General features: G+C 40.4%; 3 protein-coding genes across 4 annotated transcripts; 2 read left to right on the forward strand and 1 right to left on the reverse strand.

The window, feature by feature from the left end:
- Nucleotides 1–7,550: 7,550 nt before the first annotated feature.
- nedd4a (NEDD4 E3 ubiquitin protein ligase a) lies at nt 7,551–54,289 on the reverse strand. The gene is given in 31 exon segments (XM_036584854.1): nt 7,551–9,065; nt 9,372–9,444; nt 9,864–9,960; nt 10,342–10,449; nt 10,533–10,592; nt 10,899–10,959; nt 11,215–11,288; nt 12,016–12,066; nt 12,068–12,112; nt 12,301–12,371; nt 12,909–13,030; nt 14,182–14,411; nt 14,568–14,633; nt 15,322–15,380; nt 15,496–15,550; nt 15,657–15,734; nt 16,010–16,345; nt 16,966–17,085; nt 17,519–17,590; nt 18,202–18,354; nt 18,516–18,630; nt 20,123–20,286; nt 22,582–22,681; nt 24,431–24,492; nt 26,299–26,349; nt 36,421–37,506; nt 40,871–40,924; nt 49,488–49,526; nt 49,625–49,703; nt 52,990–53,063; nt 54,041–54,289. Coding segments are annotated over 31 exon segments (3,921 nt in total). The 5' UTR covers nt 54,104–54,289; the 3' UTR covers nt 7,551–8,962.
- An 8,357-nt stretch (nt 54,290–62,646) lies between these two features.
- On the forward strand, nt 62,647–67,514 carry sdr42e1 (short chain dehydrogenase/reductase family 42E, member 1). Its single transcript, XM_036585570.1, has 3 exons — nt 62,647–62,715; nt 64,545–64,640; nt 66,081–67,514. The coding sequence occupies exons 2-3, from the start codon at nt 64,576–64,578 to the stop codon at nt 67,177–67,179; spliced, it is 1,164 nt and encodes a 387-aa protein (XP_036441463.1). The 5' UTR covers nt 62,647–62,715; nt 64,545–64,575; the 3' UTR covers nt 67,180–67,514.
- A 20,105-nt stretch (nt 67,515–87,619) lies between these two features.
- On the forward strand, nt 87,620–110,743 carry LOC118817891 (WT1 interacting protein). Of its 2 annotated transcripts, none has more exons than XM_036584889.1 (8): nt 87,620–88,227; nt 90,696–90,797; nt 103,790–103,857; nt 106,565–106,627; nt 106,945–107,075; nt 108,039–108,090; nt 108,176–108,244; nt 108,972–110,743. In XM_036584889.1, exons 1-8 carry the CDS (start codon nt 88,176–88,178, stop codon nt 109,122–109,124), a joined length of 690 nt encoding a protein of 229 aa, XP_036440782.1. In that variant the 5' UTR covers nt 87,620–88,175; the 3' UTR covers nt 109,125–110,743. The 2 variants fall into 2 exon arrangements, with proteins under 2 accessions (XP_036440782.1, XP_036440783.1); XM_036584890.1 differs by having other exon boundaries at nt 87,629–88,289.
- Nucleotides 110,744–112,839: the final 2,096 nt, after the last annotated feature.

A 112,839-nucleotide genomic window follows, 5' to 3' on the forward strand; every position in this document is an offset into this window, starting at 1 on the left:
TAGCTGTATATATATTTTTTTCATATATCCAAATGCATAAAAATATGCAAATATTTAATATAATGTGATTTTACAATTAATTTAACATAGTTTCATTTATGATTCTTGAAATAGTGGTTTTGCAGCGCTCTTAAAGGAGAAGTCTATCGATTTTTAAAAAAATTGTACATAATTAAATGGTTGAGATGTACAGAGTCGTTGAGAGTGGTTTAATGTTAAGTGGTTCATTGTAGAGAAACTTACAGACTTCTATACAGTGGTGCTGATAGGAGCCAGGGGTCACAATGTCTACAACACAAATATAGACATTTTATTTACTCTCCAAAACCTGAACCTACACACATCCTCTGAGATTTTATATGTAATGTTGATGATGATAAAGTAGTCATAAATCTTAAAGTTTTCTTTGGGGACTATTTTGACAGTTTTAACACGCTGCATTAAAATACATTTTAAGCCAAACCTTTATCACTAAACAATGTCTCAGACATCAGATGGCATATATCTAACTATTTTATGTAATAACTTTCTGGAGGGAGGTGTTAAAGGTGAACATCTGGTTCCATCATAACCATCTGACTCGGTAAGTTTCTCTAGAACAGAGCATTTCACACCAAACAACTCTGGAAGTTTTTGTTTACATCTTAACCATTTCATTATATGGAATTTTCGAAAAATCGATTGAGTTCCCCTTTAACTGTGCTCTTAAACTGACAGATAGGCAAGTGTCTCTCTTGTTCTGCTCCTGATCTAAGTACTGATAGCCCCTTATTTTTGTAGGCTTCTTTAATGTTTTATAAAATACATTATTAAGAATGAGTCGACAGTGGGCTTGTTGATTGATTAGGGAACATGTAGCCTGTCATCATATACAAAAAAAAAAAAAGAAATACACACACACATCTTCTAAGCCGCTTATCCTTCTGGGTCGCGGGGGGAGCTGGAGCCTATCCCAGCAGTCATTGGGTGGAAGGCAGGATACACCCTGGACAGGTCGCCAGTCCATCGCAGGGAAATAAGAAATATATTTTAAATTCATTTTATTTGCACAGCACAATTTGCATTCCACTTAGCGTACATAAAATGTAATTTGCATGCTTTATAATTCATAAAATAGTGATCTTGCAGTGCTCTAAAACTGAAGCTAGGCATACTGAGCACATGTCAAATCCTGTTGTAAATCCAAGACAGACAGCCTTTTATTTTTTGTAGTTTTCTGTGCTGGAACTAGGCCATGTGTAGTGTCATGAACAAAAATGAAAATAATAAGTATTTTTAAGTTAAATGTACTAAAATGTACATGTTTCTGCTTGTGTAGGAAGATGGGTAATTAAAGAACTACATCATTTTTTGGTTTGACTGAGTTTGGCCTTAACTCAGACTTAACTCACACTTTCTCCTCCCAAGTCATGACCAAGTACACAAACTCAGCTGTTCATGACTGTGTGTGTTTCAGCATAATAACTGGCTCGTGGCCTTATCGATAAGGGCAGCTGGACATCTGTACAGGGCACAGAAATATTGATTGGTGGAGGAGGAGAGTGACCTCCCTTTCGCTGCCTCTGCCCTCCAGACCCTCTGACCAGCCGGACAAAAGGCCCAGCTGTGCCGTGCTTCGCCATGCGGTACAGGCTTATCCTGTGATCCGATGTCTGTTCAGCAAGAAACGGTAGGTTTCCCACAGTCACTTTATGGAAATTATATAGGATGTGCAACCTTATACTATCAATCCAATACAAGGTTATTATGGCTTATGTCTTTTAAGCCAATTTATAAGCTTATATCTCAAACCAGCACAAACAAGGATGAGGTTCTAGCCAGTGGTCAAAAGGTTAGAAATTGGGCTGGTGGATTAAAATAGTTATAAACTGTAACAGTTTTTAGTGCATATATCTCTCATCTTATACTTCAGTTAAGATGTCTTTTTGTTTATATTGTTGCTGTAAAATAGTATCTCCAAAATGGTAACTTTAAAGGAGAGGGCAAAAACTTTCTTTACTTTCAGTGTAAGTTAATGGAAACATATTTTATTTCAAGCAGTTTTGGGGCATTTCTATTGGTCCGATCATCATGAAATGTTCACACAATGTAATGGACAGCTGTTGAGCTCACATGATGCAAAAAGAAAAAATCACAAAAGCGACGACATGAAACAAAGTTCAGTATTTGTCTGAGATTGTAATTTCTATTGACATGGCTTAACCTAAGAACTCCCAAAACATCGAAAGCAACCTGGTGTGTAAATCTTTACTATGGATAGAATTCAAATAGCGAAAACAGACATATTAAATGCTAACATATAGAGTAAACATTGTTAATCCAAAGGGGACATACAGGTGAGTAATTTATAGCATTTTTTTTTACCTTTGGGGATGGTATCAAATCAAGCCCTTGTTATATTCTCAGAAAGTAATTTTACTTTAACCCCTTACATGTCCAGGGCCCACCGGCAGGGCCAAAGTTTTATTACACACTTCCATAACCTAAAACATTACCTCAACCAGCTCAACAGCTCAGTCAGTTTGCATTGAAGTCCCTGTAGTTACTGAATAATAAACCTTAGTATGTAATAATCCTGGAATTTCAAGGAGTTGATTTGCCTTAGATTCAATTGTTCGAAGGCTTTATGTCATATATGTGTCTTTTTCAACATAATTTTAGACATAACTGCACTGACCAAAAACACAAATGCAGACAGGTCTATTAATCAAGGATGTAAAGGGGCACCTAAAATTAGCATTTAACATGTTATTTGTCATGTTATGTAATGTTTTGCTGGGCAGCTTTGTATCACTCAGCCTCTTCAGTTTCCACAGAATTCATGATTTTGTTTACTTTTTGTGTTTCTATCCATCAGTGTTCTCACACTATAGTACCCAGCATGCATTATGCAAAAGAATTTCATACAAACATTGGAGAGCCACCTCTCGACTCCCTGCCCCACCCAACATGGAAATCAAGAAATCCTCTAATGTAGCTTTGATGTGGAGGCCTAAATATAGATGTGAAATTCGGCTCTAGTGATTCAACTAAATGCTACCTACAGGAAAATAGAAACATTTCAAACAGCCACAAAGCAGTTGAAATTTTTCAGAAAAGTGTCTCCCACCTTCAAGATACATCATCAGAAGGGGGTTTTCTTAGTCTTTAAACAAGAAAATCTAACTCGAGAGACTACTGCAGCACTGCTGTAGGATGTGAGTGGACATGTTTACAACAGATGTAGCTATGCTTACATTTTTAATTTTGGCCAGAGTGGCCCTTTAACTCATAAGAACGTACTCCATGTACTTATGAACAGTCTTGATTAATTTGTACTTTTCTGAGTATTTTCAAATGATCATATCGCTGCTTTCGGAACAAAACCTTGTATCTCCATTTTTGTTGCTTTTCTGTTTTTGATGTAATTTGAAAATCTGTTGGCCTTTACATTGTGTGTAAATTTCAGGATGAATGGACCAAAAGAAACAGCCCAAAATGACTTGGAATAAATTCTGGTTCATAAAGTATGTTTTTTTCTTCTCTTGTAAAATTACCATTTTGGAGATACAAGGTTTTGTTCCAACAGCAACAATATTTACCATCTCAATATTATAGTGAGGAAAGTAAAGTACTTTTAACATTTATTTCGTAATTCTTTTTAGGTTAAATTTTATTCTGTTTTGTTGTTTTGGCCCCAGGACTGTTTTACTGTTGCTCACAACTCTCACCTTGGAGCTTTAGCATTTTATTTTAGGCTAAAAGTATTCAAAAGGAGAAGAATAGAACCTAACAAACCTCAGTTTATATATTAATGGAGGCTAAATGTACCACCACAATTATATAAGGAGCTCAGTACAGATATTTTTTTTAAATCAAGTTTGTTTTTGATATCTACGTTTACTTTGTTATTTTTAATTGCAATAACAAGACTTTTCCTTGAGGACAGTTTTGCACTGATTTTTACAGCAAACCATCCAAAATATCTCATCAGTATAAATCCTTATTTATCACGACCTGCCTGTGTGAAAGTGATTGAGTTTGGCCTCTACAGCTGCCAATATGCTAATATAGATCAATACAAGCAATAGTCATAATCAACCCTTTGCTTAAGGAAAGGAGATCCGGCACCCATGTGCACAAACCTACTTATTGGTCAGGAGAAAGTGTCAGTCAACTGACCAGAGCCCACCCCCTGCCTAAGACCTTCCCCCACTGACCCTTCAGGGCCTAAGAGGCAGAATGGGAGAGTGTATGTGACCTGTCACCTGACCTCTGGGCTAGGGGTGGGATAAGAGAGAGAGCGAGAGAGAGAGGGAGAGGGAAGATTGGGGGATGGTAGAGGAGAGTAGAAGAGAAAACAAGAGCCGTGTCACTCACTGCTTTCATGAATGGGCCTCCCTGTGCTTTGAAACATCCCTCAGAGGGACGATACTGCAATGAGCTTGGACACTGAGCTGGATGGCTGTATGGGCTTTGACTCAGATTAGCTGTTACAGATTCCTTAAGCCTGAGTGACTTTCACACTTACTGAAAAGTTTATCACTTGCTGAGGAGTTTCATTCTTACCAAAGAATATAATCTACCTATGATTAGTGAGAAAAATCCACATGCAACACTATTATTTATTTCTTCTTTTCCTTCTTTTTTTCTTATTGTTCTGCCAGATTTTTATCCTCTAACCCATCCTGCTTTTTTTCTGATATCAACACCGTTGAATGATGGAATGATGTGCTTGTATACAGCTTTTTGAATGGATGGTTTTTATACCATAAACGTTAAATTGTGAGTAAAATGGCAATTTTTTCCCCATAGGAATTCATGTGGGGCAAAAGTTTGTGCTTTCATTGCTTACATCACTTACGTCACAATGATACAAATACATAAGCAACACTCTATTAACCATGTAGGATACCATAGTAGCCACCTAACAACACCAACCACCTAGGACACCACAGCAACCACTTTACAACACATAGCAGTCACCTGGAACACAACTGTGGCCACCTAGCAACACCATAGGAACCACCTGGGATATCATAGCAACCACCTAGTAACACCCCAGCAACCACATTAGCCACATAGCAACACCTGAGTAACTGCCAGAAACACCTTAATGACCACCTGGGATACTTAAGCAACCACCTAGAAATGTCTTTGTAACCACTAACAATACCAAAGAACCACCAAGAACCACCACCTAAAAAAGGTAGGAAACTGTTACTGGGGCTGTACCTCTTGTCACTGGGGTGGTTCCTTCAAGGGTACATCCCAGTACCTTTATTCAGGGAACATAATTGCACCATAATCTATTGAACTGATAAGTTGTATTGACTCCACACACCCCGCCTCGTCTCCAGGCTTTTTATTTTAGTGTTCTGTTTTAAAACTTTAGGTTATGAAAGGTACAAATACGAACTTTTCACCTGGAAAAACTTATTTAACGTACCTTAAAACCACTGTTTACCTTTGAGGGTGATGAATGAAAAATGTACCTGCACAGAACCTTTGTTTCTAACAGTGTAGCAACATCCTAGCAACTACATTGGGTACCATAGCAACCACCTAGCTACACCAAATTAACCATCAAAGACAACATAGCTACCGCTTAGCAGCACCTTACCAGCCACCAAAGATACCATAGCAAGCACTTAGCAGCACCCTAGCAACCACATGGAAATTACTTAAGCTGTGCAATCAAACCGCATTGTGTTCAGGAAATGCTCTTTCTAGTTGTTCTAAATCTCTTCATTACTTTAATAAATGATTATATTAATCTATATTGTTCGAAACTATTAATTTAAAATCACACAAGTGTGGGCAGTAACTAGTTCTGTTTACTTGACCACATGTGCTCAAGCACAATTCTTAGGGATTAGTAAATTTAGACGATAGGCCTAATATTTTTATGTAAGGTGAAGTGAAGAATGTGATCTACTTATTTTTGCTCAGTTTTAATCATTAATATTTAGTTCCTAATTGCTTTTTCTGTTTAAGTTCTTTGTGTTGTGTTCGCGACACAATCTGTACTGCTCTGTGATTGGTCACATTTATGACTTTGTATCTTTAGCATTTTATTTTAGACAAAAGGGGAAAAAAAGCCTAACAGACTTAAAGAGGCAGGAGGTATTAAGAAGTTCCACTGCATTGCTGTAAATTACTCAATCCTTAAACGGCCCATATCCCTCCATAGTCTATACAGTCCACATATGGACACTGAGTCCCAAAAAAACCCACCTTGAACTAAGTATTTTTGTGATGTCAGGAAAACCAACTCATTTAGATACATCTGCCCATTCACAGTACAACAGTTTAGCCCCGCCCATTCACACAAAAGCTATAAAGAGTGTTTCAGCTTAGACTGATTTTTGAATGAGGTACAGTACAAAGCAACCAGTCAGAACAGAGATCAAGTCTTAAAAGCACAGTGACAAAAACATTGTTTAATTCTAAGGGATCAAGTTCTAAGGCTGGAAAATGCTCATGTAAAAAAGAATTATGACCGTTTTGGTGCTTAAAACCACACAGATGTATTATGTGGACCTCAGGGGAAAAAATAAATGCAAGAAAATGCAGAACATGGTAATTTTAAGTAGTTTTATGAGCTCATATTTTTGTGCATTTTAAAATGAGGTGCTATTAAACCAAGAACGGAAAAAAGTCTGTTCTGTCTGACCATGTTGTTTTTTGGGAAGGTACTTACACTTTTACTTCTACTTTAGCCATTATCTGGAATCAAGGACATGAAGACATTGCACATATCTAGCAAACTACATTAAAGATATTACGTCCTACACTCTTAAAAAAGATGATTCTTCAAGGTTCTTTAGTAACAACAAAGGTTTTATTTAGAATCATGAGTTCTGTATAGAACCGTAGATTAATGGAGAATGTGTTGTATGTGGTTCTATATAGCAAAAAAAGGTTCTGCCATTGTAACAAGCTTGTAACATTTTTGGCGCAATATAGAACTATTTTCAAAAAGGTTCTATACAGAACCATATACAACATGTTCTCCGTCAACCTGAAGAACCATTTCACCATGTAAAGACCGATTTAAGCATGAGATGGTTCCATATAGAACCATTCCCTTTACTAAAGAACCCACGAGGAATCTTCTTTTTAAAAAGTGTATAGGCATATTTTAATCAAGTGACACAGTGTTTATAAGAACTAAAGTTTTAGCTCACAGCAGGTCTGTTTGAAGTTTGTTTTGTACTTGGAGAAGGAAACATACTAATGAAATGGATCTGATCAGCTGCAGCAAGTTTTTCGGTGAAGGAAAAAAACAAACAAAAAAAGCAAAAAAAAAAAAAAAAAAACAGGCCCTGCTGTTTAAATGAAATCATGCTAACTGGAAAGCACTAGCTCCCATTCATTATTATAAACATCAGCATGTATGGAAGAACTATTTCTTAAATGAAGAAACGCTGTGTATTATTAAAGTTTGGAGTGAAGCTCCCTCTTCTGGTTGAAAAGCATGTTTACCTCAAAGTCCTTCACCACTTCACTTCACTGCCAGAAGATTAAACCTTCAAAAAACACATAAATAAATAAATCTACACAGATAAGAAGAGACATTTCCATTTATTTATTTTTATTTCTTCCCCAAAATATGTTGCCATAAACACTGGCATGTGACCCGATTAAACCATTATGATTTATATTCCAGATTAAAGGCATGTTTTCTCTTTAAATTAATCAATTTAAAAAAAAAATGAGTTACTTTTAAGGAGCGCCAAAACAGTTTGATCCTCAGGATAAAGGGTAGACTATTCTGTTATAGCTTCTAAATATACAATAAACTCTAGAGTCTAGACTTTTAAGAAAAGCATAAGGATTCACTTAAAGATTTAAACATTTGATCGCTTATACAAGACGACAAGATGAAGGCATTGAAATTTAACAGTCATATAAAGTAGAAGAGCTAGAGAGAGCTAGAGAGAGGGAGAGAGAGAGATAGAGATAGAGAGAGAGAGAAAGAAAGAAATGTGCATACGTTCAGCAATGTTTTCATGTAAACATTTACCCACGTTTGATAAACAGGTGAAGCAGAGGATTACTCCCAAAATCAAACACAAAGATCGAATGATTGAATCACTGGCAAAAATCAACAGTTAAGACTTAAAAGAAGTTCTTTAAAAGAAAAAAAGAAGGAAAGACCCTCAAAAAGTACAAAATTAAAATCAGATATTAAGAGAAAAGTTTAGACTTTAGATCTAGAGTTTTCTAAAGTGGGCCACCGGTAAACAAAGTTAATGTAAACGCAATTTTAACGCGAGTATAAAGAATAAATTACCAAGAACAAGAGAAAAAAAGGACACACGAGTGTCTTAAGTGAATACTGCCACCAAAACCTGAGATGGAGGCAACACAGGTGAACACTTCAATTAAAACACTGCCAAAAGATATTCTCAATATCAACAGCGATATCATGACTTGCAAATTTTTTGTAAAGCCCCGAATCCATAGAACAACTGAAAACGATAGAGCATGTTTTACAGGCTGCTGAAGTGTAAAAATCACTGAAGATATTCTGCAGACAGTGCACCCTTCTCACATCATCATCTGTATATAGAACATACATCAAAAAGCTTACAAGCTTACAAACGTATACAAATGTGCAAGATATAATTCTTTGTGCCGAAATACATACGTTAGAACCTTTTGTGTTCATACATACATAGTTATTTGGACTTGGATGTACGATAGAAAAACTTCATTTTCTGTAAACTTCGTAGATATAAGCTCATGATACAGAGCCTTAAGTAGTAATATCATTCAGGGTTTTCCCTCGACAGGAGAAAATTCAGGCTTCTTCAGACACTGAATGCTTAAACTCAGAGCAGCGTTCCACTGCAACGTTCACAGCAGAACACCCGATCGCTCGAGCCGCCCGCTACACCCGTTTAACTCTCACGCCCAGTCAGCTGGGATCCTGTCTCCATGGTAGCACTGTGGCTGCAGCCAGACAGGTCCTCTCCTAGTCGACCCCGTCGAAGCCCTGCGCGTTCTCTATCGCGATATTCAGCTTTTCTCGAAGCTCCTCAAACGACTCGTATGGAGGCAGATCCAGGCGGTTAAAGCTGAGAGAGAGAGATGATAATTACTACCAATAATAAAATAATTACATTAGTAGTAATAATAATAATAAGAAGAAGAAGAATAATAATAACAATAATAGTGTTAGGAGTGGAAGTAATACTTTTGTTAGCAATATATGTTAATATACTACTACTACTACTACTACTACTACTAATAATAATAATAATAATAATAACAACCTCATTATAAGTAATAAAAATATTATAAATGGCATATTTTGTAGACCTGTAACAATAATATATTATCATGTTTCATATTATAGACAGACTATACTGAGCGATACTCACCATGTGTGCGCTCGGGGCAGTTTGTCCCGGGTGCCCCACTGCTCTATAGTGAATAACTGCGGCCCGTTCGAACCTAAACAACAAACAAAAGCATTCATCATTAAACATTTTTACAAATTAATAATCAATCTCTCACTGCTCCACAGAGCTCGATACTGATCTTTAGAGCTTTTTACTGAGCTTTTGTTCTGTGGTGTCTCCATGCACAGTAGCTACATATGAGAGCAATCAAGAGACATTTATGAAACTTTAAAAAACTTTAACCTCATTAATCTATATAAAACATTAAGTTGTTGCTGACCTTTGTGGGTCAGCATAGCTCTTTTAGTTGTTCCTAAATCATATATTCAAAAGACCATGCAGACTCAACACTCCCAAGTAAGGAGTTTAGTCTATATCAGCAGCAGGCAGTGGCACACTGTAGGTAACGGTCCATGAAAATTACATTTAGCTGTTTTAAAATGAGAAAGAAGACAGAGGGGAGGGACTGACCATAGAGCTCGGCAAAGCCGTTCATTGGCACGCGGGAGGTGCCCGTCACAAACTGGAGCAAGCGAATCCGCTTCTCGGCATCCATCAGCAGAACAGTCTGAGAGAGAGAGGGAAATATAAATCCATTATGGAGCTGATAAAGAAAATCACTTTTACATACTCACCAGAAAGGTTAAAGCAATGCTTCAGCCAAAAAATTGTTTTTAATTCTCTTCTTACTCCAAATGTAGTCAATCAGCCAAGACATATTTGGTGAAATTTGCTTCTCTGGTTTTGCACCTGAGCCAGAACAACTTCAGACACCAAACAGGTATTGGCATATCAACAACGTTGTATATAAGGAGGAAAGCGGCGTTTCATTTTCGGCCAAAACATCGTTTTAACCTGCCTGAAACATTCTAGTGCTGACAAGCCAGAGGCATATCAGCTAGTGAAAGACCAGGGTCAGATTCTATAGTGCAGATAGAGCCATGCTCACCTTCCAGAACCACTGGATGACTGGTTGGTTGGGCCCATATCCATTTTTATACTTGGTGTTCTCTCTCCAGTCATTAACATCCACATCTCCCAAACCACACATCAGCAACTGAGAGAGAAAAAGGCATTATTACATTGTCTTGCAAAGCAAATAAGAAATGTTATTCATCCCTCCACAGCAGCAGTACTCACCTCCAGCTCATTCTCATCAAATATCTTGATCAGATCCTGTGGGATGAGTTCATAAAAGCCCTGTGAGGGATGAAGAGAGACAGAATGAGATGCACAGCTCTGATCCAGAGCTTTGTATTCAACAGCTAGGGTGCTTTTAATGCACAGCTAGGACAGTCTTGGAATATATAAGGCCCATGGGGTCTATACAGCCTTTCACTAAACTTCATTAAGCAACAAGTAGCACTTTTCCTTGACATGAAAAAAAGTCTCATTGAAAATGCTACAGTTTTTAAGCACTGTAGAGCTGCTTTGGGGAGCTGATTTAAAGAAAATAGCATTCAGTCAAAAAAATGCAATCATATTCAGTGAATCATGTGAGTTTACCTCCTTGAAGGCAGTCATTTGCCTCTGAATCCGGTTTACGAATCTCCACTGCATCACAAGGCTGGAAATCAGAACATAGTGTATTACCCATCTGTCAGATCCAGAGTCATTACTCGTGTATAAAATTACATTCTCTGCTAAAATATCTCTGGCCTTGATCAAATTTGGTCATCATGGTCAGATGTTACAGTGATGAATCACTGATAATTGTTTATTAATATCCTTAATAAATAATTAATTAAATTAACCATGTTTGAAAACTCTGCAGTCAAAATGTGCAGATTCTGATGGTGTGTGAGGGACTGGTAGAGCTTACTGGATGTATTCCTTCTTGTTGCTGTCATTGACGATGATGTCAGCGCCCCCTGGCTTCAGCTCATGCTGGTGCGTCTGTGAAAAACAAACAAGCTGTTAAGAGCATGGTCAGTTGAACGCAATAAACACCCAATAACTAACAGCTAATCTGTAAGATTCCCTCCCATTCCCTTCTATTTTTTGGGGGGATAGCACCACTGGCCAGTGTAATAAAGTCAAGTCTGCAAAATTTACAAGACGGTCCACTTTATTTTCAGCTTTTGATTGAGGAGTCATACTGTATGGAAGGTTTTTGCTAAACAATAACAGCTATCCAGCCAGTTTCAGATCTGCATAATGTTTGTGTGTATTAATGAATAAATGAATGAATGAATGAATGAATGAATGAATGTTGTTTAATGTGAAGTGGCTAATTGTAGAGACACTTGCTGACTCAGATTTCTTTACAGTGGCGGTGACAGGAACCAGGGGTCACAATGTCTTCAACACAAATATAGTCGTTTTATTTACTATCCAGGATATTCATAACCATTTCATGAAACAAATTTCTGTGAGGGAGCATTTAAAAGCATTACACTCTTCAGACATCTGGTTTCTATCACCACCACAGTAAACAATTCTGACTTGCCAAATTCTCTAGAATGGACAACTTTACATCAAACCGCTTTGAAATTCTTGTTTACATCTTAACCATTTAATAACATTTTGAAAAATTGTCTGGATGTCCCTATAATCAAACCTTGATCTCAACCCATTATCGAAAAAAAAAAAACTTACAAAACTGGTCTCAGATCAGCCATACCTGTCCAAAGAGCTCTTCATCGATGGTGAACCGGAGGTCCAGATCAGCAGGGGTCATTCTCCAGGATCCATTTCAGAGAGTTAAAGTATTCGCTGTCCTGCAGTATCACACACACACACAAATATTTCAGTGAAATAGTACTGTTATGCAACAAAGTGTAACACTAAAACTGTAAAATGTACTTTATTCCCCAAATTCCTTCATACGTCACACTATGAGGAAGTAAAACAATGATGATGCAAAGTTAAAGCTGATGTTGACTGGTTATGCAGCCCTGTCACTCACCACAGATTCCATATCCTGTAATGTGATTGGCTTCTGTAGCATCATCTTGTAGAATGGACGAATGAAGAATGCTGTGAAGGACAAATAATAAATAAATGAATAAATAACACAGAAAACTAGTTAATTACACTACAGAACAAACATCTGGAAACAAAAATATCTTATTATCATCAGCCATGAAGACCATGAAGGTCTAGAGTACAGCACTGCAAACTGAAAAAATTATTTGGTTAAGTTACAGTGGCCCCAAAATTGTCTAGAAAAAAAAATTTGCCAACCACTGGTAGTGAGAACTAGTAGAGAAAGTAGAACTCCAACTAGACTGCTCTAAGGCTACTACCATAGAGGTGGGCTGTTTTTCTTACAGAGCTGTCTCTGAGCTTGTGTTCATCGATAGGATCATGAACTCAGAAGCATTCAAAGATATTCTCGTGCAATGAACTTTATAAATTTATATGTATGGCCTAAATGTCCAAATATGTTTTGGAGCCAGTGTATATGTTGGTAGTTGACTGATTTAAATGAAAAAAACAGCTTGTTTCCCTATTTCGGAAATATGTTGCGTATATCAAATGCCAATATTTTTAAAGTAGCAAGCCTCCACCAACCATCCAGGAGCTTCCCATGGTAGACAGCCATCCCTGCGACACGCCCGATGAATTTGAAGTAAGAGAGATGATCCTCGTTGCAGAGGCCTGAGTTGGGGTTGATCTGTAGTGTGTAGTTATCCCTGCAAAACCACCAGAATACACTTTGAATCCATCCATTCATTCATTCCTTCATTCATTCATTCATTCAGATCAAGGTTATTACAGTTAACTAAAACTATTACTAAATGAAAACAAGCAGTGAAAAAAAAAGTTTCCAAAAACATGAAAACTAAATCAAAATAAAAACGTCCACTGCAAACTGAGAAAATTGAGAAAAAAACCTTTTTATTTTTCATTTTTTCAGTGTGTAAATGAGAGTTCAGAAGCAGATCCCTTCTGTGTTTGACTGTCTTTAATAAAAGCTTAACCGAGCCGGCCTCAGTCTACTGCTGTGCTAATTTTATTCTACTCTTATCAAAAACCACTACCACAGCGTTCATCATAATACTAAAAACTACAACTAAAACTACATAAAAACTAAAATTTACACTGTTCTCAGGATAAAAACAAAAATAGAACTATTCCTGTACCCTTAAGACTAACTGAAACTAATCTGAAATAAAAACCAAAAGGAAAAATAAATAAAAAAAATAAATAAAAACTAGTGAAAATTTTACTATTCTAACCCTGATTCAGACCTATTTAGAGGTGTGGCAAAAGACATTTATTCTGAAGTACATCAAGTAAGTCATAAGGTAGTCATAAAAATTCTTGGTTATGAATAAAAATTTTACATTCAACTTGATGAGGAATTAGAACATTCTTTTAAGAAGCAACTCAAAGTGGTTTGACGATTATGATTATTTGTAGAGAAACTTGCTAAATCAGATTTCTTTACAGTGGTGGTGATAGGAACCAGGGGTCACAATGTCTGCAACCATTTTATTTACTATCCAAAACCACCAGTGAACCTACATGTGTCTTCTGATGTTAAATATGTAATACTGATGATAGCAAAACAGTGATTATAATCTGATTAAAAAAAAATAAAAAATAAAAGTAATAAAAAGTTTTCACTGGGGACAATTTTGCCCTATCTTTCTGACAGGAATGAAAAAAAAAAGTTTAGCCAGGTCCTTCTGTTAACGATAGGTGCCTCTGGCACATATTTTGTATGAAGGCTTTCTCTAGATAGTTGAAGTGGCACTGGATGTTTTGCAGATTATACCTAGTCCCTGGCTATTTTAATCTGCACTCAGAAACTGCTCTTCTCAAATTAAAACCTACTTACGTGGCAGAGTACTCAAACAGCCCATAATATGGGTTGAACATCTCTTTGGAGATGAGGAAGAACCACTCTCGGGCCACGCCTCCATAGTCCAGCCCCTTCTCTCCTGCAAACTCAATCCAAAGGCGGGCCTTCAGTAGGTCAGTCCGCTTTATGGACAGAATGCAGCGGTACGAATCCTCTAGCAAAGCGTTCCGCCTAACTGACATCTCGAAACGATTGGGGATGTCCGCCTGGAAGAGGGGAGAAGGAAAAAAGAATGAAAGGAGAAAGAAACATGAGGTTGAGAAGCATTTAAACCTACAATCCATTTTGACTAAAATTGATTATTTTTAGCATATGAAAACGGCAATAATAATATCACTGAAATTAATAAAAAAGGACCTTACTGGTTTCTTGAGCTTCTTGCGGAAATACTCATACTTCTGCTTGTAGTCTCTGGAGTAAGGCACAGCCTAGAATAAAACAGTAAAACCACAAGTTGAAGTCTGATCTAATGGCTGTGCTATGTGTTTTAGGCAAAGAATAAACTTCGCCTGCATCTGGTGCTTTAAGACTAAATCATTCAGTGTTTCCTTTGATTCAGGCCTTTGTGTGTGATAGAGCAGGCAAAACGTTCTCCTGGAGAGCAGGTAAAGTAACGCTGGTCTATACTGCCAGTGAAAACCTATCATTAAAAAATCCCCTGTAACACATGTCTGTGTTTGGGGCAGAGTCTATTGCCTCTGTCACACATGCACTTTTTTACCCTTTAATTTTACCATAAAGGGTTAAGTGTGAACGCAAGCCGGAATCAAAAGCCTGGTAAAGTTGACCCATCAGTTTACCTGGAGGAGACCTGGTACAATACTCAGGAAATTAATGAAAGAAGTATTTACAAGAAGAAAAAGTCACACGAGTGCATTTTTGTACATGATTTATAAATGAAGGAGCTACTAGCTGTTTATGCTGAGAACATCAACTCGTGTTTACCAGGATTTTCATGTTATAAGCACATGCATTCCAATAAAATACCGTTTAAGGGCTGCATATGTGAATGACGTGCAGCCCGAACATTACTTGTAGAAGCATCCTGATAATGTGTTGGGTTTTGAGTGGGAAAGAGGATTATGTTTGGAGGAAACTACAAATCCCAGCACTTACTGGTCCAGTAATGGCAGAGTTCTGGAGTCTGGGGTCTTCCCACTGTGTGGTCTTGGTGTCTGTGGAAAAGTAGAACCATTTCATTATATCCTTTCTATAGTAACATCTCAACAGGTCAGCTAAGTGTAGTCTATCTCATGCTGTTTACATGTCTTAGAGAGGATGAGAGCTTACTGTGGTCGATGTAGAAGATTCTTCCATCACTGTGAATTCTCTCCTCCCAGCCAGGCTACAGGAGACAATACACAAACACAATAATTAAAAATTAATTATGAACAGTCTAAAACATACAGTGTCCCACTCTTTCTGCTTGTTCTAGGTTGATTCTAACCTACCGGAAGTGGGCCAAGGTCATTGGGGTCTAGTGAGGGCCGTCTCCTCATATGAGCTGGAATCTTCAGCCGGGGGTCTTCCTGTATGCACAGAGAAAATGGGGAGGCACAAACAGTGTCATTATCTTTCATTGAGCCGTGTTTTAGCAGGCTACTATACAAGCTGGTGCAACACATGGAGCATATTTGGCTCGTAGCTGGACAGAAAATCACGAACACAAATGCATCTCGCTATTTGTAGGTGGGTTTACAGTAAATCAGTCTCATCAGACATGCGTATGTGATGTACACCTGCATATGCACACCATTATGCCACTATGGCAACTTTATATTGTCTACTATGCCATTGCTCTTACCCATGTGGTGGTCTTGGTGTTGTGGTCTATGAAGAATGGGCGTCCGTTTGGCGCACTCCGCACCTCCCAGCCTGCGGGCATGCAGCCGGCATACTCGAAGGTGTGTGTGTGAGCATGCGGACCGGGCGAGTGCTGTGGGCCGGGCGAATGCTGTGGGCCAGGTGAATGGTGTGGACCAGGTGAATGGTGGGCTCCGGGAGAGTGTAGGGGGGCGGGTGAGTGCAGGGGCGAGGCGTCAGACGAAAGTAGAGGCGGGGCGTAGATCGTGGGGCTCTGACAGCGGTATCCTGTAGCACCTCCTGCCCCCGTCGCACCTGCCTCAGACGGCTGAATCAACTGCAGGAGAGAATTCAGACAGTTCTCACTGTTACCATAGCAACAAGAACAACCTACACACAGTCTGAGTACCGTATAGGGAATGGCTCACTTTCATGAGTCAACTAGTACTGAAAAAAGAATTCAAGTAGCTGGCATTTATCAATAAAATAAGGTCCAGTAGCAAGCAATGTTATCTGGCATTTAGAAGTCCCAATGAATTTTATTAACTGTTTTAACAACACTGAATATTAACAAGTTATTTTCAGCTTAAAACCAGCATTTAAGCACTTGGAGTTCTTCCAAAGTTCTTCCTACCTTTAAGAAATATCATTAGAAGGGATTTAACTTATTTAAACTACAGCCTTCCTTTAAGTGGTCAGTAGACATGTTTACAACAGATGTTGTGATAGTAACATGCTTCATTTTGGCCAGAGTTTTCCATCTTTACTGAGATTATATCAGAAGCATTCAACTGATTCAATAAATGAGGCTGCTTGGAGTTGCTGATCTAGGTAGTGTAGTTGATATTTTAACTAACTGATTATGCTAAAAGCTTGATCTAACATTAAACCTGTGAGACTCTTCACCTCGTTTTTTAGTCACCGTCTATGTGGCTGTGATTTGCTTGAAAAATATACCTGGACGAGAGGCCGGGTCCAAGTGGTGGTTCTGCTGTTGTGGTTGATGTAATAAATTCTGCCTTTACTGTCCTGCTTCTCTTCCCAGCCAGGGGGCAGACCTGGGGTAGTGGGCAGCATCTAGGGAGGGAGGGAGAGAGAGAGGACTTTAATAGAAGAATTCATGTAGGTTTAAAAATAGGACTCTTGCTTCAGGGTGAGATATGACTCGTAAGTGTGTAGTTTAAACAAAATAATTTTAAAAATCTATATTTACAAGCAGTTACAAACATGCCTCCCTTCTTCACCCCTAATAAATAAAATACAAGTACAAATATACTCTTTGGCATAATTAAATGGTTAAGATGTAAACAAATGCATTCAGGTGTAAAATGCTCTGTTTTAGAGAAACTTAGCAAGTGCAATTGTTCACAGTGGTGGTGATAGGAACCAGAAGTGTGAAGAGTTTAATTTTCTTTACCATAATCAACATTACATATTAAAACCTTTAGTAGAAAAGGAGAAGAAAAGGAATTTTTAGGACAAAATTTTGAATGTTACTAGCTGGACTCACCACAGGATGGACTGGGTGCTCCTCTACGGTCAGCATCTGGGCACTCCCTCTCCGACTGCCATGACCCTGCGGCTAAAACACAAACACATACGCATGGATTCACAAATTTGCTTTCTTAGTGTGAATCACTGTCCATTTTTAAACACAAGTAAATGAGATGAAGAAACTGCCCTGCTAGGTCTCCCGTGGTGTATATGCCTTGAAACACCTCTTCTTACATTTAGTTTCAATTTCATTCAATATTTTAAGAATTCTATAAACAAGAAAAACACTGACTGTAATATGGTATACATCACTGTGATATACTGTAATGATCTATTTATGTTTTTTTCCTCTCTACTTGTGAAATATAATGAATTCTAGATATTAATTTTATAATAACTTAATAATAAGTTTTAGAATCTTCCACGGCTCTGTATATCATTTCTTCATCATTTACAGCTTTCTAGTGTCCTGCTAATTATTTCAAACTGTGAAGGGACATAGGATAGTATTTTAGAATCATTTTATACATTTATTTTGCAACCAAACTGGTTTTATTTTATTTAAAGCATTTTTAAACTTTTAAATGCCTTTTGAATGCAATGTTTACATGTGCAATGTGTGTATGTGCAAATAGCTAATATGTGATATGTGATCTGCAATAATAATAGTTTTGTGTGTGTGTGTGTGTGTGTGCTCACCGTGAGTGAAGTGCGTCTCTCATTGCCGGTCTGCAGTCTGCAGAACTCCTCACAGAAAGAAGTGTATTCCAGTGGGGAGTGGGGAGGAGGAGGGGAAATCTGGCTCTGACTACTGTACAGAGTTCCATCATCCTCAGTGATAATCTCCCAGCTCTACACACATACAGACACACATACACACCATTGTGAATGCAGAACAGAAACATGGAACAGCTGTGCCAACTGTGCAGATGTTAAAAATCCCAGGTGTATGTTCACATGCAGATGTGCTTATTTATGTGCATTTATGTGCATATACATTTGTATACACATACCTCAGGCGACTCTCTGCGGTCATTGCTCTCCTCATGTTCAGAGATCTGTCTTCGTGTGATAAATGGGTGCTGGGTGTGAGTGCTCTGCCTCTGCTCTGACTCTCTCTGTGCGTCCCTACAGCACAAATTTAGCACAGTAAAGTAAATAAATAAACACACACCTGTTTCCCCTCAGGTACTGACATTTTTTTGTCAAATTTTGTATTACTAATCTATACCAGATTTTCAAAAAATATTCGTCTTTTACTTAAACAGTATCAATGTCAAGACATATTCCACCTGCAGGGGGCAGCCTTACATCATAAGCACGCTGTGAGACACCCATATTTGTACAGCGTCTCACAATAAGATTTAAGAATAGGAGAAATATGCACATTGGCCCATTCGTCATGATATTTTGACATAACAGAAAAGGCAACTGGCATTTTAAAGTCATGTGAAAAAAGAAAAAGACACCAACAATATATCAGGGATTACATATTTGGGACAAGCACATTAATAAACCTAAAGGCAAATGTGCCAGTTTCCACTATCTGGCTCATTTTCAACTGTAACCTGACTTTATAAAACTTTACTTATTTATATGTAATGCGATAATACAAGTACAAGTTTACATATTGAAAATTTTAAAATCTGGTGTCTGATTTGGGCTGAGAGCAGCAGAAAGGTCTGGATGGGATGTTGGAGGATAAAAGAATGAATGTGATCCAATCCTGAAACACATCTATGCTGAAATCAGGGGTGGGCAGTATGAATATGGGATTTTCTGAGCATATTGTGGATCTCGTCCATACTTAAAGAACACTGACCGACTGCATGTTTCATTCAAAGAAGAGCATAATTAGTCTTCTTTACCTGGATTAGTGCAGTGCAGTATGTGTAACGCTGAACAGAAATCAATGTACCCAGAGTCTATGATGGTAGATCTACATGTAGCAGTGCTAGGCATTGTATCTGTTTGTCAAAATATTGTAATTAGTATCGTGTATCGTGAAAGTGTCTGTAAGTACTGTGATGTTATATTTTTGCCATATCGCCTAACCCTAGATGAAACAGCACACTGTGTGATGTGATGTTGTTAGCTGTGTTGTTATTCCTGAGAGGTTCGTAGTGTATTTGAGTAGTTAAAGTATAATTACGTATAATATTTTTTGGTGCTCATCTTCAGTGAAGTGTTTCAATTACTTAGTTTAGCTGTTTTTAAACAAGAAATGTCTGATGAGTGTTGGTCAATACTGAATATTGAATTCAGTGAAATGTCTAATGAGTGAATATGTTTATCAGATAATACATCAGATAAATAAATCAGTGGTACTGTGCCATCTCTATAGATAAACCATTACTAGCATATTTCACACCAAGGTCAAGTCCATGCATACTGGAGCTTAGCTGAGTAACTGCATGGTTACCCAACTCACAAAAAGAATATAAAACTTTGGTGCAATCTTTTTAGGAATCTTCTATGATTATGTTTACTCTGTGTTAGTCAGACAAATAAATAACTTAAATAAATTACTGCAACATACACGCTGTCTATGTGACAGCAGTTAGTAACGCACTCCCTCTCACGTTCTGTTCCTCAAATAAAAACTGCTCGTTGGTCTTACTGCATAGTGGGTCTGTGCCACTGTGTGGTCCGGTTCTCGTGGTTGACGTAGTAGGTGCGTCCCAGGTTGTCCTGCCTCTCCTCCCAGCCAGGGGGCAGGGCAGGCAGCTGGTGAGGGTGGCGCGGGCCGCACATCTCCTGACTCTCCAGGAACTCCCAGCTGGGCTGCAAAAACAGAACAACCATCATTGAAATGGCATCATAAAAAACAGTTTGGCAAAAAAAAAGAAAGCTGTGCCCCCCAATTGTATTCAATTAGACTAGACATTAAGTGTCTGATGTTTGCTTCTTTAGTCTGTGCTGCAGCTATCTAATGTGGCTCACAAGTAATGAAATATGGTGCTAACAGCATGCCTAAATCATCACACACTCACCACACTGAGTTGTAATCTCCAATAGATTTGCTAATTTGGTTTCTGGCACTGTATAACATACTGTTATCTACTAAAATGCACAAAACCTCAAACTACATAATTACTTGACAACTTGACACAGTTTGAAGCAAATGTCTGATGATTCCAGCATGTAGTTTGTGCTAATTGGTGGGGTATAACCTTCCATTACTTGTTAGCCACATTAGCTTTATAGCTCCAGTGCAAACTTTAGACTCCAAACAGGTCTACAATTGGGGAAGGGAGAAAACAGTCATTTAGATTTAACAACAGACCAGCTCCTTTAGAACAGGATTTGTTGAACAGGTGGCCAGGCTCTAGAACTACAGGTGATGTTCTAGAATCGCAGTTCTAGAATTTCATTATTAGCTATTTAAATAGATAATTAAATGGCACTGCCGCAATGGCACTGAAATCTCAGTTACGCAACAGAGCAGTCACCCAGTGCACACCCCTGAAGGAGTTAAGCAGTGGGGTCTAGCTTTGCTAAGCCAGGCAGTGGATTCTCCCCCAGAGGCCACAGTCCCAAATATAGTTTTGGACTTAGGGACATGGTGTGCTCAAGGTGGGAGATTCGATTAAACCCTGTACAGGAACGGTGACTCACTGTGACTCAGTCAGCGAGCTCCAAAAGCTTTTTCAGCTTTTTAACTGTAAGCAGTCCCTCTTGAATGATTCCTGCTTAAACTGCCTTGCTCGCTCTATTTATCACATATGACAAAGTAGAACCTACTGAATAGGACTGAGATGTTTATTAATTCCAAGAACTGTCTGAGGTGAGAGCTAACAGAACTGAAACTCTCAAAACAGGACTGGAAGTTGCATTATGGTCTAATTTCTCGATTAAGTATAGTTACAATGGAATAATGATAAAGGCCGGTACACTTTTTTTGCCCCCGCTCCTGATCAGAGTTCTTCAATGCAAAGGGCCCAATGTACAAAGCTTTTTTGCGGCAGTTTTGGAGTGCATTCTGCCTGCACGTTATGTTATATGGACTATGTACATAAAAAAAACTTTTTTTTATGGTTTATGAGAAAGTACTGGTTGGAAAGAACTTCATTTATTAACACCGCTATCTCTTTGTCACTGAACTTTCACATTCTGTTTTGTCTCAAGCTTGACTGCTAATTTTGTGCATTTTAAAGCCTGCTCCTCACGAGTGAGCGGTTAATAGGCGCTCCTATGTCAACATAGTCAAAAAACTGGCGCTGCAGACATTACAAACAGCAGTTGGCCTGTTTTCAGTATGGTCAGCATGAACTGCTTTAAAACAGTTTTAAAAATGCAGACATTTAAACTGCTTTGTTAACTTCTGAAAATGTGCCTGCAAGTTATGTTCATTTACATGGCCTGTACTACCATGTCGTAAATGCGCAGTGGGATAATCAAGCCTTAAAAGTGCCTATTATCCCCTGCACCCCCCGAGGTCCACTTACGAGGTTTATGTAGGTTTATCTACCAAAACAGCCATAATTTGTGTTTACATGACCATTTTCCAAATCTCTATTCCTTAGTATTAAACAGGCTTACTGTACTGTCCTTTAATACTGTGACCTAAAGACTGATGTACGTAAATGAACTCTCTGGTGTTGCTTTTTACAAATCAATTAAAAATGGGCTGTTTAGTTTCCAAATGTGGACTGAATATTTTGAATCTTTTACAATGTTTACATACAACATTAAATTCTTGTGGATGCTGGAGAATTATGGGTTTGGTGCTCATGTTTTTAGGCTATTTTAATTCTAGTTTTAGTTCTGGGTGTGAAAGTTCGTTGAAATATCAAGGTCCTGGGCAGATAAAAGCGCTGCATCAAAGCACAGAGCTCATTCAATGACACTGCGGCAAATGACAGAGTGTCACGGTGGTGTGAGGGTATTAATCTGTAAATGATGTAATACGAAACAGTTCTTAGGTGCTCAGGAGACTGTAGTTCTGACCAGAGGAAACCTGAGCAGATCTGGTTCCGTGCGCAATTTAGACTTCTAGGAAATGGTCAGATATGATCAGATATCTAATCTGGGAGGAAAAATAAGAGAAGCATTATGTAATCCAAGGAAGTATCTTACATCCAGTTCCTCGGTCTGCTCGGCCTGCTCCTCCTCCGAGCCGTTCTTGGGCAGGTAGGTCATTTTCAGCCGCAGGTGACCTTTGACCCTCGACTTGTGGCTGAACATACAGAAATGGATCAAAATATTAAGTGCGGTAAGAGGAAAATGTGAAGAAAAATCTGTTTATGCTTTAGCAAGGAGATAAAACAAGCCACTACAGTAAGGCCTCTGAAAGGTCACATTGTTAAAGGCATTCTGACTACTAGCCTAGTCCCTGAGCTATAGGCTAATAAACACAACCAAATGTGCCTTATTGTAACACAGGCCTCGGTTGCTGGACAAATTCATAAAGAAATCAGTGATTCTGTCTTTATTCAGCACAAAACTGACGAGTTTATTATGCTTTCAGGCAGAAAAAAGCCAAACTGAGATAACTACCTTGCTAACTTTACTTTCTACGTATTGTTCTCCTCATCTGATGAATCATTTCTTTTGTTTGAACAATCCATTCTCTCCACTGTAATAGTGACAGGAAGACGGCTACTACAGTTATATGACTGTGACAAGATAGTCTGCTTCCCAGCATTAACATCACCTATGTAATTTCCTTCTGCACTTACCAGCTAATGAAATAAATAGTAATATAAAAAAAAATCAAAGCATCTCACACCCAAATGGTTGTATTTATTATACTCAAGATACTCTATACAGTCAAAAGTTTGTGTACACCTGATTGTCACACCTATATGTGCTTGTTGGACATCCCATTCCAAAATATTGATATAGAGTCGTCCCCCTTTGTGGCTATAACAGCCTCCACTCTTCTGGGAAGGTTTTCCAAAAGATTCTGGAGTGCTTTCAATGGGGTTGAGGTCAGGGCTCTGTGCAGGCCATTGGAGTTCCTCCACACCAAACTTGTCAAACTATGTCCTTATGGAACTCGCTTTGTGCACAGGGGCTCAGTTATGCTGGGCCAGGAAGGGGCCTTCTCGAAACTGCTGCTCCAAAGTTGGAAGCATATAATAGTCCAAAATCTCTTTGTATGCTGTAGCATTAACATCACCTTTCACTGGAACTAAGGGGCCCAAACCCTGAAAGAACAGCCCCAGCCTATTATCCCTCCTTGACCAAACTTGACTGTTGGCACTATGCATTCCAGTAGGTAGTGTTCACCTGACATTCATCAAACCCCTTCCAATTGTCCATCTGACTGCCAGATAGTGAAGCTTGATTCATCACCCCAGAAAACACATTTCCACTGCTCCAGAGTCCAGTGACTGTATGCTTTACACTTCTCCAGACGATGCTTGGCACTGCACATGTGATTGTGTGCTTGTGTGCAACTGTTCAACCATGGAAACCTATTCAAAGGCAGTTTGGAATTCTGTAGTGAGATCTGTTTTGCTTCTAGAAGGTTCTGTTTCACAATAATAGCACTTGACAGCACAATAATAACAGTTGACCAGGGCAAATCAAGCAGGGCAGAAATTTCACAAACTAACTTTAAAGTCACTAAGCTCTACAGTACGACTCATTCTGCTGCTTGTCTTTGTCTATGGAGATTGCGTGGCTGTGTCCTTGATTTTATACACGTTAGCAATGACTGTGGCTAAAACACGGAACACAAAAATAAAGAGGGGTGTCCACATACTTTTGGACATGCAGTGTGCATCATCAGAAGGAGGTTTCCTAATCTTTAAACTGGAAAAAACTGCATGTTTTATAACAGATGTAGCAGTTGTTAGAATTTTCACTTTGACCAGAGTGTCCCTTTACTGACCAGTTCTCAATTAATGCAGCAATGAGACACAAGCGAAAATATCTTCTTGTTAAACAAACAAACAAAAAAAGTAACAATGTTGCCAACCTTCTCGGATGCAGAAGAAAATCCTTGAATGTGTAGGGCCTCTCACTGCCCGGCGCTTCTGTCTGGAATAACAAAGAAAAGCTCATTTCATATATATATGTATATATTTAGACAGAAACAGCATCATACAGCCAAACTATAAACCTCATCAACACAGGCGCGTGTCCGAGCGTGTGTGTAAATATTTATGACCGTGTTGATAATGGCCACCACAAGCATGATGGAAGGTGTCATTTACACAACAGCGTCCAGCGCTGTACATCAAGCTGGCCTAAATAAGGGCCTTAGCATTCCGCTGGCAGATGGAAATATGGTCAGAAAGATCCTCAAACAAAACACATTTTTCAACATCGTCTGGCTGAGGTTTCGCACAGCAGGAGGGGATTTTTGGTTTGTTTTCATGAAAATAAATTAAGAACTAAAATTATGAAAAGATAAAATCCAGACTACAAACACTTAACTGGACAAAACCTCAAACAACATGCACAGATTGAATTCCTGAATCACAGACCACTTTTAAAGCCATAGTTTGGGAAAAAATCTAATTTTCCCTCTCTTATCTTAAATGTGGTCATCAGCCAAGACATGTTTGGTGTCTGATGTTTGCTTCTTTAGTTTTGCCTTGCAGCTGAGGCTAATGTAGCCAACAAGTAATAGAAGCTTATACCCCAGTAGCACATTGCTAACTGCATGTCTGAATGATCACACTTTTTGCCTCAGTGTGGAGTACAAAGTACAAAGCACGGCTTAAAACAGTAGCAGCAGCAAGGTCGCCAGGCCCAGCTGAGTTTTAGTCTAGATGCATTTCACTTTTTGAAGTGGATAGTCATTCACTAAAGTCATTCCAGTCCTGTCATTGCACTTCTCGTTCTTTCGTTCTCTCTCTCTCTCAAGAGTCTTCAATTGTGATGCTGAGTCTCAAACAGTGCAACATACTAAATAGCATGTCAAATTAGTTAAAAACGAATTAGTCAGACAAAAAACAATTACTGAACTGTTGTAAAACTGCAAAAACACACTAGAAAAAATGCAAAAGTTTGAACAGCCCTGGTCAAATGACGTTTTGTTGATTTTCGAAGTGAAAATAAGTCAACACATCCTAAAATAATAAGTTAACCGCAAATAAGTTAACCACAAAGAGCACACCTAAATATTTTAATGAGATCTGCAAATTAGTGTAATTTATGTTTATTTGCTGAGTTTAATATATTGGGAAAAATCATAAAATATAAAATGTGCCATAACTTTTACAAAGGCCACATTTTATATTTTATTTTTTCCCCACTATTTTAAATTAATAATAACCACATAAATAGCAATTGTGCATTAAAATGCACAATTAGAGAGGTTCTCTGTTTTGCCTAGAAACTGCTAGCATGCTGTCAAAATCAGACCCAAGGCATATTTTTGTGTCAATGCCGTCAGTGAAGTGTGCAGGTGGTGTGAAAGGCTACGCTGATTAGTTACCGCGTCTGGTGTGAAATGGCCTTAGTAGCAGCCATCTTGAAGCCTGAATTTTGTCCATTTTTGATGCAGTCTGAAGTGAGTGAGTGATGATTTAGGCATGCAGTTTGCACAGTGCTAATTGGTGCATATAAGCTTCCATTACTTGTTAGCTACATTAACCTCACAGCTCCAATGCTAAAACTACAGAAGCAAACTTCAGACCCCACATATATCTTGGATGATCTACTACGTTTAGTGTAAGGGAAGAAAACTGTAAATTTGAAATTCTCCCCAAACTATCGCTTTAGCAACAGTATAAAGAAATGAAAGAGCTGCCACTGTTTGAGAGGACAGTGTCTGCAAAATGTGATATCTGTCTGTGAGTAAAACTGAGTGTACGTGTGTTGAGTGCTGTAACTCACTGGTATTTGGTGCAAAGGAACATCCACTTGCCCCAGGAAGTCATCTCGTGTCTGAAGAGGGAGAAAGAAGACGGAAAGTTTAAAAAAGTAACAAGCACAAAAAGTCTCTCACATGCACACTGCACACGGGCACACTGAGGCTCCTCTTTTCCTGGAACGACAGAAGCTGACCTGCTGCCCCTCATGCTGGTGACTGTCTATTTTTCAAACTATTCTATGAACTGCTGTCTCCACAGCCCAAACTGCAACTCTCACACGAGGAACCGTTCCACGTATCGTCTGTCCTATCACCTGAACATAGTTTTCTGCCTGTTCTATGAAATGCAAAGCTCTCCAGCCAAAGCTGTAGACGTTTCATCCACATTTTCAGATGCATGTTTCAGTAGTGCTGCAAGAAATGCTCAATACATTTTATAATTCAAATCTGAAAACGACACAGCCATTCAAATAACTGAGTTCTTTCATCAAGGCAAAATGTTTTAATTGGTCCAGTGGGAAACAAAGTTTTGTTTATCTAAATCATAGAAATTCACTAGTAGCATGTCATACACAACTGTACCCCAAAATAACACACCACCAATACAAGCACATTCATTAGTATAGTATATATGATATGCATAGTATGGTACATTCTTAAAAAAGATGGTTGTTTTTTTTAAGAGTGTATTGTAAGTGGTTCAAATGAAAATCTGCCCACACGTCATGCTGGACATTTTGCATGTTGGCAGTTTTTAGCCACACTGGGTGACGAAACCCATGAGAAGACGCCATCATCAGAAGATACTTCATTTCTAACTGCCCGTTTTAGGGCTCTAATTTGACGTATTTATGGAGTCGGTCTTAAACAATATTCCTCAGATTTTTCACAATTTCTGATTGATGCAGTCAATGACATGTAAACAAAGTCATTCAGAGCAGTTCAATGTGAAATGGTTCATTGTAGAAACTTGCTGACTCAGATTTCTTTACAGTGGTGGTGATAGGAACCAGAGGGCACAATGTCTTTAACACAAATATAGCCATTTCATTTACTATCCAAAAGCACCAGTGAACCTTCACGCGTCTTCTGAGTTCTTCTGATGTAATGTTAATGATGGTAAAATAGTGGTAAACCTGGGGGATAAAAAACAATACAAAAAAAAAACTATTTTGCCTCACAACGCCCTGTACGCACTGCTCCAGCATTACTAGATTTTAAATATACAAAACTCTCTTTACAACAATGTAAAATACGGTCTCCAACGTCAGGCAGTGTATGGAGAGCCTATCTGGTTCCTATCACCACCACTGTCAGCAACTCAAAAAGTTTCTGAGAATCGGCTGAATTCCACTTTCTAAATTTCACTTTTGCACATTACATACATATATACATAAAAGTGAATTTAGAGAGGCACAAAAATTCAACTGCTGCAGAAAATTCATCCTACAAAGTAAAACATCTTTCATTGGGTGTTTTTTTACCAAAAATAATAATAATAGTGATTACAATAATAACTGAAGATCACTGTTGATTACCATTTTAACTTAACTAGGTTTATATGGTCATTACAGCTAGTTGTGATGGTGTTGCCCTGATAGTTCTTTGGTATTCTAGCTTGTTAGGGCATTGCTTGGTGGTTGTTAGGTGGTTACTAAGGTGTTGCTAGGCTGGTCTTATGGTATCCCGGGTGCTTGTTGGGGTACTCTTAGGCTATTGCTATACTGTTCTTTGTGGCTGCTAGGCTGCTGCTACGCTATCCCAAGTGATTGCTTAGGTGTAACTAGGCCATTGCTTATCTATCCCTGGAGGTTGCTAAGCTGTTGTTAGGCTGTTGCTATGCTATCCTAGATGGTTGTTGAGGTGTTGCTAGGCCATTGCTATGCTATCCCAGGTGGTTGCTAATGTGTTAACAGGCAATTGCTATGGTATCCCAGGTGGTTGCTAAGGAGTTGTTTAGCAGACACCTTATGCAAAGTTTTGAGCTAAACATGAAACTGCAAGTTTTTGTGGTTTTAGCTTTAGAAGGAGTAGCACTGCCATTTTTACCAGAGAATAATAATAACAAGAAAACAAAGAACAGTAAGTTGGCTTTTTCAAGCCAACTTTATAATAATAATAATAATAATAATAATAATAATAATAATAATAATACAATTATTTGAACAGACCAAAGTTCATTCATTTTTTAAGATGCAATATTAATAGTAAAGGGAAAGGGCCGGGTTGCATGGATTGGAGGGTGGAATGCTTTTGAAACAGTAACTTAGTAAGAGGTTTGCATGTATGGCCATGTTTGCATTTGCAGTGATGGAAATTTTGCACATTTCCAGATGTACAAACAAAATATAGAAGGTTTCTATATATAAATATAGAAGGCTTCATTTACTGAATTCAATGACTGGGAAAATGTTTGCAAACCAAAATATATCCAGTTTTAGAGCTGCACACACCGCCTATGAAGGAAGAAAAAGACTACAGGCAGGACGAGGCCAAGCTGGACATTTTGTTTTTGGAACAAAATTTTCAAACTTTCCCAGCTGCAGATATACTTTCCAGTGGCTGCCTCTGGCATCTCGTCTCAGAACTATCTGCGTAAACCTCTCAGCAGCTCCACGCTATTATTAAACACCAATTTAGCCATTTGTTTTCTGCCATCGTCAAAATGGGCTTGTGTTATAATAGTGTTAGCATGTCGCTCTGGCACAGCCTGCAGGTTGCTCCACTTCAAGAAGTCTCTCTTTGTTCTCTCGGTATCACACACTCTCTAAAAACGAACTAGTCGTACACTAGCAGAGCAAACTGGCACAACACGTTACACAACACACGTCTATTATTTCCCCAGGAAAAAATAGGCCTTTTTCTTAGGTTTAACCGGAGAGGCAGGTCCTCTTTGACATGAAGAAACTAACACTCAGCCCTCCTCCTGTGCCCACTCCTCTCACTTGTCCTTTTCTTTTTCTTTTTCCTTTCCAGGGCAGGCACACATTTGCAGAGAATTAGGGTCAAACCACAAAGCAACAGGAATGCAGGCTCTTCAGCTTTCTCTAGCTCAGACGTTTATTCAGCTCCTGGTGTCAAAAAAGCCCACTGAACGCAAGAGAGGTTAATATCTAGCTCTGTCTCAGTTCTGCACAAACCAGGGCATAACCACATGGACACAATATTAGTATTGCAATAATACTGCTACTAGAACTGGCCCAAATTATTGGAATACTGTTCGTTACACTGGTATTAAATTCTATATTTAGTATTGGGAAGCTTTTTATTTTCTTTTAAGCTACAAAAATTGTAGCCTGATCTACAACACATTTCAACAGCAAAGGCCTTTAAAAAGGACAATGATTGTTACAATATGGGAAATTATAGCAGATTTAATTTGCCGTTGGTGACCACTGCTGTAGGTTATATGAATCCCTCATGAGGCATTATTCACTATGCTGCTTGCAAAAGTATACCTGACTAAATAAGTATTCAAAAAGAACATGACCACATAATACAGTTATACACATGTAATACAGCACTCATATGTTGACTGTGTTTTAGAGTGTTTGGTGTGTTCTACAGTTCTAGAGAATTGTTTACAGTGGTGGTGCTAGGAACCAGACGTCTGAAGAGTTAAATGCCTCTAAAAGCTCCCTCACAGAAAGTTATTACATGAAAGTTTACTACATTTTTATCATCATCATTCCATATAAAAACTCGTGTAGGTTCACAAATGGTTTTGGATAGTAAATAAAATGGCTATATTTGTGTTGTAGTCATGGCGACCCCTGGTTTCCAATCACCACCACTGTAAAGAAACCTGTGGGTGCTTTTTTTTTGGATGGTTCCAACTTTTGGATCATGTAGAGGAAGTTGAGGCAGGCCAAAAAACAACAAAAGAAGAAAAAGAGTGGGAAGAGACGTAAAATGAGCTGCGGTAGCAAAGAGGGAAAGGAGGAGACTATTTAACTGTAATTTGGACTGACACAAAAATGAAAAGTCAGCATTTTTCTTCATTAAAGATGAAAAGGCTACCTGTCGTTCACAGCACACCGGCGTCCAACACACGTTCCTCTACGAACTAATCAACGTCAAGCACAGGTAGACAAAGCCCACATAAGTGATGACGATAAGATGCATGTCATGCAAAGTGCACTCCCTAAATTGAAACGTGAAACCAAAACTAACCAGATCAAATGTATACAACGGAACCAAAACGTGAATCTTGATTTGGACTTTCAAATGTGAGTCTCTAAAACAAACCACTTCACAACAAACCACTCTCAATGACTTTCAATGCTTGAATTATGAAGAATTTTTTTTTTAAATTGGTAGAATTCCCCACTTCTTTTAGTGATCTGCAAAATATACACAATCCTAATTTAACACCAACATGATATTTCACAACGTAGTTTTACTACTTCTATAAATCACTGAACCTGCACTCTACATCTCCAATAACGGCTAAAATATTATACTACACCTATGTCATTATTTAATAACAATTAGAATAAGTCAGAAATCAGCATAGGTAACATCACTGAAGGTCAGCAGCACTGACCTCACGTTTCCAGCAGACCTAAACACTTTACCAGGCAGCGCGGTAGGCCGAGGAAGATCAACAACAGCAACAGCAACATCGACAACAGCGGAAAAATGCTCTGCGCAATTAGCCAGAGCCGTTCAGCCTGGCTTACGCGGGTGAAAGTAAGGGGAAAAAGTCAAATGATGCCAAAGCTTTGAAGCACAAACTCTATGACCTGGACTCGTTTACTGATCAGTGAGGGATGAGTCTGATGTAGTTTTGCCTACTGTGCACTTTCAAATGATGACTTTCCATATAATACAGTAGGGGATATGGCCAAAAATGGACAATTTCAGACATCAAGACATTTTTACGATGTACAATAAGTATCACATCAGGTTGAGCTGTAACAGACGAAAAAAGAACCAGTACCAACAAAAACAGTTCAGGGGGTTTTTATGCAGTGTTTAATTCACAGTACTGCAACTAATCCAATTACACAGGACTAATTATGCTCATTTTGTAAGCGCAAAGCACAGTTGATCAGTGTTCTTTAAGTACTTACAACATTCACATCATGCTCAGGAAAGCATATTGTGATGTAATGCAACATAACTGATCACAATAGTGATAAATATTGCCATACTGACCACCTCTACTGTACTGTACTGGAGAGCTGAATGCCTTCCTCTGCTAAGCTGAAACTGTATTCATGTATTTAAAGAGATATTCACATAAGGCATGTGTAGTTTAGAATATTAAAAAATATTTATTTAGCTTTTAACCATGTGTAACAGAGACAACTTAAAAGCCGTTTTAAGTGTGGGGGGGGCTAGAATTATAATTAGTGTATAATTGATATATCATGCAAAATGATTTGCCTTTTTTACATTTGATTTTTTTTGGCTACTTTACATTTAATGAGGCTTTGCAAAACATGTGCGACATATATGCAAATATATGCAAAACATTATGTAAACAGACCGGCTGCGACCAGTCCCCTTGTTATGTGGCACAGTAACCGATCTATCATGCCTATAGGTACATGGTGAGACGGAAGTTAAAGTGGGAGATACCAACGTTTATCAAAATGTCATTATTATTTTAGATCATTTTTTTTTCCATTTACAAAACAACATTAGGCTACTTTGAGGCTCACATCTGGCCTATATCTCTGTATAGACTTTCTCTCTTTGTCACTCAATCTGCATGCGTTTTAGCGACATGCCACCAAAGGGGCAATGTAATAAAAATGTAGCATTACACAGTGCAGCTACTGCAGCTTCAAAAATAATTACAAAAATACAAACTCCGCTCTAAAACAAGCACACATGGATCTTTATTACACAAATTATTCTAAAGTTTGGAATGCTGGAATAATAATCAGTTTGAAATAAAAATCAGTTTAGCGATTCTGAAATCTGCTTCCTGACGTGTAACACTGAACCACAGAAAAAAGTGGGGACACAATCAGCTCTCATTAACTCAAAGTCACATCTGAGCAGAGCTGTATATGGAAATGAATAAATTAACTTAGCAATCAGGTATGAAATGATCTCTCGTGCTACCTGTATAATAATATTAAACTTTTCTTACTTTTCATTATAACCATATAAAATATTTTCTTTTTTAGGGCAAAAATGGTTAAATTGCACATTCCTACTCTCCAGCCTCCCAGCAGTCAGTAGGTACTAGTCTACGTGATGTGTCTGTTTGTATTTATCTTATCGGTCAAGCTGGAAACACTCTCGGCACGCTAATCTGGCCAGTGATGTCGGCCAATATGGAAACCTTTGGATCTCAGGATACAGTTAGAAAACGATCCTTGTCTGAAAATGTCTGTTTGGGGTCACCGCAGTAAATAAATCAAAGAAAAAAGTGAAACAAACACTCATTTCCAAAACTGTTCAGCTACAGAGAAAATGAGACTCCTAACAACCACCTGGAAGACCTGGTAGACACCAAAACTGCCCCCATCAGATAAACAGCACTTAAAGCTTTCATCTCTGAGAGAGAGGAGAAAATCAAGCTGCTTCAGATCTGAAAACATCCACAGGTGTTTCTGTCCATCCTTCCACTGTGAGAAGACGACTCAGCGCTGTGGGTCTGAAAGGATGTGTAGCTGATCAAGAAGAACCTCACTGAGAAAAGGAGACGGACACATCAAACAAAGAAGCTGAACGATGGACTGACCACTCCAGAGTCCAGACCTCAACACCACTGAATCTGTTTGATTACTTCAGAAAATCATCAACCAGCTTCTAAGACTGAACTTTGGAGGTGTGTCTGCAGAAGAGAATATATTTATATTTATTATTAATTGTATTTAGTTGTTGAGGCTTCTGTGAAATTTTCAGTCAAAAATGTGTTCGGTTTTTTTTCCTCACGCTGGAAAATAAAAAAATGTACATAACAGCTGTCTGTTTTTGCAGCTTAGTTTGCAGCCAGTTTTTTGTTTGTTAAAGTTTCAAAATGGAACATTCAATGTTTAAACATTACGTAAAACTTATTTAAAAAAAAGTAAGCAATATTCAGTTTTCCATGATATGGGCCCTTTATTATGATACTGACAAGAACTGCTTCCACCGCGCAGCTGGCATTTTCTAACCCAACATCACACACACACACACACACACACACACAGCATTTTTTTCAAGAGGGGTAATTATTGTTATGGAGCGGTAAGCCATGCTTCAAAGCTTTCTCAAATCAGCCACTATCAGAGAAGTGTTTCCAGCCTGAGTGACGGACACAATCACCCACAACACAGCAGAAAAACAAACTTGGAGGAAAAATGCAAGCACAGTCATCTGCTACCCATTTACAGCAGAGCGGCTGTACCAGGCCCTTCAAAAAACAAACAGCCATCCGCTGGCTGCTCCTGCTGGGGATCGGAACATGCCGGAATGACCTTGCGGCCACAGGGAGGCTGGACTGTGGGCATTCCGTACACACAGGGAATCTTGGGAGTCCAGATAACACACAGACACATCTGGGTTTCCCAGTGAAAGATATTTAAATGAGGTGCTAAATGCTTCAGCGAGGGGCAGAGTCCCTGTTTCAATGACCCGGTCAGGAAATGACATAAATGATAAAGAACACATTGATCCTAAAGATCATCTCAACAGTGAACACACTGATTCTACACTCCTAAAAATAAAAAATAAATACAATCCCCAGCATGCACTGCAACATAATGTGCGCTTCAACCACTCTCCCCCCAAAAATGACCTATGAGACAGCAGTTACATCTCAAAAAGAAAAGATGCCAGGTTCAAGCAAATACGCAAAGTGTAGCAAAAAACATTGTGTGTGTGTGTGTGTGTGTATATGGCCACATACATACATTATATATATACATACATACATACATACATATACATATATATATATATATACATATATATATAATATATATATATATATATATATATATATATATATATAATATATATATACACACACACACATACATACACACACACACACACACACGAGAAGGAAAAAACCTGCTCTACTTTTAATGTAAGTCAATGGAACCAGACTTTTTTCCAAGTCATTTTGGGCCATTTCTTTTGGTCCATTCATCGTGAAATTTACACACAATGTAAAGAACAACAGGTGCTTTCAAATTCTGTCAAAAACTGAAAAGCGACAAAAATGGAGATACAAGGTTTTCTTCCGACAGCAGTGAGGACAGTACTTGCTGGAGACCTATAGATAAAACAAACAGCAGCAAACTAACAAAGCAAAAGCAGACTGGAAAGCTACAGTTACACATTTTACTCTCATCATTCTTATTCTAATTTTGGAACATTTCTATTGGCCCATTAATCCTTAAATGCTCACACAATGTAAAGGAGAGCTGACTAATCTGGACTCTGACTAGAGCTGTTTACAACCTTAATCAAAGACCAATGTTTCTTAATTAAAGTGATTGTGTTTATAATATGCCCCTCCCTAAAAATTCTATGACTGTGCATGTAAGGTGGTAGAACCCACCCAGCTCTATGTTACAGAGCAACTAATGTGTGAAAATGCACTCCAGTCAAGCTGAAATCATTCGGCTAAATCTGCTGTTTATGTGAATGTCATTCTTTGCATTCTATCGTTAGCCTTGGCCTACAAACACGAGCGTGCACTGTGACCACATGACCACCCCGTGTAGAGCCCAACATCTGAAATAAGATTATATAAGAACAGGCAATAAAGAGAGAGAGAGAGAGAGAGAGAGAGAGAGAGAGAGAGAGAGAGAGAGAGAGAGAGAGAGGAAAAAAAAAAGAGAGGTCACATAAAGAATAGAGAGAAACGAAGAGAGATGGAAAGAGAGGGAGAGAGAGAGCAAAGGAGAGAGGAAAAAGAGTGAGAGGAGGGAGGGAGAGAGGGAGGGAGAGAGAGAGGAAAGCCCATTGGGACAGAGGCACACTTTTACTTGTGAATAAAACAGCACATGCAGTAAACCCCCCTTCGTCCCCATCCCCACCCTCCCCCCCGGACCCGAGCAGCTGACTGAGACCCGTGAGCGCTTCTCTCGGATCATGCCGTTAAATTTGAGTCGCTGGCACTGGGCATCACCGTGCGGGGGCCAGACAATCTGGAGACAGGCAGAGTATTTCTGACACTCTGTATTTATAGGCCTGCTGAGGGCCTCTTGGCCGGGCAGCTATAATTAGCCCAAAGGTAAATAGTTAAATGGATTACCCCAAGTGCTAACAGAATAATAAAAACAGAGACCCCCCAGCTCTTCATCACATGTGTATACAAACACAGACACAAATATGGGGGCTTGTTTCATACGAGCTGGATTTAGCCTTAATTCCGTTTGTTTTGTTTAGAATTTGTCGGCATGTCAGCGTCGATAACGGATTACAGTAATGCAACCTAATACTTCTGAATGTTTGTCCACATGGGTGTGTAAAGTTGTGCGACTCTACTCGCGGTCACTGCAAGACAGGCAAAGTGTAGTTTGTGCTAACCCAGCAAGAGCAACTTCAGGACTGAGCAGGGGGTAAACAGAGAAACCCATACCTCACATGAACAATGACGGTCAATAGGATTATCATACGAACTAAACTTAGCCTAATACTGTACAAATAAACCAGCACACTCATGAAAGATCAGCCAAGTGGAGAAGTTTGTCAGTTACATGACAATATATTGCTTGTTACAGGTTAAGTATGAGTATTTACTATTATAAACAATATGTAATTACCTTAAATATAGGAAAATATCGAATTTACATGTAATAAAAACACCATCTCTAATCTTAATACTCTTAATCTCCACAAATAAGAACCTGCAGAGAGTATCCTAGTTTTGTAAAGGTGACCTTACTTGCCATATAAATTTTCATTGATTTAATCACTAGGAAAAAGTATAGCGAGCAACCTTAAACTGTCAACATGTCAACATCCAGTGATGCCCATTTACACTAAAAGCACAAATTAATTTCCTAAACATTCTCTGAACTGGCCTGCCATTGGAGAACTTCATATTCAATTTTCAGATAATCACGGCTCACTTCCCACTCCCCCTCCTTTTCCCAGCAAGCAATAACTGCCTTGTTCATTTCCTTTGCACCTAAACTGTCTAACCTAAACCTGATATTTGCATGCTGCAGGATTAGTATGCTTACTGTGGTGGTTTCCCCCGAGAAAGTGAGAGTCTGGTCCCTTTTGTCAATTGTCCAGGCATCCTTTGGAGAGTCGGGCACTTTTGCACTACTGCCTCGAGACACGTGTATATGCACATGCGCCATTCCATTCATAGAGCCAAGCTGTTTCGTGTTAGACATATGGCATGATATCCCAGCGTTCAAGCAGGGCACCTCCAGGGAAATGCTCCTCTGCAAGCCACGGTGGAAATCTTGCAGCACTGCTGATTTGCCAATGGTTGGACAAGTGTGGTGTCTCTTTTCTGTTGATATCTTCCCTCTGGGCAGCCCACAAGCTGAGGTGCTACGGTACAGCTTTGGATTACGGTTCGCAGGTTTGACGTTGGCTTCCTCTGACTGTTCTGGTGGTTTGGAGCAGTCAACGTTGACCACTGTTCTGTTTCCTTTCCCTGGAGGAAGAGGCGGCTGGTTAGCATAGTGGAGCAGTACGCTGGAGTGCCTTTCGGACGGCTCCGAACTTGTCGAAGGTTCTGCCGGAACGCTAAAATGCAAGATGGGCTTGGCGTCCCTGAACTCTGCAGGAGGACAGCTGCTTTTGGACAGCCGCAGGCCATTCACCGCCGAGGCCACGGAGACCTTGGGCTGCGCCTCATCTTGTGATGCATCAGCTGCGGACAGCTGCAGCTGGTGTGAGGTCTGAAAGGACCCTCGGGCAGATGGAGGAAGAGGAGGAATCAGAGGAGATGCCATAGGACTGACGGGCGAGGCTGGTGGAGTGGTGCAAGGACTCCTTGGGAAAATGACCAACGAGGAGCAGCGGCGTAACGGAACTCTTGCTTTACGCCGGCACACGCCCCTGTCGTGGGCCGCCTTCCGTTCCAAGACATCCGACTCAAATATGCTGCTGCTGCTGCAGTAGCCAACATCGCTAGCTGTGCTGCTACTGCACGACCCGCCATCAGAGCTTGCTCCGGCACCACCATCGCAAGCCACAGGGTCCATTTCATCCCCACCACTACCATTGCTCTCAATGTCCCCATTTTGCTTGCTACCAGGTTGCAAGGAAATCTGCAGGGTGCTCTTCTTGCTCCCCCCGCCGCTGTTCACCTTGGGTACAAATACAGTAGTGTGCCGCTGTAAACTACCATAATCTGGAGCCAGAGGTGGCAGAGCCAGAGCCAGCTGCCCTGGAGTCACCTTCATGTGGAACGAGTTGAGGATAAACGGGCCATCCGCGGGACTCCGGGCAGGTATCCCCAGCCCGTCCTCCGTGCCATGGCTCAGGGTTTCGGATAGAGGGTCAGTGTTGCTTCTCCTTGTGGCGAAATGGAGGCGCAGACGTCGCGCCATTCAGTCTAACTCTCTAATCCTGAGTGGAATTGAGGGGAAAAGCAATGCATGGCAAGAAAATCCCTTTGCCACTCATGGAAAAAAGAGACAAGAGAAGTGGAAGAAGAAATAGAAGAACGGCAAACCAACTGGTCCGGGTCCCACGCCGTGATTACAATCGTTAGCGCCTGCACATATCCAAAATAGCTCCAGTGACAAGTTGCATTCCTCTCGAGGTTCCACTGACACTAATGGCCACTGCAGGTCAAATGTGCTGAGAAGAGAAGCCGCTAGCCTATAGCACACCAGCCTGTGACGACTAACACCCTGGTGGTCTTTCTCTTTAAGGAGCTGGAGCACACTCTGGCTTTGAGTTTCTCAGAGGCAACCGCTATGGGCAGGCAGAAACCCCCACCACGTTCCCCTCCTTTATGCAAAACACACACCACAGGCAGACCTCAGCTGCCTTAACTGCACCTTCTGCAATTTTGCAAGAACGGATCCAGAGTCCGGGGCCTTGCCCCCACCCCCTTTCTGAAAAGCCAGCTTCTGGTCACCCCGCTGCAAAAACAACAAACCTCTGTGCCTGACGGACTGGAGAGCACTGGGACTGACTGCCTGCTGTTGAGTCTAAGCCAGTCGTGGCTCAGCCACCGCATTCAGCACTGGTGGCTTCCCCCAGAGCTGCTAATATTTTCACCCCCGCTGGGATAGGATTACAGGAAATCAAGAGGAATGGTTTTTGAGCATAAGTCTTTATCAAACTGAAGATCAGGTTTCCTAACAGACTCCATCCTCAAGCCACCAGGGTTGTGGAAATATTTGGGAAGCCGCTGCTAGGTTTCTGTGTACCGCTAAAAAATTACTAAGCTCACAAACTGAATGCCTGACTCTGTACAGTGGCTTGAAAGCTATGCACAGAAGGAAAGGACAAAAAAAACTGAAAACAAAATCAACCAAAAAAAAAAGAGAAGCAGAAAATCGCACTACTCTTGGAAAATGAAAAAGATCTTTCCCTAAATTTCTCTAGACGCTTGAATATCTCCTCACGAAATCTGTTACTTCAGTAAGCTGAAGTCCTTTAAGAGTGCCTGGACAGCCCCTTTGCCTAAATGGATAAGAGCCACCTCACTTGTCATTTGAGCTGTGCTGTTGCAGTCAGTGATGGCCTTAAAGCCTGTCCTTCTGTCAATGCCATTCCACCCCATCAATCAGAAACAATCGCACGAGGCGGAGTTATTCCAGACCACCAGGGTCAGTAAACAGTCCCTCCACATATTAAAATTTGAAATGGAGAGATATGGAACACAGTGGGGGGCACTCATTAATAGCTCTTATGAATGATGGAGTCTTTCAGAAGGTGCCTCACACTGTTGCTCTGTTATGCAAAGCTTCAGCTGTCAAAAGTATTTAGCTGGCTAAATATTATTTCACAGATGGATGTCGACTACATCCCACTAACTAAGTGTGGTTCTCATAATCTCATAAATATATTGGTTACTTCTCATTTTGAGATTATTTTAAGAATATTATAACATTATTCAACTTATTTCGACATGTTTGTTGCCTATTTTAATTGAGATGAAGTGTCTTATTCTGTTGGCAAATAATTTAGTTTCACTAGATGAGATTACTTAAGCAAAAAATATCTAGAACTAAGTTTAATAATCGTATTATATTCCGAACAAGATGTCTGGGTTGCTCAGAAGAGTCAACAAAAAGCAACAAAGGTCCGACAAACTTTCTATGTAGTAAATAAAGCATGTTTTTGGCTCTAATCTCACAATAATTTGTACAACAAGAAGTTGCCTTTACTAAAAGTTATCATGGAGTTATATTGACTAAATTTAAGATGATTCCAGGTGCCAATGTCTCATTTTTGTAGTGTGCAAAGTCAGCCTAATTTACTTACAAATTAGAGACATGATGATATCGGAATCATCTTGGTATCTGTAGATATTAGCTCAAAAAAAAACAAAAAAACATCAGCATTGGACATCTTCAAATAACATTTTACTGCATTTATAACCGTCTACATTTCATAAATGTATCCCAGCATTGGGAGATTTGTACATAAAATATGATGGATGTTAGCATCGGCCCAGAATGCTCATACCAGTGCATCAGTAATGTGAATAGCATCAATAGACTGATCTAATCTAGATAAACCGATTAACACTCAGGTTTTATACATTTAAAAACGTGACACATCATTCTTTCCCACTAGCATCGATCTACATCCCTAAGATTGTAAATACAGCATTTATACACCAAAAATATGGCAAACGTTTCCAGTTTTACAGCAGAAGTTCCTATTATACACACTAAAGGACTGACTGAAAAGTTGTTTAGGTAACTTTTACTATTGTCAATATCATACTTGTTTATCTGGTAACAGGTGTGACCTAGCCTACTTATCTCTCCATCTCCGTCCCACATATGCACACTTATCAAAGAGTGCTGTTGACTCCGAAATGGAACACTAGTCCCATTATGCGGGAGTCTGTTTAACCTTCGCTGTGATTTACAGGAGAAGCTGTCCACGTGTGATTTAAGGAAAAGCCCAACTCAGTAACACGCCACCAACTTTTATGGCGATTACTTTCACCGTTTTATGCCACCCCTGGGTATATTTAATTTCCAGTACCTGTGTTTTATAGCAACCGCTTGCAAAAAAGGCATCGTTGTCCATTCACTACAAATTAAGGTCCAGGTAGATGCTTACCATTTAGGCCCAGACCCAAAGTTAACAATATATATTGGCTTTGGAGCTTTGCTGCAAGGGATCAGTTTTATTAGACTTTTCAATTTATGAGTGCTGATCTAGGACCAGTTTGTGCCTTCCATTTAAAAAGGCTTGTGCTTATATGATCCGGGAGGAACTGATGCCAGATCATTTCTCTAACCTGACAAATACTGGCCAAAGTATTATGTTTTATTACTGCTGATTAAGACCTAACCAGATCTTCACCGTCTCAAACAAATGGGGATTCAGCATAAGAGGGGCATTCATCAAGACTCAGCAAGCTTGCCAACTTACTTTCATTGCTCAACTCTTCTTAATTTAATCTAATACAAAAAGCATTAAAGCAGTTATATTTCTCACACCAAACCAGGCCAAGCTCACAGCATAAACACTTACCAAACGATTCTCGTCAAAAACTTCTAAAAGCAGGCGATGCTTCCTCGGATGAACCTAAGAGAAAGCAGAGAGAAATCATTTCTCAACATACTGCTCGGACGTCAAAGCTGCATATGACAAAACATGAGTAATTATGCTATTTTATAAAGGTAAATACAGGACTTTAGAGCAGCCTGACTGGCTGTTAAGAAGTCTGAGACACTGCAAAGATCAAAGACATCACACATACAAGAACCCACTGCTATGTATATATATTTCATCATTTCTTCTAGTAGTGGGCCAAAATTCTCTCAGGTCTGAGTTTCATCAGATCCATTTTATTGGTATATTGCAAATCAGAGCAGATAACACGACATACAAACAGAGCAAACCCCGCTAGTATACAGGACACACGTATAAAACAAATGACTTGAGAAATTCCACAAGGCTGAAGCTTCAAATTTCCTGTTCCACCTCAAACGGTGCAGCAGTTACATCATTCAGTTGCCTGTAGAGGTGCTAGAATCAGAATCAGAATCTTTGTTTATCAAGTACCAGATGTGCAAGGAATTTCTCTCAGTAAAGGTGTCAACATAAAATTAAATCCAATAGAATTAATAGAGAAATATAACTTAGATAAATATAAATATAAACATAAAACAGACCATATACAATCTGTAAGTAAAATGATGTGCAACAGAAGTACAGCTACAATCAAGCACTGTAGTACTATATACCTATATACAGTACGTACAGCTAAAAGACTTTAGAATGTAACTGCTAAAAGTGAAAGCCAGCTTCAACCTTGTTCAAATTCACATGTGACTCAACATTTGGCACCACTCTTTCCAAAAAGCAATACTGACATATATCTATGTTTGTTCACTTTTGTTTTAACCATTTTGCAAATATTTCGATATTTCAAAACATTTTAACAATCAAAATATTACTTTGGTGGTTAAAATGTCTCTTATTAAGAAATGAAGCGACATCCCAGAATAACAAGCTGCTGTTAACCTACAAAAATATTATACACACACAAAATAAAGCTATTACGCTTTTAAATATATATTATGCTTTTATATAAAATATAATACAACTACATCCAAAATAACGCAACAAATTATCTACGAGGTGATCAAAGCCTCCAAGAAAACTAAACTTTTAAAGCTGTGATGCTGAAAACTTCACAAACTTTTTAACTGCAGAGGTACACAGGTAAAACATCGACAGTTGCGGCTGACTTAACGGGGAATTCAACAGACTTCTAAAAATGTAAGCATTATTAAATCATTAAGACAAACATAGTCCTTCAGAGTGGTTTGATGTGAAACGCTCCAATCTAGAGAAGCTCACAGAGTCAGAACTGGTGCGCTGGTAGACATTGTGTCTAGGCGTCCATAAAGGTCACAAATGAGATCAGAGTTTAGAGAAAGAAAGAGAGACAGAGGGTGAGAGACAAAGAGAGAAAGTAGAGAGAGAGAGAGAAAGGCTTGGATTAGAAGACACTAAAACGTGAGCTGTGGATAAACGAAGCAGTCGGGGGTCCGGTCTCTGGTTTCGCTCTGGAGGGAGACTTCACCCTCAGCTGATCCGTGTGTATGTGTGTACTGTAAATGGACAGTGACTCATAAGAGCGCTCTCCTGTTAAGGCCACTGGCGGCCGGTGCTGAGTCTGTTTTAGCTCTGTAGCGGCAGTGTCAGACTTTACTCTGCTCCAACATGCCCGGAATGACCAGATAAAGAGCTGAAGAGAGGAATCAGATGTTGAACAACAGGAGCGACTCTCTTATGGGCATGGGTTTATAACTAAAATAACACTATGTGAGTTTATGAGTGGAGCAAAATATTTATTATTGTCACTTTGCTGTATGTTCAATTTACACTACACAAACTACCACTGTTACTGAACTCTAGGGCTACACGATTTGGGGAAAAATATCTAATTGTGATTCTTCTGACTAATATTGCGACTGCGATTTGAACTGCGATTATATTCTATAAATTGAGGTTTAGGCCAATGATTGTGATTTCGATATAAAAACAATTAATCTTTCATTTCTTCTTAACTAACAGATTATGCTAGTTATTTAATGTTTATTACATATTAAATGAATCTGCACTACGTAAGATCTGGGAATTTGGAGACCTCTCTGGTGGAAATGTGTAATTGCACGCAATGTGCGGAAGAACATTCTGTAACGTGGGTTGTGCTTCGGACCAATTCCCTGAGCGGATGAATCTAATTGCGAGCACGTTGAAAGGGAATTCAATGATAACTCAGTCAAAACTTAATGAAGGGCGTGTTTTTGGAGGATAAGAGTGAATTATCTATTATCGTCACCATATCTTCATTAGTTTCATGTTGATTTAGCATTAGAGACCTAAACGTCTTCTTTTTGAGACTGTGCGTGTCATTAATACGTTTACATGTACGACACAGTCTAAAACACTCCTGCCAAATCAGACCCAAGCTAACATAGCTGATGGTAAGCTAGCCAACTCACCCACCACAAACAGAAGAATCTCCGAAATAAAGATAATAATAAAGTCTTGCGACTGACTGCAGCCTCTCTTTCATGTGTTGGTTTATATCCAGTGGGGAAGAAACGTTAAAAGGTTTAGCAGCACAAAATTAGCTTTTACTCAGTTTTAGAGGTTCAGTGTTATGAAGCCCCGCCCCTTCAGAGGTCAACACAGCCAAAGCAGCAGCACTATTGGTCGAAGGCGCAAATACACACGTCAAAGTTCACCAACATTGAATCTGACACAAAACGAAGCATGTGCAAACACTCATCACAGCCAATTCCACTGAAATGAATCATTTCACTGACAAAAGCAAGTGTAGCTGGATCTTTACATTCGATTTATATTCTGTATCGACAGGTACCGCCTACATGTCCTACACATTCTGGCAGTACATACAACAACTTTTCATCAAATACAACTTATGATAATGTCAGCTCTTCTGCTTACAAACACAAATGTGGTGCTTGAGAATCTCCACATGCTCCAACAAGTTTTGAGCCAATTAAACAATTAACATAAAATATGAAGAGGTGTTTCAGGTTGTACACACCAGGCAAGACTCTAAATAGAGCTCTGGAGATTCTGGACTAGAATCTGAGTATTCTTCCTGAAAGTCACTGTGCGTCTCTTTAGAGCATCACTCAGCATCGTGAATAATGTAAGAGAGTACAGTGCTGAGCTCGGGTATTATTGCTCTGGTGACATGCTGAACTTGCACAAAGTGAAGAGATATACTATTACCTTTCTTTCACAGTTTAAAATGACCCTTCAACAAATCTGTGACCCTTTAAAGTTGTACACAAGCGCATTGTTATGGCACAAGGCATGAAGCTGAGCTGTGACAGCTTTGCTTCACACCTAGAAAGAAAAAGACAGCTGGCTACTTGCATTATTGCACTATTGATTAATTGATATTTCAACAAGCATCTAAAGCAAACCTTTCATGATGAAACAAGAGTATTAACTACTTTAACTGCAGGCTTATTATTCAGTTATTAATCTTAAAGTTTATTTTTCAGTACTTGAAATTATCCAGTAACTGCTAGAAATTATTTAGTAACTACTATGAATTACTCAGTATCTACGACAGCCTAAGTGTCTATTATAAATTATCCAGTAACTTCTATGAATTAATTAGTTACCACTTTGTATTATTCAATATCTACAATAAATAATTAAGTAACTATCAGGAATTATTTAGTAACTACTATGAATTATGCTGTAACTACTATGAATTATTCAGTATCTTGTGCAAATTATTCAATAATCATGAATAATTGGTCAATAACTATTGTAAACTATTCAGCATCTACTAAGATGTACTCAACAGCTATAATGAATTATTTAGTAACTGCTAAAAATTGTTCAGTAACTTATACGAATTATTCAGTCTCAACTACGAATTAATCTATAACTACTATGAATTTTTCAATACCTACTATGAAACTAATGTGTAAACGGTGCATTTACACTGCTCCTGCTTCAGACCGTACCTCCCCCCCTTCATTTGGCCACATGTGGATATTTGGAGGGAGCTCCACGCAAAATCCAATTTAAATGTAGTCTTGCTAAGCTGGTATTTATGTAGATAAGGCAATGAATTAGCGGAAAGTCAATTTAGTATGCATCACTGAACTAATACTTTTAAAATGTTAATAAGGTTACGCTTGGAAAGATTAGGAATTAGTTAGTTGATTACCACTCATGGTCAACATCCGTTATTTCGGTTTATTATCATCCAACCAATCGGTTCCCCCAATTTTGGAGGTTGTGTTTAAATTCAGAACATTTGAAAAGCAGAACTAACGTTTCATATCTCGAGCTGCAGACACCAACCCCGCAAACTACAGCTGCCGGATTAATCTGCGTAATGATCAGCTCTCCTTAACTTTTCCTGTGCATCCCCTAAACTCGATGCACAGGACCCATCATGCACCGCACAGCCACGTCTGATGGAACCAATGCTTCTCATAGAAAACGAACGGGATACATTGTGGTGCCCTGGTGTTTTGGAGCAGTATAAATGCAGCATAAATTCTGACAGGGAGGAACTGAAATCCGAATCCACATACAGATCTTTTCAATTTTCTCATTCTCATTATAATAGTATATAAAGTGTCATATGAGTTTCTAAATTATTTATAGTAGTTACTGAATTATAAGCCCTTTCATTAATAACAATAATAAGCCTGCAGTTTAAGTACGAGAGGCTAAAGTAATAGACACGTCACAGAACATCACATGACCTTTTGGAGAGGAGAGAGAGTGTAAGAGACACCTCTCATCTCCAACCCTCCAAGCAATCGGAGACATCCATGACCTGACCTCTGACCCCCCAGAATGCCTGTCTCTTCTGTTAACTCGCTCTTATAAAGAAACATCCCTCAGTTCATGCTGCTTTTACCTGAACAGAGAGCGCTCTGTGTGAGAGAGCACAGTAGTAACCCATCATGCACCGCTCTCTGTACCTGTGTGAGGTGTTTTCACAACAACACAAAGCACACAGGGCCTCAATTTCACCTTACAAGGACTGGAAACAGCCCCTCGCTCGCTCTAAATATATCCCCCTGCACGTAAAACACGCTGTCTCAGGAAACGCTGGCAGGAGAACACGTGGAGAAATAAGATACGCCAACTTACGGCAAACAGACGCATTTTGGACTGTTTGTTTCTGTCTAATGCGTTAACTACGAAGTGCTCCATAAGCTAAACCAGGCGTGCCACAGTACTGTGGTCTTCCAAGACTTGAAAGTGATAGTTTGGCAAAAGTTCTGTGATTTTTAGTTTTGCACTGAAGCTACAAGGCCAATGTAGCCAACAAATAATGGAAACTTAAATGTCAACAATTAGCACTGTCCTAGGCGCAGGCCTGAATTACTGCATGGGAGCGGACTTGATGTTTCCATGGTTTTATGTTCCCAAGGTTCCATATTCCCAATGGTTTTACATCCTAAAGCCATATGTAGGCAGGGTCCTATGTTTCCAGGGTTCTATGTTACCAGGTTCTGTGTTCCCAAGATTCTTTGTTACTGGGGTTCTGTATTCACAGGGTTCTATGTTACCCGGGTTTCTGTGTTCTCAGGGCCCTATGTTCCCAGGGTTCTTTGTTACCGGGTTCTGTGTTCCCAGGGCCCTATGTTCCCAGGGTTCTTTGTTACCGGGTTCTGTGTTTCCAGGGCCCTATCTTGCTAAAGCCATATGTCGGCAGGGTCCTCTGTTCCCAGGGTTCTGTGTCCCCAGGGCCCTATGTTCCTAGGGCTTTATTTTCCAAGGGCCCTTTGCTACAAAAACCCTATATAAGCAGGGTCCAACATTCTCAGGTTTCCATGCTTCCAGGGTTCTATGTTACCAAAGTTCTGTGTTCCCAGTGCCCTATGTTCCTAAAACTGCATGTAGGCAGGGTCATATAATCCCAGGGGTCTGTGTTTCCAGGGCCCTATCTTCCTAAAGCCATATGTAGGCTAGGGTCCTATATTCTCAGGGTCCTATGTTCCCAGGGTTCTGTGTTCCCAGGGCTTTATTTTCCAAAGACCCTATGTTCCTAAAACCCTATATGAGCAGTGTCATACGTTCTCAGGGTTCTATGATCCCAGGGCCCTATGTTCCCAGGGTTCTATGTTACCCGGGTTTCTGTGTTCCCAGGGCCCTATGCTCCTAAAGCTGCATGTAGGCAGGGTCCTATATTCCCAGGGTTCTGTGTTTCCAGGGCCCTATCTTCCTAAAGCCATATGTAGGCAGGGTCCTATGTTCTCAGCGTTCTATGCTCCCAAGGCCCTATGTTTCCAGGGTTCTATGTTGCTGGGTTCTGTTTTCCCAGGGCACCTATGTTCCTAAAGCTGTATGTAGGCAGGGTCCTATGTTCTCAGCGTTCTATGCTCCCAAGGCCCTATGTTTCCAGGGTTCTATGTTGCTGGGTTCTATTTTCCCAGGGCACCTATGTTCCTAAAGCTGTATGTAGGCAGGGTCCTATGTTCCCAGGGCTTTATTTTCACAGGGCCCTATGTTCTTAAATCTCTATACAGGTAGGGTCCTATGTTCTCAAGGTTCTAAGCTCCCAGCGTCCCATTTCACATCAAACCACTGTGAATTAATTACTTTGTTTACATCTTAACAACTGAATTATACTATTATTTATGTAATGTAAAAAATCTGTAGAATTCCCCTGTAAGTAATATCCAATAGACCTGATTTGTTTCTGACACTGACACTAGCTCCAGTGCAAAACTAAAGAAGCAAACCATACGTGTCACAAACACGTCTTGGCTGACTAGTTACATTTAAAGTCAAGGGGGAACTACAGCTTGGTCACCCCTGCAGGCAGTGTTCTCACAGCGCACTAAATGGGCATCAAATCACGCAGCCAAAGTTTCTGATTCAGCTGAAATCAGAGCAGGACAAACAAACAGACTCTTCACACTGTGACCCACCATCGCCTGCTCAGTGGGGTAGGCCAGCATAAAGTCAGTCAAAGCTGTACATCCACCAACACGCCCCCTGCAGTCTATGAATAGCTACAGTGCGACAATTACAGTCTAGTGCACTTCTTAACCAAAGGCTGCAGGAGCATTTCTGGAGCTAAGGACGTTCAAAAAATTGTACTAAGGCAGCAAAAGTTCCACATAAGTAAACACGGTTAAAATGTAAACAAAGTCATTCAGAGTGGTTTGGTGTAAAATACTCTGTTGTAGAGAGACCTAGAGTCAGAATTGTTTACAGTGGTGGTGATGGGAACCAAACGTCAGAAGTCTCTACAAGTTTCCTCACATAACGTTATAGCATAAAATTGTTTAAGAAAACACTTTCAAAGACATTGTTTACAATAGTTTTGAAATGATTTTGGTCTAACGTTTTGTTTTTTAAAAGACAGGTACATGCAGCGCGTGGTGAGGCAAAATAGTCCCCAACAAAAACGTATTATTTTCAGATAATTTCAGATATTTTACCGTCATCAACATTCCATATAAAACTCAGAAGACATGTGTAAGTTCACTTGTGGTTTTAGATTGTAAATAAAATGGCTATATTTGTAAGCATGGTGACCCCTGGTTCCTATCAGCACCACTGTAAACAATTCCTGTAAAGAGGAAAAATCAGTAGAATTCCTCTTTAATTGTGACAAAATACAAAATATTATGCAGTTTTCAGTTTCTGCAGATTAGTAAGTGATCTAAATTTACATCCTGCAATTTCATCATTGAGACCCATTTAAACGGTGAAATTAAATGTTCCTCTCTACCTCCCTCTATATGCAGACACATCACTCACTGTGGATACAGGTAATAAAACATTACAGCGAGGTAATAAAACATTTCAGTCATTACACTCTGATATTATTTGCTATAACTTAAGTGACACCCTGGAGAAAATCCAAACAAAATGACCACAGAGAGCGACTCAGTCCAGTGAGCCGAAGCTCATTAAAACACCTCAGTGCAGCTCGGAGTTTAACATTTAACTAAACCTTATTTGCTTTGTTGTCTGTGTGTGTGTGTGTGTGTGTGTGTGTCTGTGTGTGTGTGTGTGCAGAAGATAAGAGGACGAAGGTAAACCACATGCAAAACGAATAAAAAGCTTTCAGAGATTAGAATCGTTGCAATGCTGTGGTTTTCCCCTTTGGGCTATGTTAACATCAATTGGCACAGATCTGATTTTTAAGCATGAAATGCTGCTGTGTGAACACAGAAATTGGAATGTTTGCATATCAGACTTTAGACATCTTCACCTTACTGTGCATTTGTATATCACTGCCGTCATCATACAGTATGGGCAGCAGGTCAGCAGTGGCTGTGCATATATGAAGGTCCTTTCATGGCACAGGCATGTTCACACTAACGACAAATGTCCTTTACATGAATGTGAACTATAAGTAAGACAGATCAGCTCTGAGTAAAAACACAAAAAAAAAACAGAATTGAGGAATTCAGTGCTGTATGGGATGCAATCTGGACCTGAGTGCTGGCTGGCGATCTGTTCTAATATTCTGGTTTGGACAGCTTGTTAAAACTGACTTCAGGTCAGCTGTTAGGAAAGATTAACAGTCTGTGTTATCAGATACTGATGTGGGAGACTTCCACAGAAATGCATTTGTAAGATGAAGATCATCACTTACTCTGAAAAAGAACTCCTCGTTCCACTTCGGATCCAAAGTCTAAAGGAAAATAAAGATGAAGAAATGATTATACAAACATAAGCAGGAAAGAACGTTATGTCTTAGTGTGGGAAGGTTTAGGTACAGACGTCACTCACCTTTTTGATGGTTTTTGTTTGCAGGCTGGTCAGTTCTCCGTTGACAGGATCATAGAGAGACAGCCTTGTATATGGGTCACTGTAAAACAACAACAACAACAACAACAACAACATTACAAATAATACATACATACATAACAAATGCAACAGTCAGAGAGTACTCCTCACTTATTTAATCCAGTCAAAACAGCCTTTAAGTACAATGTATTTTTAAGCACCAGGAAAGAGGCAAAAACATATTTAACAGAAAATTAAAGTAAACTTCAATGACAATTTTAAAAATATATATATTTTTAGTGTTTAGTGTGTTCATGCTTTGTTTTAATTACAGCTTCCATTCTTTTTAGAAGGCTTACTTTCACTTTTTCAAAGAAATCTGCAGCCATACATCCAAAGTTCAGTCTTAGAAGTTGCACAATCCATGAATAACAAATTTATTCACAAATTATTATATTTATCTCAGATCTTTTTGGTGGTTTGGTGTTGCAGTTTCTAACAAAGTTTCTTTTTGCTGTCTATTTCCTTTTCTTGACAGCTACACCTTTCAGACAGCTTTGGTGGTCTACCAGGTCTCGCAGGTGGTTATTAGGAGTTAAATTTTCTCTGTAGCTTTTAATAAATTTTTAACTCTAGTTTTGGAAACTCCTGTTTTTTTCCTTTGACTTTCTTCTTCCTTGTGTAAGTAGATTACCTGATAAATACACCTTCTAATTTCCTCAGAAAATGGCCGCTGAATAATGAATAAGTTGTACTTAATGGTCGTTTTGACCGGTCTCTGCACAGTACTGTACATGCATACAAACTACTACAACTGCTACTAATAATAAACAAAACACTATAAATGAACCAGCACAACACAGTACATTCCTAAAACTTGAGTCACACAGGAAATCTACACGTATTTAGAAACAATTGGAGGCGTTAGCTACATCCTCCCAGAGTCATGTCCTAATTAGATTAGACCCATCAGAAGGACTTCTTAAGTGACTGGACAGACTGTGGTTTCCCAAAAGCATTGTCTGCATTACGATCTTCTAAAGTAATTAAATAAAAGAGATCAAAGTTAGTTAAGATCTGCACACTTTTTAGCCTGGTCATTATTCTGTGGCACACTTTGGAAACTTCTTGTTTACCCTGTTTAGCCCTTATGTGGCTAATCTAGTCTTTCAAGTATAAAGCAAAGAAAACAGATCATGTCCAGGTCTAAACTACTGCCACATACAGAATCGGCAGGTTAAGCATGACTGAGCGCCTTTATAACAGATACAGCACCACACTACTATTAGAGGGCATTAAATGTAGTATTTCTATATCTGAGTGACGGTTTTGCAAACACATGTCCAACTGCAAAATGGGACAGAACAGGTACGGTTAAGAAATTCCAGCTTTTTTTCAGATTTTTTACATAATTCATCTGTCAATATGTAATCAGAGTAATTCAGAGTGGTTTGGTATGAAGTGGTTCAGATTTCTTCACAGTGGTGGTGATAGGAACCAGGGGTCACCATGACTACAACACAAATATAGACATTTTATTTGCTATCCAAAACCACCAGTGAACCTACACGAGTCTTCTGAGTTTATATGGAATGTTGTTGATGGTAAAATAAATCTGGAAGTCAGTATATGTCTTTGGGCATATATGTATGTCTATTTTGCCTCATAACACCCTGCAAGCACCTCTCCACCATAAACAGATTTTTGAAAATATGTTTTCACGCCAAAACTTCCTCAACACTATCACAAACAATGCCTCAGGTATCAAGCAGTGAATTCATAACCATTTCATGTAGTAACTTTCTATGAGGGAGCTTTTAGCGGTGGAAGTCTGGTTCCTATCACCACCACCGTGGACAATTCTGACTTGGTAAGCTTCTCTAGAACAGAGCGTTTCACACCAAACCACTCTGAATGACATCTTTTTATTGCGCAAAAAAACTGAAAAATCAGAATTTCCCATTAGATTAAGCAACCCTGACCAGGAGAAGGTAAAACAAAGCTGTGTCAAGCATAACAGGCTGATGTGCAGCAACATTACAGATTCCCAACCTGAACGATCATTAATCAATGCTGAATGTGTAAGAACAGTGACAGTGCAGGCACTGGTGATTGTTTCCATAGACTGCTTCATTACGTTCCTTTTAAAAGACCCAGTTCATGGCCGGAACAATGACTTCTCCAATGTTTTAACGTAAACAGAGGAAAGAAAGCACACCGAGAGAATTCGTTAGCAGGGACATTGTGATCAGGCGTGAATACCTCTGCATACCTTGGGCACTTTTATTTAGGTCAAAAGAGAAAAGGAGGCTCGCTCAAGGACAGCAAAGACTATTGATCATGTTGCCATCTACTGGACATGTGGGATACAACCTCAACAATGGAAATGAGAAAGAACAGATGTAGAACACAACTGAAGGTTAAGAGCTTGTTGAAACTGCACAGCATCAAGCAGTATGTAGCCGCCTATGGATCGCACGTACATCTTGCTGACTTATTCAGGGAAGTAAAGCGGCCTCTGGAAGACTGCAGGGTGGCTATGCTGCCACAAGCAATACATACAACAAATACTGCCGTCTTATTTCAACATCTTAAGGTGATCTGACATGTATTAGCACTGTATTAGTAAATGATGTCAGACATGCTACAGAAAATTGGCTATTAAAAACAAATTGGAGTACAAAAGCAGGTATTAAGAATATTTTGGTCGTTTACATATTGCTAAGCAGTCATCTCTGCTGTTAAGCTATTAAAGTGCATCTGAATTAAGCTATAGGCCCATCATACCACATATATTAAATCAAACAGGCTATATCTTACATATATCCTCAACAAACTAGTCTCACTAACAGCAAAGACTCTGCTTCTAGGATATTTTCGCCCAGAGCTGCATAGTGTTTCCCGCTATTTTTGGTCAAATGTGGTTCTCACTCAGAAAATTTCTAGACATTCCTAGAGGTAATGATTACTTCTAACAACTCTTCTTTCTTGGCGAATTCAGATAGACGTATTGCTGTCAGGTTGAACTTGAATGGGTCTTCCATCATGTGTTCTTAGTTTCGGGCTAGGTCAGTGTTGCCAAAACAAATGCAGAGTGCGTTGCTGTGTCGTTGTGATGAGGGCAGCGTTACCGAAAACCATAAACATAAAACACCAGACTGATGAAGAGTACAATAAACGGAGTTCAGTTTCACTCAGAGGCAGAAAAAACAGCAACTACTTGATAAACTGTTTATATTGCAGGGCCTACAGAGTCTAAGCGTAAGGCGATATGCATAATAAGCAGTTTCTATGGATACCAGGTGTGACAAATAAACAACAACTATAGCCTGGACACTTTGGACAACAATGTGTTTTAAAGGACTGACCTGGCACCCAGGATATCCTTCTTGGCCAGCCCAATTCCAGCGATGACTTTTACCCGTAGGATCCTGGCTTCATCCTGTTGAAGACATCAGATAAATAATTAATTAACTAATTAACTAATTAATTTAAAAAGTGGTATTCAAGTCCAATCCAATATAGTATCATAGAAATAACAAAAAAAACAAGCGGAGATATGACCAGGTTTATCAGGCCTAACCAAACAAATCTGAGTGCTGATAAACAAAACAATACGAATAGATGTGACGTCAGCGTTGAGGTGAACCCGTAAACTCGGACAGCACGAGGGGCGTGAGTCACAGTCACGAGACACCGCGGAGGAAAAAGTCAAAGTGAAGAAAGTGATAACCACCTTAACCATGGGAGATGACCGGAAAGGGCCCGCCAAGCCTTTTTATTAGACCAACAATATCAATACATCTTTACACAGGATAAAATAGAGGTTACTAGGCAATAAATGTCAGCTATAAAAAAATAACAATAATAGGACAAATACAGTTCATATTAAACATATAAAGTAACTGGCTGAGGATAAGAGGATACACGAACGGAGCCTTTATTATATTTTACTCATTTTACCTACTAAATGTAACCTCACAGACTGAAAATGACTCAGAAATCTCAGTTTTTTAGTGAATCCACAAAAGAAGAGATGAATTTGATGCACTTAGATGTAGCAGAGAGCACTCAGAGCTGCCCATCCTCCTTAGGACGAAGCTGAAGTCACCTTCTTATTCGAATTTTCTAGTTCCACCTTAAACGGAGCAGCAGTCACATTCTGGCGCCGGCGACACAGTGTAACTGCTGCACCATTTAAGGTGGAACGGGAAAATTCGAACAAGAAGCTGGCGAATACGAAGCCAACTTCAGCCTCGTCCCCTTAGGCCAGCTAACGCCAGCAAATCATCACTATTTCTGTTACATAACCATACAAAGTTAGCAGTTCGTGTCTAAGCAGCTCTATCGACACAATGCGGTCTCGAATCGAGACCAGTGAGCTGGATCATGTTGGCTGGTTGAAGTGCTCTAACTTACCTCTTCAGCATGCAGACCCCGCACCTCAGCCACGGCTGCAGCCATGTTATTATTATTATTCATGGCTTTAATGATCGATAAACAGGCGGCGACGCTGCCAGTAAGCGGTCTTCCTCACCAAACAGAAGAACTGAATCGTGTTAATCTGTGTGGAATTCCTTCGTGTGTGTCCCAATCGAGCTGCTAGATCCTCAAATGCGTCGTAGCATCTGCGCTGGCCATCTTACCGTCTCTTTCCTTCCGCTTACAACACACGCCCACTTACGCATTGCCACGCCCACAAATACGAAACCACGCCCACGAGTGGCTAAAGAGCGATAAGTGGGCGGAACCCTTACACCCCTGAGGAAAAAACACACAATAATATATAAAATTATATAAAATATTGTTTATAAATATTTTTGTAATATACATGTTTTATTATTTAACGTTTAATACTAAATTAAAAATAATAAAATTAGATGATGTAAAAAATTGTATGCATTTCAATCATTCTAACAAACATTATATATTATATAAAATGCATATAATTTGAAAAGCAGGCTGGAATATTTTTAGCTTTTTTTTGCACCCACCACGCAAATAGTACCTGCTCTGTGAGGGTCCATGGGGGTCCTGACCACTGAAGAACAGGGTAAAAGGGGGCTAAGAAAGTATCAGAGAAACAGATGGACTACAGTCTGTAGAACTACAAAGTGCACCTATATAGTAAGTGGAGCTGGTAAAATGGACAATGAGTGAAGAAAGGAGGTGGTCATAATGTTATGCCTAACTGGTGTATATATACAATTATACATGCATTTCTTTCTTGCCTTCATGACTTATTTACTTATTATACAAGATAACAGGCTCCATCCAGAAAGAGACAGTAAATGGCAAAGCATGATTCCTCCACAAAAAAAAGAGTATTATGAACAGATTAAATAAAACTTTCACAAATGGGGCACAAAACTGGATAGCTTTGAGAAATCTGCACATACATGCACACACATATTTACGCATATATGCACCAAGATGTCCACATTCACAGATAATCCTGCTTCATGAAACACATTCACCCCCCTTCCTCAGCTCAGTGAAGTCCAGGCCAAGCCCACTTGTGCCCCCTGTACCCCCTCTGCCCAGACCGCATTTATATGTTTAAAACTACTTAGTTTGAATAATAATCTGAGAAATAATCCAGAGGTTGTACAATGTGTTTTTCTATTGATTGTAAACACTTTTATGATTTTTCATCATCAGATTCATCACCACCACACATGCAGTTTTTCACGTTCCATTTCATGTGACACACAACAGTTTCGTATACACCACTGACCTGATTGCAGTGTCATTTGATGATTACAATGAGGTATTTAAGGAAATAAAGCTTACCAGTGTTATCTTAGAATGAATCATTGACCTTATAACCAGTCATAGCTCAGGGAAAGCCACCACACTGTCTGTGAAATATTATGTATATATATGGCAATCTCTGTTCTAGTTCATCCCAAAGGTGGTGGACGGGGTTGAGGTCGGGGCTGTGTTAGGGTCAGTCAAGATCTTCCACCAAACTCACCCAGCCATGCTTTTATGGGCCTTGCTTTGTGCACTGGGGCTCAGTCATGCTGGAACAGAAAAGGTTCTTCCCCAAACTGTTCCTGCAAAGTTAAAAGCAACTACAGTTGTCCAAAATGTCTTAGTATTCTGAAGCATTAAGGTTTCCCTTCACTGGAACTAAGGGTTCTAGACCAACCCCTGAAAAACAGCCCCATATCATCATCCCTCCTCCACCAAACTCTACAGCTGGCACAGTGCAGTCAGGTAAGTAACGTTCTTCTGGCATTCGCCAAACCCAGACTCGTCCATCAGACTGACAGATAGAGAAGCTGATTCGTCACTCCACAGAAAATGTTTCCACTGCTCCAGAGTTTAGTGGCGGCGCTTTACACCACTCCATCAGATGCTTGGCATTATGCTTGGTGATGTAATTCTTGCGTGCAGCTGCTCGGCCATGGAAACTCATGGCATGAAGCTCCCGACGCAGTTTTTGTGCTGATGTTATGCCAGAGGAATGACCCATTCTCTCACAAATGAGTGGTAAGGCAGACTGCGTGGCTAGGTGCTTGATTTTAAACACCTGTGGCAATGGGACCGAATGGAACACCTCAATTCAATAATTTAGAGGTGTGTCCCAATGTCTGTGTGTATAAGGTCAGATTAAAATGAATATAATAATGGCTGCATTCATGTATCCTCACATCCTCAGCCAGCTACTTTATTTGTTTAACATATACATTATTTGCTTTATTACAGTTACTTATTTATAGCTAGATGATATTTATTCCATAGTAACCTCTCCCCTGGTTAAGGTGCTTATCACTTTCTTCACTTTGACTTTTTCCTCAGTGGTGTCTCGTGACTGTTGCTCACTCCCCTCACAGTGTTTACAGCTTCACCTCAGCGCTAACTATATCTAACTGATTTATCCATCCACAGTTCTGCTTAGTGCATGACACACCTAATGAATATATAATGAATTACCTGGAGTCAATTCTAGCTCTTCTTTATAACTCTAGCTCTTACTGTGAACTGAAAGAGGGGCTGGAATTTACCGTAAAGAAATCTATTTTTGATGAGGCTGAGCTGGAAATGATACAGAGACTTTATGACCTGCCTTTATGACCTACATCAGCTGTGCATTCAGTGACTCAGAGTTAGACAATATACGCCAGTGTCACTCATGAAGTAAGGCTAGTGGTAGTTCTCTTCTTAAAATATAATTACTATTACCTTCCGTGAGTAGAGTTCAATTTATGTTTTTTTTAAAGCAAAAAAGTTTTTTAAAAGCAATAAAGCAACTGTTGTTGTTTTTTTGCATTTGTAAAAAATGAAGGGATCTGTACTTTAACTAAAATAAAATTATTAAAATTAGCAGTTATTACAAAAACACTTAAAATGTCTGCATTGACCTTAAAAATGGTGATCATGAGCTGTCCCACTTCACTGACATTGCACTTCTCTCTGAAATATATTCATCAAAAACCTCCAGTAAGACCACAATGACACTGGGCCTCATTCACCAATACCTTCCTATGTTGTTTCTTAAATTTGTTCTTGAGAAAAAGTCTCTGTCAGACTCCTCAGAATTGTTCGCACCTTTGTGTTTTTGAGTGTGCATAGATACGGTTCTTACCCAAGAACAAATCCCAAATAAGAAAACATTGGTTAATGTCAGAGTTTTATGAAATGTAAGTGGGTTTTAAGAAGAAATCTCTTCACAGGAACGGTCGGTGAATGAGGCCCATTGTTATTTGGTTCATGTAGAAGCAATTTATGTTAAAAGAATGATTTTTTTCCTAATAATTTATTTAATTTAATAAAACCTGTGTCCCACATTTTATGCACAACCCTGTGTCACCTGAACTGGTTCCCTCCCATAAAAACCATTTACTATGCTATATACAGGAATTTGCCTCATTTTCTGCAGAATGATCATCAGACAAGTCACTATTCTCATTCTGCTTTCTCCATGGCTGCAAAGGGAAAGCATTCAGCTCTGTTATCAAAATATTATTGATAGAAAAAAGAATTTTTATTTTTATATATATTTTAAAATGTATGTAAACTATTTGGTTATTAGTAGTTGGTATGCAACCTGTGCACCGTCAAACTCACCACTCCTGAATGCTGCTTGTTTTAGGCTAAATTTGCAACCTTGTTGCCCATTATTAACCTTCAATTATTTCAAATAAAAATGAAATGAGAATGGCTTGATTTTAGAGATTTTAAAGAAAAGATTTAACAGTTTGATTAAAACATTTTTTTCAATTTTCCCTTCTGCTATACTTTTTTATACTATTTTTTTATTGCATCAACATCAACTAAATATGGAATATGATCTCTGTGTTCAACAGTGTTCTCGCTTCAACTCCTTTACCAAGATTTCAACCCTGTTTTTCAGTCATTTTTGGTGAAAGTAGTATTAAAACATTTAATTTTGGAAGTTATATTAGCAGAAATGTCAATTTGGTAACAAGAGTTAGTAGTTAACATTACTAATACGAGAGAAGATGCTCTTTTCTTTTATTTAGAGTGAAAAGCTGTATCCACCATCATTCCAACACGAGAAGCGGTCTTTATTAAACACCGGGGCAGAAAGGCACGTACACAGCACTGAACTCAGAATGGAGGTCACCACTAGCCACAGGCTTCAACCCGATAATAGACCAACCCCCAACACAAAACACATTAACAGCCCACATCCCTGACACAGAATAACGCAATAAACACACACATACCTTAACCCAATGACCAACAACATAAACAACAACAAGAAGTCCCTTTTCCAGAGGGCATGCGCCTCCCATGATCCTCCTGATGTGGCGAAAAGCATGGCCACGCCTCACAAGCCTTAGCAGCAGGTTGCTACATAACCCTTCCTTCAAAGCTTGATCGCCCCAGTGACTCAGCAGCTCGAGCTAAGTCACTAGATGTGCGCAGTCCTGGCCAGACAAACACCGTCCTCGCCATCGCAGCTCCTCCTGTGTGTTTTTAAACTTCATCATATCCTGAGCAACCGGAGACAACGGCAGCAACAATGGCACTCCACCTGGCTGAACACTGCTCATGTGCGCTGGGGCTCCACCTCCGCTGCTGGTGACAGACCTGACCTGGACGGTGGTCACCTCTCTCGGTGTGTGCAAGCGCCTGGACATCGACAATCAGCAAGCTTACGACGGCAAACACGATGAGCTGTCTGCCGCCCATGCTGTATTCAAACCGCAACCCATGGCCGCCGCTGAACATCTCGGCCTGCGTCCGTCTACCTGCCGCCCCAAGGTCATGCCATGTGTGACACTCTCTTTCTCTTAAACACCAACTCATCAACTTCTCCCCTGCTTGCTGCTGCGCTCCCAAGCTAAAGCCTTTGCCAGTTTAGTTTTTGCCAGCACTACCATCGCACTTTGCTGTCCTGTCTTCAGCCTCAAACACATTATCATAGTCTTTTGTAACCCAGTTCCACTCCAGACATTGGTGGGTGCTATCCCACTCCTTCACCAGTATAGTGATGAAGGTAGGCCATGATTCCAATGCAAGAAGCACTGTTTATTAAACACCAGAGCAGAAAGCTACCTGCAAGGCGCTAAACTCTCAGGGGAGGTGAACACTAGCCACAGGCTGTACCTTGATGGTAGATCAAACCCCAGCACAAAACACATTAACATCCCTCATCTCCTGACACAGAAAAACACAATAAACAGATACACACACCTCAACCCAGTAAACAATGAAATTAACAACAATAAGTCTTTTTCCGGAGGGCGCAGGCCGTCTGTAGTTTGGACACAAATTTTCCTCCTGGTGTGGCCTCATGAGCTTTTAAAGGCCAACGGCAGCTGGGAGCAGGTTGCCACAATGTGTAAGAAATATAAACACCACATGAAAACTTTGGATTTGTATTGTTTGAAAAGTTGCTAGAAAATAATGAACTCAGTCGACACAGGCTTATAACTACCATTTAACAGGCTCTAAAAATGGTGGGGTTGCAGAAAATGCTGTACATTTCAGAAAAAATAGCTCATATGGTGTCTGATTTGACAGCCTAAGGTGGGAAAATAACATTTAATCTGAAGGTTAAGCACTTTCATTGATTAATGATTGATTGAGAGTTTTGAGGCCTTAAATGAACTCTATCCATGGAAAGTGCCTACTTCTCTAATAGCTTGAATGCCATATGGATCTGGCCTTGTACACCGAAAGGGGCATTCTGGTCTTAAACTGGAGTTACATACTTACAATACGTTATTGGATGAGTTGTGCAGTGTTCTGTAGTGCAGCATGGTATCCTTCAACACTGTTAATTTGAGAGAATTCTCAATTTGATATTTTTGGTCTTCAGTGGTCTGCCACTACAATACCCAGCATGCATTATGAAAATACTTCATACAACCATTAGGAATCTCTGTGGTGTCAACCAATCCTTTAAATCAAATTATTGTAGAAACTAAGGACAGTAGTAAGCTTTTGAATTACTATAACTAGATTTACGAAGATAAACTTACAAAACAGGCTTTTTCTCCTGTATGTGAGTATTTGTGTGTATGTATGTGGATCTGTATGGTATGTATGTTAATGTATATATTATATATAAAAACACAGAGATCATATCTTTACCTGTGTTGATATCTTAGTTTGCTTAGATGGTTTGAAAATATTGATTTCATATTCTGGTTTGGTGCTGCCTGATCTTGACCTGATATTGGTTGTACAGTCGTGGCCAAAAGTTTTGAGACGGACACAAATTTTGGTTTTCAAAAAAATTTGCTGCTTCAGTGTTTTTATATCTTAGTCAGATGTTTCTATTGTATGCTGAAGTACAATAATAAGCATTTAAGTTTTTTAAACAATTATTGACAAATACATTAAGTTTATGCAAAGCATTTACAGTGTTGACCTTTCTTTTTCAAGATTTCTGCAATTCGGCCTGGCATGCTGGATATCAGCTTCTGGGCCAAATCCTGACCGATGGCAACTCATTCTTACCTAATTAGTCCTTGGAGTTTCTCATAATTTCTGTGTTTTTGTTTGTCCACCCGCTTTCTGAGGATTGACCACAGGTTCTTGATGGAATTGAGATCTCAGGAGTGTCCTAGCCATGGACCCAAAATTTCAATGTTTTGTTCACTGAGCCACTTAGTTATTGCTTTTGCCTTGTGACGTGGTGCTCCATCATGCTGGAAAAAGCATCGTTCGTCACCAGATTGCTCCTGGATCGTTGAGAGAAGTTGCTCTTGGAGGATGTTTTGATATCATTCTTTATTCATGGCAGTGTTCTTTGGCAAAATTGCGAGTCAGCCCACTCCCTTGGATGAGAAACCATGTGGGGGACATGGTCTCAGGATGCTTTACTGTTGGCATGACACAGGACTCGTGGTAGCGCTCACCTTTTTTTGAAGGGGGCTTCATTAGAGAAAATAACTTCACCCCAGTCCTCTGCAGTCCAATCCCTGTACTTCGTGCAGAATGTCAGTCTGTCCTTGATGTTTTTCTTGGAGAGAAGGGGCTTCTTTGCTGCCCTTCTTGACACCAGGCCTTCCTCCAAAAGCCCTCGCCTCACTGTGTGTGCAGGTGCACTCACACCTGCCTGCTGCCATTCCTGAGCGAGCTCTGCACTGGTGTTGACCCAATCCCATAGCTGAATCCACTTCAGGAGACGGTCCTGGCACTTGCTGGACTTTCTTGGGCACCCTGAAGCCTTCTTCACAGCAACTGAACCTCTCTCCCTGAAGTTCTTGATGAACCAATAAATGGTTGATTTAGGTGCAACCTTACAAGCAGCAGTGCCTTTCCCTGTGAAGCCCTTTGGATGCAAAGCAATGATGACTGCACATGTTTCCTTGGAGGTAACCATGGTTAACAGAAAGAAACGATGATTTCAAGCACCACCCTCCTTTTAAAGCAACCAGTCTGCTCTCCAATTCAATCAGCATGACAGAGTGAAATCAGCTGCCTTGTCCTCGTTAACACTTTCTCCTGAGCTGACAAGAAGATCACTGAAATGATGTGAGCAGGTCATTTTGTGGCAGGGCTGAAATGCAGTGAAAATGGGCTTTTTGTGATTAAGTTCATTTTCATGGCACGGAATGACTTTGCAATTAATTGCAATTCATTGCAAAACACTCTTCATAACAATCCAGAGCAGCAAACTTTGTGAAAACCTAAATTTGCGTCAGTCTCAAAACTTTTGGCCACGACTGTACATTGGCACAATTCTGCATGCTCTATGTGTATAATAATATGTATAATAAAAATTATAATACATTAAAAAAAAGTGTCAACCAATCTTGCTTGCTAGCCAAGTCACTGCTCTATAGGCTAAAATTACAATAAACAACACCTCACCCCACAAAGAACACCTCACAGTACATTCACATACAGTGTTCATTAACACTGATATAAATAAAACCCTTGGCTTCTTTTGGAAATGAGCTACAGAGCACAGTTTAGTGGAGTAAAGTGTAAACCTAAACTCTCTGTAACATAACGTCCTCTATACGTATGCGCTTTACTCAAGAAACTACTGAGATTATCCCGAAATAGAAAAAGACTCAGCTCAGACACACACACACACTCATATATATATATATATATATATATATATATACATATGTGTGTGTGTGTGTCACTTTATGGTGAAAGAGCTCTACTTCTAAATCATCTCAATCATGCAATAAGAAGCATCCGCCAGCAGAGGGCGCAATTCAGCCTTCATTCATTTCATATTCACAATTAAAATCACTGTAATCATAAATATAATTCCGTTTAATCCATTTATTTCTACAGCTAAATAATGTTTTTTACTGCACACTAAGAGGAGCTCTTCTGCTTTGGATAATGATAATGAATAAAGTTACAACATAGTACGATATAACACAACGTGCCATAATATACATTGTATAATATTTGTGTTACATATTAGAGCATGTTTAAAATGTACTATTGCACTTTGGATACAGTTTGACGTACATTCATATAATATTTCAATTTAACCTCTTAGTTCAGTAATCTTGGCCAATAGCAGCCAGACACTGCTCAGATCTAACCAATCACAGTGCAGGATTCATCCGCCCGCCCATCACGCGTTTCCCAGGAAGTGCTGGATGCACACAGACTCTGATCTCGCCACTGGAAAGGTTTTATTCTCTTTTTTTGTTATGGATTATTCTCTTTAACTCTTTGCATGTTTCTCATAACCGTGTTTCGTGGCTTCTTCAGCCACATGTTAACAGGGTTGAGCAGAAGCGCGCGATTAGAGCGGGATCGAGTTTACATGCCTGCCATGTGTGATGCAGTCAGTGTGGTTGAGTCTGAGCTGTTCTGTGGATACAGGGCGAATAGATCAGTCTTAGTCAAGTTCATCAGTGTTACATGCCGAGCATGACTCATTACTACGAATCAGCATTTAAAATGGTTGAGGTGGAAACAAAGTGTAAACAGAGCCACCCAGAGGGGTCTGGTGTGAAATGCTCCTCTCTACACCCTTAAAAAAGGCAGTGGTTCTATTTAGAATCATGAGATCTGTATAGAAACATTTCATGTTTAAGTGGTTCTTTGCATTGTGAAATGGTTCTTCAGATTGATGGAGAGTGTGTTACTTATGGCTGCATATAGAACCTTTTTGAAGACGGTCCTATATAACACCAAAAGGGGTTCTTCTGTTGTTACACGCTTTGACATTATAACAGTATAAGAAGTCGTTTTGGTGCTATGCAGAACCATATCATGTCTAAATGGTTCTTTGCATGGTGAAATGATGCTTTAGACTGATGGAGAATGTGTTATAAGTGGTTATATCTTCTATTGTCTACAAGAACACTTTTTGATGCTATATAAAACCATTTTCAACCAGGTTTAATATAGACCAATATACAGCACATTCTCCATTAACCTCAATAAACTTTTCACAGTGCAAAAAAACCTTTTAAGGATTAAATGGTTCTTTATAGAATTCATGGTTTTAAATAGAACAATTGCTTTTACTATAGAACAATGAGTGTGGAGGAACTTGCCGAGTCAGAATGGTTCACAGTGGTGGTGATAGGAACCAGACGTCCACCTTGAAAAGCTCCCTCACAGAATGTTATTACATGAAAAGGTTATGAATTCACTGCCTCATTTGTGAGATTGTTTTATGATTTAAGTTTTGAACTACAGTGTTTTTACTCATAATAGCATTGAGGTACATGCAGGGTGTTGTAATGCAAGATAGTCCCCACAGAAAATGTATTTTTTTCAGATTTATACTCTTTTGCCACCATCAACATTACATATAAAAGCTCAGACGTTGGGTTACTGGTGGTGGCTATATTTGTGTTGTTGACATCACAGGCCCTGGTTCTGATCATCACCAATGTGTGGTTTACAACCCCATTTCCAAAAATAGTACAAAGACAACATACTAAATGCTAAAACTGAGAAATTTGATTTTTTTTTAATATATGCCCATTTTGAATTTAATGGCAGCAACACGTTCCAAAATAGTTGGGACGGGGGCCTGTTTACCACTGTGTTTCATCACCTCTTCTTTTAACAGCACTCTTACAGCGTTTGGGAACTGAGGAGACAAATTGGTCTGGAGTGTGCATTTTGTTTTCATTTACATTTTGCACAGTGTCCCAACTTTTTTGGAAACGGGGTTGTATGATTTATGCAAAAATTTTGAAAAATCTGTGAAATTCCCCTTTTAAGATGCATTAGCAAAGATAAGTTGGGCCCTCAATCTCACCTCACAGATGTTTAGCTGTTGAACTGTCAAATACATGTCTGATTCTGTATGAAGTAATTAGTACTTAGTAATGAGTGCTAGAAGAATATATCGCTCTATGGTAGTATGGTGGTATGTCATTGTGGATGCAGCCATAAGAACAAGTTTTACATTTTTCCTAGAACAATTTGTGCTTCAATGGCAAGAGTGGAACAAACATGATGTTAATCACAGTCTCTCTTTTTCTCTCTCTTTCAGGCCTCTGGCTTCACAACAACATTTGTTTACAATGAATACCAACTTAGCAGCTCACACGTACGTCATCACTGGTGGAGGAGGTTATTTCGGATTTCGGTATGTTACTCTGACAGTGGTGTAACGTACAGTGGCACCAAAAAATACTCCGCAAAGTATTATTTTAAAAGGCAGCCGATGTGTTTTAACTCAATATTTCTTTACGGACTTCTGCAGGTTTTCCCGCTGTAAGAAAAACAATCTCAGATATTAAGTTTTCCAACTTTGTGCTCTGTAAAACATTTAGTTTAGTCTGGTTGGAATTCTTCTCCAGACTTTACCACACCATCAGTGTCCACCATCAGCCTGACGTGTTTTTAAACACTTTATTAAGTAACCTAAAGAACTTCATTAAACGTTTACTGTAAAATTGTTAAAGTGTCCATATACTTTTGGGGGCCACTGTATTTCACATTCATCGCTTGGTACAAAATTTAAATACAGTCACTCTGCAACATTAAGGCCAGCATTTGGTACTAGCCAAGGCCTTTGAACTTCACAGTAACTTACAATACATTGTCTCTTAGTAAAATCAGAGTTGAAGGTCCTGTTCGGAGCTTAAAGATCTAAAATAAGGCTGATGCATTTGATGTTTTAATTGTTTTTACTTTGTGAATGGTGGTATGTTCTCTCTTTAGGTAATGGCAACTAATGCAGAATCTAAAAGCGCCACTAGAGGGCGACATCAACCTGATAAATGTGTTTTTAGGGGGCAAGTTGTATTCTCAGGAAATGCAACTTGTTGCATTAATTATTCAGTGAAGTTGGTTGCAATGTAGTTTCATAATGCTACTTTGACTCATGAGAACAAATCCAGCGCTGAATTAACTGGATCACTTGTGACGCTGGTATGTGATTGCTCAATAGACCACGCTATCATTACTTTACTACACATGCCACATACTTCTCATTCCTTCAGACTTCATTTTAATCACTAATTGTCTAAATTTAGACTTCCTGTGCACATTCTCGTGACTACATATCTTACATAATAGCAGTTAATGAATAATTCATAGTAGTTATTGTGTAATAAACCCAAAGGCAGATAACTGAACAGCAACTTTAGCATTTACATATTAATGAACACCGATTTTTCCTGTCCTGTTTTTCAAACAAAAGACTTAGTATGTTGTATGTAAACATGGGTAAATTTTCTAATTGTCCTGTTCACTGCCCACTCCATGTACAGACGGTCCACATGTGGAAATTAAGCTATAGAAACGGCCACTCACACTGAAGTTAGAAGGAGTGTATCAGCCTGGACTGCTTTTGAATGAGATAGAATACAGGACAGCCAATCAGAACAGAGCTCATTTACGTATATCAGTCTTAAAGGCACAGTAACAAAAACAGCCTGTTAATTCTAAGAGATAAAGAGTGGTTGGAAAATGAATCGTGACACTTCAGGTACATAAAACATTTCAGTAAGGTGGCATGTTTTACTGTCATATTACACCATATTTACCTGTCTTGCGTCTTTGTTTATTTGCTTGCGTGCAGTCTTGCTTGCACCCTCCGCAAGGAATCGTCCAGAATCCTCCTGTTTGATGTGAGGCCTCCGAACGGGGTGTTGCCTGAAGGTGTGGAGTTTGTACAGGGTGATGTGCGGGACTACGCTCAGGTGGAGAAGGTTCTGCGAGGAGCGGACTGCATCTTCCACATCGCCTCCTACGGGATGTCGGGAAGGGAGCAGCTCAACAAGAAGCTCATCGAAGAGGTGAACATTCAGGGAACTGAAAACGTCCTCCAGGCCTGCGTGGCTCTTGGGGTCCCACGCCTGGTGTACACCAGCACTTTCAACGTGGTCTTTGGTGGTCAGGTCATAAAGAATGGTGACGAGACGCTTCCCTACCTTCCCTTACATCTCCATCCAGACCACTACTCCAGGACCAAGTCGCTAGCAGAGATGCGGGTGCTAAAGACTAACGGTGCACCGCTAGCAGGTGGATGCGGGATCCTGCGGACTTGCGCTTTGCGTCCGGCTGGAATTTATGGCCCAGGGGAGGAGAGGCACCTTCCGAGGATTGTGAGATACATAGAGAACGGCCTCTTTAAGTTTGTCTATGGGGATCCCGACAGTCTGGTGGAATTCGTTCATGTTGATAACTTGGTTTCTGCGCATGTGCTAGCTGCAGAAGCACTCACGGAGAAACGCCATCACCGTGCTGCTGGACAAGCCTACTTTATTTCAGATGGCCGACCAATCAACAACTTTGAGTTCTTCAGACCACTAGTGGAGGGTCTGGGTTACTCTTTCCCCAAGCTACGCCTTCCAATATCTCTCATTTACTTCTTCGCATTCCTCACCGAGATGGTACACAGCGTGGTCGGCCGTGTCTACAACTTCCAGCCCCTACTGACCCGTACTGAAGTCTACAAGACTGGGGTCACCCACTATTTCAGCATGGACAAAGCCAGGGCCGAACTGGGCTATGACCCCAGAGTATATGACCTGAAGGAAGCGGTGGAGTGGTTCAGGAGCAAAGGACATGGGAGAAAGCATGCTGCTTCACCGGTGAAGAAGCTGATCCTCGATGCGTTGTTGTTTGTTGTCATTGGGGCATTAATACTGTCCTTTCTGCCAGTGGTGGGGCAATAAGGGCAGCATCAACAACATAGTGATACGGCTGGTATTTGGACCTGCATCCAGTATGAAGTAGGGCTGGAACTGTTGATCATTCTTATAATTGATTACTCTATCAACTAGTATTTGATTAATTGACTAATTGAGCCATTATGGCTTCTGCAGCTTCTTGTCATTTTGCCCATCACCGTTCATAGAATGCAGATGAAACAACAGAAGCCATATTGCCCCCTACACTTCCGGTAGTGTATTGCAACCTGTCAGTATGACTGTGTGGATCATATGAACGTTGTAGAGGATTAAGGAGTTTTTATTTTTTAATGAAACAATAAAAGCGATATTGCCCCCTACTCTTCCCGCAGTGTATTACAATCTGTGGCAATGACAATGTGTCATAGGAATGTTATGAAGCATTATAGAGTATGGATGTTATAATTTTTAAATATTCAAATTGTCTTGAAAGAAGAAATTTATAGTAAATTAGGATTTTTAATAAAATTGGATTCTGTCTCCTATGTTCTGTCTTCGTAATGAAGAACCGTGAGATGTCTCTTTGAGAACAGTGAAGAACCTGTCTTACATTGTGGTCAGAGTTGCTTCGCTTAAAGAAGGGAGAATGTTATTACTGCAGCCGGCTAAAAGCTAGAAGATCCACACCAGGTAGCAGGTGAATAACGATGTGGCTAAGCTAGTTACCTTAGCTGAGGTGAAAACAGACACTTAGTCAGCTTGTCTGCTTCTTTTAAAGCTTATTTTTAAACAAAGTTTGCGCGATGCTGGAACCACCTTCACAAGCCTGCAAGCTCGCATACACTCTGCGCTTTCATGTTTTACACTAACCAAACGCAAGATTAGTGCGCAGTGTGTTCATCCATGGGGTTTGTTCAGCAGCCATGAGCGTGACACGGGGAACGAAGAATATGATGTAATTACAGTGTCGTAATTGCATAATTGTTTTTCTCTGTTGGTTTTCTCTGTTTGAATATTAGTAACAAAAACAGCCTACTTAATTTTATGGATTGGGAAATATGTCAAGAAATGAATTATAACATAAAACCTCTCAAATGATGTAGGTGGACTACAGGAAAATATATAACATGCAAAAAATGTGGGATATGGGCCCTTTAAATATAATCAAATAAAATAACAGTAGGTACAATGTCCCATTTAGTTGCCTTAAACATTCCTCAGAGATGAAAAAACTAAAATCTGGAATAGTGAAACAGTGGAATAGACGGACGGTACAGAATCATTTTCTGTTGTCCAGAATGGTGTTTCATGTATTTTGGTTAGTTCAAATCCACATTTTGTGGTCACTGTAAATTTCAAGCTAGTGTTCTGTGACCAAAGCTTTCCATTAGTATGATCACTAAAATGTACATCAAGCTCACCAGTCTGTCAGTTGCACAAACAGACAGCAGTTCACTTCCTGAATGTGCTTGTAAGGTGTAAAGTAAATTTTTTACAGTTTACCTTCTCCACTGAAATATCTGCTCCTCCTCATGTTGATCTTTGTCTATTTTAAGACAAGAAATCATCGTATCTTCAACAATAAAGTTTTACAGAACAACCTGAGCGTCACCTTTTTTCCTTTTCCTTGCAGTGACCTAAAAAGCATTCATCCTGACAGGGGCTGCACGTGAAACTGATACTGGGAATGTTACAATAGGAGGACATGTGGAAAAATGAAAAGTAGTTATTCAAGCATAACATGATAAGCATTTTAGAGAAGTGTAAAAAGAGAAGCACAAAGACAAAATAAGAGGGCTTCATTGTTTTGAAGCACTACACATTGTATTTTGGTGAGTAAATGCACCATACAAAGGAAGTTACTACAGTATTTACAGGGAGAACAAATAGATACATGTCTGTTTTTCTTTACAAACTGAACAAGAATATTGAATATTCAAGAACACAGTCTGAGTTCCCTTAGGTGTAAACCTTGTCACTTAAACAAACTTGTGTGTTACCCTTTTCCCCAGCTAGGCAAAGGCCATCCTGCCTTATGACCAGTGGACAAGACTAAATGCTTGTATTTAGCCATTTTGTATTAGAAACTATTGTCAGTTAATTACATGACCAATGGAAGTACAACATGCATTGCTAGTTACCAAAAGCTTTGATACAGTCAGAAACGTGGCTACAAGAAGTTTTGTTTTGAAGTATAAGAAGTTTGATTTGCTCAAAATGTTCCTGTTAGCCAAAAAAACATCATCAACAGTTATTTATCCAGGTTTGTTTATTTTCCTACGCTTATAATGGTTGAACCACTGGCCACACAAAGTTGGTTTATTTGACTTTTCCATGGTCAACCAACAGGCAACATCAGTGCTGCCTTATTACCATTATACAAGCTAAAATAACCGTAATTAGCAGTTTTAAATCAGAAACTGTTGCCGACCAGTGAAGGTAGAACATGAGCTTTGCTAGTTACCAAAGGCCCTTTGTTTAGGCCTTATTTTCTCACTGTAAAAGTTTTAAGCACAGAAAGCCCTATTTGCTCAAAATGTTCCTGTTACAGATAGACAGGGCAGTCGGTCTGGTCATCAAAGGCCATTTCTCCAGGTTTTATTTTCCTACACTCTTAACAGGACCCTTTAGGCACACAGAGCTGGCTTGTTTGACTTTACCTTTCCATGGTTAACCACTAGACAAAGGTAATTCTGCTTATTACCAGTAAACAAGACACACTTGTGTTTAGCAAGTTCACACCAGAAGATGATGCCAGTCAATTCTATGCCCAGTGAAGGTAGAACATATGCTTTGCTAGTTACCAAAGGTTCTTGAATGAGGCCTTGTTTTACAGTCGGAAAGTTTTAACCACAGAAAGTCTTCTTTGCTTGAAATATTCCTATTACGCGCAGACAAAGCTGTCTGTCTGGCCATCAAAGGCTCTTTATCCAGGTTTTATTTTCCTACACCCATAATGCTCGACGCGTTGGCCACACAGACTTGGTTTATTTGACTTATTTGACTTCTTTTTTCCATGGTCAACCAATAGGCAACATCAGTGCTGCTTTATTACCATTAAACAAGCTAAAATAATTGTACTTAGCGATTTTAAATCAGAAACTGTTGCCGACCACCAAAGGTAGTGAACGTGCTTTGCTAGTTACCAAAGGCCCTTAATTCAGGCCTTACTTTCTTACTATCAAAGTTTTAAGCACAGAAGGCCTTTTTTGCTCAAAATGTTCCTGTTATAGAGAAACAGAGCAGTTTGTCTGGTCATCATGTTTTTTTTTCCTACGCTCATAGTGCGACTCAGCGGCCAGCCAGAGTTCGCTTCATCTTTCAATGGTTAACCACTTTATTTCCAGTAAACAAGACATTATTCTTGTGTTTAGCAAATTCACACCAGAAACTGATGTCAGTCAGTTCTATGACCGATGATAGTAGAACATGCGCTTCGTTAGGTTCTTGATTCAGGCCTTGCAAGTTTTGAGGTGGGATCATCAAAGATCCTTTATCCAGGTTTTTATTTGCCTACACTCATAATTGGCCAGACAAAGTTGGTTTATTTGATTTATTTCACATTTTTGCATTGTTAACCATTAAGCAACATCGCTTTACCAGTAAACAAGATAAAATAACTGTAACTAGAAGTTTTATACCAGAAACTGTCGTTGACTCCTGAAGGCAGAACATGTGCTTTGCTAAGGTACCAAAGGTCCCTAATTCAGGCCTTATTTTCTCGCTATCAGAAAGTTTTAATCACAGAAAGTCTTATTTGAAGTGTTTCTGTCACAGATAGACAGAGCAGTCTGTCTGGCCATCACAGGTCCTTTATCCAGGGTTTATTTTGCTGCACTCATCATGGTCGACCTGTTGGCCACACAGAGTTCGGCTTATTTGCTCTGCTGGACAGAGCAGTCTGAATCCAGCGGGCGCTGGTCTGTTTAGTTCAATCTTTAAATCTTTAATCTCGCCCCGGTGCATGAAAGTTGGACACACACACACACACACACACACACACACACACACACACACACACGCACACACACACACACACACACACACCCTCTCTAAAGGAGTTTTTTATTTAGTCAGGACCCCCTTGCTGAGTTGGTGGCAGTCATTGTTTCTCTCAGGCATTAAGCGCATACCAAAGCGCCGCAGCGCACCTCCGCCGTCCACCTCCGCGCATTCCTCCCTTCGCGACCTAGTCCCTCCCTCCGCCTTTCGCTTTCGTCTCGCGCTTTCCTCTCCTCCTTCATTCGTCCCGACGACTCCCTACCGATAAAACACTCCGCGCGGAAAAATTACCCCACTCATATTTTCAAAAAACAACGTTTATTTGTATTTCTTTCAAAATAAAGTCTGTGGAGAAACTGCCCCCCCCTCCCGCTCCAGAAAAGAGTGAGAGAAATTCCTCCGCGCCGCGCGCGCCGTTGACTGCGAGAGAAGCTTTCAACTTCCACAGAAAAGCTGAAATCTGACAAACGGAGAAAAAGAGAGCGCGAGGAGGAGGAAAACTTTCGGTAAACGACCGTTTTTGTGTCATAAACCGGAGGGGGAGCATGTGAACGCTACCGGGACCAAATCGCCACAGCGAAAAGAGGGAAAACGCGACGATGGCTGCGTTTTGTTGTGATTTCTGTGTGAAATGCTAATTTGCTAATTTGTCTCTCTCTCTCGCTCTCGCTCTGCGCGCTCTCGCTCTTCAACCGCCGTGGCTCGCGCTCCCCGCTCTCTCCGGTTTGAGCCATGCACCGCTACGGTGATGATTTGGGCCACCGGGCGAGCAAGCTGGTGGAAAACCTGTCGATATACGACTCGTACGGGGACGGCGGCGGGAGAGCGGACATCGGCGGGCTCGAGACCGATTTTTCTCCCGCTGCCGTGATGCTGCTGCACGGGATGAAAAGTAACGTGAAACGCGCGAATGGAGGCGGAGGCGTGGACGCAGCTTACATGACTGGGACTAACGTTAAAGTGCACAGCGCGGCACCGCTGCCCGTACCTGTACCGTCTGCCGTGCGCACCGTGAACGGGACCCGGACAGCGCCGCCGCTGGACCTGTGCTCGCCGGTAACGTTACGAGACGGAGCTCACGCGGACGACGATGATGAAGGAGGCGGAGGCGGCGGCAGCTTCTGCGCGCGGTCTGAAGTCGCGCTGCCGTGCTACGGCGGCGGAGACCGGCACCGGCGATACTCACCGCAGGAAGCACACGGTCTCCGCTACGGCACGTATGAGTCACCGGGACCGGGGAAGCAGCTGTGCCGGAACGGAGCGGGCAGCAGCACGAACACGGGGGCGACCACGAGCCCTCGTTCGAGCTGCAGCAGCGGCGGTAGCCCGCGCAGCAGCGTGCTCGTGCCGGGGCAGCAGCAGCAACAGGAGAGGTACGCGAGCCCCCGGTGCAGCCTCGCGCAGGGCGGCGAGGGCGTCGGCGGCGGCGGTTGCGCGCTCAGCCCGCGTTCCAGCTACGCGAGCACGCACTCGAGCCTGAGCGGCTGCGACTGCACGAGCAGCAGCAGACCGAGCAGCAACCGGACCAGCGGCGTCAGCCTGGGATACGACCAGCGGCACGCGAGCCCGCGCTCCAGCGCCGCGAGCCCCAGGTCCAGCTACTCCGCCTCCGCCGCGTCTTCCGCGGCCGCCGCCGCCGCCACCGCCAGCCCGCGCTCCAGCATCTCCAGCCACAGCTCGCGGGGCTCCATGAGCGCGGGGACCGAGCTGCAGCTCCCGTCGCCCCGAGCTTCCGTGCTCGAGGACGCGCTGCAGCTGCAGGACTTCGGCGGCGAGGCCAACGGGCTCCACCACGGGCTCCATCACCGGCTCCACCCGCACGCCTTCCCCGCGCTGGACGACCCCCAGCACGTGCACGGCGGCGGAGAACCGGACCCCGGCGCTCCGGGGCAGAAGCTGAAGCTGCCCTACCAGGTGACCCCGAGCAGGGAGTGTGGGCCGAGCCAGGCGGAGAGGAGGCTCGAGGCCCTCACGCTCGAGCTCGAGAGAGAGCTCGAGAGGCACATGAAGAAAGAGTATTTCGGTGAGTGATGAGCGGAAAACTCGCAGAGCAGATCAGATTAGTAGTTTGAGTTCACACGTTTAAAAGGGTTCTTCAGTAAAGACAGTGGTTCTGTGTGGAGTCTTCTGCGCATACATGGTTCTTTACATGGTGAAATGGTTCTTCAGATTGATGGAGAACGTGTTGATTCTATATAGAACCTTCTTAAAAGATGTATTTATATAGCACCAAAAAAGGTTCTGCTATTGTTACGATGTCAACAATAGAAGAACCCTTTCTGGTGCTACATAGAACCATTTTCCACAAGGTCCTGTATATAACCGTACACAGCACATTCTACACCAAACTGAAGAACATTTAAGCATGAAATGGTTCTATATAGAGCTCATGTTTCTTAACAGAACCATTGTTTTTACTAAATAACCCTTGAAGAACCATCTTTTTTAAAAGTGTAGTAATTTTGAGTTTATTTACAGGTTATTTTAGATCCCAACTTTTCATCATACCCTCTCAGAAGGGGTCTTTAGTAAAGGCAATGGTTCTGTGTAGAACCTTGAGTTTTGTATAGAACCATTTAATGCTTAAATGGTTCTTTGCATGGTGAAATCGTTCTTGAGATTGATGTAGAATCCTTTTGCAAATGCATTTATATAGTACCAAAAAGGTTCTGCTGTTGTTATGATGTCAAGCTTAGAACTGTAGAAGAACCCTTGTCGGTGCTGCATAGAACCATTTTTCATAGAACCGTATGTAGCACATTCTACATCATTCTGAAGAAGCTTTTCACCATGCAAACAACTATTTATAAATAGAACCATTGTCTTTACTGAAGAACCATTGAAGAACCTTCTCTAAACTTTATTAGTGTGGAGCAGTGTCTGAGCTTGTTTACAGGTTGAGTTCATACGTTTGAATTGAACTGAGTTTTCTGTTTACCAGGTCTGTCCAGATCCTGAAATGTATTGATTTGTATTGAGAGGTTCAGTATTGAGATTTTGAGCCAGGCGGTTATTATTGGGATTTGCTGTTTTCCCACAAACTAAGGAGAAACTCCATTCATATCCTGAACCGTATCATAGAGTTGTATAAATTTCGGGTGTTGTGGTTGTTTTTGGGTTTATTATGAAAACCGCATGTAAATAGTCTTTACAACAGTGACCATGTGAAAGTGCTATATAGTAGTGTTTATTAATACAGGTGATGTGGTGGGCAGCTGAATTGGATTCCAATAGAATAAACAGTAAATGTATGATATGTGCATAGAAATGCTCACTAATACTCCAGTAGAGCTTATTTGTTTTACCATTCATAGCTGAGGATTGTATTCTTTATAAAAGAGTAACTTCAGGCCTCATTCAGCAACAGTTTTTAAGAAGAAACCCACTTACGTGGTTTTCACGAAGATTCTGACATTCACCCGTGTTTTCTTATATGGGTTTTGTTCTTAGGCAAGAACAGAATCCACACACACTCGAGCACAAAGGTGGCAATAATTCCACGCTTTAAGAACACGTCTGGTATCTGACGTTGACTTTTTCTTAGGATCTTTTGCAAGAACAAATTTAAGAAAAATATGGGATATTGGTGAATGAGGTCCAGGTTCTTTAGGGCCTCTGACATGAGTGTCCCACATTACCTGATGCCCCACAGTACCAGAATCCTTCCTCATGCAGTTCTGTTGGCGTTTGCAGTTTTATGGAAAAAAGTAACAGGAAAACAGCTGGGCTGAGCTCAGGAGCATGCCCTCTTTACACTTCAGTTGAGCTCATTTGTTTGGGAAATTTTTTTCAGACCGTTTGAAGCTACCAGTGTTGTAGTTTGTATGTGGTGTCATCAAACACACGCGGGGCTGGGTTAGGAGGGGACGATATTTCATCACTATTCAAAAACGTTTCAACTGAAGAAAATGGATGACGATTTGGATGAATGCAAGTTTCCAACCTGAAAGTTTCACAGTGGCGATGCCAGGGTGCCGCAGGCACTTTCACACGCGTTATGTTTTCATAAGTCATTGATGTGCAAATTCGGAGCAAATTTCAAATAAAATTCTAGTACGTTTGATAAATGAGACCCCTTAGTGGTTCGGTTTGTATTGCAGCTAATAGTTTATCCAGTTCTGATCCAGAAGTCCACTTGCACTCTTAAAAAGATGGTTCTTCAATGGTCCTGTATGGAACCATGAACACTCAAAGAACCCTTTGCATGATTAAAGCATTCTTTGCATCATAAGAGTTCTTCAGATTGATGGAAAATGTGCATAGATGGTTCTATATAGAAGCTTTTTGAAAAGGGTTCTATATAGCAGCCAAATGGGTTTTTCTATTGTTACTTGTTTGACATCGTTTGCAAAAAGGTTCCGTATAGAACCATCTATAGCACAGTCTCCATCAATCTGAAGATTGCTTTCATAATGCAAAGAACCCTTTAATCATGCGTAGGGTTCTTTGAGTGTTCATGGTTCTATATAGAACCAGTTTCTTTGTTGAAGAGCCTTTGAAGAACCATCGTTTTTAGGAGTGTTCACTGCACAGTTTTGTGTTTCCCCTGCCCTGATTTAGGGAAAACAACCTGTGCAGTTCAAGTGAAGTACAGGATTAGTGGTAGGAAACACTGGACTAGGGGGGATATACTGGGTGTTAAATCATGCAGCTGTATCGCAGTTTTCCAGCAAACTGAGAAGAAAACCTTTGGGATGGTCCCAGGAACAGGCTCTTCATAATAACAGTCCAGTAGAGCTCATTTGTTTGGGAATTAAACGGATCAGGGCGTTCTGCTGCTTACAGTATAGGTAGCAGTAGTTGGGGAGATTTTTCTTGATTATGGGGTTTGTGTGTTTTATATCGGAGCAGGTTGGTCAGGATGGAGTACAGTGTGGGTGCTGAAACAAAGCCCTGTTTTGTGCATTTTAATGGGTGGATCTTAGTCATAAAACCAGGTGGGGTAATTTCCCGGATTAAGCCCGGTTTGGGACTAAGGTGTATTGTTCACGGTGGCTCTCCGCTGTAAATGCTTTCAGTGATATAGCCTTAATCTCTGTCTGGGAAACCAAACCAACTCCAACGCAAAGGTGATATTATCTATTATTTTAGAGTTTTAGTGCTGTACAAGAGCATATGGGAAGTTCTAGGTGAAAAACAGTGCAAAACAGTGTTGAGTGTATGTGTGCTGAGCTGGGTGAATCATGGGATTTTCCAGACTTTGGCCCACCTGAGGGCAGTCTGCCAGAGTCACGTCTTACTGAGCCAAAAAAAAACTTCTCTTGCCCTGCTAACAGTGGTAGTTCATTGATTCATTTGTTAGTATTTCATGGGAGACTGGGGAATTTAAAAGGAACATTCCAGTGTATTTCAACCTAATCATACCTACACTGTACGTTGGTTTCCCAGGCAGGCTTAAGCTTTGTCCTGGACTACACAGCATTCTGAACTGAGATTCTCCATTGAAAGACAAATGTAGTCCGGGCCTAGGCCTAATCCGTGTCTGGGAAACGGACCCTATGTGTCTTAAAAGTTTGAAGACACCATAATTTCTCCTAAAATGAAGGGTATTTATAGGGAGTTTGTCTCCCTTTCCAGCTGTAACAGCTTCTGTAAAGGCTTTACTCTAGATTTTGGAACATTGCGCTGAGGCTTTGGTTGGATTCAGACGCAAGAGCTACTAATGCTGGTTGATTAGTTCTGAATAGCAAACGTCACTCGAACTCTTATCAAAGGTATCGGATGGAGCTCCCTCACTCCAGAGAGCACAGGTCCACTGCTCCACAGCCCAGTGCTGAGGGGCTTTATACCACTAGCCCACGCTAGGGCTAGGGCTTGGGCGCCTGGTGACCTTAGGCTCCAGAGCATCCCATTCTATTGGTCAGTGCTTGTCTGTGGAGATTTGACATGTATGCTTCTGTTAGTAGTGGGCGCACCCTAAAGTAGCCGAATTTACTCATTGGAAGGATTATTAGGATACTTCTGGACGTGAAGTGTATTTACTGTATATGTCATTGTACTTGATAAAAGAGCCCAGTGGCTGATCACTTGCTAGGCGGGTAGAGATGAGGTTGATAAATCCCTTTAAGTGTTTGTTTGCTAAAATAGTGCATAGTATTCCTTAAAGTGTGGCTTTTTATTTAGTCCAGTAGCCTGGAAATTTCTTTGTGTTCATCTGTCATGATTATCATGTTTTTTTTTGTGTGTGTGTTGTTTTATGTTTCCTGTAGCCGCTAGCAGAGACTAACTGGAGCATTAACTGAATGCTCTGGCCCGTTTTGCGTGCGTAACCAGCTGATTGCTGATTGGTTATGGTCACACCAGGCCACGGCAGCAGGGCCACTGACCAATCATAGCAGAGACGGCTGGCATCCCGCTTGGCATGTCTGAAAAGGGCCATCGCCCTCTGTGGGCAACACCCTCCCCACCATCACCTCCCGTTAATGAGGTAGCTTGTCTGTTTTGGAGAGAGTTATTTAGGCTTACGTCTTCAGCAAGTCTGTTAAATAACTGTGTGCTGTGGACAGGAATTCTGCATTTAACCCATCATTTTACTGTGCTATTCAAATGTAATTATGTAACTAGATATTTAATTACACAGTAAGTGCATAAAAGTATTGAAATTAATTCGATAGGTTAATCTGCACTTCTGATTTGTTCTCTTATTATTTCTTGGAGTAACAACAATATTGTAAAAATAGAAACCAAGACTGAACACACAGCAGAAACCTCTCATTAAATTCAACTCATAATAAAATGTCTCAACTTGTACTTACAAACACATCAGTTTCTCCACTTGTTGAGCAACGAGTCAGTAATAATTAATGTAAAATCACAACATGCTTTTGTTATCGTTGGCAGTAACGTTGGCTTCTAAGGGTTAAAAGAAGGGATGGACGTTGCCTGTTGCTCAGTGCCGCTGGCCACAACTTTTCACATTTTGGCAGAGCCTGTAGCCCAGGTGACCGCTTGAGCTGGAGATTTCTTTGCGGCCCTTTTTTGGTTTAACAAACCTGTTTAGTCAGGCACAAAATTAATTGGATCAAATCTGAATATCCGAATTCATTAACTGTAACCACTGTGATATCTCGCGATGGTTTGGTGGACGTAGTGGTTCTTTCCTGCCGAGTTGCCGTCACAGATGCTGTTTCGTTGGCAGAAGTTCTCAAATCGCTCTATAAAGTGTTAAATAAGCTGGTATTACACCAAGAGGTTATTAGTGTGGGAGCAAACTGCTGAGGCACCACCAACGTCACTACAACAATGTTCTTATTAACATAAAGTGTTTAATAAGTATTTCCCTTTTCGAAGCAGCACCACTACAGCATGCTTATTTATTATAGCAAAGACACTGTGCAACAAAGTACTGTGCAAAACTATTAGGCATTTGAGAATTGGAAAAAAAAATATTTATGTGGGCAGAAGGCATTTTATTTTATATATGTTAATGTGTTTGTTTACCCATTTCCAAATCTCATAGAGAGCCCAGTGTTGTAGTTATCATCTAATACCAGGTTCAGCTAATTAGTACTTCCTTGAGTTAAATCAGGTGTGCCTTTGATGGAATTTCAAAAATCCATGCGATGTCTGAAGGAATTCAGGAACCAAACATTGTTCTACAAACCAGCTCACAAGACATTAACTGTTGTTTTCAAAATGAGAAATTCTTGTTCTAGTCTTTATGTTAATTTGTATCTATTTTCATGATATATGGTGTTTTTATCAGTAAAAACACCATATATCATGACCAAGATATGTAATATTATATAAATAATGTGCTAATGTAAGACTTTCGCACAGAAATACATATACAATAAACATGTTTTATAATTCTGGCCACAAATTTTTAACTTTGGCCACAAAATTCATTGACTTTTCTGACCCGAGTGGCCAGTACAAATTTTTATATCTGTCTTCCCCTGTTTAAAGGAGAGGCTTCCATCATCCTGATGCTTCCAGCAGCAGTCTGGAGCTGCTATAGTGTGAGTGGTGTTATAGCGCGTGTTCCTAGACTGCAGCAGCGATGCTCTCTGAAACGACACAAATGAGTGTTTTCTTTCCGAGGGAAATTGTAATTTCTGGTTTGTGCTGTTTCCACAGACATGCTCTCCCTCACACACACTGTCATTCACACAATTACTCAATTAGTCACTCACACACACACACACACACTGCCTCTCCCTCTCATCCTTTCACTCACCCAGACAAACACACACCCCCTCACTCATTGCCTGTTGCAGTTAAAGGCTAAATAAAGGCTCTGCTGTTCCCAGCTGAGGCAGCGATGCTGCTGTTTAGGCTGCGGGTTGGAGCAGACAGGGTTGATAGTTATGTAAGAGTGTGAGGTTGTCAAACTCTTCTATAGCACAGCCTTGCTCTCGTGACTGTGGGCTTGTTCCTCTGGATTCGTTTGTTTTTCTTTTTGTGCTTCTCTAACAATGTTTTAAGTTTTGTTTATTTATCTGTCTGTCTGTCTAGCTATTTATAAATCTATCTGTTTATTTAACCATTTACATGTGTAGATAGCTGTTTAATTTATTTTGTTATTAGTTTATGTTAAGCATGGCTGAATGATTTAGGGAACTCCAACTGTCATTTATTCGAATGATTCGGATTGAAATGTGATTATTGTATATAAATGAAGCACCAGACCTTTTTTCTCCTAGAGAACCAGCACACCCGTTTCTCTGGACTTGCGGTTTGCGTGCTGAATGTAGATTGCCAGTTTGCAAGCTCAGCATTTTTAGGTTCAATTTCGCTGATTAAAACTTAAGGCAGTGTTGAATAATGCAGGACATAATAAAAGTCGTGGCACTTGCTTATTGAATATTGCGCTCTTATGATTTGAGATTTTAATACATAAAAACTATGAATAGTCCAGCCCTAATATTAGGGATGTGATTCTTGGCAAATTCATCCCACTGATATCTGACCGTCATTAGCCTAACCGGCAATTAATCATTAACCAGAAAGCCTAAAATCAAGGACACAGCCCATCAGAATAACAGATAGTTCTGAAGTCTGAAAATACTTAACACACGCACACTTATGAGCTCACACATCAACTGAATGCTGAAATAATGTGCTGAGATATTAAAAACAGTTTTTTGTATGGACGATGGAACATAGGTTGGGCCAGTCATAAGCATATATATGAAGTAAGCGTCCTGAAACATACACTATGTTGTCCTGTGTAGCAGAAGCAATTGCCTTGTGTACCTTCATGTATACAATATGATCTCGCTGTTGTCGGAAGAAAACCTCCTACACCCATTTTTGTTTTTTAGTTTTTGCCACAATTGGAAAATAACCTACCCTTTGCATTGTATGTAAATTTCATGAAGAAGGACCAAAAGAAACGGCCCAAAATGACTTGGAACAAAGTCTGATTCCATTGACTTACATTAAAAGTAAAGTAGGTTTTGTCCTTTACCTGTGAAGTTATCATTTTGGAGATACGAGGTTTTCTTCTTACAGCAGTGATTTTGTGTATATATGTGTCCCAAAAAAATTTACATCATTTGACATGTGAATATCTGAGTAATTACATGTCCTGGGCAAACGAAATTAAATAGGCTTCATGTTGAACAATACAAGATTTATTTATCAAAAATCGAACAAGAAATTCTGAGGGATGTAGATTTTATAACCGATTTCACAGCTTCACAATTGTAATATCTTCCGATACTGGTGGTCATCCAGATCCCTTCGCCCTGCACAGACAGCCTTTTGTGCCATGTCCAAATCTGCTGTCCAGTTGGTGCATTTTTGTTGAATTTTCTCGAAAATGCTCGCTGCTCACTCTTGTTTGACTGAGTTCGAGCATATTCTAACACACAAAATGCCTTTTCATTTCTAGTGAACGCCGTTCTTCATCCTGAAAAAAAAAACATTAAAAATTAAACTTGGTTAGTTTTTACACATTTTGTTAAAATTTGAGATCATTTTAGGGAGAATTGGTTGTTATTAGACTATGAAATGATGTCAATTTTTTTGGGACACCCTGTATATATATGTATATATATATGTATGTATTTATATACACACACACACACATATATATATATATATATATATATATATATGTTAGGGGTGCGGGAAAAAATCGATTCTTAGATGCATCGCGATGCAGACGATGCGGACGTGGACGATTCTGAATCGATTCATCAATGTCAAAAATCGATTTTCTAAATATTTAATTTATAACGTAATGTTGACGGAACGCAAAGGGCGGAACCTGAAAGTGGGTAAGTGCAGCGCCCGGACAGTCTGTGGCGGCACATAACAAAAACACTACTGGATGAGCGAGAAATCCGACCGGCTCTGTATTAAAGCCAGGTTAGGTCAGGAGTCACAACACAAATTTTAAGAAGAGCCATTCTGTCCTTTCAACAAAAATCAAACCAGTTTGGGAGCCACAACATTTAATGTCCAGTATGTGATAATGTGCTAGTTTAGGCTAAAAAATATAAACAAAAACACAGATTTACTCTGCTCTGCTTTAAGCTTCAGCTCAGCTACAGCCGCTTTTCCTCCATCTCTGCCAGAAAACTTTTCCTCAAAAGTTGAACAGTTTCTTGTAAAATGTCTCTCAGCTTTCCGCTGTTCTACGAGGCTGAAGTCGCTTCTCACTCGCCAGCTTCTTGCTGAACTTTCCCGTTCCACCTTAAATTCTGACTGAGGCGCAGAATGTAAAAGCGGCACCATTTAAGGTGGAACGGGAAAATTAGAGAAGCGACTTCATCTTCGCAACTTTTTAGTGTTCGACAGTCTCTCGTTGCAGATTTAACGTACCAGGAAACCAACTGCGCTGCTTATAAATGCCAGTAAGTCCATTCATCTCCAAATGTTCGTCTGTCTCCCCCCCCCCATTACGAGACCAAAACCGAAGTTATGGAATCACTGAAGAATATATAACGTGCTGCGTGGTCATCCATTACCACTGGATCTTACCGTGGTCACTGTCACCGTAACAGCGCATTTTATCACAGATGAGTGGCAGCAGCGTCTCCAAACAAGAGCAATGAATGAGAGCCTTACAGTTCACTTGCCTCATCACTTCCTTTTGTTTTATTAATAAAAGATATTGGACGTAAATGCATTATGGATCATTACAAATACTTTGTTTTAAAATTACCGAGTCCTCAGACAGTAAGAAAATAGAAATCATGTATAGAAAAAAAAGATGCATCGATAATCGTTTTATAATCGCATCGCAGCCTCTGAATCGTAATCGAATTGTGAGGTGCCTAGAGATTCCCACCCCTAGTGTATATACATATATATATATATATATATATATATATATATATAATTTGTGTGCGTATCTATATAATGTAGAAGTGTATGTGTGTGTTAATAAGTAATTCTCTGGCTGTTTTCTTCCGTATTTGCTGGGATGTTGAAGAGAGGATGCCTTTGTGTGCAGGTTTGCTTTTAGAGCATACATGCAGAATTCCAAACTTCCTTTTTTTTTATGTGTAAAAGAAAACCCACTCTGTTACCGTGACAACGGCTCCCCTAAAAATTGATAGGATCTTGCTGGGCGTTCGGCTCCATGGCTCTGTTTCTCTCTCTTGCTCACTCACTCTGTCTTTCACTCTGCCTCTATTTCTTTTCCACTTTTTTCTCTCTTTCTTTACCTCTCTCTCTCATTCTGTCTTTCTCTCGCCACCCCATTTTTTCTTACTCACACACCCACCCCCCACCCCCCTCTCTCTCTTTACCTGACACCAAACTCTTGGCACACAATGCTGGCTTGGCCTCCAGACGCAACCAGTGGGGGTAAAGTCTGATCATCTGCTCAGAATGATAATGAACACAGTCACTCAGACTCGGGTTTTGTCGTGGCTTTGTCAGGCCGTGTCTGCGTTGATACACCCACGCGTAGCCCCAGGCTCCTCTCTCCTGTGAATAAATAAAGGCAGGTGGTGCTTTCTGGCCAGAAGGATAGAGAAACACTGTTTAGAAGCTTCACTAAAACAACAGATTGTAGAATGTGCTACAGTGAAAAATAATGCATTGAAATTACTTGATCTATGGGTACATCACTTTCCCATGAATATAATAGGCCTATATGCTGTATGTCCAAATATATCTATAGGCCACTTTTAATGAATTCAGCTACTTTAAGGTGAAGCTGACTCTGGTGTTCAGTTGTGCACACAGCTTGTACAACCTCCATAGAAAAGCACAGACCAGTAGAACGAGATGCTCTGAAGCTGCACAAGGTCACTGTGCCCAGCACTAAGGGGCTGAGCTGTGGAGTGTTGGAGCTCCATCTAGTACCTTTGGGATGAGCCGGAGTGGCGTTTGTGATCCAGAACTGATCGTCCAACTTCAGTACCTGACCTCACTAATGATCTTGTGGCTAAATGCAACCAAATCCTCACAGCAGTGTTCCAACATCCAGTATAAAAAAAACAATAGGGCTGCTACTGCAGCAAAGCGGGACAAACTCCATATTAATGACCTGGATTCAGAAGAAACACTGGATGATCAGATGTCTTCAAACTTTCAGACACAGTGTTCCTACATCAGTGCAGTTATTTCAGAAAGACGGGAATATCAATATCTTAGTCACGTGAATCTCAGAGTCCTTGGAGTGGAAGCTACTTTGCTCTCACTAGAGATCTTGGCAGGTTTTGTTGATCGACTTGTCTCTACTTTGAGTAGAGGGGGTCATTTCACTGACGTTCAAACTGACTGCTGTTTTTGTAAGAAGTTTAGGGGCAAACAGTTGTCAAAATGGTGCTACAAGAAAAACAGACTTGCATGAAATAAAGGGGTGTACAGTGGCTTGCCACTACTGAAATATACTAAATAACTTTTAAGGATGTGATGTTGTAAACTTTACAAGCTTTTTGTAATCCAGCCAGTCAGCGAGTGAGTTTACATGTACTTAATAATCCAATAACTGCAGAAAATCAGATTTTGTCAGTATCAACGCGTTCACATGCACTTGGGTAGTCAGATAACTCCATTAGTCAGGCAGTAATTCTGCTTTGCAACCAGCCAATAAACTCAGAGAAGACGTGACGTAAACATAACATAAAACTCACATTTCATCCTGCTGTTTTTTTTTTTTTAAACATTCTGCCTATTAACATACATCATCGAGAAGATGAAGAATATTTAAATCCTTTATTTCGTGTTTGGTTTCAGCGCCGCTCCAAAAGTGTTTTGCTGCGTCTCACGACAACCACCATCTGTTCTCGCGCCTGTGCAGACTGAGAAAACTGAAAGAAATCAGAGTAAGAGTTTACATGCACTGAGAAATCTGAATACTGAGCTAAAATCCAGCTCTATTTATCGGATTTCTTAATCAGATTTTGAGTATGGTGTTAACATGACCATTTGAATAATTGGTTAACTGCAGAAATCACTCGGGATTATTGAGTGAATGTATTATATGCACTCAGTGACTATATGCAGCTCCGAAATGCTCATAGTTGTCACAGTGTGTAAAGCAGACGACTGCTTGTTACTGCTGACTACGTCATTTAGCTTGAGTAAAGAAAATATGTTTTAGTTGTTTATTTATATGTATTTTGCAGATGCTTAATTTGCCATATAACAAAGAAAAGGATGCCCCTCTCTGTCATCCAGCTCTGTCAGGGTGTTTATTTTGTATGTTTGAGTGTCTGAATGCTCCTTTTTTATGTTTAACTACTCCTTAGGATATGCATGTTTGTTTTTTATCATTCTGATCACTCTGGGTACTCTCCACTTGTGGGATGCCTTTACGGACTGAACTGTCTGATACAGTGAGCTGTGATGGATGTGTAATCAGTAGGACGAGGGTGCCCAATCCTGGTCCTGGAGATCTACCACCCTGTCCAGTTTTGCTCCACCCGTGATTTAACACACATGATCCAGATAATGAAGGCTTTTGGGGGCATCTGAATGTTAGAGTCAGGTGTGTTGGAGCTGAACTCTCCAGGATGGTAGGGATTGAGCACCCCTGCAGTAGGAGAGGCAGAATCAGGAGATCTAGAGTCTTACAGTGGCTTTGTATTCCTGTTGTACATTCTCATAAGTATGTATCAGAGGAGTTGGTGCTCAGTTGTGGAGATGACTCCTTTTTTCCCAGCTCCTGCAGTGCTTTTTGGGATGTCTGGCAATGGTCATGTTGGACACTGGGGGCTTGGGGGGGGTCTGAAATTAAGAGTGGACAAGCACACACTTCCTCCACCATTCTCCCTGCTGACCAAGCAAACCCTGACCACATCCTCGGACGCCATGACTTTCGCCAGAAGTTTGGAAACATTGAGACCTCTTGGCTCATGGCTGTTTCTTTTTTTGTCCTTGGCAACTAAACCATTATTTGGAATCGTTGTTTTCAACAATTTTAAGCTAATTGGGTTGCAGATAAATGTATGATTATAATCAGGATTGGTTAAGGAATACGTGTAACGGCGTTATGTAATCAGGATACAAAAAAAGGAACTGTTACCCGTTAAAGTTACGGTAAAAAAGTAAGTTATCAAATTACAGGTACATTAAAACCAGGGTAATTACCAGCAGGATTACATTCAAATGCCAACTTGTCGTCGTTCGCCGAAATTTAGTTTTAATGCTAAACGTGTCACATGTGTCGTGTACATTTGAAGAGTTTTAATTTGGGGGGGAGGCGGTGCTGCTGCCAGGAAATAATCCTGAAGACTTCCCCGTCCAGCAGCAGTTCACTTTATTTTATTCAGCCAACCTGTAGAATTTTATTTTGTTTTTATTTTCATTGGCTGAACTGATAAATGCAGTCTTTTTTGGATCAGGAATCGAACCTGGATTTCCACATCATTCTACAGCAGCAGACTGATGGCAGTAAACTCTTTATTCTCGTTTATTGCTCCACAAAATTCCAGTTTGACCGAGCATAATTCAAACTTTTTTTTACCTGCCAGGTTTAACTAACAGCCTGAAACGTGAAAAGAGAGCGAATTAATTAGCAAAACAGCAAAGTTAGTTTCGTTTTCACTCGAATGACAAATTTTCGTGCGTTAAGTTAAATTCATATTAAAAAGTCATGTTGAAATTATTTTTCTTGTTTATTTATTTAATCAAACATCTCTAATGAAAGCCAAGTAATCCAAAAGTAATGGAAAGTAATCAGATTACATTACTTTAATGTAGTAATCCTTTGGATTAGGTTACAATTATGTTTTTTATCAGGTAATTAGTAATCTGTAATGGAATACATTTTTTTAAGTAACCCTCCTAACGCTGACTTTAATTCTGTCCATGCTTTTCACATAATTAATAGGAACCAAAGACAAAGAAATGTTAGATGTGTCCAGAATGATGAACAGAGCTATGGATGATTTTAAAATGACTGAGAAAGAATGACATTCTAGTAAAATTAGTGTCCAGAATGTCTCTAATTTCAAAAGTGTTGATCAAAACTTGACAAAAAAGTAGTGTAAATAGATGATTTATAGAACTGATTTAGAGAATTAATTATTTAATAACTTATTCCCAAAATACTGGCACAGTCAAACTGTATACGTGACCGTTTCGTGTACAGATTCTGGACCAAGATAGCGGAGTGATGGCTGTGAGGTATTTTGGGTTGATGATTCAGCGTGTTTACTGTAACATTGCTTTTAATGATGATTCAGACCATTTTTGGCTGCTTCTGACAGAAGAGGAAAATTCTGTGAGCCTTTCCTGAAAGCTGACGTGTTTATAGCGTACAGCGCTCCTGTTTTCTCTGTAATTGGAATGAATAGCAGCACGACAGGAAACAGTGCAGTCTTTGGCCAAGCAGAGAACAATGCAAACCGCTGCAGCTCCCTCTGCGCTGTTATCCCAGCTGTTAGCAGTCAGAAACACAGGAGGCTCGGAGAGGAAGTGGTACCAATGTGTACCAGGTGAGGGCAAGTGAAGCTTGAAGGAGCTACTCAAAACATTGGGCTTCATCCACTGATATCGTCCTTTTTTAGGTTTTCTTAAATTAGTTCCTGAGAAAGGTTCTAAGAAAAAGTCTTAAACCTTAAAGTTCTTGAGCCTAACCTAAGAACAAATCCCAAAAAAGAAAACACTGGTGAATGTAAGAATCTTTGTGAAAAGAAATTTGTAAGAAGAAATTTCTTTCTTACCTTTGCGCAAAAAATAAATTCCAGTTCTCCAGACAGGGTTTGGATTCTTTAATTCTATGGATTAGCCTTTTTCAGATTGATCAAGAGCGTGTTTTATATGGTTCCAAATAGAAACTTTCTGAAAAGTGTGTTCTATATAGCATCAAAAGGGTTCTTCTGTTGTTACAGACTTGACATCGTAACAATTTTTTTTTGATGCTATATAGAGCCCCTTTTCAAAAAGGTGCTCTATAGAACCATGTGCAGCACAGTTTACATCACTCTGAAGAACCCTTTCACGATGCAAAGAACGCTTTAATCATGTAAAAGGGTCCTTTGAGTGTTCATGGTTCTATATAGAACCTTTTTCTTTACTTAAGAACCCTGGAGTACCCATCATTTTAAGAGTGTAGCTTACATTAGACAGCTTTTTAGAAGATTTTCCTGATACCACTTAGTGCCTGTGATCATGTAAATACAATAAACCTGTCATATATCTGTATATAAGACAGATTTAAATGAGTAAATATGCAAATAGATATACTTTTATTTCTACTCTCTTATACTTTAACTTATGTCTATTTTTATTTCTTTTTTTTTCTGCATAATATATATAAGGTTATGTGCAATCATATGTCTTGCTACTGAAACACTGCAATTTCGGGATCAATAAAGATCTACCTACCTATCTCCCTTACCTGTCTGTCTATCTACGTTAGTTACCTTTGATCAAGAGGCGCTGCTGTGAAGAAGAGCGGGTTTAGTTCCACATCAGTAAAGCGCTTCTGAACAGCTGCAAGTAAACTGTGTCTCGTAGTTTTGAATCCCCACTGTCTCTGTAGTACAGTGATGGCAGTGATGTAGTACAGTCTGTCCGAGGCTACGGCATCTAAGGAAGTCTTTTGATTGGCTGGTTGAGTTATAGTTTAACATCCTCTAAAGCCGAGCTGCTAACACTGTGCACTAAAACTAAACCAGGCGGTGATGAACATGCTAAGACAGGAAAGTCTCTGTACAGCCTGTTTTACCAAAACAGGTAAAAAAAAATCTACGTTTATACCTCGCAGGTCTGTTCAGTCAAGCGGAGTGAAGACTTTGGTAAATGTCGACTTTTTCCTCCTTTGTTTTTCTAGCCTGTGTGTCCACTTGTATTGGGGAACTGATTGTGTTTGTGTGTGTTTTAAAACGAGCTGAAATCGTAGTCATAATCACAGTGTATGTCTGGTGGGAATTTGCCAAGGAAGAATGTTTGAAGTGACCAGTTTCTGTGTCCAACTGTCACATAGTCAGTATCTCTCCTCTGTGTGAGCGGAGCCTCCTTCACTGCCTTTGTTCATTAGTGCAGCAGTGGACACTTGGCTTATTGGTATCGGTGAAGTACGAGCACGAGTGGATGAGGGCGATACAGGCCCGATACCCGACACCAATATCGTTATCGATGCATCCCTAGTTTCAATATAGTCATACATGGAGTTTATCCTTTTAAGTCTTGGTTCCCGTCTGCTGTCTCACTGGGATTCATCAGGAAGCTGGACCTGCATTTGAAAAAGGGACAGCAGTGCGCTGTGTATAAATAAGAGGATTTGACCTTCTGTTTTTGACCAGTGTAATGTAAAACACTCCTCTAATGAACTGGCTGACTGTGTCCGGTAACGTTTTAGACATGAATGTTTTCAGTCTAGAGTCATTTACCAGCAGAGGCAGGAATGGTGAAGCACTAAAGATTCATATCAGATGACTCCTGTTTGTTTGTTCATTCACGTGTGTCGTCTGTGGGGTAGTTGTGCGTGTGTGTGTGTGTATATGAGTGAGTTTGGCCCCCGAGTGCGACATCGTGTCTCGTACGCATAATGACCTCTGGTTGACCCTGGGCTTTGACCCTGCCCTCGCTGTGGAATGCGACCCCCAGCAGAGGCCGTGTCGTGCGTGAGAGCTCAGCGGTCATCAGAGACTCCAGTGCTGACTCATTCTCCCGTAGTGCCAAGGGATTGCTCTTTAACTAACGTGGCCACTGGTCACTATTCCTTCATGCACTACAGATCAGCATAAGAACTTGAAATAAACAAGTGCCCTCACGTTACGACTGCAGTATTTTTTCAGAAAAAAGTGCAGTCGTAACGTGAGGGCACTTGTTTATTTCAGTAATGTGATAAGGATGCATTGGCCAAAATTTGCTCGCAATATTTTAGCCAAAATAATTTACTTCTGTTGGATTACCTACCCTGACCCACAGAAGCTCATCTGGAACTGTAATTGGTCAGGATGTACACAATACAGTGTTAAAGTTAGTGTTAAAGTTAGTAACACAGTAACGATTGACAAATAATATTGGGTAGCCCTATTAATATACATGAAATAGAGCTATAGACTGTTAATTAGGCCTATTTCCAGGATTGCACAATATTTAATGTTAGTTAATAATTTAAATAATTAAATAAATAATTTAGTTTTCACAGTAAAAAAAGTATTTATTTTCAAGTCAACTCTTTTTTACATATTCACTGTAATAATGCAGCAAATTAAATTTAAAAATCCATATTTGAGACATGCTGTCCATATACAGTGCAAAACATGGTGAATATGTTTATCCTTTACTTCATTTAAACTTTCAAAATAAAAACCATTTATGAGTCTGGTTTTACAGTACATTAGTAAAGTTTTAAAATCAAAACTTTATGTAGATTTACAGTAAATTACTGCCTGCTGGTTGTGTTACTTTTACAGTTGTGTCAAAATACAAGAGAACGCAGCTGCATCGGTCTCACTGGACTGCGCCTTTTGATTTGAAGGCCAACACTCTTATCTGAATCTGTTGTAACATCTGTGGACGTCAGGCTTGCAGAACAGCACAAGTTCAAAAAATCCCTTCTAAAGGTCAAAATAGCCCCAGTGAAATAAAACCAGCGGGCAGACATTACTCCTTGATGAGACATTTGGGTAACTCTTTAAAGGCTTCCTACATAGGGACTTCATAATGTATGCAGACACTGAGTAACATGTTTATTAAGCAAAACTTGAATATTTATTAACAGATTGTGCCAGTAAGTACTTTGAGTCATTTGAGATATTATGCATTACAACTGTGATGAGCAGGTTCTTCTAAAGAGGCCTGAGCGTTAGCTGCTTATGTTTTCAGCCGCAGTGGTCTGTACTTTAACTCAAGCAGAAATATATAGGAATGATATTCGGTGTTCTTAGGCCTCTGCCTCATAAGTTCCATTACGTGGGAATGATGCTTCGTAACAGTGTTATAAATGGAACAAATGTCTGTCACTTTACTTTAAGGCCTTTTATGTCAGTACATTATCATTCATTTTATAAAACTCGTTCTCCTTTTTCATTTTGCTGGCATAAGTTTTAGAAATGTTTAAGTATTGCTTTATAATTATGTTGTTCTATGCTTTGCGTGTGTTATGAAGTTCCTGTGTAGGTAGTCTTTAAATTACCAAAGTTTGATATTTGATGCTGAGTCTAATGCTTACGTTAATGTGTGTGTTTTTTCAGGTATCTGTGTAAAATGTGGAAAAGGAGTGTATGGAGCAAGTCAGGCGTGTCAGGCGATGGGGAACTTGTACCACACTAATTGTTTCACCTGCTGTTCATGTGGTGAGTACGCACACCTACACACTCACACCCACCCACACACACCTGCCTTTTCTGCTTCCTACACCTGTCCTTTCTGCCTGTGCCTGCACACACCTACACACACCCATCTAGTTACAGTTCCACCTTTCAGCACTCTTGTGTATATGTGTGTGTGTTTTGTGTGTTGGTTCTAGAGTGTTTTCGCAGCTTTATTTGTTCGTTTACAGCTTTTAAGAACCTGACCAAAAAGTACCCAAAAAAGGAGGAGCCAGAAGAGTCCCTGTTGGTATTTGGCCAGAATTCTGGGTCCAAAATATACTGCTGTGTGTGTGTGTCAGTCTTTCTGTCTGTCTGTCTGTGTGTCCTCTCACACACCCACTCCGGGGCTGCTGTGTCACCTGACTCTGCTGAGGAGGTGTCCTGTTTCAGCAGTGTGTGTTAGAGGGTGGAAGCCGTCAACATGGGCCGGCACTTCCTCCATTGAGTTCTCTGCTACACGCAGATACGCTTTCCTCTGCCTTTAGAGGCAGAACAGATCATTTACGCTCAGCGCAGGCTCTCCCACTCTAAACGCATTGTTCTGGGCAGGAATGCGGTCATCGGCGCCGGAGCTCTCTCGTCTTTAGGCACAGTCGGAGCACAAACAAGACCGGAAAAAGGCTGCAGCATTGCTAAACCATTTCGTCTAATGACCGCTTGTTCTGCTGAGCCCATGTTTTTTTTTTTATTTTGAGATATTGGCCTGATGTCTGCTTGAACTGTTTAAAACCAGGTATCACTTTAGGTTCGGAGGCTGACAGCAGGGTCGCTCAACAGAGTCCCAGTCTCAGATGCTCCGCCTACAGAGTTAGCCAGACCATCTGTTGTATATTTTATGCTAAGCTGGCTACAACTAATTATAACAATGATGCTGTGATTGGCTATCCACTATTCTATGGATGTCTCTACATACGTCCCTACAGTGAAATCAGCTTAACAGGAAACAACTTTTGTTTGTCAAGCTAAATGTTAGCTTCCTGCTCTGCACACTGCACAATAATGAAAGGTTCACATGATGCGTAAGAGTCAGTGGTTGGTCAGTTGGCATGGCAGTCTCTTGCAGAGGTCCCTTCCTGTCAAAGAAGGCCGTTCTAGGCCTCGTTAATCAACAGAACCCTCTGGACTCTCTGAATGATGGCCAACGATCTGGCTTTCAACATCACTGGCCAGTCATTAGTCATGCATAACATGCTTGGTAGTGGAATGTGTTGTAATCCTGCATTTTATTATTATATTATTATATATGTTTTCATTTTAGAAACTTCTACATTCTCCAGAATGTCGGTTTCATGTTCAGTGCAAAATCTGTAGCTTGTGCTGTGTTAATTAGTAAACAGGTCCGTTGTGATAATGCTTACTTTAACAGTAATGAACCGGACAGCTTTGTTTTGGCTCTGATTGCAGGACACTTTGGGCTTCATAAACAAACCAGAAACTTGGAATTAAAACATTATTAGAAGGAGTCATCGTCATTAGAAATCATTAGACATGGCACCAGTCCGATACTAGGTGTCGATATGCAAGATGGGATATTGGAGGATAAAAAGAATGAATGTGATCCAATTCTGTAACAAATCTATCCTTAAATAGTGTTCAGGCACACAGTGTGATGTGCTGTTAGCTGTGTAGTAGAGTGATTGAGTCGTTTTAGTGTTTTAACCTACTTCTTGATGCTCATCTTAGTTGAAGTGCTTCAGTATAAAAAAGCTAATTTAAAAGTTTATTAGTTTTTAGGGAAGAATAGTAGATCAGTGTCGAATGATCCTAGGGACGCACCAAAATTTCAGCCACTGAAAATTTTTGGCTGAAGATGGTCAAAAGTGTCTCTTTTGGTTCTCTCTTGTGCTGGTCAGCAATGTTGACCATGAAATTTTGACACAATGCAAAGGGTACCTTGAGTTTTCAATTTTTTTGAGTTATGTTAAGTGAAAGGGTTTCTGTGTTTTCGGTTCTGGCTGAGTTTGTCCTAAATTTCAGTTTTGTTTTTCAAGAATTTTCATTGCGGTGCATCAAGAGCTGATACTGAAGGTTCCAGTATCGGTTTCGTAAAAAGAAGTGGTATCATGCCGTCTTTAATCTTCAGTTCTAGTCTCATGTCATGGTTTTGTGACTTGTTCTATGGTGAGTTTGAACACACTGTTCCAGGAAAAGCGCATAGATGCCTGTGTGTAATTTAGAGAGCGGGTGTCTGGCTGTGCGTGTGCTCTCGGGTCATTTTGTACAGGAGCTGTGCTCTGGGTAATTGCTGTGTGCTCTTGGCTCTGGCCCACAGCTGCAGCCTTTTCTCATCAGAAAGCCCAAAAATGCCCTCCAGCCCCCCCTTTACTGGCTTCCCCTGTGGACCTCTTCCAGTCACATTGTACTCTTCCATACAACATCATACACACACACATACAAACATCCCTGGCATGAGCTTAAGTAAATAACAAATACAGGCACACACACTTACGTGCATGTTTTTACACACGCTTACATGCATGTGTCAGGATGTGGGGTTGTACATGTTTTAGGCGTCTGAGAAAATAAGATCTAAAAGCTGTTTAATTGGGCAGAAAGCATTTATTTACTCAGTAAGTAAACACAAATAATAGTAATGCCGTAAGTACTGGTTTTATGTGTTTACTTAACACGCCATTTTGAAACCTCTCCTCATGGCAGCCCCTTTATTTGTAGTTGTCATCCACTACCTGGTTTGGGTAATTTATACTTCATTAAGTGAAATCAGGTGTGCTGGTGGTAGCTGGGGGCAACCAGGAGAAATATGGAACCATATATATATATATACACCAATCAGACATAACATTATGACCACCTCCTTGTTTCTACGCTCATTGTCCATTTTACCAGCTCCACTTACTATATAGGTGCACTTTGTAGTTCTACAGTTACAGACTGTAGTCCATCTGTTTCTCTGATACTTTGTTAGCCCCCTTTTACCCTGTTCTTCAGTGGTCAGGACCCCCATGGACCCTCACAGAGCAGCTACTATTTGGGTGGTGGATCATTCTCAGCACTGCAGTAACACTGACGTGGTGGTGGTGTGTTAGTGTGTGTTGTGCTGGTGTGAGTGGATCAGACACAGCAGTGCTGCTGGAGTTTTTAAACACCTCAGTGTCGCTGCTGGACTGAGAATAGTCCACCAACCTAAAATATCCAGCCAACAGCGTCCTGTGGGCAGCGTCCTGTGACCACTGATGAAGGACTAGAGGATGACCAACACAAACTGTGCAGCAGCAGATGAGCTATCGTCTCTGACTTTACATCTACAAGCTGGACTGACAAGGTAGGAGTGTCTAATAGAGTGGACAGTGAGTGGACACAGTGTTTAAAAACTCCAGCAACACTGCTGTGTCTGATCCACTCACACCAGCACAACACACACTAACACACCACCACCACGTCAGTGTTACTGCAGTGCTGAGAATGATCCACCACCCAAACAGTACCTGCTCTGTGAGGGTCCATGGGGGTCCTGACCACTGAAGAACAGGGTAAAAGGGGGATAACAAAGTATCAGAGAAACAGATGGACTACAGTCTGTAACTGTAGAACTACAAAGTGCACCTATATAGTAAGTGGAGCTGATAAAATGGACAATGAGCGTAGAAACAAGGAGGTGGTCGTAATGTTATGCCTGTTATTTATATATATTTATATACGTATATATTTATATATATATTTATAGTTTTTTATTGCTCAGATAAATTGTTTTAAACAAGTTGCTTGTGCACCTCAGAGTGTTTTCTCACTTGTTTGAAATGCTTAAGTCCGCATCCAGGACCAATTCTGGGCTGGCTTGGGGGGAGGGGCCTAATATTGCTGGTTTGCTTTCACACACAAGAACTCCATCCAAATCATGGATCGGTTGCGCAATTCCATACGTCACTTTTTCTATGTGCAGGTTTGCGAAATGGTCGGCTGTGGTCTAGCTTTATCCGTTTGCTGCTTTTTATTACTTTCCTTGGATACAAACACTCAAGTGGCATAGAACAGCGATTTTTGGATACATGGCGTTTCACCATGCAGGAGCATCTGCAAACAAGGAGAAGAGACGCAACGAGTCGGAGCAGTCACATTACAAAATGAACCAATCACACAATCATACACGCGGCACTGGGAGCTGATAGCTTCCACATGCTAGCAGACCATACCAGAGTTTGCTGGAACTGATCTCCAGACCACAGACTGCAGGAGAACCAGAGATGGGTTCTCTGGACCGCTCCCTCTGGACTCCAAAACAGCTTTCACACTGATCAGATAAAGTGATTTTTCAGTGCTGTAGCTGTATCTATTCGATACGGAAAGAATGTGATCTGACAAAGCTGAAAATTATAATCATTTTGTGTCGCATACAGCCTTTTTAAACAAGCGCTCTCTTGGAAAATACCTGCATTCAGCAATAAAGAAAGCCTCTCGCTTCTTTTATATAGTGATAGAAAACACAGTGCCACTCAGAAAGCAGTTGTACATGCTGAGACATTTTACTACGACTGACATGGACGTGACGTAACTTCTCAGTCGACAAATTTAAACGAGTTGAGGAGAACGACGCCAGAGTCTGCGAACGTATCGCCGGTGAGATGTTCGGGTTGTTAGGGTTTGATAAGGAACAGCAGAACAGCAGCTGTCTCTCACTCTTGTTGTTGTATTCACTTAGAAAGTCTTGAGTATGTGAGAGAGAATGAGAGGGTGTGTGAGTGTATAGACTAGCAGGCCTACACATGCTCAGAACTGAAGGCTAGAATTTCCCCTCTCAAATAAAACACATTCACACAGACACACGTACACTCAGTGAGTCATCACCTCCAACGTCCCGTCATGCACCGTGCCCCAGCCCACCTGCAGGTAATAAGGACCCGCTTGTTCTCTCTGCGGAGAGAGAGAGAAGTGTGTGTGTGTGTGGGTGTGTGGGTGTGTGGGTGTGTGTGTGGTTGGGTGTGTGTGTGTGTGTATGGACTTTGAAAAACAAGACTAACCTAAAGACCAACAGAATGCTCCGAACTTTGTCAAATGCTTTTAACAAAAGGCTTAATATTTCTTTTTTTTAATCTAAAAGCACATTTCTTTTTTGTGACAGATTCAATTTTCTGTCAAAACGATCATTAAGTCACAGATTTTTCTGAAAATATATTTAACAGATTCACACAGAAACCTCAACAACTAAATTTAATTATAATAGTAATAATAATAATAATAATTTTTCAGTATTTAGTGCGTTTATTCACTTTATTACAGCTTCCATTCTTTTCAGGAGACTCACTTTCAGTTTTTCTTAGAAATCTGCAAGGATATTTTTTCACACCTCCAAAGTTGGTTTAGCAATTTTTGCTTCGCACAATCCAAATGATCCCAAACACATTCAGTGGTGTTGAGGTCTGGACTCTGGGGTGGTCAGTCCATCGTTCAGCTTCTTTGTTTGATGTGTCCGTCTCCTTTTCTCAGTGAGGTTCTTCTTGAACAGCTACACATCCTTTCAGACCCACAGCGCTGAGTCGTCTTCTCACAGTGGAAGGATGGACAGAAACACCTGTGGATGTTTTCGGATCTGAAGCAGCTTGATTTTCTCCTCTCTCTCAGAGATGAAAGCTTTAAGTGCTGTTTATCTGATGGGGGCAGTTTTGGTGTCTACCAGGTCTTCCAGGTGGTTGTTAGGAGGCCCATTTTCTCTGTAGATTCCAAAACTCAGTTTTGTATGTAAAATCTCCTGAAAACGAATAACTTGTACTGAATGACTGTTTCACCTGAAAATTAAATAAATATACAACTTTTGTACAGTATTGTATATAAGCGAGATATGTATGGACCCATTGTCCTGATATTGTGTGAAAACAAGTCTGTATGTATATGTTTGAGGATGTGGGAGCACACAGGAAAGGTGGAGGGGGTCTGAATTACACTGAGCCTGTTTTTGTTTTCTATAGCTCTTGGTGAAGAATAAAGCACAGTTCTGTACATGCATGTTTTTTCTCAATGGACAAAAGCTCAAGCGCTCAGTGGTGTAGAATGAAAGCCCTATATTTAACAGCAGATAAGAAATGTGCTCTATTGCAAGGACAAGGAGGTGTGTTAATGTGCAGCAGGGTGTTTAGGTGAGCTTGCGTAACAGCTCACATGGGCTGAGATTTGGCTTTAATCACTCTTTTGTTTGATGTTCACGTTCGTTGATATAAAAATAAACACGTTTGTGATAAACGGGATGTCAAGGAGAAAAAAGAATGATTTAGGGGAAGTGGATAGAGGTCGTTTCACGCCCTGTGTTTGTCTTTATTTATTACATTAGTAATGTAATCCAGTCTGACGTCATAATTTATTAAATGAACAATTATGTAGTAGTCAGAATATTTTAAAAGGCCATAAAATAAAAACAGATTGACCTCTTTAAGGTCAATGCAAGAATGTGGCTGTTTCTGCTGTTTAATCTCCACTCGGCTAACGTCTCAACGCTTTTGTTGCATTTATTTTGATTTGTAAAAAACATAACCTGACACATTTTCTTAACATTTTACACAAGCAAATACATGGATATGAATGCATTTCACGCCTCAGTGGCCTTCTGTTACTCTGATTATAAGGAAATCGATGATAAAGGGTTTCCATAGTGATGCGAAATGCATTCTGAAGGTGTGGCTCATAAAATATCACACTGCATCCAACAATACAAGCAGCATGTGGTTTTCACACAGTGTTAGGAAACATGGTAGCACACACAAAGCTCCAATTCCACATGCTGATCCATTTTACTCACCAACATGGACATGCCTGGTCACCAACTACTCTTGGGGGCAGATTTTAAGGAGTTAAAGGGGAAACAGACAAAGACTCTGAATAGATTGCTGAAAGGTATGATAGGGTTAACTTGTGTAGACCCCAAAATAAATTCAAGAGGAAAAAAGCATCCTAAAAAATGTTCACAGCAGTGCCCAGCTGTGTGTTGTTTGGCTCTGTTGAATCGTGCTTTAGATGTGGTGAGCTTTAGAGACAGAGAAGGAGAGAGAATCCACTGAGAGGGCTGGCTTAGAAGACGACTAAGGCCTTTTACCAGATGAGCAGTCTACCAGAAAAGTAGTAGGGATGCGCAGTATAGATTGAATACCATATTGCAGTTATATTGTGCATTTTGTGATTGTGGCATATCTTGACATGTTGAACTCTTAATGTAGCATGGTTAACTATTTGTTGGCTCGTGTGCCTTCATTTATCAGGACGCTCACAGTAAAAACAAAAAAATTGTGATCGACCATTTGAATGTTGAAGCTGTGAAATCAGTATTACAAAGGTTGGTGTCACGATACTAATCACATTGGAGCTGCCAGTGGTGGGCGGAGGATGTATTACTCAGGACTGTAGTTTACTAGGGGAAATGAACTGAGGGTGAACTTACTATGTATGAGCTGCAGTCACTGAAGTAATGGGTCTCCACCAGTTGCCTTGGAGAGACGTTTGTGATCCACAGTTACTTATCTAGCAACAGTACCTGACTTTACTAATGCACTTGTGGCTGAATGCAATTAAATCCTGACAGCAGTGTTCAAACATCCAGTGTAAAGCCTTCACTGAAGAGTCGTGGCTGTTACTGCAGCAAAAGAGGGACCAACTCCTCTTTAGTGACCTTGAATAAGGACGAAATGTTGGATGAGCAGATGTCTACAAACTTTCAGATAATATATTTTATCTACTATATATGTGTCCAAAAATCTGTGAAGACCTGCTCATCCACTATTTCGTCTGCAAATTTAAGGGGATTAAAGATACTGACCGCCCACCCCTTTGTGTATCTACAACCCCTATAGAGCTGAATTAAATTTACATGGAATAATATGTCATTTCCAACAAGCTCTGGGATTTAAATCCAGTATGAATCTTCTTTGGGTCTATTTTTTTAGTCTGACAGTAATAATTGTGGAGTGATTTTAATCCAGTATGAATCTGCAGTGTGTAGTTTTACAGTCTGACAGTAATAATTGTGGAGTGATTTTAATCTAGTATGAATCTGCAGTGTGTGTAGTTTTACAGTAATAAATGTGGAGCGATTTTAATCCAGTATGAATCTGCAGTGTGTGTAGTTTTACAGTAATAATTGTGGAGCGATTTTAATCCAGTATGAATCTGCAGTGTGTAGTTTTACAGTAATAATTGTGGAGCGATTTTAATCCAGTATGAATCTGCAGTGTGTGTAGTTTTACAGTAATAATTGTGGAGCGATTTTAATCCAGTATGAATCTGCAGTGTGTGTAGTTTTACAGTCTGACTGTAATAATTGTGGAGTGATTTTAATCCAGATTAATCGTGCTACTGGAATAATAAAACCATGGCCATGCTGCGTACTGTTATTGTTAGTGAGTGTGTCCTGTGGCTTAACGGTGATGTGAACAGCTTTGAGCCTTTGGGCTGTTTGTCACTATTTGTGGAAATTGCAAAGATACTTTATCCCGACCCAATCAACCTGTCAGTCCCACAGATCACAGCACTGAACGTCCTGTCCAGCTCCAATAGGGCTTCAAATACATTTAGTCCTCAGCTACATGGGAAACAGACATTGCCCCACAAAGAGCTTAAGGAGGTGAGAGAGGAGGAGAGAGGATGAGCGGACAGAGGAGTGGAGAGGAGAATAGAGAGTTACGGGGGAGACTGCATGGCCGGAGCCTCTGACAAAAGCTGAAGGGAGTCGCAGGAGAATCAGGTCTTACCATCCCCCTTGCTCACACACACTCTCTCTCTCTCTCTCTCTCTTTCTGCCTCCCTCCTCTCTCCCTCTTGCTCTCCGTGGGGTGGGGGAATGGAGGTGGGTGAATGGGACCAGCCAGTGACCTCAGGCTGAAAGAATGTCCCCATTTACTCACTCACTCTCTGTCTCTCTTTCTGTCTCTCTCTCTCTCTCTCTCTGTCTTCTTGTCTTCACTCACTCTTAGCCCCACCCGGTAAATGTTACATGGTGTCTACCAGCCAGCCATCCTGCAGCTTGTTATCTATTTCAAAGGCACATCGCCTCCATTGCCCCGGTGTCACATTAATCTATGGCATTTTAGGATTTACAGCCATATTGTTTGCTGTCATTTCAAAACTGTGTAACTCGTGGCTCATTTTGTGAACATCTTATGATACGTGGACCAATCAAAATGGTCTAAAATCTTTTTTCCTCTTCAGTTTAAACCCTGTATGTGCCTCACTGTGGAATCGTTCTTCAGTGTGTAAAGTAGCATCTGAACGAGCTTCTGCACTCGCTCGAAAAAAATCACAGCGCATCCAGCAATAGAGGAAGCCTTGTTCATCTCTTATACGGTGATACAGGCACAGTAGCACACAAAGCGCAGGATGCCTTTCACTGAGGCTGGCATGAACCTATGGGTGCTGCAACTCCTCCGGCGGCAGATTTATTCCCCTTTTGAAAATGTGTGCATTATTAAATGGCTAAGATGTAAACAAAGTCCTTCAGAATGGTTCACAGTGGTGGTGATAGGAACCAGACATCTGAAGAGGTTAATGCGTCTAAAAGCTCCCTCACAGAGATTTATTACATTAAGTGGTTATGAATACGCTGACTGATGTCAGAGTCATTTTTTCTGATAGTTCTATGCTAAAATATTTATGCAGCGTGAAAAATGATCCCAAATTTGAGATTTTCTGCTGTTTTACCATCTCCAACGTTAAAACTCAGAAGATGCAGGTGGGTTCACTGAGGCATTTTGATATTAAGTAAAAGGCTATATTTGTGTTGTAGACAAGGTGGTTCCTGTTCTCTACAATGAACCATTTCACATCAAACCACCCTGAATGACTTTGTTTGCATCTCAGTGATTGAATTATGCAGAAATGTTGATGAATTGATTCGATAGGGTTTTATTGCTTCTCATAAAAAGTTACTGACAGAGTTCGAGGAGTGAAGGTTTTCTTAGGACAGCCGTGATATCTTTGATCTTGTGTGCTGCATACCTTTGCACTTCATAGCTCTCATCACCTTTTAGAACATGCAAAACTGTTTTCACACCCTGTTTATCAACCTTGCTTCCGCTGCAGGTGTGTGAGCAGGGCTTTATTATGTGGCGTGGTGCTAAATTTGGCACTTAAAGCTCCAATCAGGATTCTTTGGCGCTGCAGGAGAGGCCTCTGTTACTAAACTAGCGTCTGGGTGGTGTGTATGTGTCAGTGTTCTTTGGGACTCTGTTTGAATGGGACGAGGGCATAAATTTTGGGGTGTAAAAGAGACTTGATGGGTCTATCCCACAGACCCTAGGAACCGAAACACAGCTCAGTGGGACAGTTAAAAGCAGAGCAGTCAGACTGATTTATGGACTTCTCTGTGTGCTTGTGTGTGTGTGTGTGCGTGTGTGTGTGTATACGGACGAACAGGGACAGATACAAAGGCCTTATAAGTTGTGTGTGTGTGTGTGTGTGTGTAGGGACTCATGTGAATGCTCTATGCTAAGAGTATAACATTATTATATATAAAAAAAATGTAACTTCAAACAATTTATCAAAATGCAAAACTCTTGCTGATATGCCTGTCAGTCTCCTCCGAGGGTCTCTCGTTTATTTTCTTTCGTGGAAACCACTGTCATTGATCAAAACTAGGCATCTGTGGGCGTCCTATCAGAGTAAAGTGGGCAAGGAAGGGGAGGAGCTTATTCATACACCCAGCGAAAAAGACTGTTTTTATAAATCAATTAAAAATCTAGGGGCTGTGATTTTTGTAGGCTTATTTTGTTAGAGGGCAGCACAGCAGGCGCTGAAAAATTTTTACTTGGGAACTGAGTTCTGTTACATTGTACTGACATTAAATTATATATTTCGTGCGTTGTGATAAGAGATGGTAAGATAATGCTTTATAAGTCCTACAATGGGGAAGTTCTCAGTGTTACAGCAGCAAAGAGAGAGCGAGACACTCAAGAAACGAAGTAACAAGAAGAGAATTAACAAGAAAGTAACTGACCTTGTTAAGCACTTAACAAGGTTTTTACAGTTTGTTACTTGTTACTTTATAGACAAAATATATAATATCAAAAATATAAAAAAGATGAAAATATAAACTCTATTCTTCACAAAAATTAACAATATAAAGGATTATAAAAAAATAAAAGAGTATATGCATTCAAACACTGTGAAAATGACCATAGTTACCCAGAATCACATGTAGAGTCAACCAAAACTTACATATTTCTCATAGAAGTGTGAACGAACAAAACCTTTTTTCCTACAATCATAAATACTAACAACACAAGCTCTAGCTACCTGGTAAACAAATAAACAAACAAGCCTGTACGTGTGTTTTATTAATACTTTAAAAGTTTATTGTTTTCATCAGACCTGTTACAGACCCCCCGGTCAAATTAAATGTTTTGTTGATTTTCTAAGTGAAAAGAAAGGAACACATCCTCTACAGGAAAATGATCTGTGTTTGTGTTCATGCACTTTCAGAATCCTCACAGTTTTCCTGACTGCTTCACACAAAAGCCCATTTTCGGGTTTGCTTTTTAAACTGAAAGGGCAAAAGAGTTTCTTTCTGGTTGGTGAGGTTCAGATTAGGGTTAGGTTTAGGATTAGTCTTAGAAAATTCTCATGATTTATCAATACTTACTTACGTCCGTCATTTATTTGATTCCCAGTCAACCCCGCCAAAGTTAATCATTTTTTCATGAGCCATTACAGAAAAAATAGTTATCCTAACAACCACCTGGAAGACCTGGTAGACACAAAAAACTGTCCCCATCAGATAAACAGCACTTAAAGCTTTCATCTCTGAGAGAGAGGAGAAAATCAAGCTGATCAGATCTGAAAACATCCACAGGTGTTTCTGTCCATCCTTCCACTGTGAGAAGACGACTCAGCGCTGTGGGTCTGAAAGGATGTGTAGCTGCCTCATGAATAATGAAAAAATATGTTATACTTAGTTGCGTTTCGTGCTTTGACTGTACAGTAGTCAAATAGTGCTGCATAATAAATATGTGCCATATGTGACCCCACATCCTGACCTTATGAAACCACACACATTTGTTTTTATACATTGCTCTTCAGCTGTGCCAACAAGCATGTAGCCTTCACTGCATTAGCACAGCTGTTTGTGATCGGCTCAGTTGATTTATGTACTGGTGACATGCCTTTTAATTACTTAATTAATACTCTGCGGTTTCTTATTCTGACTCATGTTACCAATTTATGTCTTTTAATCTCAGGGATAATACCCTCATGCCAAATGCGCTGTATCTTCGTTTAGGATTTTATGAATTAAGGATGCATCTCTCTCTCCACTTTATCTTCCATCATTGGCATGGAAACAAAGGTGCTGTCAATCATTCTGCTGTAGATCAGAGTTGCAGCTGCAGTCCTGAAGGCTTCTGCACAGTTTAGTGGTTTTTGTTCTTCTGCCTAAACACATACACACCTGATTCAACTCGTCAGGCAATTGCCAAGCCCTCTGTGAGCTGAGTCAGGTATGTTTGTGCCAAGAAAACATGAAATTGGTTCCAGTGTGTGATTTTCTGGTAAATGAAAGTTTGCAGCGCCAAAGCTGACTTCAGGATCGGAGCTGAAGATTGACTCAGATGTGGATATGGAGACAGTTGATTCCCACGAGACGTTTTGGAAGAAAAAGAAGCACAGCCTTCCTGCTTCACACCATTTCCACTCATAAAACCAACTCAAAACTATACTCTTGTTGAAAAATGCATGCAAAATATACAACAGTAATGGAGATACTGTAGATAGCCATCACATGGCAGCGATTATTTCCCAGGTAACCTAATCTTTTTGTGCGAGGGGCAGGTGTGGGTTGAAGCTTTAGTGCCTACCAGAGAGTAACACACCTGCCACATCCGATCAAGACGTAACTTGTCCTGCAGCAAGACTTTAATTAGCTGAATCATGTCTGTTACACCTGGGTTGACGCAGGCTGGCACTTTCCGGCTGACTCTGAGGACTGTGGTTGATATTGTGAGGTTTGTTTTATGCCTTTGCCTTATACAGTGTTTTGTGTTTTTCAGGGAGGAGACTGAGAGGGAAAGCGTTCTACAATGTGAACGGAAAAGTCTACTGTGAAGAGGACTTCCTGGTGAGTTTAAAGCCAATTTGCCGCTGCAGAACACAACAGAGCTCATCGAGCTGATGTGTGAACGTTTATATACGACCACTATAGATCTTTTCATCTAAAATTCCTGTCTGGATAGATGGATAGGTTGATCCCATAGGGATGGATGAGTCAGTGAACAGATGAAAGGCTACTCTAAAAAATGAAACGGGGAGCGGTTTGAAGTGTCTGGGAGATTAGAATTGAAAAATGAATAACTGTAATGCTGCTTTGAAGCAGATTTCTTTGATTTGAGTGCATCCATATAACTGCTTGTTACCACATTTATTATTAATTAACAACATAATTTCAGACGCGATGATGGACAGACAGGAAGAGTATGTGCGCAGATAAGAAGTATAATGGACTCAGAGATTGAGAGCTGGAAGGGTAGACAGATAAAGGCACGGATAGATGGATGGATAGATGGATGGTCAGATAGGGGAATAAAGTACATTTTGCACATTCTTTCAACCCTCAGGGGAGAACAGATGTTGTGACCGACTAGAACAGAACTCCGCCCCCTTGCACAATTTAGTCCCATTTCCCCACGCCTCCCCACGGACCACAATTACTCCCCCCTGTCTCTGACATTGGAGAAAGAGTGGGATGAGAGCCATTCTCAGCAGATAAACTCAGTGACACTCAATATGTGTATATATTGGGCAGACATGGGCAGAGTCTCCCATGTCCAGTATCGTTTATTTTGAGTTTTTTTGTGATAACACAGCTCCGTCCCTCTCTCTGGTGTAAAAGTGGGATGTTCATGTTTTTTTCTAGCTAATTGTGACATATTTTCTTTTTTTCTGTGACAACTTTAACTAATCAGCCATTAAAATTAATGGCTAAATCTGTATTCTCCTCTAAAGATTTCTTTTGTGAATGCGACTCCCATTCGTTCTTATGTTGAGATATCCTTTAGTCATATGTCTTGGTCATATGGTAGGTGTTTATGTCCCCTGCCTCCTCCTTGTTGAATTGATTACCGAGGAGGACACCCCTGCCCCTGACACTGGGGGTCTGACAGATGGTCTGCCGGATTTGAGGGAAGGGTGTTTGGGGGGGGGGTTCCTGGTATTGACCAGCTTTTTTTCAAACCCCACCTGCTATCCTCGACCCCCACCTACAGACGGCCTTTCCTCTGTTTGCGAAACGAGGGGGAGAATAGAATGTGATCAATAAAGGGATGTCATAATAGACTTTATGGAACCTGAAGATCAATGGAGTTCAAACGGTGGACATTCTCCATTATTAGAATTAAGATGATGTCATAATATATTTTATTATTATTATATATTATATTTTTAGAAGAAATGTCATAAACATTTGACTTGGCAGTCTTTATAGAACATTGTTCACACAATGAAGAGTTCAAGTGAAGGAATATTCATAACATCATAATAATTATCATGCCATAATTGGCTTTGTTTAAATTGAAACAGCACAATATCAGGATTAAAGAAGTTGAGTTTTAAAACACCCCCAGCTGTGACCTCCTAACGGAGTCAAAGCCCTGCACCACCATGCCACTGCAGCTACCCCTGAGATGGCAGGCAGATGGCCACCCTGAGGTCATTTTCTTCTTTAAGGCACCTGCAACCTGTCAGCTCAGTGTCTGTGCGAATTACAGACGGACAACAAATGAATATGGGGAGTATGTGTGTGTGTTTTTAGGGGTTGGTCGCTCTTTACAGTGAGCACACTGCAAAAGCAAGTGGCCTGATTGTATCATTGCATATGTACTGATTTTGATGGGCAACCTGTGTTTGATTAACTTCTGACTGAGTACTTGGACTAAGCAACTACCTGACACCGGAGCAGGAAGTGCACATATGTAATAATCTAGTGGCACTGCACATTTCTGAGGTTCCTTTTTAGCGTAGGAGCAGGTCTCCCTACTGAAATCCTCATCTTGTTCGTTATAAGATAGAGGCTAGAGCTGGTCTCAGATTTACCTTCGGTTCCTGTGCATGTGGAATACCTTTTATGTCCAGGAGAGCTTGAGAACAGCACATATTCTAAGCCTCCATTTCTGTTCCACCTGCCTCTAAGCAATTAAATTAATAGTTGAACCATATGATGAATGGAAGCTAGTGGTCATCAATCAGCAATATTACTTTGAAATACTGCTGATCAGAAGCCATTCGATTTTATTATTAGGAACATTAGTGTTATTGACTGACCTATTCCTTTAAACCTCTTTCTGTAGTGTGCCCTGTAGAGAGCAGCAGCGCCCCCTAGAGACTGAGACAGATTGGAGGTTAGCTCAACATCACTGTTTGGAACTTATTTACTTGTTCAGTCGGTTGATCATTGCTCATTAACTGTTAGGGGGTGTTGTGGCAAATTCCCACTGAAGTTTTTTACAGAGAGTTGTATACAGTATCCATACATTTACAAAGGACATGGTCACAGGGCATTAATGTAAACATAATTAGCATAACAACCAGCTAGAGTCCCATGATTTTTGATGTTCTGATGTCAGAAATTACAGATGATGTCACTGTGGGAATACGAGAACGATTCAATGAATGCCTCTGTTTAACTACATAAAATATACGTTACATTTTACCCTGCATTAGTTTGGGCCCTGCTTTCCCTATGCCTTTAAAGCATTAATGCTTTGTGTGGATGTGCTGTGAGGTCAGTACTGACTGAAGTATGTGTGTATGTATGTTTGTGTCTTCTGCAGTACTCTGGGTTCCAGCAGACAGCAGAGAAATGCTTTGTGTGTGGACATCTCATCATGGAGATGGTAAGAGAGATCATGTTCACTCGTGTTTTAAATATCAACAGCCAAATTAACACCCACATTTCAGCAGAGCCACAGAACAGACACAGAACTTCACTCACACACGTGCAGTGACACTGTTTTCTGACCTAGCTGTATTTGAATCAGTTATTTAGGTGCTGGCTTCTGTTTTTGCTCTCTAAAGCAATCTTTGATGAATTTAGAGAACAATTCTGTTGAAATGAGGAAAGTGTTTGAACGCCAGGGCGCGATGTCCTTTTTAGCCGACCTCCTGCTTTTGTGTTTGTATCTAATTGTTTGATTTTTATGTATGTATGTAGATCCTCCAGGCTCTGGGGAAATCCTATCATCCAGGCTGTTTCCGCTGTGTGGTGTGTAAAGAGGGACTGGATGGAGTTCCGTTCACCGTCGACATGGAGAACAACATCTACTGTGTTAAAGACTATCACACGTAAGTGGTTCAAAGACTATCAGACATGAGCTTTAAATATCACACCCTTGTTAAACACTACCAATCAATTAAATACTACCAAGCACAAATGCTACAATAATGTCTAGGCCAAAGGCACTGAGATTTTGGATAACGCCACTTTCAGTTACTCATTCAGCCTAATGTTTTCTTTCCTGGCTTATAGAGTGGTTAATTGTTTATTTGTTAAACCATTTCTGTTCATATTAAAAACAACCATATAGTGTATCTGTAGTGTTAAAGAGTAACCTACAGGTGTTGAAGGGATGGTTTGGTGAAAAAATGAAAAATTTCCACTTTCCCTAGATGTAGTTAGTCAAAGACATGTCTGAGCTATGAGGAGCTATGATGCTAACGTTGCATCCCCACTCAAAGTGCATCCAGATCTTCATTCAGGCTGATATTGAGTCAGGATTCGGCACAACACCTGCTGTCTAACATTTCTACCTGCTGCTTTTAGCTACACTGTGAAGTTTAGTTCGTTTTTATAGCTCACAGTTAGTCTGTGCCACCGCAATGAATTGCCTGGATTAGGTTTGAGTGGGTTTAAAGACCTTTCGGTGATGCAGTCACAGAAAAAGTTTGGGTGTCTATTAAATCCCAGTGTTTGTTTGCAATGTTAGCCGCATAGCTCCAGCACTAAACTAAAGAAGCAAAATTTGGACTCCAAACATGTCTCAGGTGATCGGTTACGTCTGAGGTTAGGGGAGAATTGTGGAAATTTTTCGCCAAACTATTCCTTTTATTTCTAGTCTGCCATTAGGTATGAAGTGAATTATAGACCTGTTCGGTGCCTCCAATGAAGACCATCTTTAGCAATGTGAATATTTACAGGTGTTGGTTGACACAGGTGGTGAAATCCTTATGAAAATTGATGGCTATGAAACTGCATAGATGTTAACTTCAGATGTTAAGGCTTTAATTCTTTTTCTGCTCACTCTACAGTGTCTTTGCCCCAAAATGTGCCTCCTGTAGCCAACCCATCCTCCCAGCTGAGGTAAAAGCTCTCTACACTTGCTCTGACTTCACACTTTGTTCTGCATCACAGTCTGTTCAGATACTGAGTGTATGTGTATTTCCAGGGCTCAGAGGAGACCATACGTGTTGTGTCCATGGACAAAGACTACCATGTGGAGTGTTATCACTGTGAGGTAAGAAGACAGGATGTGTGTTTCACCATTGCCCTGTCCAGGGCCTGTGTGTGGATCCACAGTTCAGTTCCTCAGTTTCATAACTACACAGCTTACGCACATACATGGTAGTCAATAATTTACGATGGTTGCTGAATGAAAGTCTCTCAAGAATGATAAATGAATAATAAACCTGGGCTGTGAGGAGTTAAAACTGGATTTGGACTGTGTTACATGGGGAATGGCGTTCCTCTGCTGAACTTGATTTGAAGTCTGTAGGAGTAGACTTTACCTGCGCTCAGAAAAGAAAGGCTGTGGGGTGTTGTGTGGACTGTGTGTATGTAGGGCAGAGATGAACACACTCTGACTGCTGCTGTAAATCATTTACCAGCAGATCCCACTGTTCACACTCTCTGTTAAACTTTGAATTGTGTTTAATCTCAGCAACCGCGTGACGCATTTCAGCTTCAGAAAACAATTCCTCAGATTCCAGTGTTAAACAGGATATTTTCTAACTGCTTATGTGTGATAATCACTTATTTTCTGCTGTAAATTTGACGGTGTTCAGACGAAAGTTCCTCTGTGCTATTTCCTACTTCCAAAGACTTATTGAAATTTCTGTTCTTGTAAAATATCTATTATTCCTCCACCCACTATAATGTTATTAGTACATTCATTTAATTTTAGCTTTCATTCCATCACTATGACAACAGCTGAGCTGTGTGCAATTGTGTGGTCTCTCTTTCAGGACTGTGGTCTGCAGCTAACCGACGAAGAGGGCCACCGCTGTTACCCGTTGGATGGTCACCTGCTGTGCCACACCTGCCATCTGCACAGGTTAAAAACACCTGGCCCTGCCCAGCCACCGCCCGGCTACCCGCTCCACGTCACTGAGCTGTAAACACACCACGATGCGAGTGTGTGTCGATAAGGGACAACACTTTCTCTCCTCCTTAAGCGGCTGCATTGCTGCTGCAAGCATCCACCACCTTCTCTGAAGCAAGTGAATGTAAAAGAAAGTCGTGAACTGCTCTCTCTCCGCGGGTTACTGTGCGCTTTCTCCATCTGTATCCCTCCATTCTCCACACCCCATTGTTTTTTCTGTCCAGTATGAATCCTGCAGCGGCAGCCCTGAAGCCTAGCCTGGACTGATGTCACAGATTTGACCTTTGACATTCCCAGACTGGTCCCAGAGAACAGTGTACGTGGGACGGAAGTGGGACTATTGTGAGGCCAGCATGGGGCCCGTGGAGGGGCCAGTTTGGGCCAGTGAAAACCAGCCAGTATAGGACCAAATCAGGGCCAACGTGAGGCCAATGCAGGGCCAGCATGGAGCCAGTGCAGGATGTGGAGCTAATGCAGGACAACAATGGGGCCAGAGCATGTCCAACATGGTGCCAGTTCAGGACCAGCATGGTGCCAGTGCGAGGCCAGCATGTGGTCAATGCAGGGCCACTACGGGCCAATGCAGGGCCGTAATGGGGCCAGTGCAGGACCAATGTGAAGCCAATGCATTTCCAGTGTGGGAGCAGTGTAGACCCAGCGCAGGGCCAATACTGACCACCCACAGCCAAACTATTGGTCGTTCCACAAGCATGACTACTGGCCACATGTCTGACGATTTCCGCCGCCACTCAGCTAACCAGTCCACTGAGCAACATGACTGCAGGACAAACCACCACACAGCTTCGTTCTAAGAGAGAGAGAACGGAATAAAGAGAGATATGTGACATTTAAAGCCTTGGAAGTGGCCTTTCACTCAGAATCTCGCACTTAATTATTTCACTCATTGCCTTCAAGTTGCACCATTACTGTGTGTTTGTGTGCTTTTTATGTGTGTGTGTGTTGTGATATCGGTGAGAGATGCAGTTCCTCACCATGTACACACCTCGCGTTTGTGTGCCAGGCAGGCAGCCACTGTTTTGCTGAAACAAAATGTTGGTACACGTTCCTTAAGTTGCTAGAACAGCACACTTGAGGGAGACTAACTCACAAACACACGTACTGTCTTAACATGATCACCAGAAGAGTTAGCTGCACATTGCTGTCATTTTTCTTACCCAGCTCTGTATTTCACAGACGTTTTCTACAGATGAATGTAGAGGATTTGCTCCCTATTTTTCTGTTATCATGTTTGCTGACCGAGGTCGGTCAGTGTAAGTTTAAACATGGGCGTATTCGTGTTCTGACGTCGGCGTTGACATGTCTTAGTGCCTCTATGCGTCTAAGACGAGTGTGTTGTTGGATTGGACTGTTTCCCGACACTGGCTTGTCTGGGAGGCCGCACTGCAGAGGCGTGGAGCCGTTACGCCTCAGATGCAGAGCAGAGAGGAGAGCTGTTCTGCTGTTTGGGGTTTTTGCTTTTTTTCATTGGTCCGAGTGTGTTTGAATGAGGGAGGGGTCTTTTGTTGATGCTGGAAGGTGCTGGACTCACCTGAGCTCCACAGAGACTACCTACCCTTGACCCACATTGGTTTACGGGACTTAGAAACAGCACAGAGAAAAAAAAAAAAAAAAAATTGAAAATGAATATAAATACAATTGCATCAGTATTTTTCACAGAACTTGGAAAAACAGGAACAAAACAGTGAAAAAGCTATTTTAAAATGTTTTTCTGTTAAGTGTTGTTATTTCTTTTCAGGTCATTTTCCTGGAAAGAGGTATTAGAAACAGAAACTAGTTGTATGTTTTAGTTATGTTTATTTTCGTCCTGCTCCAGCGTTCTGCGTCCGTCTTGGTAAATGAAATGAAATGGAAAGAAAAAGAATGGTGAATAGTTTTCTCCTCGTAAGGCGTATATGAAGTCTAATGAAGTCTAATGTCACGTCTGCCTTACATTGAGAGGCGTTTGTCGGTATCCCCTTTATTTATTAAAACCTGCGCCCGAGTAGTTGGTGAGTGTACGTGTCCACGTTCGTGATCGTGAAACAGATCAGTATGTGAAATTGGAGTCAGTGCTGTGGGCATCATATAAAGTAATGATTACAGTAATGTAGTTTCTTTTAATATTGTAAAGTCACAGTTACTGACAGTAAGAAATGGCTTTACTTGCATTAGACGCATGTCTCTGAAAGAGCAATATTAGTTACGTACAGTGCATTAGTGTTGCATTGTGATTGTATTTCAGTCCTGTTTTTGAACTGTTTTTGCCAGCTAGTTTCTGGGTTTTCAAATACCAAATCAAATTTTTAATCATAATGCGGCCTTCGTTGTCGGATGCACCGTGATGGTTTCTGAGCGGGTGCACACCTTCAGAATTTCTGTGGAAACACTTAGTGTTGTTGTGTTTTATCTGAGTAAAATTAGTAGTTGAAAGTATATTCCTGTTCATAGGTAATTAAAATAAAACCATTTTTCAGCTTTGTTAGATCACGTCTTAACGTTAAAAAAATGCAGTGACAGCATTGAGAAATCGCATTGTTAACGGAAAAGAGCAGATTATTGAAACAGCTCACTTCTGTATTGGGTTAAAATATCAGTAACAACAAATCGTGTCAGGGTTGCATTTTTTCAGAAACGTTTCTCTGGAATGAAATCATAACGTTAATCAGTGAACTACGTTTTTAAATGAAGGTTTCACTCTGGAGGTTGACAGTGATTTTGTTTCTGTTTCGTTCTGTGAAAAATACTGTTGGTTTTCAGCTTTTGTTTTCATTCCTTGTTCAATGTTTCTAATCTCTATAGGCTTGGTATAGTCCTGTGCAAAAGTTTGCGCACCCCTGGTGAAATTATGTTTAGTCGATTTTTTTTTAAGTGACAATAAGATAACATCATTTTCAGAAAGCACACATTTTAATGCACAATTACTGTTTATTTGCCAAATTTAACTGGTCATTTTCTGCGAGGGGGGCCTAACATGGCCTGTGCAAAAGTTAATTTTGTCGGGGTTGTCCATTTTGTCCACGCAGCAAGTAAACAGAAATTGTTCAGTAAAATGCTAAATTTAAGTGTGTTCTCTGTAGTGGATGTGTGTGACATGCGCCCGTCCCCTGGGCCCCGATGAGAGCCGGCAGGAAGGTGGTGCCTGAATTCGCAGACTTTATCCTCTCCCCACTGTCTTTGCAGGGTTTCGTCTGGGCTTAGAGTTCGGGCACCGCCTTCCTGCCGGCTCTCACAGCCATCACTGGTCCATCTAAGCATCATTGCTTAGAAAATCAGCAAAGCGTGTCATTTGACCAGGGGTGTTCAAACTTGTGTATACGACTGTACGTGTATGTAGCAAGCGTTTCCACCTGCATTAGTGGCAGGACCACTCAGTGCCTTCTTGCTTTGGTTTGAGTGCTGTGGGCAACCCTGGAGCCACGACAGCCACTAACGGCGCAACACGCCTCCTCTCACCTCTCTACCCAATTATGGGTCCTGCTGTCATACTACTGAGCTGATGAGCGTTCAGAAACGGAGGAAATGTTGAAGCGTGCTTTAGCCAATCCTGACTGCATCCTCGCTCCATCATCATCGTTTATAACAGACACTGACTGTGATGTACAGCACAGTTCACCTGCCCATTCTCTTCCACGTGGAAAACGTATTACCAGCCGGCCCTTGTTAAAGATGCTCCAGAATGATGGTGTATTTTTGAGGTCGTTTAAAAAAAAATGCACATTGAACTCTTCTCG

Source organism: Colossoma macropomum, unplaced genomic scaffold (assembly GCF_904425465.1).
Source record: "Colossoma macropomum unplaced genomic scaffold, Colossoma_macropomum, whole genome shotgun sequence".
Taxonomy (NCBI): domain Eukaryota; kingdom Metazoa; phylum Chordata; class Actinopteri; order Characiformes; family Serrasalmidae; genus Colossoma; species Colossoma macropomum.

Excerpts from the sequence above, each read along its gene's own strand:
- sdr42e1 (XM_036585570.1), top strand. The coding sequence starts at position 64,576 with ATGAATACCAACTTAGCAGCTCACACGTACGTCATCACTGGTGGAGGA. Across the intron at positions 64,641-66,080 it reads GGAGGTTATTTCGGATTTCG|TCTTGCTTGCACCCTCCGCA; the intron begins GTATGTTACTCT and ends GCTTGCGTGCAG.
- LOC118817891 (XM_036584889.1), top strand. The coding sequence starts at position 88,176 with ATGAACATGCTAAGACAGGAAAGTCTCTGTACAGCCTGTTTTACCAAA. Across the intron at positions 88,228-90,695 it reads AGCCTGTTTTACCAAAACAG|GTATCTGTGTAAAATGTGGA; the intron begins GTAAAAAAAAAT and ends GTGTTTTTTCAG. Across the intron at positions 106,628-106,944 it reads GACATCTCATCATGGAGATG|ATCCTCCAGGCTCTGGGGAA; the intron begins GTAAGAGAGATC and ends GTATGTATGTAG.